The sequence below is a fragment of the Equus asinus genome, chromosome 29, assembly GCF_041296235.1.
Source record: "Equus asinus isolate D_3611 breed Donkey chromosome 29, EquAss-T2T_v2, whole genome shotgun sequence".
Classification (NCBI taxonomy): domain Eukaryota; kingdom Metazoa; phylum Chordata; class Mammalia; order Perissodactyla; family Equidae; genus Equus; species Equus asinus.
Window position 1 is genome coordinate 43,308,255 of NC_091818.1, and position 142,758 is coordinate 43,451,012.

Genomic DNA, 142,758 nt, shown 5'->3' on the forward strand with positions numbered 1-142,758 from the left:
AATCTCCCTCAAGCAAAAAGAGGAAGATTGGCAACAGGTGTCAGCTCAGGGCCAATCTTCCTCACCAAAAAAAACCCACAATCCTATGAGAGAAGTCCTTTCCTGACTCACCAACATTCCATTTTACAGAGAGTCATTTTATGTGATGTGATTTAAAGAGCTAATCGTATGTCCTGAAAAGTCTATAGTAATATGTTCCTTTGGGTTAATTGAAACTATCTCGAAAATATCTATTTCAAACTTAAATATTTCCAAGAGAAGAAAACTGCTTATCATTTCTCAAAATTGTGAAGAAACAACAGATTACAAACTCTTGTGTTCTGTTTATATGTATTTTAAAGTGACATTTCTTTGCGAAGGAGTAGACCCTTTAAGAATGTGTTTGGAGTCAGTTAGATGTTAGAGTGACTATTATCGTGTTTACGGCAGTCGCTGGTAACAGGGGCTCTAAAGCTTTGAAAGCAGCATTTATTCAGCTCCTCCTACAGGCTATAAACTTTCTGTTCTTTATGAGATAGGAAATATTATCTCTCTAGGACAGGAAACTGAAATTTAAAGAATTTGGGTAATGTGCTGAAGGTCACAGAGCTCGTAAGTGGTGGAACCGAGGCCTAAGTCTAGGAGCTTCTAACATGAAACGTCATTCAATACAGCTACTTCCCCTCAAGGTGAAGGACAATCCTAAGCAATCTGATGGAAATTATATTTTATGCCTTTTGATTCTAAAGTAGTAGCATCAGATAACAAAAATCTTATAGGGCTAAAGGCCACTTGATGGAATTTAGACCCAAAGGTGCGGGGCATCTCACAGCCTCTTCTCTGTCTTAAAGGGATGAGAGAAAGTGCAGAGGAGCAAGAAGAGAAAGGAAAGTAATATCTTATGGCAAAGGGCGCAGAGGTGGGGAGTTGCTCTCAGCTCAAGCAGATGTTTTCAGGGATCAGCAAAAACGTCCGCCAGGAACAGAAAACACGAATGGCTCTCTACATGCTAGAAATGGCCCTCGGAGCGCGAGGCATGAATATAAATTATACATGGCCCCTGCCTTCAAGAAGCCACAAGTAAATGGATGAATATGCTTCCTTTCCAGGAAAATGAATGCAGAAAACCAAAAGCTGAACAGCACACTTTAAACTCACACAAGAAAAGAGCTGCATAGAAGCCCATGGCTTTTCTGTTTAATGCTTTCTATTAATCTATTGGAAAGCACATCTAGAGAAATTATGCAGTCTTAGCCCTTGTTACTATTGAAGTAATATGTGCCTAGGAGAAAAAGAACCATTTCAGAAAGGCATGCAGTGAGAAGTAAACATCCTCTGTCCCCCAGATTCCATTTCCACACCTTAAACATAACTGTGATTAACAGATCTTTATGCTTCCAGATATTTTTAATCGCTATGATGTTGATATCTATATCCATATTTTTAATTTAAACATTTTTATTTTAAAAATGTTTATACTGGTGTTTCCTCAAAAAAATCAAAAATAGAATTAGCATGTGATGCAGCAATTCCACTTCTGGGTCTATACCCTAAAGAAGTGCCAGCAGAGGCTCAAACAGGTGTTGGTACACCCACGTTCCTAGCGGCACTATTCCCAACAGCTAAGAGGAGGAAGCCACCCAAGAAACCCTCAGCAGATGACGGGATAAGCCAGACGTGGTAAATAGAGACAACGTAAGATTATTCCACCTTATAAAGGAAGGAAATTGTGACCCACGCTACGACATGGGTGAACATTCGGGGGGCTGTGCTGGTGTCAATAAGCCAGATGCAAAAGGACAAACACTGTAAGATTGCGTTCACACGAGGCATTTAGAGCAGTCCTAGTCATGGAGACAGGGAGGATAAGGGTCACGGGGGCAGGGGGAGGGGGCGCGGAGCTGCTGTTTAATGGGGACAGTTTCACTTTGGGAAGATGATGAAAGTTCTAGAAATCATGGTGATGGTTATAAACAATGTGAGTGTACCTAATGCTGCAGAACTGTACACTAGAAACTCGTTAAAATGCTCAATTATATGTTACATATAAGTTCCCACAATTAAAAATGAAGACTTTTAAAAACAAAGGTCATCCTTCCCACAATTTGCTATTTTGGGATAACACTATGGATTGGCCATCTTGTCGTATGGGCACCTGTGGCCTGCCGCTTTGTTCTGGTAAGAGATATTGAACGAGTTTTCCCTATTTTTTTAAGAACCTGTTAAAAGCAGGGGCAGGAGGAGGAGGAGAAGAGTCACAGGATAGGAGAGTGCATGGTCCCCGTCAGGGAGATGAGAAGGCCCTGCCTCCGTGGAGATGGCTGGAGCTCACCGGCTCCTGACCTGGAGAAACGGGCATGCTGGGCCGCCAAGTCGGAGCATGGATGCGTTGTGCAGCCCAAGGCTGTGAATTTAGTCCTAACGCGGAGTAAGGTGGCTGGGAGTGGAAAGCAGTCCTCTGTAAGATGGGGTAAGCGATGCGGAAGGAAGGCAGAAGGAGGCTGAGGGGAGCGGGTGGAGAAATAAAACCTCTTCGTGGCTGGTCTTCACTGAGCTCCAGCTGTTTGATCCCCCAGGCACGTTGTTAAGCAGGGCACACTCTTCAGCACAGCATTGCATCAGACGGATGTACAACGATCTGTTAGACGGCATTAGGTGTGTCTGTATTTACAAATACTCCGGGCACAGATTTTTCGCAGTCTTTGTGAATATATGCCTATGGCGAGCTACGAGGGGGAACATGCATGATTTCACCTTCTGATTAACGCTGCCAAGTAGCACTCTAAAACCTTTACAGCAATTAATATTCCCACCAAATGTATGCGAGAGCTGTTACTCTAGATGCCAGTAATTTTCCAACTCCCAAATCTTTGCCGGTTGGGTTGGCTAAAAATGGTTTCACATTTTGTTTTCATTTTTATTTCCTTAGTTATGAGTTTGAGAGTCTTTTGTCTCTTGATTTGTCATTTGTAATTCTATTTTTGAACTAACGTTACCAATTTTTTATTTGCATCTTAGAGATTTGTAAGAATCATTTGTATTCTAAGGCCTTTTTCTGTCATGAGGTCTGCAAAAGACCTTTTTTTTATGGTGTGTTTTTTTCCTTCTTCTCCCCAAAGCCCCCCAGTACATGGCTGTATATTCTAGTTGTGGGTCCTTCTGGTTGTGCTTATGGTTTGTTGATCTTTTGACTGTTTAATTATACTTTTGTTGCACACATATGTTTAAATTTTATACTGACAAATGTATCAGTTTTTTTCCTTTGTGGGTTGTGGATTTTTGTGTCATACTTATAAATAATTCCTAAATTATGGTTTAAGTTTATGCATCTTTATAATTTTATAAGCCCATTTTGAATTAAAATAATGATCTATCTGAAATCTCTTTTGGTATAAAGAATGAGATGGATTGAACCAATTTATCTCAACATCGTTTCTTTTTCCCAAGAGAAAAATGTATTATCTTTTCCCTAGTGATTTAAAATGCTTCCTTTATCATACACGAACATTTTCTATATTCTGGGGTCTATTTTTGGCACAATATTTGGGTCCCTGAGATCGATCTGTCTGTTACTTTTTGAGCAGTAGCCATCTGTTCCTAATGTGCTTGGGCTGCCACGATCAATACCACACACGGGGGCTTAAAAAACAGACGTTTATTTCTCTCAGTCCTGGAGGTTGAAAGTCCGAGATCAAGGTGTCAGCAGGGCTGGTTTCTCCTGAGTCTCTCTCTTTGTTGTGTAGACGGCCATTCACTCCCTATGTCCTCACATGGTCATCCTTCTGTGTCCAAATTTCACCTTCTTATAAGGATGCCAGTAATATTGGACCAGGGCCCACCCCAGTGACCTCATTTTCACTTAATCACCTCTTTAAAGACCTTATCTCCAAATGCAGTCACCTTCTAAGGTTCTGGGGGCTAGGGCTCGAACAGGTGGATTTGGTGGGGACACGATTCGGCTCACTAACGCCACCTTACAACCAGGGATGAAAGATGGACCCAATGGAAAGATAGAGTCAGTAAGAAAATAAACCCATATCTGTTTAAACCCCGATGACTCAGGTCATCCACTGCCCAGCTTCAAGCATTGCTGATGATCACAAATGGCTATCCCCATATTCGACTTCTCTGGAAAATGTATTAGTCAAGAATACACATTTAGAAAGGAGGCTATGGATCAAAATGTACAGAACTGCAGGTGTCTGCTTCCAGCTCATAGGTTATGGCCAGGTCTCTGCTTTCACCCCACTTGCTGGGGAACATACAGAAGTGAAGAAGGGATGCTCACAGGTGGTGAGCAGAAGCCGCTCAGGAGTCCCGGCTTTGTCTCTGCCTTGTTTCTCTCTATCCAATTCCTCAGTCTTGGTTCTCTCTCCCTGTGGATTTGGATTTCATATTTGAATTTAGGCCTTCCCAGCTTTGTATTTTGAAAGTCAGGTCCCCTAAAGACCTTTACACCAGAAATAGGACCAGCCCTGCTCTTCCCACTTCAAACTATCTGTTAAGATAACAAGGCCAGGTGCTTACCCACTGGGATCCATTTCTGGCACACCCAAAAGATCCTTACTGTCTCCCCAAGAAGGGTATTTCCACCAAAAAATTACACCTTTATTATCAATATTATTGATAAAAGAGTAATTTTAATGATTAGTATTTTGAGAAATGTTTTGAAATGAATGTACCTTAATGATGATATGTTCCCTGATTTTAAAAAAGAATCCATTGGGAAGTAACAACAACAGCTTTTCGCCCACTGAGCTTTATGTTGTGTAAATATGCTATTGCCTCTGGCTTGTCTCCACTAAAAAGACATTTCGCTAACGAATATTTGTTTCACTGCCACGAACAAGAATGTGTAAAAATGCTGCATAAATGCTATCATGGGTATTCTTTTCCTTCCTTCATCCTCTAATATCAGCCATTTATTCTTTCTCTAACTGACAGGTATGTGTTTCAAAGCCCCAAAAAGTGATGTCTGAAAATTCAATTACAATATTCATTTCCTTCTATTTCTGGCATGTTAAAATTCCTCCTTTGTACAAATAAACTAGGATATGGCAGAACGTTCTGCTGAAAAGACCAACAATTTGCAGCAAAAACGTCACAGTTATTCTGTGACATTATGATTTTCACCAGCAAATGAAAACTCAAGAAAGAAGCTAAGAGGAAAAGCTAGGGAAAAAAAAAAAAAGATGAATGGATCACAGTAGACTATCTTATTTTAGGAATATAAACCTGAAATTTTATTCTAAAATATCAGCCTCAGATTAGTAAAACATTAATTTTAGCAACTAAGTAATTTATTTTTAAAGCCTCCTCTGGTATTTCATAACACAGGAAGGTGATTACTTTAAAAGGGAGGCAGCATAATGGTCCCCAAATATGTCCCCATGCTAAACCCTGGAAACTGTGAATTTGTTATGATAGGTGACAAGGAGGAGTTAAGGCAGCAGATGGACTTAAAGTTGCTAATGAGACAACCTTAAAACAAGGAGATGATCTTGGGTTATCTGGGCCGGGCCAAAGTAATTACAAGGGTCCTTAAAAAGGGAAGCAGGAGGCAGAAGCATCAGGTTCAGAGTAATGGCATCAGGAGAAATACTGGACAAGCCATTGCTGGCTTTGAAGATGGAGGCAGGGGCCACAAGCCGAGGAATGTGGGTGGCCTCTTGAAGCTGGAAAAGTCAAGAAAACTTATTCTCTCTAGAACATACGGAGGAAGTTCACCCCTTCTGACCCCTCAGTTCCAGCCTAGCTAGTGAGATCCGTGTGGGATGGCTGACCTCCAGAACCGTAGCATAACTAACCTGTGTTGGTTTAAGCCACAGGATTTGTGGTAATTTGTTACAGCATCAATGGGAAATGAATACAAATGTGTTACCCTGTTATTGACTCACCATTTGGGGAAGGTCTCATTTGTCTCCTTCTCCAGGAAGTCTTCTCTGAGCCATGACTTTGTGACAGAATCTTTGCCCTCCCGGAGCGCACTGCGTTAGACTCCATGGAAATCTTCTGTTTGCTTTCCTGTAACCTATGTTAGACCGAGGGTCCCTTAAAAGGTGGAACCTCGCCTTTCATCTCTGCCTGAAGAGCTGGTCTCTAAACTTTTACCCAAAATGTAGCAGAAGCAAAATATGCAGCCTATCCTAGCAACTCAAAAAATATTTATCCAACAAAAGAGTCATTATGAGCACATTGCACTGGTGCCTGGAAACCAATTACAAAAGTATCGTGAAGTGTTACAAGTCTGATAAAACGACTTGTCACATGTTGTAACCCGTGACCACAGAGCTTATAAAAGGTCAAACACGGAACTCAATGGTTCTGTGTCGTAACCAGCTGAGGGAGTGGTGGTTTGGTCACACAAGCTACCAGGCATTCACAGGGAAACAGTAGCATCTGAGTTGCTGTTAAAACATCTGAAACATACAAAACGTTTAGAATTTGAGTAATGGCTAGTCTTAGAAGACAAACACTTGAACGAAATAAAAGTTGTCTGTGGGAGTTTCCCGGTTTTATTGTTCCCTCTTCATTTTATCATTTCCACCTGAGGATGAAACCCTCCTCTCGTATCCTCCGATGCGTGCTCTTTTCCCTTTAAAAAATTTCCTTACAATGTTCCTCAGTGTCATCCACTGTCAATGTGAATTCAAGAAAACGGGTAATTGCATTTTAAGCATTTTGCTCAATTTGGACACAAACCAGTCTCCTGTTAAAGCATTTCAATGCTAAGTGAAATAAGCCAGACAGAGAAAGACAAATATACGATTTCACTCATATGTGAAACATAAACAAACACAGAGATAAAGAGAACAGATTCATGGTTACCAGAGGGGAAAGGAGTTGGGGGAGGGAGAAGGGGGTAGAGGGGCACATATGTATGATGACAGACTAAAACTAGACCGTTTGTGGTGAGCACAACGCAGTCTATACAGAAACTGATATATAATAATGTATACCTGAAATTACACAATGTTGTAAACCATTATGACCTCAATAAAAGAATTTTAAAAACACGACATTGAAAGAAAGACTTCACAAAGTATTTCAGGCATCAGGAAATACGTGCTTAGGATGATGCGTGGGCAGAGGTCCTCGCTCTGCCTCAACTCCAACCCTAAAATCACACCATGAGTTGGGGGGCCAATCTAATTACTTATTCTGAGGTCATTTTAATCCTGAGAACTTTCTATTATAGGAAGCGGAAACAAAATTCAAACCGTGTGTGTTAAAAGCATAAGCAAGAAAAGTAAAGCTTTCAAGCACTTCGAAGAAATATAATATCACTATGGCCTTGGGGTAGCCGCAGAGCAATTGGAAGCAGCAATTCTATTTTTCCCCATAAATTACAAGATTTATTGAGTCTATTCTCCAGTGACCTACTTCGAGGTGTCTAGTCCCGGCTTTCTCTATGTTCCTTTAGCCCCTTTGCCTCTCTCTCAGTGCTAATACACACTGCGTTATTTTCTACAGCGTTACAGACTTAATGACTCTAATAGTCCTTAATAACAAGACTTGTCTTAGTATCTGCTAAAATAAGTTTACCACACTGTCCTTCTTCAGAATGGCTTTGCCTGTGGTTGAATTTTTTCTTCTTCATCTCTCTTTTAGGATGACTTTGTTCTCCTAACCTGTTGGGATTTTTATTGGAATTGCATTGCATTTTTTGGAGAGAAATGACATCTTTATCATAGTGAGTTTCCTATCTATCAACATAGAGTTGCCATTTCTTTTAGGTCTTTGTAAATGCCTTTCATTAAAGTGGTATATTAGGGTCACGATTAAAATCTCCTTTTGACTCGTTCCATTCAAATGGGAGTATATTTTTCCCACTCAAGAGAGAGCTTCAGCTTGCATCTGGCTTGCTTTCTTTCTTTCTTTTTTTTTTTTTGGCTTACTAATTTGTGCTCTTTATATATGAAAAATAGTGTATATCACTACTTTTAGTATCTGCATAGTATTTAATTATATAAATGTGTTATATTTTATTTAAGAAAACTCCTCTTGGTAGATTTTTACATTGTTCAATATTTGTTGTCAAAAAGTGCTATACAGAACATCTTTATTAATACATGATTTTGCCCTCATGAGAATATAGCTGTAGGATAATTTTCATGAAGTGAAATTTCTGGTGAAAGAGTACATGCATTTAAAATTTGTGTAAATAATGCCAAAGTGCTTTCCAAAGGTAAAAAATACATATAGCACCACATAGTTCCCAGAGCATAAAAATCCCTGATCCCCATAACTTCACAGACCTTACTAGCCTTAAGTGTCATCTAATTGTTACATCTAAAAGATAAATAATATGCCACTTTTATTTTCAATGTATCTTTTCTTTAACTATGATTAATCCTGAACTTTTTTCACATATGCATGCATAAATTTGTAAAGTTTTAAAAAGTTATTATTATTATAGGCATTAGCCAAGAGGAATCTCAACAACATCTTAGGTATTCTAAAACAACCACTTACAACACCAGAAGGTAAGCAATTCAAGAGAAGAGCTGATCTCTATCAAAGGTGGATATTGGGGAACATACCTAGAAACAGAAATGAAATAAATATCTGCCAAATTATTTGGAATTTCTTAATGGGTCATTAGCATCTGTAGCCAATCTTCCTCTGTTTTTGTATGTGGGACGCCACCACAGCATGGCCTGATGAGCAGTGTGTAGGTTCATGCCCGGGATCCAAACCTGCAAACCCTTGGCCACAGAAGCAGAGCACGAGATCTTAACCACTATGCCACCCAGCCAGCCCCCTAATGGGGTCATTTTAAACAGAAACTAAAACTGCAGGCTGAAGTCAATGCTGTCATCAATGTCACAATTAAGACCCAAGATAATAAAACTATGGTATCTTAGGGTTGAAAGTAGACGGAGAAAATCTGGCATCTTTCTTCCTTTTTGCAGATGAGCCCGTTTTACAAGCTCAACAGAAAGATGAAATGCTTTATTCAAACTCATTGGTGGCAAAGTTCAGTGATGGGCAAATAGGTGACACCTAATAAATATTTACTGAGTGGAAAAAAATGAATGAGCACTTGGATTGGAGGCTGGGTTTTAGAGTGGGATCTTTCCCCTTATTCTGTGTTATTAGCACTGCGTTTGTTGACATTTCATACATTGCTTAATCCTAAACTTGGAGGCACTGAGCAAATCCCTTATTTTGCACTGCCAAGAATCATCACTGTGGTTTATGATGGATTAAGAAATAAAGGATTTCCAAAAGCATGCATTACATCAATGACACGCAATCCTGGAAAACAACGTATTCAGTTAAACCACTTTATATTCTTCTTTCAGAGGTCAAAGAACCTCGACTTCTCTATATTAGTTTGCTAGGGCTGCCATAACAGAGTATCCCACAGTGGGGGGCTTACATCAGCAGAAATTCATTGTCTCATAGGTCTGGAGGCCAGAAGTCCAAGATCAAGTAGTTGGCAGACCGGTTCATTTTCTGAGGCTGTGAAGGAGAATCTGTTCATGTGTCCCTCCTGGCTTCTCGTGTTGCCGGCAATCTTCGGCATTCTTTCCCTGGTAGAAGTACCACCCTGAGCATTGCCTTCATCTTCACCATGCCTTCTCCTGTGAGTGTATCAATGCATCCAAATTTCCCTTTTTTATAAGGCCACCATTCATATTGGATTAGGGGCCCATCCTAATGACCTGATTTCACTTGATTACGTCTGCATTGACCCTATTTCCAAATGAGGTCACATTCTGAAGTATTGGGGGTTAGGACTCCCAACATATATTTTTCGGGAGACACAATTCAACCCATAATACCCCAATGTTCTCTTAATTGCCTTTTGAAGTCCCAGCCACAGTCTATTCTGATCAATGCTCACTTGCTACTTTTACTAAAACTGTGAGTTTCACTGTGACACAGGATATGTTTTTATAACATAGGGTATTGTACAGACAATTTTTGATTTTTCACTTCTACCTTGGGATGATCTGTGTTAATATAAATTGCGATTACATATGAGTGTTAAGATTATGTTGGGTGCTGCTAAAAATAATTCTTTATAAATTCTTATTTTGTCTGTGTGTGTAGGTCAGCCATCAATTAGGTTGCATCCTGTGGGAACGTACTAGGAAGTAGCAATTACCGGATTTATATAGCATTTATTCTTCAGAGAAATCAACATACTACAACCTCCCAGTGCCTCAGTTTCCTGCACAATCACAGGAAGGTTAATAACACCCAACTGTCTCCCCCAAGATCACAGAGATGTTGTGGCCACACAGTAACATTTATCACCCAGATTCTCAGTGGTGGAAAGGTATGTTTGTATCACTAGCTTCTCATCATCACTTCAGCTCTGGTTCAGTTGGGTTGTCCTCTGAATAAAGAGGCACTTGGTTAACTGCAGAAGCTACTGCACTATGGAGAGCCTTTTGTAGCCTTTTGGTGACTTTCCTTTGCAGTGTTACCCTCTACATCGCTGCTGAAGCGTTTACATGTTGACAGCGATTGCACCTGCCTAGTCTTCTTTCTTTAGAGCCTGGAAGGAGCAGGGAGATAGATGCGAGCCTGTTCACCTTAGTGGGCCTGGGGAAGGGATGAGGGAGAGGAGAGAAGGAAAGGAGGCCAAAGCTCTGAGAAGCTGAGGTCAGACTTGGGTCCTGCCTTCCTCCAGATCCACCCACACAGCACCCAAGTGTGGTTAATCCCAAAGCCCCTTCCTGCCACAGCCGCAGTGCCGGCCCACCCCCTAATGCGCTGTCCTCCTTAAGCCTCTCCCTGCGGTTCAAGAAAGACAACTGGGTACTTTGGAAATCTTAGAAACCACGTGTGTAGTGTCCCCAGCCACGAAATGCAGGTGCGAGAGCAGTGGGCCAACATACCCGTGTGGGCGCTTCGACCTCTCCTGCGGTCTGCGTGACCATTCGTAAAGCGCATGACAGCACGGAATCGTGGCCCTGGAAACCATCTGGTGCCGTCGGAGACCTTATTCACAAAGCCACTGAGCCCAGGGCTAAGGCACCTGGCGGAGTCCCCCAGTAGGACGTCCTTTACTCTTACGTCATTGCCTACAGAGACCTACAGATGGACGCATGAGCACGCAGAACGCAGACACACAACCTCCATCCCGGAGACCAAAGCCCGCGCCGCGGCTAGAGGACCACGCAGCTCGCCTGGTCCAGCGTGGGTCCGCCCCTCACCTGCGCAGCCCCGCCCCTCTCCCTCGAAGCCCCGCCCCTCGCCTGCGTAGTCCCGCCCCCTTCCTCTAAGCCCCGCCCCTTAGTGTGTACATCCCGGAGCCCCACAACCCGGCCCCGCCCCTCCATCGCCCCGCCCACCCCGCGTCCTATTGACGCCCTCGGCCCTCGAGTCCCACCCACCGCGGAGGCAGCCCGCCCCCTTTCTCGCCAGCCTATCAGAGAGGGCGTCTCTCTGCGCGCTGACCAATCGGGTCGCGGCCGGCGTGCACCGCCCCCGCGGCGTGCGTCGGGATAAGGGGTCTCGGCTCTGGTTCTGCGCTGGTCACACGCCATGTGGCGCTGCGCGGGCCGGGCGCGGAGATTGCTGTGGGGGCTGAGTGGCCGGTGAGACGCGGGCGGAAGGAAGGAGGAGGGAGGGAAGGAAGGAGGGACGGCCGGGAGGGGCGAGAGACTGCGGGTTCTCGCTCGGGTCTGGGATTTCGCCCCGCAACCCCCTCCTGTCATGCATGGCCTCCGCTCCCCGAGACCCCTCGCCTGGGATCCCCGCTCCCCGAGACCCCTCGCCTGGGACCCCCGCTCCCCGAGACCCCTCGCCTGGGGCCCCCGCTCCCCGAGCCCCGTCGCCTGGGACCCCCGCTCCGCGAGACCCCTCACCTGGGGCCCCCGCTCCGCGAGACTCTTCGCCTGGGGCCCCCGCACCCCGAGATCCCTAGTCTGAGGCTTCCACACTGCTAGACTTCTCGCCTGAGGCTCCCGCTCCCTGAAACCCCTCACCTGTGCCCTCTGCACCTCAAAACCTCTGATCGGAGGCTCCCGTACTCCTAGACCCCTCGCCTGGGGCTCCTGCATTCTGAAACACCTGATTTGGGGGCCCCGCACCCCGAGACCTCTTGTCTGGGGTTCCTGCACCCTGAGACCCCTGGTCTGGGCCTCCTATACCCCAAGAGCCCAGAGCCCAGCCCGCGGACCCTTGCAGGGCCCCCGTGAGGGTCCTTTTAGCCCCTTGAGATGGCAGAGCCACCCTCCTATCACCTCGCAAAGGAAGGGAGTTTCGGTCCAGTTACCACGGTTGGGGTGATGCAGAAAGACAAGTCTGCTGGTACAGCCAGGCCAGGCCCAAGGAGCTGGCCTGACCCCCTTTCCCTCTGGGACCTCAGGTGATCTCAGAGTGGGTGGCCCTGTGTACAGGTCGTCAGGGCTCTTGAAGGGAAGATGGTCATTAATGTGGATTTTAATTGGTGCAGTAAAAGCAACTGGCAGTTTGTGGCCCTCATTAAAACGCTTCCTCCCATTTCCTTTTTGTTGTGGGTGAGGAATCCTTAAGGGACCTGAGGCTTCCACACCAAGTGATTATGCTTGAGTTACATTCTTAATGAAATTGTAGCCTCTGGGAATTGAACTTTTTTTTTAATGACTAGATTTATGGAAAAAGAATACATTTATTTTCAGACCTTGAATGAGCATCGTGCCCTGTGAGTTTGTAAATTGACGTAACATTTTACTTATTAAAAAAGGATGAATGGGGCCAGCCCTGTCGCCTAGTGGTTAAGTTCCACATACTCCACTTCAGCGGCCCCAGTTTGCGTATTTGGGTTCTGGGCACAGACCTACACCACTCGTCAGCCACACTGTGGCAGTGACCCACATACAAAAGAGAGGAAGATTGGCACAGATGTTAGCTCAGGGCTAGTCTTCCTCAAGAAAAAAGAGGAAGATTGGCAACAGATGTTAGCTCGGGGTGAATCTTCCTCACCTAGGGGGAAAAAAAAAAGGACGAGTTGTTTAGTTTCATGCTAATTTACAGAGGCTTGTTTATGGTGCAGTTTAAGTGCTGTTAGCTAAGGTGAGGAAACACCGGGTTGCCAGCTGTTGGGGTGCCCTGCTGCTGTGTTCAGAGTTTGAGTGCGGGAGAGTTATTCATATATGGTTACCAGAAAGTCTATGGGGGGAGGCCCGCGATTCCTCCAGCTTTTCATACACTCTCAGTGTAAGCATTTCCTTTTCATGACTGTGTTTTTCGTGATAAATAATTCCTTAAAATCCTCTGTCCTGTAATTCTAGAATGTGCTAAATCAATAAGAAAAATATTGGTTGGTTCTAGCATATCTCCGTAATATTGCCAGATACTGACTGAGTCAGTCTTTTCTTTCCTTTCCTGTACACATCTACTTCAAATTTTTCTGAGATAGGTTAATGTAGAAAATTCCATAAAACATGTAATACAGTTGAGAGAAAAATTATTTAAAAGTAAGTTGTGTCACCATTGCCCAGTTTAAGATGACCTCTAACCAATGGTAACGCCCCCTCCCTTTTAGATGTAATCTCTTTCCTGGTTTGCAGAAATTATTTCTTTGCTTTTCTTTGTATTTTTACCATCTTTGTGCATTTCTTCAATACAGCGCTACCTGCTAGAATAGTACTGTGTCTCTCCTTGGTATTTTTGGTTCAGCATCATGTGACCCACGTCTTTGTTAACGGGCAGTTGTGGTTCATTCATTCTATGGCTAAGTTTTTTTGTTGATTAAATAGTCCACAGTTTATCCACTTTCTGTGCCTGAACATCTGGGTTGGTGGAGTCTGGGGCTCTGAGGAATGGCGCCCACATTTTCGTACATGTGTGCTGGTGCACGAGTAAAAGTTCTCCTGGGCACGTACATCGAGGTGAATGATTTGCTGACCTAAATAACGCCAAATGCTATTCCACAGTCAGAATTTGCACACTCATTAATGGTGTATGAGTTCCTGGTAACACTACTGAATTTTCACCGATGTGGCAGGTATGGAATGGGACTTTATTGTAGTTTGAGTTTATTGCGATGCTGTGATGGAAGAAGCCATTTTGATGTGGAAGTTGTTTTTATATAGGTAAGGAAATTGGTATCTTAATTGTGTTGTGGTTAGTTGTGAACATGTACAAATGAAAGCTGCTCAGCATTTGATCATTAGTTGCTATTATGAAGCTTTAGCGCAGTTGGGATACAAGATCACTAAAACTGAGAGCTTTCCTGGAAGTTAGTTTTCTGGGATGTGTTTGGAAGATGGAAGGTTTAATTTTTCTTTGTGGATTTCTCTTTATCACATGGTGTGTTTTCATTACGTTACGGAGCTCTGTCAGCCGGTTTTCCTGGAAGTCGTCTGACTTTGCTGACTTTCCTTGCTTGTAGCGATGCCGGCCTCAGAGCCTGGAGGTGGAGGAGCGACACAGCCTGTGAGAGGGCGCTGCGGTATCACGTCGGAGAGAAGATCCACGGATTCACCGTGGGCCAGGTGGGGGCCCGTCCCGCGGTGCGCGTCCTGTGTGGACCCCCTGATGGGAGAGCAGGAGGGCCTTCAGATCAGAGACTGGACAATTGTCACCTTGTGTCCCCAGGCCCTGGCCTCGCTCCTCTGCCACTGGAGGTGCTCGCCTGAGCGGAGTTGGCAGATGAAAGGCTTTCCTGATTCTTAAATAAGTGCAGGTCCCCATACCCTCCCCTGAACCCCTTGCAGCCTCACACCTTTTCAGATTTTCGAAAGTAAATCAGCACATTAGCATGTCTGCGTCCAGACACGTGACTGTTCACGGAGTGTGAAAATAGACTCCGAAGGCCCCACCTCTATTCAGGGCAGCTGTTACCCTCAAAGGAATTTGCTCCAAACGTAGGCAAAAACTTTCTGCCTTTGAGCCATTTAGGTTTCAGAATTATAGAAAAAAGATTGTGATCCTGTATTTACTTAGTTTATGTTAAAATGTATTTCATTTGGTTTTTGTTTGCTTAAACTTTCACATCTTTCAGTGCAATACTTGAAAGTACGTACTTACGTAATTGACTGGCTGTTGGCTTCATGCTGTGCTTGGCACTCTCACAAATACAAGGCAAGCAGCTCAGCATCCAGAGAGATGCGTGCAGCTGTAACACGGGACAGTGGGACGAGCGTGGCAGAAGTGCGGAGGGAAGAGGAAGTCAGGAGGAGGGGCGCTCTGCTGATGAAGCGCGCTCTGCTGATGAGGCTGTGGGACGGGTTCCTGGAGCAGGGGCGTGTCAATTAAGAAGGAGAGCCGCCCTCTGTCTGGATAGCCTGAGCAGGGCCGGGAACAGTGGGTCGTTTACTTGCCTGAGCAAGGGTGCGTGGGTGGGCGAGAGCATCTCTAAGGTCCCTGAAGGCCGAGCAGAGAGGTTTGGATTTGCAATAGTTACTGCTCAAGAGGAGCATACTTGGAATTCTTTCCCTCTATTTTTCAACTTTTCTAGAAATTCATTTTATGATAAACCGTGACCCTTGTTTGAGAAGTAGCTCCCAGGAGAGCTGTTATGCAGCAGACGTCTCGCTGCACCTGCTGATTTTCTGTATGTGGATCATCTCTCACGAAGCACAGTGAGCTCTAAGATGTGAGTCACTTAATAGCCATAAATCATGCAGACATCAGCAGGCCCCTCTAAGCACGTGGTTCCTCGGGCAAGGCCCCCGAGCTGGCTCAGGGAACCGGAGTTGTCATCTCTGCCTGGCCGGTCACTTGCTGTGTAGGCGCAGACGGGTCTCGTTCATGGCCTCTGGACAGCGGGGGTGATAAACAGCGGGTTATCAAAGTGAGCGGGCATTGTGATTGGAGGGGACGCCCCGGCGCAGTCGCACGATGTGGCAGTTCTGCAGCACCGAGGACAGGGAAATTATGCAGAGGCTCACCCAGATGAAGGACACTGGGGGGACTTATGCCATCCGGACCCCCCATGAGGAATGAGTGACAGCCGACAGCCCCGGCTCACCACTGGGAACCGTCATAAACTCGGAAGCAAAGTTTAGTCCTCAGAGCATCCTTCAGCCCCCCAAGGCCGAGGTCTGTGCCAGCATTTCCCTCCCGGCAGGGCCGTCTGAGTGTCCCGTGAGACGGTGTTTGCAGGAGTAAGACACACAGCAGATGCTCCAGGGACAGCTTCATGCCTTGGGGCAGCTGCTGTGACAGAGGGGTCTGCCCCCCGCCGTGTGTGGTCTCGGCAGGTGTTCCCATCTCCCCGAGCTGCGGTTGTCTCATCTGTAAATGGGGCGAGGGTACTGCCCTTCTGGGCCACACTGCAATGTTCAGAAAACGTCTAGGAAATAGCATTCACAGAAGGCACGGTGTGTGCCATCATCAGCCTAGGTCTGGCCTTCGTCGTGCTGGCTTCTCAAGGTCGGTAGGTTCAAGGCAGACCAGCCTGTTCCCACAGCGTCCTTAACGTAACCCTCTGAATGCCCTTCCTTCCGAGGTTAGCTGCTCATGTGTCTTGTCAATTCAGGTAACGTCCATCCCTGAACTGTCGCTGACGGCTGTGAAGCTCAGCCATGATGGCACGGGAGCACGATACTTACACCTGGCCAGAGAGGACACCAATAACTTGTTCAGGTGTGTGGGCGTCCTGAGAAGGGCCGCGGCCGTGTCTGCTTAGAGCAGCTCCCGTGCTCGCGCGGTACAGGAGCTGCTGCCGGGGCCCTGGGAATGGAGGGAAAGCTGGCATGGGTTTACACCTTCAGCTGCACGCGGTGATGTTTACAGTGTGGGTGGGAGTTTCTACGCGCCATGGTTGGAGAGCGTCGTTATGAAAGACGATGCTGTTGAAGGGATCAATCCGTGCTCCGAGGCCCCGCAGCCTGTGACGCTGACCTGTCCCCTCCCCGCAGCGTGCAGTTCCGCACCACCCCGAGGGACAGCAGCGGCGTCCCGCACATCCTGGAGCACACCGTCCTGTGCGGCTCTCAGAGGTACCCATGCCGAGACCCCTTCTTCAAAATGCTGAACAGGTCGCTGTCCACCTTCATGAACGCCTTCACAGGTGAGACGGCGTCCCGAGCCCGAACCGCTCCTGGGTCTGCAGGGCGCACGGGCTCGAGGTCACATGGTTCCAAAGATGAAGCAGGGCCGTCGGCGCCCTGTCGACTAGAGTAGGTTTACCTTTCTCTCGTCTAGTTGAAAGATGGTGGAAGTCCAGTCCTGTAGGAAGGCCATACCATGGTTGGGTTATAAAAACTGGGATTTCAGAGAAAAGGCATCTGAGGTTTTTCCTGGAAGAGGTCAAAACAATTTTCTTTGGGGAGTATTGCTACAAAATTTGGTCTCTAGCCTTTTGTCAGTGTCACGGTGGTGTTTCGTTTTACTTTTAGGAAGTGGGGCGGCAAGTAGGCCGGTGGTGTGCGCAAAGAAGTGCCGTTAGAGAGCCAAGGCCGCCGCTCCGGGCGTGCGAGACAGCAGTGCCCGTGCTGGGTGCCCACCTGGGGCAGGGGCACCGCCTCCCTGCCGCTTGAAGTTGGCACGTGCTGTGAGGGAGGCGAGGCTGGAAACGAGCGGTTCCTGGGGCATCTGTGTCTTACGGTCTCTCTCCCCTCACCCGCAGCCAGCGATTACACTCTGTACCCGTTTTCCACACAAAACCCCAAGGACTTCCGGAACCTCCTGTCCGTGTATCTGGACGCGGCCTTCTTCCCATGCCTGCGGGAACTTGATTTCTGGTGCGTGACGGTGATGGCTGACGGGGGCGTTGGAGAGGGAGTCGCTGTCACCCCGTGACCCTTTGTCGTTGTTTAGGCAGGAGGGATGGCGGCTGGAACACGAGGATCCCAGGGACCCGCAGACCCCGCTGGTCTTTAAGGGGGTCGTCTTTAACGAGATGAAGGGGGCGTTCGTGAGTGTTTCCTTTGTGGATTGTGTTAAAATTATCTTGCTGTGTGAAATATTGGGATGTAAGTAGGTTTGGGAGATAGTTGACATCCTGTTACATCATTTAATTGTTCTCATCGTGTGGAGCTTGTTGGATTAGCTGGGGGACGGGGCTCTGAGCAGAACCCAGGGGATGCTAGAAAGGCCAGATCATTCTAGAGCCCAGTCTTGTAGACTAGCCATTCTCAGACTGGTGCATTGAAGACATTTGCAAAACATGCCGAGCAGTGCTGCTCTGGTCAGTATTTCTGTTTTGTTATGAAAAGTGTTTTTCGAAAGATATTTATGTTAACAAGTAATGATGGGTTAAGCTAATGAGGGAATAAGTAACTTTGTAAAATATTTCAGTTTTAATTTCTAATAAAGAAAAATTACATGTACACAGACACACAAAATCAAGAAACCCACGTCATCACAAGTTCCGGGGACCCTCCCTAATTCTAGGAGTTTGAAGGGTCTGAGGCCGGGCAGTCTGGGGACCACCATCCTCGCAGCCCCTTTGACTCTGGGCGCCCGCCTGACATACGGGCTCGCCGGCCACCCCGTGCAGCTGTCGGCTCTATCTTTTTCCTTTAATACTCAGCTAGGGCTGCTGCTTGAGACTCAAGTTAGGGTGATGGCTTTCCCTCTGGAAGCCATGGGACCCTGCCGCGCGCAGCTCGTGGTCAGAGGGACTCCTAGCTGGTCCTCCCTCGGCTCTGGGCATCCCTGCCCTTCCCTCAGCTCTGCATTGTGGGCGCCTGGTATGCACTGCAAAGTGGAGTTTCCTTCCCTTCTGAGAACCGGTCTCCGGGTCCCACGCGGAGACTGGATGTATTGGAGGCTTCGTTATTGAACAGTGTCTGCCTGGGCGTCCTTGTTTACCATTAGCACGGTTTTATTTGCAAGACATTATAGGTATCTGCTCTCAGAAGGTGACTGATTTGCTATGTGTTGTAATGTAATGGTGTGTTTATTGCATTACATACGTGTGTGTGTGTTTTTGAATTTGAAGACAGATAACGAGAGGATATTCTCGCAGCACCTTCAGAACCGACTCCTTCCCGACCACACGTACTCCGTGGTCTCCGGTGGGGACCCGCTCTGCATCCCAGACCTCACATGGGAGCAGCTTAAACAGTTCCATGCTACTCACTATCATCCCAGTAATGCTAGGTAAGGTTCATTTCTAAGGTTGAGTGGTGGGATGATGAAGAGCTGACTGGTTTGGGGGCTGGCCTGTTGGCGTAGTAGTTAAGTTCATGCACTCTGCTTCAGCAGCCTAGGGTTCGCAGGTTTGGATCCTGGTTGCAGACCTACACTCTGCTCATCAAGCCATGCTGTGGCGGTGTCCCACATAAAATAGAGGAAGATGGGCAGAGTTGTTAGCTCAGGGACAACCTTCCTCACCAAAAAAAAAGAGTTGCCTTGTTTGCATTTTCTTACACTAAATTACACAGCTTCTTGGATTTGGCAGAGATGTGTGCTTAAGAACAATGTAAATTTGGATAAGATTCTTCACTTATTAGATTGCCTCTCTGATTTGCTTGGACGCTCGCTCTAAAAGTCTACAGCATCTCAGCTTTAGGATGTGTAATGAGGGAGTGCTTGTGCGGTGTCTTGCTCGTCAGACTCTTCGCCCTTGGTCCTGGAAGTGCTCCAGAAATAGCGGTTGCAGTTTTTAAACCTCATATACTTGCTTTTTGATAAATTGCTTGTTTCAGGTATCATTAATAATAAAACACTAATACTTGTATTTATAAATATACCAAACAGTAATGTTAAATTCTATTGTGAGATTATTTTAAGTGTAAAAACATTTAAATTTTAATTGTGGAAACTTTCAAACATACTGAAAAGTATAGGGAATAGAATAATGAACCCCTTACACTTATCACATAGGTATATCCTTGGCCAACATATTTTAGAGGAAATTATGGACATCATGATGCTTTTCCCCTAATACTTGGATTTGGACCCTAAAACATAAGGGTAGTTTCTTACGTAAGATAGTGCCATTTTCACATTTAACAAAATAAAAAATACTAGCTTAAAACTACGACTTCTGAATTCCGATTTTCCAGTACTCTCCAAAGTGTTTGTTTGATCCAGATGAGGCCCACATACTTGGTAAGGCTCTGTTTTTCTCCTTGTAGACACAGGCCGTCTGACAGCTGGTGCCCTGACACCAGTGAATATTGAGTTCCTTGTGAGCCTGTTCCTGGTTCTCGTATTCATTGAGTGTTGCCTGGAGCGGTTCCTTTAGTAGAGTTTGCAGAGTTTTCTAAGGAATTTGTAATTTCTCGTACAATTATTAGCTGGGCTTCTGTAAAGAGCAGCCTTCCCCATCCACGGGGCAGCCGGCTTCCTGGAGTGCGGTTCTCAGGGGAGAACTGGGGGTGCTTCTCCTTGGCTGTCCCATTTTAGGGGGAGACGGTAGCAGGAGCTCCTCCAGTGACAGAAGAGGCTTTTTTAAAGCCTTGTTTCTTTTATTTTTTAATACTTTATGATCTCATGGAAATATTTTCAGGTATGTATGTATGTATGTATGTGTTTGGGGTTGTGTGACCAAATGGAGTCTTTTTATTTTATTGTTTTATGCTCCGATTGTCCCGAAGTGGCCCGAGGGAGTCCTTCAAGCTCATCCTGTGTGTCACAGTTTCTTTAGTCTTCAGTAAGTTGTTTGAAGGATCTGTAAGATATTAGTCCCCCAGATCTCTCTGTTTATTTATTTTATTGGGATATAATTGGCACATAATCCTGTTTTCAGGCGTACACCATAATGATTTGAGATACGTGTATTGTGAAATGATCAGCATGGTGTTAAGTTAACATCCATCACCTCACGTAGTTGATTTTTTTCTCTTGAAGGGAACTTTTAAGATCTGGGCTCTTAGCCTCTTTCACATACCCTGTACAGTATTGCTAACTGTAGCCACCTTGCTGCACACGGGATCCCCAGAACTTGTCTTCTAACTGGGAGTTTGTACTTCTGACCCCATTCACCCCACCCCCCACCCCTCGCCTCTGGCCACCGCTGGTCCGCTCTCCGTGCGTCTCGACCACAGCTTGGACATTAGATTAAAGAAAAAGATCAACTCTGGCATCATAACCTTTTTCCTTTGGATAAACAAATGTGTCATCTTAAAAGCAGGTGTAATCTGAAACTTGTAGCCTAAAATCGAACTTGGTGAAATTCTTTAGCTTGTCAGTCCCACAGTGTTATTGCATTGCTGTAGGGAAGGTCTCAAGGTGTTTAACGTATAACTTACTTGGTTTTTATAACACTTTTGTAGTACGTTTCAAGTAAAATAAAGAGTGATTTTTGACAGATTTACATTTAATTAATACCTTTGCACAATTTGTCTTGTGTGTGAACCACCTATCTAATAAAAGGAGCAAAAGACTCTATTTGGTATTTGTAGTTAAGCTAAGTAAAAAAATGTGTTCCTATATAAAGTTCGTTTCAATGTGGAAACCGTCCTGTTACGGCTGCTGTGTCCTGCATACCCTCGGTTTCATACAAAAACCCATCTGTGCTGAAATCTCTTTTTAACTGAGTCTAATAGATTCTCTCCCAATTTCAGGTTCCTCACTTACGGTAATTTCCCGTTAGAACAGCATCTGGAACAAATTCACGAAGAAGCGCTGAGTAAATTTCAGAAAATTGAGCCGAGTACCGCCGTGCCAGCGCAGAAGCCTTGGGATAAGCCAGTGAGTGTGCTGCCCAGACAACAGTCAGTGTGTTCACCATGCCTGTTAGACGCGTGAGATGGAAACTCAAACTGAGCGTCAGTAATAGGGTTTTAAATGTCTGGTGGGCTCTGCTGTGTATGTAAGAGCTTCTCAAGCCTAAAGAATGATGATTTGCTTGAAAAGAAAGTTAATTTGTTGGAAAGCGTCTCTTGGGCCATTATCTATCTAGACAACCAGTGCTGGTGTAAACTCGTTCACTCGTGCTCTGTGCCTACTTAACGCATCACGTCGTCTTACAGAGGGAGTTCCAGGTCACGTGTGCCCCGGACTCGCTGGCCGCGGGGTCCCCCAGACAGACGACTGTCAGCGTCAGCTTCCTCTTACCAGAGTAGGTATCTGCTGCAGAAGTGGGGGCAGTGTGGGTGAGCAGAGTCGGAGTGGGGTCCTCCCATCGAGGGTGAATGGAGGGTTAGGATCCAGAAGTCTAGCAGGCAATAGAGGCCGGGAAGTTTTTACAACCTCTGGGTTGGTTTTGGGGAAACGCTTTTGGTAGGCATCCAGGAGAAAGGTTGCTTACTTATTGCATCTAAAGCTCATTCCTACAGAGAAAAGGCTGGCTCCGAACAGGAGGTGTCACCATTAGGGGGGCTTATATCAATCGATGCCTTTGAGCATGGGAAGAGCGCTGTGAACAGGGCCTCAGAAAAACGTACGACACGCAGAGCTCTAACTCGAGTGTGCGCGGGCAGGAAGGGCTCCAGCGCACTCCATCGGGTTGTCTGACCCGAGCAGCTGCATGGCTCGTGCCCCATCTCGTCGTGTTTTTGTCTAGGTGTTGATGTGTGGCTGTAATGGAAATAACAGAGGTCAGAGTGCTTGGCACGCTGTCATAGCCTTCGAAATGCAGCTCAGTCACCCTTGTAGTTTGGGACCCAAAACTATCTCAGTATCTAAGAGCTCTGCAAACCAAAAAAAAGCAAAAAACAAAATTCCTTTGCCCATATAACTGTTAAAATAGAGGTTGAAATGCAAGAATTTCTAGTAGAACTTCTGCTGCATTGTAAATACAAGTGTTAATTTTGTAGTGATCTTAATGCCTTTGAAAACATTTACAAGGGCCCACAGTTTCTTTCCCCTTTTGTTCTCCTGCCCCCACCTTTTAACTGCAGGATCACTGACACCTCTGAAGCCTTCACATTAAGCCTTCTGTCTTCACTCCTGATCGGTGGACCCAACTCCCCCTTCTACAAGGCCCTGATTGAATCTGGACTCGGCACGGACTTTTCTCCTGATGCTGGGTGAGCTCTGTTGTCAGCAGATCCGTCCTTGCACCTGGGGCAGGTTTACGTTTGACAGGGTCTGGACACAGTCTGGGTTGTCACATCTGAGGAGGGTCACTGGCCTCTGGTGGGTGGGCATCAGGGGTGGCGCATGCCTGACATCCCACGGTCACAGGACAGCCCAGAACCTTGCGCTAGAGGATCATTCCAGTACTAGCTGTTTATATCCCCTGCAGGGGACTGGCCAAAAAAAGAAAAGCAAAAGGAAAAAAGACAGCTTTTCCAAGAGCTCAGGATGACATCCTGCTGCCTGTTTTAAAAGTCAGGTCATTAAATATCCTTTGAAATCTTAGGATTTTGTAAAACTCACTAGTTCTCTATTTCACTTTGCCATTCCTCTAAAGTTTACATTGTATTGATTTTTAGTACTGTTAAGCATGTGAATGTAGATGTGACCAGTTCTGTGTGAGGGCACTGCTTTAATTGACGCGTCCGTGTGGGCCTTGGGAGTGGAAAGTCCTCGGCCATGTTCTGTAGAGTATTTGATGTTTAAATAAAGCGTGTTTGGTGAATGACAGAAGTTGTTGGGATTCTGATGCTTTCCCTGCTGTGTCCGCTAGATACAATGGCTGCACCAGAGAGGCCTACTTCAGCGTTGGCCTGCAGGGCATTGCGGAGAAGGACGTGCAGACCGTCCGGGACATCATCGACAGGACCATCGGCGAAGTCATCGAGTGCGTATGGCCTCTCTGGTGATCGCGCATTCTCAGTTCCCGGGCTCTTGGCGGGGAGGGCAGCCAGGCGTCTCCGCTGTCTGGCTGTTTCTTACGTAATAAAACGCACTTGTTCACATTTAGTTGTTTACCTATCATCTCTGCTGCTTTGTTCAAAAACATTCATTTATTTTCAACATCTGTTTTCGTATTTCTTCAGGAAGGGATTTGAAGATGATCAAATTGAGGCTTTACTTCATAAAATCGAGATACAGATGAAGCATCAGTCCACCAGCTTTGGACTCGCCCTGGCCTCGGTGCGTGATTTTCCAGCCGCCTCTCTCTTTTTCCTTCTTTCTTTCTTTGTTTTTTTTGACTTTTGCGATTAGTGGTTCTTCACAGTACTAAAAATATAGATTGATATTCAGAGCACCTTTCATTTGAACCTGCAAAGTTAGGCTGTTTTGGATCTGATAGAAATTTACTTTTAATTTAGTTCTTTGTCTTTTTACTAGCTTACCTAATTGGCTATTTGGTACTTTATGTCTTTACATAAAATAGACTTACACAGAATACTTTAAACGGGTGTGGATTTCTGATAACTGTTGATCTCTTGGTAATTATATTTTCTAAAAATAATTTTAAACTTATGCGTTTTTATTAGGAAAAAACAGGTCTGAAATGAGTTTCGTTTCTCTTCTTCTGACCAAAGAATGTCTTAATTTTTGTTATGAACAGTCGTCTGTGCTGTTTTTAAATATAGAAACTGAGATCTTAATAAAATGCCATGCCTTCAGTATTTACTGGGCTGATGTAGCGTTCATGGTGTAATGTGCGTGTGGATTTAAAAATCTCTGTTCCAGTACATCGCTTCCTGCTGGAATCATGACGGGGACCCCGTGGAGCTCCTGCAGCTGGGAAGTCAAGTGGCTCATTTCAGGCAGTGCCTTAAGGAAAATCCGAAGTTTTTGCAAGAAAAAGTGAGACGGTATTTTAAAGTAAGGAAATCAGAGAACTTCTGTCTATAATTTTGAAGTTGCATTTTATAATAATGAAAGGAACATTAGGAATATAATCTACGTTATGTAAGTCAATTTTTGTTAATGAATAAATGACAATCTTTTAATTATTAATTAAAAATTTAAGTGCTCATGTTAACTTAATTCTACTTTCCAGCTTCTGATGCAGGTTGGTTTTTATATGAATGTCTATGTGTACTTTTTACATATGAGTGTGTGTGTGTCTGTATTGACAGGGCATTTGCATATCTGTCTGTTTTGTTAATAGAAAGTTTAGAATATGAGAACAGTCGTCAGTGTGTGCGTGTTCCGGTTGTTCCTGTGAAGGACTCTGTTGGTGCTTGCTCGTTTGTTCCCTTAGGTGTCTGGGCGTCTGTCCTTGGTGTGAGTCCCCTGTAGGCAGCTGTTACTATAGTGGAACTTCTTATGGGACCTTATGGGGCAGGGCGGGGGCTGTGGTCCGTGTGTCGTCGTTTGGACGCGGGACAGGATCTCATCACTTGACCTTGGTCGCTGCCTTGTTCTGGTTATTTTGCACAAAGTTCAATACATTGGGCCTTAATAAAGTCTTGTCTCAGTGTGGCTTTTTTTGTTCTGATTGTTGCAGAATAATCAGCATAAGTTGACTTTATCGATGAAACCCGACGACAAGTATTCCGAGAAGCAAACACAGATGGAAACAGAAAAACTGAAGCAAAAGGTCAAGTCTCTGTCGGTGAAAGACAAGCAGCAGATCTATGAAAAAGGTCAGGCGTTGGGTCATGTTCTTACGACCCCCGGGCCCCCAACCCGGGGGCTTCAGGAAGTCAGTCGTGGAGGCATTTATTCATCCTGTGTTTATGGGGCGCCTATAAAGTTCTGTTGTCGGTGCAAGCGGTTCCACCCCAGTAGGGTTGACCCTGTTCTCGGAAAGATCCCCCTGTCGTTCAGCAGGAAAGGCAGGCGTACAGGTGAAGAGGAAGCTTTACTTGTTTGGGGAATTATACCAGTGCTTTCTGTTCACCGGGGCTGTGGTTTGCCGTCATAGCGTGTGTTGTGTTGCAGTGCGTCCTTGCTTCCTGAGGAGCCGTGTGGACAGAGTGAGCTGGGAGTCAGGAGAGGCAGGTCTCGGGAGGGACAGAGGCCTGGAGCTGGGGCGAGGCCCCCCCCCGTGAAGACAGGAACGGATGTATGATTCGTATGGTGCTAACGTGCACTCACTGTGAAGCTCAGTGCTCCTACTCCTGAGCATTGACCCAGGAGAAGTGAAAGCGTGCGTCCACACGGAACTGAAGCAGCCCACATTTTCGTTGACATGGACATGCTCACCCGGACAGGTGGCTCGGCCGTAAAGCCAGGGAGCCCTGCTGCCCACAGTCCTGTCAGCGGGCAGTCGAGTCCCACAGAGGGCAGGTCCCGCAGGCATGGTGTTGAGTGGGGTTGGTGGGCACCGGAGGCAAAAGGAGGGGCACATGTCAGAGGTTTCTGTCCTGCCTCCGCCTGCGTTCAGAGAAGGCCGGGGGTGTTCTGAAGGGTGAAAGAGGCAGACCTGGCACTGTGGCTGGGACTGGACGGGCCAGAGAGCAGGAGGCGGCTTTTTCAGATGAAACGCACAGAACTAGAAAGAGGTGCGAGGGGTGGGGACACAGCACTGACTGGGGACTAACAAGCAGATGATGGGGGCCCTTGGAACCTGAGGAGGTACAAGCAGGTGGGAGCACGGCGCCCCAGTGCTGCTGCAGGCCATGCCCCGGGGAGGCAGCGCCCGTGAAGAGCTGCCCTGAAGTGCCCCCTGGGGCCAGTGGGTTGGTCACTGTGGCTCTCGGGGCCTGGTGATGGGAACTTCAGACGGATGTGGAGGTCAGGGAGCCCGTCAGACACCGGGCGTCCGGTATCTTGGTGGCGTGATGTGGCCACATGCATGACAGAACTGGACCATGCTGTCTCCCCGCGTGCCCCTTCAGCTGTCTTGAGGTGTGTTCTGAGCCTCTGGAGACCCCGCAATAGTCCGTGTGGTCTGGGCAGGGCTCCCCTCTCATCAGATCAGTGGAAGGGCAGGCCCAGAAAATGCCTTTAAGCCGTTTTAGAATTTGTGAAATTTATGTGATTACACAAGCGTTTTGCTGAGATTAGTGAAAGTGAAATAAGAATAAACAAGCACAAAGTTATTAAATTTCAGTCAGGCAAGAAATGGTTTGAAAGGTCTACAAACGAGTTCAGTCTGTCTAGTATAAAATTTAGGGGGCAGTGTTGGGGCTGCCCGATGGCGCAGCGGTTAAGTTCACATGTTCCACTTCTGTGACCTGGGGTTCGCTGGTTTGGATCCCAGGCACGGACCTACACATGACTTGGCAGGCCATGCTGTGGCAGGCGTCCCACATATAAAGTAGAGGAAGATGGGCACGGATGTTAGCTCAGGGCCAGTCTTCCTCAGCAAAAAGAGGAGGATTGGCAGTGGTTAGCTCAGGGCTAATCTTCCTCAAAAAAAAACAATTTTAGGGGGCTGTGGAGAAACAGCTTGAGCACAGTACCACCCCCAGCAAAACCGTTCTTTTAGTTATTAAGAATGAGAGTTAGGGGGGCCGGCCCAGTGGCATGCTGGTTAAATTCATGCACTCTGCGTCAGTGGTGTGGGGTTTGCAGGTTTGGATCCCAGGCGCAGACCTAGCACTGCTCGTCCAGCCCTGCTGTGGTGGCGTCTCACGTGAAACAGAAGAAGAGTGGCACAGATATTAGTTCAGTGACAATCTTCCTCACAAAAAATAAAAAAAGAATGAGAATCGGGAGGGAGCTGCCTACTGAGCAGGTGGTTGTGCTCCTGGGTCTGGTTTGCTTGGATGTGGCAGGTCCCTTGAAACCATAGTGCCAGTGGGTCCCACACCCCAGGGGGCGGCTGATTCCCATGTGAGTTAGGAACAGAGAGGGCGGGTAATGACTAAGACCTTTCCATTCGCCTGAATGTTGGTCCCCCTCTTTTTCAGGTTTGGAGTTACAGGCTCAGCAAAGTGAACCCCAGGACGCCTCGTGCCTCCCAGCATTGAAGGTGTCGGACATCGAGCCTGCCATCCCGTTCACGGAGCTGGAGGTGGCCCTGGCAGGTGAGTGTGAGCGTCGTGTTGCCGGGTGCACGGGCTCAGGGGTCAAGTCCCGTCCAGGCGCCACAGGAGGCGGGAGCCACCTGCCAATTCCTCGTCCTGCTCTCCGCGTTCCCGTAGGTTGTGTTCACCGTTCAGGGGCGATGGACAGCTGTGCTCGGGAGGGCCTGTGTGTCTTCCTGCGAGCGGGCCTGAGGGGCGCTGGGATTCGCTGTCCTAGACTCGGGGGAGGGCTAGGCTTGTGCTGTGGCTGTGTAAGCGCACTTCTTAGAGGATACCGGCGTCCTGGGAGCCCCTGGGCCTCAGTCTGGGCGGGGGATGACAGGACAGGAGGCTCAGCCCCTCACCACCCTCAGGCACTGAGTCGGGGGGCGGGAGGGAGCTGCGGGCTCTCGCCGCCTCTGGTTTTCTCCGCCCCTGTCACTGCCTCACTCTGCCTCCGGCTGGAAGTGCAGAGCCGGGCTCTCTGGGACGACATCCCGCTGTCAGGGTGGACGTTTGTTCATCTTCCATGTGGGGTCTTCTCTTCACCGTTCTGTCCCGAGGATGTTCTGACCGCAGTGTCACACTCCCTCCGGTGCCCAGCTGGGTAGGAGTCCCCACTGTGCTCAAGCATCTCAGGGATCTCTGAAGCCTCTCCTGCCTTTTTACTTTCAGCAGAACTTACCCTGTTTACACACGTCTCATCTACTTGTACGCTCGTGTGTGCATTTGTGAATGAAACTTGTTCTTCTGAATGAGGCTTCTAGGGAGCGGGGTTACGCCCACTGATGTTTTCATCCCCGCACGGTCGGGTTTATTGGGAAAGTTCTTGCGTGTTTATAAGAGGAATTGGGGAGGGTGGATCAGTCATCAGTCAGTGCGTCAGTTCCTCCACTGGGCTGGGGCCGTGCGCTGGTGAGATCACACCTTGCGTACCTGACGGGCAGGGACCATGGCAGCCTGGGGTGCCCAGGGCAGGACAGACACCATGTGCTGGGACTGCAGGGCAGCCGTCAGGGACCCGGGGCAGGGGTAGGCCTCATGAGAAGGAGGGGTGGCATTTGGGATGGGTGAGGTAGTGGGTTCAGATGTAGCAGGAGTGACCTGTCAGAGGCCACTCAGATAACGAGGAGGATCCGAGCAGAGGTGGTGAGGGTGGACAGCAGGAGGTGAGGACCAGCCGTGTGCTGGTGTAGTCGTGGACCCCGAAGAGCATCCTCATCTTCTCGTTCTTCACAAAGCGAGGGTTGCTTTAGTGTCGAAGGCCTTCAGCGTTTACCATAACAAAAGTATAATAGAGAAATTTGTCTAAATTATAGCAAACAAATAGTGTGTCCTTGCTAATATAAATTTTAAATGTCCATCTCTGAGAAGCGTTAGCATTATTATTAAAATATTAAACAATAATTCTATGGTTAAAATTTTACTGGTAGAGATCTGAACGGTTCTGTGCCGTCTGTTTCTGCAGCCGGAGACATCCCCGTGCAGTACTGCGCCCAGCCCACCAACGGCGTGGTCTACTTCAGAGCCTTCTCCAGCTTGAATACCCTCCCCGAGGAGCTGAGGCCCTACGTGCCCCTCTTCTGCAGCGTCCTCACCAAGTAAGGGGCAAAGACACACACATTTATTAATTCCGCACATCCTAGTATGTGTCATTAATGGGTGTTTTCTGTGATTATTTATTTTGTTTTAAAGCATCAGTAATCACTTTCCAGTGAGACTTTTTTTCCTTCAAAACCCATAGTGTTTGACAGTGTGTAAATAGAGTGTGCAGTGTATCTGTTGAGAATTTTTCTTAGGAAAATCATATTAATAAAACATAGTACATTAAAATATTTTTAAACTCAGAGTATAATGTGATACAGATACGTCTGTGTCAGTGACTAAGTTCTTTGTAAGACTGAAGAGAATGAGTGTTTTTCTTTAGAAAACATGAGTGATTAACTCTAGCACATCAGCTGGGGCCGCCGTGAGAGACCGTGCTGCGTGTGCCCTCCCTGAGCTGGCTTGTGGTCCCTGTGCCCCTGGGTGAGCCGCGGTCTGGGAGCAGACCTGCAGATACAGCAGGGCGCACGCCGCTATGTGTGCCTGCTCCTGCTCCGTCTCGGGACCGAGGGAGGCAGGCGCGGTGGGTAGTCGGAGCTGTAGGCTTTGCCTCCTGCGTTCCGGGAAGGAGGGGAGAGAGACCTCTGCAGCCAACAGGGCAGGACTGTGTCACCGCCCCGACCCCACCCCAGTCACGGTCACGTGTGTGCAGTCCTTGCCTGGGCGGGGTCCCCCGAGCCCTGGCTGAGCCTCGCCTCGCATGGAGAGCACCTCTGACCTTTCCGAGCTCTCCATCCTTTTTCCATCATCGCTCCCCCTCCTTGTTCTTTGATAGCACACCGCTTTTAGGAAAAGCCTCGCTTTTGTCGTCTCAGCTTAGATCATTTCTTGCATTAGCAGCAGCAATTAGAGTGTTTCTTCCAAAGGCATCATCAGTGTTGGGATCACCTCTGCTTTTCTTAAAAACTCAAAAAGGCTTGTTCTCCGGGTCTCCTCCCTGAGACTGTCGGCTACTTGAGCAGATGGCATCTGTGCAGAATGCTGTGGAGGAGAGAAGCTTAGGGACGGCTTGTAAACGTGTGAAAGCTTAGGGACGGCTTGTAAACGTGTGAAAGCTTAGCACTGGTCAGGACTTGATTCTTCTCGCTAGACAGCGGCTGCCGAGGCGTCTGGAGGACTGGACACTGACCCCCTGGACGGGAGAGGGTGGTGGGCGACGCAGAGCCGGCTGTGGAGAGGCGCCCGTGCCGTGCAGGGGGGAGGGGGAGGGGTTGAGAAGCTGTGGTCACTGGATTAATGCAGCGGCTTGTTTGGGATGAGGTGGCCAAGATGGCGTGGCTGACAGGGACATCTTTCTTTGCTGTTACTAGGCTGGGCTGTGGCACCCTTGACTACAGGGAGCAAGCTCAGCAGATAGAGCTGAAAACGGGGGGGATGACCGTTTCTGCCCACGTGCTCCCCGACGGCTCGCATCTGGACACCTACGAGCAGGTATGTTGTCTCCACGTCACACGGCGCTCCAAAGTTTATTTCTCCAGCATCTTTTCCTTTTAAATTACATCATAGTTAATTTCTTCTTTTCTTTCTTTCATGATTTAGGGTGTGCTTTTTTCATCCTTCTGCCTCGATCGAAACCTACCAGACATGATGCATCTGTGGAGTGAAATATTTAACAAGTAATTTGATTTGCAAAGATGTCAATCCTGGGATGTGTCAGAGATCTGGGTCTGATATGTACTCAAAGCAGAGGTTTACCCGTCTGTTGGTTGTTGATTTCTCAGCCTAATTGTACTTGTAATTCCTGTGTGAGATTTTTGAGGATGTTTAGCTCGTCTGGACACTGAATAGACTTTCCATGACACAAAGCGGGTGTGGATGGGTCTCTGGGAACTGACTGTGTTTCCTTTGTCCGCAGCCCGTGCTTGGAGGAAGAGGAGCGCTTCAGAGTCTTGGTTAAGATGACCGCTCAGGAGCTGTCCAACGGAATCCCAGACTCGGGCCACCTCTACGCGTCCGTCAGGGCGAGCAGGACGCTGACGCCTGCGGGGGACCTGCAGGAGACTTTCAGTGGGATGGACCAGGTGGCGAGCTTGGGGAGCGTCGTTCTTTGGGGTTGGCTGGCTCCCCGAGAGTTGGTAATAAGCCGTTCATGTCAGAAAAGCTAACTCTGACCAGTTTCAAGAGGGAAGAGGTTTTCTTAACTCACCTTCCTCCTCCCACCCCCAGCCCTTCCGCTCCCCATGCCGGGCACGTGCAGCCCTCCCCAGGCACAGACTTGGGGTCCCAGGCCAGGGTGTCTGGTTTGCAGACAAGGCGCGGTGTGTGGCCCCCGTTCTGCCAGGGGGTCTGGTCTGCCTCACACACTGGTCCCTTTGGCTTAGGTGAGGCTCATGAAGAGAATTGCAGACACGGCGGACGTCAGACCTGTCCTGAGGAAGCTCCCACACATCAAGAAGCACCTGTTAAATGGTGATGGCATGAGGTGGGTCCGGTCCGTTTCTCGGCGAAGGTCTCCTGCCTCATCCCGTTCAGTGTCCCTTGCACTTGACATTGCAGTCATGGCACCTTCCTCTTCAGTTCAGAGGGAACGCTTCGTATGGTCAAGGGCGTGATTCTAGACTTCACGTGTTCTGATGCTTAAGAAATCATTTAATATAGGGAAAAAACAATAGTATTTTAAGTTTGATAAATGAGGGAGGTGGGAAAGAAAGTGAGCTAATTTAATTATGAAACTGCAATGTATGTTTACTGCAAAGATTTAGTTACATTGCTCCCAAAAGTAAATAGCAAGTGTTCTGTAAACGAGCCACCCGTGAGACCCAGGGAAGGCCAGCTTGCTCAGGAGCAGAGTAAACACACACAGTTTGCTGCAAGAATAATTATACGGCGGTTTGAGGAAAACGTCTGGCACTTGGCCATCCACACACAGTTGGCCTTAAGCCCTCAGGCTTGTGAGCAGGACAACACATAATGGTGGCTGACCCCTGGGGTGTTTTCTGCATCTCACTGTCTGTGACAGGTTTAGATCAGCGTGGAGCTCCCCATAGCGTCCCGGGACCTCCCCCGGCCATTCCTGGACATCACCGCAGGTTCTCTGGGCAACAGGAGGGGAGCCCGGGGTCAGTGCTGGGCCTCATGCCGGGCGAGCTCACTTCCAGGTCCTGGATCACACTCAGACCTACACCCGTGGTGTCTCAGGCAACCTAACCTTGTGCGTGGGACACTGCTTTGCAGATTTATAGCAAGCAGTAAAGAACATATGCAGGGGGTTGTGTGGTGCCTGGAATACAGCCGGTGTTACTGTAATGGTGCTACTGTTAACTCAGCTGAAATAGATCTAAGGCCTAAAGAAAGAAAGTGCCCCTTGTCAGTGTGCTGTACAATTCAGGTGACTTTGATGAGACAGTATCTGTGGTTCTGTAGAATTTGGAAGAGTTATATCAAAGTATATTTTGAGAGCATGGTAATTCTTTGGCAACTTAGAATTTTCTGCTTTAATGACCAGTTCACATTTTCAAATTGTTGGTTTCTCTTCTAGACGGTAATTTAAGTTTTCAGTTTTCTGGTAATGAAAGTCTAAAGGCATCATTGGCAGATCTTAATATTCTCTGTGTTCTCCTGCGTCTTCAGAGGAGCAGAATTTAGAGTCAGAAACGCAGTCTTTGCATCTTGATGGCTGTTAATTAGCTGTGTCACATTGGAATATGGGAAAGGCTTTTTGATAACTTGAAAGCGTCTTCGCTTTCCTTGTGTAGTATTTCCGTATTTGGTTGGTATTCCTTTAACGTTTTTGAGCAGTATTTTATACAAAAACAATACATTATTCACTTTTATTTTTGTACTATTTACACAAAATGTAGTGAATTAGTAACACAGTGTTTTACTTTTGATAGTGATAGCATCTGCGTACGTATGATCTTACAACAGGTGTTCAGTGAACGCGACTCCTCAGCAGATGTCTCAGGCGGGGAAAGCGGTGGAACACTTCCTCGGGAGCCTTGGCCGGAATAGGAAGGAGCGGAAGCCCGTGCGCCCGCATGTGGTCGAGGTAAGACAGCAGCGACGCTGCGGCAGCGTCCCCGGGAGGCGCCGGGTCCTGCGAGGGCTGCTTCCTGGAGCTGCGTGCGGCCGCGGCCCCTCCCGGGGAGCAGCCGAGCTCAGCAGGGCAGCTTGTCCAGCAGTGACCTGGGGAGGAGCGAGTCGCGCCCCGTGGCCTGCGCTCCGTCGTCGTCAGTGGGCCACGCGGCGAGCAATCTCCGTGGGAAGCAGTCGGGCCTGGGGCACCTGTGAGAACGGCCCTGGGCGGTGGCACGTGAGCCTGTCTCAGGGCAGCCGCGTCCAGTGCAGTCTCAGGGGCTGGGGTCCCTTCTCGGTGGGCTTCAGCCAGGCTCACCAGAGCCGCGGAGGACCCCTCTCTGTCCCGGACGTGTGGACGTCCCTGCCCCTTGTGGATCCGTCAGCCCAGCTCTGCGGGGCCCCCACAGCCCCCTGTGAGCGGCTGCTTCTCCGTGACCATCAGAAGGTGTACAAGGAGATTGCCTCCATTTAAAACCTTTTCTCAACCACTTCCACTCTGGGCCCCACACTGCTCATCAGCTCTTGGGTTTTCCGGAATGTACTTTCTTCCCTATTTCCAGTGAGTTGAGGGACTTTCTCGTTTCTCCTGGAAACATTTTATTTTCAGAGACCTGTTCCTCACGGATCCGGAGGAAGCATGCACGTTGGTGGCTCCCAAATCATAAGGAAGCTGATCACGGTAGGTGAACCAGCCCCTGTCGCTCCAGAAGGAGCCGGCCCCACTCGTCCGGGCTGCGCTGGGTGTCGGCCCTCTGCCCGCTCCTCACAGCCGCCAGGCGCCTCACCCTGCCAGCACGTGGACCCGAGTGGTTTCTCTCGCGCACAGCAGACTGCGTGCCCGGCCCCGTGCTGTGAGACGTCTGTTACTGCCCACGCTCTTGTCCCTGTGCCGTCTCCCTCGGTTTTAGCCTAAGCCACTGCTGAGTTACTGTCAACCCAGCTCCAGCCGGGCGTGTGATCCCTTCTTACACAGTTTGGTGGCTGTGGCGTTTGGTTTGGTCCCTCGCAGAGCAGGGCAGGTTAGCATGTTCCTGGAGAAAAGCGAGCAGGTGAGACCGCCCAGCCACCCAGCGATGTGCATGACGCACAGCAAATTGTGCCTGTTGTGTGACACTTACACCGGGAGGCCTCGTGCTATGGCTGGGGTGTAAATGTTAGGGGTAAAGTGAGAAGTAGTATGGGGTGACGTCCTGTCCGTGCCCTGCCTCTGGACGTGAGAACAGGGCTGGCTGCCCAGGCAGGCAGGGCTCAGGGGCCCACAGCGCTCCCCTCCCTCCGCAGGACCCCACCTTCAGTCCCTGCCAGATGAAGACGCACTTCCTGCTTCCCTTCCCCGTGAACTACGTGGGCGAGTGTGTCAGGACCGCCCCTTATGCACACCCGGACCACGCCAGGTACGGGGCAGCTGGCCACAACACTGCTGCTGGGGGCGGGCAAGGCCACGACAGGGGAGCACGTCAGGGGCCCTGCCGGGAAGGTGTGTGGTGGGTGCGACAGACAGAGGGAGACCGAGACTGCCGCGGGTGCAGGAGGAGAAGTTCATGTGGAGGCAGAATCGTGCCCCTTTGCCCCCTCTGTCAGCTCCCTCCCACTTTATAGGACGTGACCCTGTGCTCTGCCCTCAGGAACAGCCATGGCTTCTCAGCCACTGAATAGGAAATGTAGGTTTAAGGCACCAGTGTTAGAAGAGGTGCCCCTGGGTAGCGGGATTACAGATTTTTTCCCCTCTTTTTGGTGTGTTTCAGTTTTCCAACAGTGAACGTGTGTTCCTTAAGTAATAGGGAAATAATAGAACCTTCTGAAGGAAAGTACATGCAGAGGGTGAGCCCCAGTCCTGCTGGGGAGTGCGGAGCCCATCTGCACAGGCCTGGCACTCCTGCCTCGGACGTCCCTGAGAGGCCCCCCTGCCCCATCTGCAGGAACCCCTCCTGCTCCTGTTCCACGCAGCTCCTCGTCTGTTTCAGAAAAGACGGTGGGAGCGAGAGCTGGGCCGAGTGCTCAGTGAGGTGTCCTGTGCCTCTCCCTGGCCGGCGGCTCCGTCAGGCGGGTCTACATGGCCCTGCTCCCTCTGGCCTGTGAAGATGCTGTCTAGAACCATCCTTCTGTCTCTCACGCGGCAGCTGTGGCATTCATGATGGAAGTCAGTGGGGGCAGAAAACAGAGACGGTCCACTGGAGTGAGAGCTTAGGGAGGGCGGCCCGCAGAAACCTGTCTGAGAGCTTCCATGCCCATGTATATACGTGCTGACCACCGACGTTGAAAGAAACGACTCGTACGTTGGCTTGCACAATGAAAATTTAGACCTTCTTTTTGCTTTATTGGATTTTAAAATGCTCTGTGTATTGTAACAAGTGAGAGAGAGCTGGAAGTGTTTCAGAAAAGCTCATGGCCCCCCCACCACCGTCCCCCTAACCCCTGGAAGCCAAGCCAGTGTTTGAAAATGCCTCTTCCTCACACTTTTCTCCTAGTTTTGTTCATTAAAATGGGGAGATCATAATGTGTATGTTACATTACAGCTTGATTTTCCTTATTTTTGCTTTTGGATTGCTTCGTATTGTACACGATACTTGCCTGTTGGCCTTTTTCTTTGAACTTGCATTTTTTATTCCTTCATTTCAGTCTTAAGATCCTGGCGCATCTGATGACTGCTAAATTCTTGCACACAGAAATTCGAGAAAAAGGCGGTGCTTACGGCGGCGGCGCAAAGCTGAGCCGTGGCGGCATATTCACGCTCTACTCGTATAGGTGAGCGTCCCTGACCGAGCCCCGCACGTGGGGCCGAGGCCCCTGTCCCACGTCCCTGACGTCGTTGGCTCTGTTCATCGTCAGTGTCGTTATACGTGCACCGAACTTGAGAAAACCACAGTCGCTTCCAGCTTTTATTCGCTTCATCGCTGCTGAGCCATACCCGCAATATCCTGTTGGGGTCAGCTTTTAGGGACAGTGGCAGAGAGAAGGAAACGTCTCCTTAAGTAAATCGTGGCGCTTGCTAACCGGCTGTTGAGCAGCAGAATCCCCCGCACTCTGGCCCCGTTTCCTCCCGAGGCCCCGCATGGCTCTGGGCTCCCGGGGCTTCCGAGCCACGTTCCTGCCCCTTCCTTGGAGTCGTCCCTCCGTGTCTGGGGCCAGCTGCCTGAAGGCCTGGCTCCCAGCGCCTTCAGGAGCGGGGGTTTGCATGCTGCCCTCTGGCCCCACGGCTTCCGGTTCTGTCCTGAGCTGGGGGCTCGGCTCCCAGAGGAGGGGCGGGCAGACCGTGAGCCCACCCTCAGCATCCACCGTGAGATGCGCTCGGCGCCACATGGATAGTGGGAGTCAAGGGCGTCGGAGCTCTCACCCTCCAGACTCTTGAGGGTCTCGCAGGTGGCCCAGCTGTGGGTGCACATGCAGGAGTGGGGTTTCTACCCCACCTGTCTCAGCTTCTCGGCACGAGTCTGCTCCCCCCCTTCACTCCCGACTTCCCCCGCCCGCCTGACCTCCCCTTCTGGCGAGTTCAGAGTGCTTAGTCACCTGGTGACAGCGCTGGGTGGACAGACGGCGTTTCCGAGGAGGGAGAACGTGTTGACGGCTCGTGCGGCCACGTTTAAATATCCATTGTTGATTTTCATCTGTGCCTGTTGGACGTGCTCAAGCAGAGGCATTAATGGCTCAACAACATCGAGGAACCGTGGAGTCAGCACATGACTGTCACATGTGTCCTGTTAGCAAGCGCGGAGGCCTCACTCTCTGCCTCTCCTAGGGATCCACGTGCGACGGAAACGCTCCAGTCTTTTGCGAAGGCCGTCGACTGGGCGAAGTCGGGGAGGTTCACGCAGCAGGACATTGACGAGGCCAAACTCTCCGTTTTCTCCGCCGTGGATGCTCCGGTGGCTCCTTCGGACAGAGGTATTGGGAGTAAATCACAAAGGGCTCCTCCGTACGTGGCATTGCCAGGCCGAGCACGAGAGCCCCTGAGCTGTGTGCTCCTCTCACCCCACCTCCCACCTTCTCTGCTGTGACCCTGAGATGTGCTTCTTGGCACCCGGGCAAGAGCAGCTCCAGGTCTCCCAAGGGAAGGGGTTGAAGCCCCTCACTTCAGAGATCGAATCATGGGAGGCCAAGAGGCCAACGGGGGTCCCCGGGGCTGTGGGACCCACGTCCAGCTGGAGGCCATTCCAGTGTGACCCTCACTCAGTCAGCGTCCTCATCCCAAACGGGAGTGGCTCCTGGGGGAGATGAAGGTCAAAGGTTTGACCTTTCGAAATGTGACATGGAACAGGGTCAGCACCTGAGGTGGCTGCTTCTGTGTGTTCTCTGTGTTTCCTTCCAGGGCTGGACCACATCCTGTGTGTCCCCTGTGCTCACTCTCAGGGGCGACCGCTTCCTGTGTGTCCCCTGTGCTCACTCTCAGGGCTGGACCGCTTCCTGTGTGTCCCCTGTGCTCACTCTCAGCGGCAACCACTTCCTGTGTGTCCCCTTCCAGGGCTGGACCACTTCCTGCACGGCCTCTCCGACGAGATGAAGCAGGCGCACAGGGAGCAGCTCTTCGCCGTCCACCGAGAAGGCCTTATCGCTGTGAGCAACAAGTGAGTACCGCTGGGTGGGTGGCTCCCAGTGTCCAGCTCGCGGTGGCCCAGAGGGCCGCTGTGGAGGGCCATCTGACCCACCCCGCCTGCCCACAGGTACCTTGGCACCGGGAGGAGCACGCACGGGTTGGCTCTGCTCGGGCCAGAGAACACGAAGATTGCTCGGGACCCCTCGTGGATCGTGAGATAGCAACTCTGCTGTCCGCGGCTGAGCCTACGGGCACATAGGCTCCGGAATGTTCAGCCTGGGCTAAATCAAATTTAAAAGGTCAAAAAAGACAGGTTCTTTCCAAAAATCGTGATCGTACATCATTCTTAAAATTCTGTCTAATGTATTGTCTACAAGTCAGACCAGAACTCTTCCATCTTAAAGAAGGAAGTGGAATGATCACGAAATTAATTGGAACAATCATGCACTAAATGCCAGAGATGCACAATATCTAATATAAATGCTTATTTTAACTTATTTTAGAATGTTTATTTAAGAAACTTAAAAATAAAAGGCAACTCTGACCTGTGCTTGGTCATTACTTCCAGTGGCACACGCTCGGCTGGTGGGTGCTCTCGGCCTTGTTGACATGAGTGAGTGGAGTGTACACAGTTACAGGCGGCCGGCGCAGCCGTGACACAGTGCAGTCGTCCCAGGGACCAAGAGGACTCTTGGTCCCTGGAGGGAGCGGCCGAGAACTCGGCGGGTGTGGGGTCAGTAGCACTGACACCAGCTTCTCCCACTCGGTCCGTCCTGAAGGGCCGTCCCACTGAGCCTCGCTCTCCGCGCTTCAGCCAGAAAGGACTGCCCGGCGCCAGCCCTGCCCCAGTTCTGAGACAGCGCTGGATTCACTGGCCCACCTTCTCTCCCCTCACCGCTGCCTACACGCTGGTACCTTCCCCGGCTCAGACTCTGAGGGTTACACCGTGGGTCCCCCCAGGGGCCTCGACATGCCTGGTGTGGGGGCCCACGGTAGCTGCGCTGTGCAGCAAGGATTGAAGCCAAGTGCGCAAGCTCACCTGTACTCAGGGCCCACGTGCGCGTCCACACCACTGTCCCTCTGGAAGGAACCTGTGAGCTGGTGTCCCCGACCAGGGCCTTCTCCCACACTTGACGTGTCACACGTCTGCTGGGTCACAGCTTTGCCTGTTCCCTCCTTGACGGCTTTGTACTTGCGTGAGGCCTAGTTCACTGATTTCTGGAAAGATAGCTTGCCAGCACCTGCCCGCAGAGCTGCCCAGGGACCCTCTGCAGCTGCCCACAGATCCTGAGGTTTTAAACTCCTCCTTAAAGGCATAAAAGAAGGGGCTGGCCCAGTGGCACTGTGGTTAAGTGCACACGTTCCGCTTTGGCAGCCCAGAGTTCGCCAGTTCAGATCCTGGGTGTGGACATGGCACCACTTGACAAACCATGCTGTGGTAGGCATCCCACGTATAAAGTAGAGGAAGATGGGCACGGATGTTAGCTCAGGGCCAGCCTTCCTCAGCAAAAAGAGGAGGACTGGCAGATGTTAGCTCAGGGCTAATCTTCCTCAATAAAAAAAAAAAAAAATAAAGAATAAAAGAAACTTAGGACCATGGTTGAGGTTTTAGCCAAACGTTTTATTCCACCAGACAGGCACATGTTAAAGCGGGAGACAGCACGAGGTCCAGCCAACAGCTCACGCTGGACCCTCAGGGTCCGACGGGGAGGAAGGTACAAGAGGAGGGTGCCCTGTGACAGGTACTGATATCAACAACACTCGGTCAACAATACTCGCATAAAGTGCTGATAAATAACTTAAACGTTACAAAAACGGGCGGCACACGGAGTCGCAGCGTCACTACCGAGGGCGCAGGCCCGCTGGCGTCTAGATGGCGGCCGGCTCCTCGTGGCCGCGGTGGTGCACGTGCTCCAGCTCTTCCGAGTCGGACACCTCGAAGCTGGCCTTGTACTTGGCCAGGATCTTCATGAGAGGCCGCAGCTTCAGCCACCACTGCTCTTTAGGAATCCTGTGCCTGCGGACAGGAGGAAGCAACGTGAGCGCCACGCCAGGCGCCAGCAGGGCAGCCCCGACCGGAGGGGTCGTGGAGTCACTGAGGAAAGTCTGGTGACAAAGCAGTTCTCGTAGGTCAAATGAAACAGCTCTATTTCTAAAAACTCCACCCTTTTCTAAAGGTCTTGTATTTTCTAACTTGGCTTCCTTAAAATACTTAAAGGAGTGACTTATGACAACGAGTGATTGACAGTAGCTGCTCTGTCATCTGGGACCTGTCATCATTCCTTCTACTGGCACTAGGGTTCCGACTCGCGATGTTTCCTTTACTTACTCGAAGTCCGTTTCCTTCTTGAGCTCTGCCACAGGTCGGAAAACAAGGTTTCTTTTGCTTATTCCCAGCACACAGATGGAATCATCACTTACAAATCTCCTTCCTGTAAAAGACAGAAAAGTGATCTAAGAATGAATAATCCGTCACGTTGACGGGGCAGATAAAACGGCCAATGGAGGAGGGAAAAGGGAGGGAGGAGAGCAGGTTCCCCGGCGGCAGGGGAAGCAGCATCCTGTGGAGAATGAAGAACTGGGACGCCGCAGCCTGGCTGGCCGGAAGCTGGGGATGCTCACGACTCCTGGGAATCGTGACAGCGAGGGCAGAGAACATCTGGGGATCGGTGCCCTTCAGCCCCGGGACCTCACGATGGGCGTCTTCCCGGGGGGCAGGCTGCTTTCTCTCGGGGCATCGCTTAGGCACCCACGAGTCCCCTTCAGGATGAGGGAGGAGAGGCAGCGAAGGGCGCCGGCCTGGGTCGTGACGGGGCCTCCCTCACTGCACTCACAGGGCTGCTGACCACTTCACGGGAGACGCTCAGGAAGCGAGGCCCTGGGGAAGGAGCTTTCCTGCGGTTGCTGGTGAGTAAATCTCTCACTGATACGGGAATAGGAAAATTGGCTTAAATTGCAGACAGACTGCAGTTAAATATTAATAAGAAACGTATGCTCGTGAATGCACATAAGGAGAGGCTGGAAGGTAGTGAGATGAGCATCGTTAGATGAATTGAGAAAAGAAGAAATCCAAAAGACAGAAGAAATATAAAAGCAGAAATTAATGTAGAAAACAAACTTAGAAACAATCAAGCCAAGATCAGTTCTTCAAAGACTAACATTAGGCTGAAACTATTTACAGCGCCGTTTCTGTAAGTCAGACATTGGAAATAAAGCTAATAAACACACACACAGATCTGATGTGATTGATCGAGAAAACTGAGGGGCAGAAATAAAGACATTAGCACAGATAACCAAGCTCTGGAATGAGTGGGACGAGAAATGCCACACACAGCAAAAAGAAAAGAGGATGTTTTAAAAAATTTTCATGCTGAAGTTTCTGAAAATTTAGATGAATTGAAAATTTCCTAGAAAATATCGCTGACAAAACTGATTGAAGCAGTTCTCTAACATAAAGACAGCCCGCAATCAGCTCTCCCTACAAGGAAGAGGGAGGCTGTGACGAGATGTCACCGGCAGTTTCATCAAACATCCCAAAATCAAAACTAAACTCCCATCATGCACGTTCTTTCCGAGGGGAGCCCCCCGACTTACTCGACAGCTGGAACAAGCCTGGCCCCACGCCCAGGAGGGGCAGGATGAGCCAGCAATGGTGGAGGCAAAAAGCCCACACAGTGAGGCCAAGAACAACGCACAGGGCCTGGGGGTGAGGATGGGGGGGGGCGTGCTCCAGCAGGGCAGGTGGGCTTCACACGAGGAGTCAGTTAAAGGAACTTCAATGACTGTCTGACTTGATGTAAGAAACGTGTAGCATCCTTTCACGTTTGAAAAAGGACCTAATGAACAAAGTACCAGGTACCTACCAGAGTATCAGTGTGTCTATCAAAGACCCACCGCAAATACGAAGTTGCAGGCAGGCAGACTTGCATTACATATGAATAAGAACTCTTCGTCCTGAAGCATTGAAAACATCCTCTCCTCCCATTAAGGTTGAGCCCAAGCCAGGAGTCCTGCTGTCACTGCCCTTGTCAGGACTGCTCTGGAGTCATACACACCCACAAAGTTACCAAGGGAAAAATGGAAGGTCGTATACAGACAGCGATAAGAACGTGGATGTAAAGAGCCAAACAAAACGAATCTACAAATACTAGAATGAGACTGCCTGTACAAAGTTGCTGACTGCAAAACCAGTTATAGAAATTGTTTCTATACATAGACCAGCAATAAGAAAAAAGCTTAATACCATTTACAGCAATATATTTTCTTAAAAATCAAGTCAGGAATAACGTTCCATAAAAGATATGCGTGATCTTTAGGCAAAACAATGCTTTAATAAGAGAGAAAGAAAGGTCTAAATAGATGGAGATACGATGTCCATGACTTAGAAATTCAGTATTTTAAAAACATCAGTTCTTCCTGCAAATGATTTAGTGGTTAAATGTAACTCCCCCAGAAAGTCCAACAGAATTTTTGGTGGACCTTGACAATGATTCTGTCGTCTCCCTGACAGCACATGCGGCCAAGAACAGGCCAAACTGGAAGGCAGCCCAGGTGGAGTGACTTGCCCGCCAGACGCCAGGAATTGTTTATGGAGCTGGAATACTGGCAAGGATCGATCACTGAATGCCAAAAATGAACCAAATAGCCCAGAAATGGTCCCATAAGTTTATAGATGGTCTATGAAGGAGACCAGACTGCAGAGGGGAGGGAAGAATGGATTTTTCAATAAATGACACCCAAATAATTGATTATCCACATGGGAGAAAATGGAATAGGCCTTAAATTTCATATCAAGTCAAGTGGATTAAAGAACTAAATGGGTAAAAGGAGAATGTTTTCATAAGACAGAAAGCTCAAACCATAACGGAAAAAGTTAGTAAACTGGCTACATTAAAATTAAGAGCACTTCAGGGGCCAGCCCGGTGGCGTAGTGGTTAAGTTTGCATGCTCTGCTTCAGTGGCCCAGGGATCGTGGGTTCAGGTCTTGGGCATAAACCTACAGACCACTCATCAAGCCATGTTGAGATGGCATCCCACATACAAAATAGAGGAAGACTGGCAACAGATGTTAGCTCAGAGCCAATCTTCCTAACCAAAAAAAAAAAAGCACTTCATTAAAAGATAACTTGCAGAAAACATCATGTATGTCACAAATGGGAGATGGGATACATGCAACATTGTGACTGGCAGAATATAAAATAGAAAATATTCCTATAAAGTAATAACCAAAATATGTTTAAATCTATAAAATGATATAAACCAAAAAACTACATAATTAGAAAGATACATAACCAGCCAACAGAAAGATGGGTAAGATACTTGCAGAGTTCAGAGAAGAAACAAGAGCGTTGAGGAAGCGTGAAGGAGCTGGCGTGGCCCTCTCCACTGAGCAAGTTTAGCCTCTTAAAGCCGCATGAGATGCCTCACGCCCAGCCAACAGCAACAGTTCAAAGTGTCACCCAGACGGGAGTCAGGAGCCCGCACACTCTGCGCTGAGCGTGTGGTTGGGGGGCCAGTTGGATGGGGCGGCGCATTCGCCATGACCCAGCATCCTGCTCCCCGGTCAAGGCACTGGAGCATCGCGCATGTCAGCAAGACCCGGGACACCAGGTGTCGGGTCAGCAGAGCGGTAGGGTTGGCCGGCTCCAGCGACGGGACGTCGAATCATGGACGCACATCAGATGGTAGCTCTCAAAAACCCAACGCCCCGTCAAAGAAGCAGGTCACAGGGAAACGCACACTGCGGGCTTCCGTTCACACAGACTACAGAAGAAGCTACCGAGCCCTTGAAGCTTCAACCCGGTGGTAAGACTGAAGGAAGTGAGGGAATGAGTAGCACAAAATTGTGAGGTTCCTTCTGGTGGGGAGGGAGCAAAGTGTGATGCAGGAAGGACAGACCAGGTGTTACAGGAGGACATAATCTGGATCCCTCCCCATCCCAAGGGTCAAGGGATCCTTGATCTGTGCTCTGAAAAGAGAAGTGGTGAGTGAATCAATGAGTGAGCCTTAAGTATCTTAAGTAAAAGCAAGTCCAGAGGATTCCCTGGGGCAAAGAAAGAAAACCAGAAGAAGAATCACAGCTCCAGGTCTTGCTGATGGAGCCCCGTCTGTGTGCAGCCATTGCCTGGCTATTAGAAGAACCAAGTCACTAGTCCCTGGAATGCCCTCCCTCGCTAATAGGCAGGAATAAAGCACCTCGTTACAGTAATTACACTTACACCTAATTATAACCCTGAGGGTCATAAACAGTGACCGCAGAGTCTAGCAGAACCATCTTGTCACATGCAGCTCAAGGCTCCATTTCGGCAAAGGAGAAACAAGCGCCCACTTGCCAGAGCACAGACTTCCTCCCGGAGCCCAGCCCCGTCTCAGCACCGCCCCCGCCCCCACCACCACAATCACTGGGTACCTTTGCCCTGAGACTCCTTCAGCTTCGTGGTGATCCATTGCATGGCTCTAGCAGACATTTTGGTTCCAAAGTTTCTGTCGAAGGGAGAAGGCGCTCCCCCCTGTCGGTGGTCAGAGTGACAGGAGATGTTAGTTACATAACCGTCCCTTCCTGGCTGTTTACTTTTGAAAATGAAATAGAAAATAAAATTACTGTTCTTTAACAAAATTCACATCATATTTTTAAGAGACTCAAATTCGTTATGGATTTTGGTTTTTGGTTTTTTTTTTTTTGCATATTTCTATCTCCTTGTGTATAGTTGGGACCAAAACCAACCCCGTAATCCTGTGCTGGATCAGCCTGTCGGCGAGCACAGGGCCTGCCCCATAACACTAGGATGCTGGTCAACAGGACAGGTCGACTAGCAGCTTCACTACTTTAGAATCTTCTATCAGGATTTCTTAACCTTATTTTGGGGTGGGGAGGGGGCACGGTTTCCTCGAAGCATCTGATCAACGCTGTGGGCTCGCTGTCACAAAAGACATACCTGCCTAGCCTTCCATCATCTAATGTCAGGGGTTCATGGACCCTTTGAAATGGATTAACAAGCCCTAGGTGGTTCGCGAAGATGCACAGAGTGGGAGGTAGTGACGGGAAGAGGAGGCGCGCAACCCGGAGACTGGGGCTGGGCTCCATGCCCACCTCCAGCTCCGCCATCTGGGGCACGCTTATTGGTCACAGAGCGAACCCCGAGATTCCTGCCAAAACATTCCGATTTCGTGAAAATCTCACATAGTATCGTCTATTTCAATTTAAATGGTTAAGCCACAATATTGAGTGAAGTATTTCATGTGAATAAGTTTTTCCAATTAACTTCTGTCACTATTTATACGAAAGTTGAGAGTTTTCCTAAAAATGCCTATCCACCCAAATATCACAGAAAACAGAAAGGATCCCTGAGCTGGTGATATTCAGGGTGACTTTTAAACGGAACCATAACCTAATTGAGATGTTTTTAATCACTTTGGAATTTACTTATGAATACACATTTTTTTCCCCCAAAATAATAGCTAATTAAGATATCCATCTAAAAACAGGCCACTAGCAAGGGCTCCTGTGCCATGTGGCGGCGCCGCCCACCTGCTGCATGTGGCCCAGCACGTTCTTCCTGCAGTCGAACACGCCTTTGCCCTCTTCCGAGTAGAGCTGGTAGATGAAGTCGGTGGTGTAGTTCTCGCTGCAGCTCTCGTTCCTGCAACGAGCGAGCGCGCGGCTGAGTCGAGGGGGGCGGCAGCCGCAGACGGGATGCCCCAAGCGCCCGCCACGCTGGCCCATCAGCCCTTCCCCCCCCTCACCCCACACATCTCCTTCTTTCTTTATAAAGGTCAGGGGCGTCATGAAAGAAATGACGTGGAGATAGCTTAAAAAAATAAAAAGCAAAAACAGATGTTACAAAATGACTCCTTAAGTGCTAACACAAGGCACAACTCCTCTAGGTCCTTCCCTCCGCGTTTGGAGGGAGACTCCGCGGTAGAGACGACGGCCCAGTGGGCTTGGGTCAGGGGTGGGCTCTTTCTCACATGAAGGAAGACAGGCGTGCCGTTACCTGAGCACCAGTCCCCTCTGGATGGTGGTCTTCATCTTCTCCGTCAGGTGCTCCACGTTGGCCTGGAAGAGAGTGTCAGTCAGTCAGTCCGACAGTAAACTTCTATTAAGCGCCTACTGTGTGTGGGTACCTCGTGATCTGGGTGCCTAATGGAGCAGCAGCGAGGGCGTCAGACAGGGCAGCTGCCCCCAGGGTTTATGGCTCAGCAGGAGAGGGTGACAAAGACTACACCAAGTCGACACAAATGTGACAGTAAGGAGAGCAGAACACGGTCACACAGGACGCATGTGGAGGGGCGCAGCTCCCCGACTGGACGTCTCAGTCGGTCCGTGGGACTCGCAGCTTCCAGGAGAGACATTTTCCAAAACAAGATTACGTTTACCTGCATTCTTTCTATCTTAGTTGTGTCTGACTTGCTAACGTCTGTCCTGGACGGGCTTTGAGGATACATGTCTGGAGGCCTAGCTGCCCGCCCCGACCCCAAGCCCCCAGCTGCCGGGTCTCGGGGACGCCCCAGCCTCCCTTCCGCCACAGAGGGGGCTGAGCCACCGACCAGCGCCGCGGGCACCCCGCTAGCCCTCCGTCCAACAGCTGTGGCGAGAGACCCCAGTTGCTGCAGAAGAGGCACCTGCGACCTTCAGACATAAAAGCAGCCCGCAGGGACAGCGAGCCTAACGCAGCCGTGGACGCGCAGCTGCTGACATGGCCTGTGGTTCCTTGAGTCTTGTTCTCCAGTCAGCAACGCCCACAACACTGCCTGAGTGAAACCCACTCTGCTGTGTCCCCCCGGGGCCTAGCCACCTCCCGGGGCGCCGCGCATCCCCTCGTTAATCCAGCGTTTCCAACAAAGGCTGCTCCCGGGAGGCTCGGAGCCCAGGAGGATGTGCACCAGCGTGCAAACTTCCTGCGCTCAGCCCCACAGGACAGCGCCAGGCCCAAGAGAGGCCGTGTGTTCGTCCCCATCAGCTGCCCACAAGGCACGAGACGTCCTCGTTAGACGGTTTACAACCCACCTATGGAAAACGGTGACCTAACAGGAGGCGAAATCGTGTAACAGACAAAACTCTAACGCATTTGGGCGACACGAGCAGAAGGTGCCCTGAGACCTGGGTGCTGGCACTGTCATGCGGGTCAGAGACCTGACACTGGGGCCAGCGCACCCACCACGGCCCGGGTTCAGTGAGCCGATGGTTAGTGCCCTCGCCATCCCCCCACACGAACGCCCCTCCGTGTGACGGGGCGGCAGCAGTGCGCGCATTCCGAGTGCCCAGAGGCCTGGTGGTGCCCACGTACCTGCAGGTCTCGGATGTCAAAGGGCTCCTCAAAAATGTAGGCGGCGTCGGCTCCTGCAGCAAGCCCCCCCATGTTGGCCAGGTAGCCGCAATAGCCTCCCATGGTCTCGATGATGAACACACGGCGCTTGGTCCCGCTGGCCGACTGTTTGATGCGGTCACATGTCTGGGCACAGAGAAGGACACAAGTCACTCCAGCGCAGGCCCAGCCGGCATGGAGACGGGCAGCACTGAGGGCCCGATGGGTCCTGAGCAGGCAGACACGGGCTTCCAGCCCAGATGCCGGCCCTGTGGGCCTGGGCAGTGCAGTCACAGGCCCCAATGCGAGGGCAGGCCTGTCACACCCTTGGCCAGCACCCTGGGTGGGTGGGAGGCGCCTGCAGACCCGCTCACTCCACCAGCACCTCTCCTGGGGGACAGACAGTGGCTCCTGGACACAGGCCCCAGAAGCTGTCCAGACACAGACAGCAGGTCTCCCAGGGAAACGTCTGCCCTCGGCCCTCCTGGAGGACACTAGCTCAGGGGCCAAAACAACAGAGAAAACTGCCCGCCCCTCCCCCCGCGGCTCTTCCACGCCACCATCCTCCCTCTCAGACAACACCAGCCTCTGACCAGGCTCTGTCTCTAAGACACTCTGATCCAGCTGTCATCTCGCTCAGACCTTCAGTAACACCAAAGCCTCACATGGACTCCCTGGTTCCCGGCACCAGCGCCCGCTCCCCCTCCAGCCATGTCCAGTTCCCGGATGGGCTATCCCCCAGGCCTCCCCAGGGCCTCACATGTCCGTTGCAGGCTAGAGAGTGGCCCCCAAAGATACCCAGGTCCGAATCCCAGGAAGCCAGGAATGTTCCCCTATAAGGTAATTAAGTCCAGGATGCTGAGGTGGGGAGATGATCCTGGGTTATCCAGTGGTGCTTAAACGTAATCAGCGGAGTGGAAGGGACAGGGCTGGGCACACGGGCGGCATGCCAGGCCCCCCAGGGCTGCAGTGACGGGCATCTTTTTCCACTAAGTGGAGAACTAGTGTCACCAGTTCAGAGGATGGCATCCTCATCACTTCATGGCAGAAGAACGTTGCTGGCAAAGATGCTCTCCTGCACAGCTGAGCGGGACAAGTGCATCTCTGCGCACTGGCCCGAGTGACAAAGATGAAGAAACCCGAGTGAATGTGACGGTGGAGCCGAGGCCCCCATCATCCGTAAGCCACCAAAGGTCACAACAATGGGAGCTGTCAGCACGGCCGCCTCTGCTCGGGGCTCAAATATACCACTCCTAAATTCTCTCTCTGCATCCCCCAGGCTGTGTGTGAAGGCTTGACCCCGTCTCCTAAACCCAGCAAATCATCGCAGCCTCATCTCGTTCGTTACTAAAGGCAGAACTGACAAGTGAGAGCCACAGCACCGGGTGCGACCCTGTCCCCAGTTCTCTGACTGTAGGGTGAGAGGAAGGAGCAGAGGAGAGCTGAGACGCTGCCTGGCTGGACCGGCCCCGCCCAGCCACGTCCACTGGGCCAGTGTCCCCAGCGGCAGACAGACGATTCTCTGAGAAAAATCTCTGGGAATCGTCCCCCGGAGGAAAGCCGTCAAGTTACAGTTCCAATACTCCTAACATTTTGCCGCACTGCTGCTTTAAAAATATAAGTCGAACGTGAAAAGAGGAGGTGGAGCTTGGAATACTGTTAAGATAGGAAAAAACCCATGGACTTGGATGTGAGGCCACGGTCTTGCCTGTCAGTCAGTCTCCCATGACCGAGATATTCCCCAGAGGCTGGGTGTCTGCTAAACTTGAGTGGCCAGACCAGGCAGGGGCTGGCGAGGGCTGGAGGGATCCCACCCGCAAAGTGCAGACTGCTGGAAGCCGGGGTAATGTGCCAGATGCAGGGTCGAGGGGCAAAGCGAGCGTGAGCATCTGAGAGATGCTGGCTGCACACGGCCGAGGTGTGAAGAGAGATGCAGGACCCGCACAGCACTGAGTAGCCAGTGGCTACTTTATGGCTCTGTCTACGGCCATCTTAGGTGCAGAGAAACAGACTCCAAGAGGCCAAGGGCTGGGCCCATGGGAGCTTCCAACCTGGGAATGAGCCCCTCGGAGGCCATCACCCTCTAAACAGGTAGGACAAGCCCATCCCTCGAGAGCAAATTGAGTGAGAAAACGGGCAAGACGCTCCAGAGGGACCCATGGTCTCAGAGTCAGGCTATGATGCGACAGAATCGGGACGGCAGCCTGGCAGAAGCCTTCCCCTCCTCTGCCTGCATCGCAGTCAGCTGGGAAAGGAGTCGGACGGACACTCCGTCCCCCAGGGTGCTCCCAGGGTCGGGGCCAAGCTGGGCGGAGGAACCTCTCCGACAGGGAGAGCTCACACTGCACACAGCCTGGGGGACAGCGCACCGCAGCTCCCGACGCACCTCCGCTTCACAGGAAGCACATGCCCCAGGCCTGGACGGGCTGCGCTCCCCTGGAACTGTCACACACACCCGCCACCTGACCCCATCTGCACGCCCTCCTGACTGCTGTCTCCTCTGATGGACCACACACGTGGCCACCCACACACCTGGCTATGCACACACCTGGCCATGTACACACGTGGCCATGCACACACCTGGCTATGCACACACGTGGCCCTGCACACACGTGGCCATGTACACGCCTAGCTATTCACACACCTGGCTGTGCACACATGTGGCTATGCACACACCTGGCCATGCACACACCTGGCCATGCACACACCTGGCTATTCATATACCTGGCCATTAGTACACATGGCCATGCACACATCTGGCTATGCACATATACGTGCAGATGCACACATGTGGCCATGCAGACATCTGGCTGTGCACCTTGGGCACCGGCGGCCAGCCTCAGCAGACACAACCCCTCAGAGTGCCTGGGAGGTATCAGGGCTTCTTGCACAGGGGGTATAGAAACAGACGCGGCACCCAGGGCGCTGAGGGAACCTCTCTCCCTGTCAGTGGATACAGACAGCCTCACCCTCAGATGAAGCAGCTAGGAAAACTCTCCCGGGGTGGGACGTGTGATATAAACTCCCGCTAACTGGAAAAAAGAGTGGTACCAGACTGGCCTGCTCATTCTGGAGGACCAGATGGTTTCCCTTCAGTCTCTGTTTAGGGGAAAGAGAAAGACCACGCGTGTTCAGCATGACCGGCGGTCCTCTCAGGGCAGAAGAGACAGAAACGAGGAGATGGGGCTCTCACCTCCACGATTGCGTTCATGCCCGTGTCAGAACCCAGGCTGCACTCCGTGCCCGGGACATTGTTGCTAATGGTGGCAGGCAGGACGCAAACGGGGATGCAAAACTCCTCGTGGTTGCTGCGTGCATCTGCCATGGCGAGCGCGCTCTCGAAAGCCTGCAGCAGCGGCGTTGGGGGTGGTTAGCCGGCCCCGCCGCGGGGGCCTGATCAGCTCCATCCGTGCGGGTCAGGCGGAGGGGGCTCCCGGTTGGCACAGAGTCAGGGCAGGACACCTGACAGTGCGCGGGCATGGGGTGCGGGCCTCCCAGGGGCCCCCAGCTGGGCATGGGTGGGACGTAAGCAGGTGCACAGCAAAGCAGGGCCGGAGGCCGCATCAGGGTTAGTATGGACGCACAGCGGTCCTTTCCTGCCATCTCAGACGTGAGGGAGGCAAATTAGGTGGGAAGACCCCTCCTCGGTAACTTTCAGCAGTACGCCGAGCTGGGGCCCCACCCACTAGGCTTCATCAATGACCTGCGTCAGTGATGGAAGACGTGCAGCCCGGGGACTGGATCGCCTCTCTACTCTCAGTCAGGAGGACCAGCCTGGCCAGGCCCTTAGCGATGCTTACACAAGGCAGCACGGAGGAGCTGTGCCCCAAACGTGCTCTGGACCCACAAAGAGAAATTGGCTCCGATGTGAAGAAAGGAGCATTATTAAGCATAGGGGCAGAGTTTGGATTCTCTACCCCTAAGTGTTAATCAGAACAGGTCATTAGCAGACACAGGTACACCCATCCACCATCCCCGGATCCACCAAGCTCCAAAAAGCCAGGCTTCTGGTGGCACATTTGTGCAAACAGACCCACGTCTGCTCTTTATTCATCCCACCTACGTGCCCAGGGTGCGTCCTGCCACAAGAATGTGCACGACTGAAGGTAGGTGGGCCCCACGCCTCCCTGAGCATGTGTGCTCTGTTGCCCCTGACCTAGGGGCCTGCGGCCCGAGATACGTGGATGGGGGACCTGCCGTGGTTAGTCTAGGGAGCCACCAGGAGGAAGGTGAGGTGGTCACTCAGCTGCCTCCTGGTCCTTCGGCTATCACCCTCTGCACCCCAGCCAGCCCCTCTCCATCTCTGCATGGACCCTGCCTTTGGGGCCTCCAATCACTTTGGGATCTTAAATCACTGCCATCTGTTTCAAGGGATGTGGGCAGCACCCTGTGGGGGCTGTCCTGACACCATGGGGGACCTGCAGCATCCGGGCCTCCACTCACCAGATGCCAAGGCACCCCCTGCCCAGTTCCAATGACCAAGTGTCCTTAGACATTGCAGATGTCCCCTGGGGGACCAAATCGCCGCCAGGTGAGAGCCACCCAACTCCGAACAGAAGGAACGGTTGGTACCGAGACGCCCGCAGATGGTACCCCGAATGCTCTTCCTATACTGACAGCCTCTGGACGTGAGACTGTGGCCTGCAGGTGGCCTGAGCTGCTGAATGAGGCGCATGAACCGATGCTACACCTGCTCTGGTCTGCAGCCCTGAGGGCTCCCTGGACCCCGGAGCAGACAGGAGGGACACAGAGCACCAGGTCCCATCGGCTCAGCTCCCACCCAGCATGGTTTCTGCCTGCACCCCTTGTCCCTTACGTGGCCAGCTCAGACGAGTTCCACCCCAGATGCAAACCTTCTAACAAAGATTCAACTTCATCTCGGCTTTAACCAACAGAACTCTGGAAGGAACCGACTTCAACATGCCCTGCCCAAGCTCGGGTCCCCACAGCTGCAGGACAGCCGGAGAAGACCCAGGAGCAGCCGTGGCAGCTCACACTCAGTCATCCTGACCGCCCAGTGCACCGCTGGTCACTAACCAGACCCACCACAGCCCCGGGACCGCCTGCCCGCTGACAGCCTCAGGGCACTCCTGTCCGCGTACCCTGGGCGGGCGGGCCTGGCGCTGTCGCAGGCGGGGACCTTCTTGCTTTGTAACCTGGCTTTGAGAAACCCCAAGGAATAGAAAACCCAAGTTCAAAGATCATATAGTAAATCTCAAAGTCCCTCTAAGGGGAGCAGGATGAGTAATGTGGAGTGTGCCCTAGATATTTTGGTTTCCAAGTTTTCAACATCACGCGTTTTCAATCTTTATAATCTGGAAAAAAAAAATTCTTGGTAGCAGAGGAGCCTGGAATTATAAAGTGGGAGAATCTTGTCTTCATGCCTAAAAGTGCATAACGCATATCACAAGGAGGGAAACAGCAGCCTGGGCCAGGACCCACAAATGACAACCTTCAAGGTACCCCGCCCCCCCCAGCCCCGAGAGGGAATCTAATTAGGTAACAATTAGGCAAAACGAACTTCCAGTCGCTTCTACTGCAAGCTGAGCAGAAGCAGATTCAAAACCCAGCTACAGCAGGGAAAAGAGCAGTAAAAAAGAAAGATGATAAAATTTATTCTGCGACAGACAGCGACCTTTCAATTCACAGCTCGATCAGGATCGGTTAGGCCAACAGCAGCGAGAGCCGGAAGCACAGGTGCCCGGGCAGCGGCCCAGCAAGGCTAGTGACCACACAAGGACAAGGACGTTCCAGCGGGGACACACGCGGCCCTGGGCAGGGCTTTTTAGCAAAGAAACCTCGGAAAGTTTAAGCAGCTCACAAAAGCAAGAAACAAGTGCAAAGCATCACTTACCATTTGAACTTTATTTTAAAAGCGTTTCTTTTATTTACCAGCGCTAGAAACAGACGTGATGCCATGGGCTATGGAAAAAAATCTGAAGGAAACATTCACGAGACCTAGGTCTCTCGAGGAAAAAAAAAACTTGAGAATTTACCGAAAAATTTTAGACACCAAATTTTAAAAAAACAAAAGAATTGTGTTCTGCTGCTGATCTTCAAACTCATATGCGATTTCCCAGGCATGATTTACAAATACGATAATAAGGATGTATTTCTGTTTTGTTATTGGCTCTTGGCAAAAAAACCTAAAATAGCATCCTCACCATTTTAGGTGTAGTTAGCATCCCCAGTCTACAAAGGGGAGGAGGATGCTCCTGGCCGTGGCCATGTGTGATGAATGCTAATGGCGGATTCAGGTCCACGAATAAAACCACAAAATATTTAGTTCAGGTTCTACCATCAAACACCAAAGCAGGGCCGTCAGACCCAGGATTTATCACAGTAAGGTGTTCTAGGCTTCAAGTCAATTTGGCTCAGCCAAAAAAATAATAATTTTAACAGTTATCCAAATCACAAAACACTGTGATCGATCCACATGGACCTGAGCCACAGATGCTGTTCCCCAACGGGCCTGGGCAGCGAGATGGCGTCCTGGCCGCAGCACAAGACGAGCAGCAAAAATCCCTGGGAGCCAGATCAGGGGTTGTTGGCAGGCTTTCTCATATACTTTTTTGAAGACAGACCGACCCCGGGCCTCGCTCAGGTCTCTAGCACGCTGGTAGATAAAAGCGGGCCAGCGCCCTCTGGGTTAGCATCCGCGGCACCTGCTTTGCTGGCCACACAGACTTACGTCGGTGATAGTGTTCAGGGCGGTGTCTGCACCGATGCTGAAATCGGAGCCAGGCACGTTGTTGGAGACGGTGGCGGGGACCATGACCATAGGGACACAGAACTCTTCGTGCTTCTCCCGGGCAGCTGACAGTTCCAGCAGTCCCAAGTAGGCCTGCCAGACAAGTGTGTGCAGTTGTGGGGGAGGAAGCGGGGAGCAGAGGGGCATCGAGGGGCTGCTAAAAACCAACATGGAAACGCGTTAGCATCACAGACAGGCACCAGTAAGTCTCTGAGCACAACGGACACCACGGGACATCGTCCTAGAGAAACAAGGCTAACTCTTATTGGCAAGAGTGATTCTTTGGGCTTCTTACATTTTCTTTAAAGTAAACTGAAAGATCATCATGGGACTGATCTTGGTTGAATTGAAAAAATTAAGGTCTACAGTCTAATATGTAATCAAAAAAATAGGGGCCGGCCTGGTGGCCAAGTGGGTAAGTTCACACGCTCTACTTCGGCAGCCTGGGGTTCGCTGGTTTGGATCCTGGGCGTGGACCTACGCATCGCCCATCAAGCCATGTTGTGGTGGTGTCCCACAAGAAGAGCTAGAATGACCTACAACTAGTTATAGGATATACAACTACATGTGTGGGCTTCGGGGAGAAAAAAATTTTTAAAAAAGAGGAAGGTTAGTAACAGATGTTAGCTCAGGGTCAATCTTCCTCACCAAAAAAGAAAGAGTACCTTAAAAAAAAGAAGAAAAAATGTATAAAAAACAAAAATTAAAAAGACATTAATCTGGCCATCTAACTACCTTCCTCTCTGAAGAGCCACTGGCTTCAAATTCAAAAGAGAGCATTTCCATAGGCTTGAAATACATGAGAACTCACTGAGCCGATGAACCCCAGGCAAGCAGGCAAGTTTTTGCTTCCCGAGGAGGTCACTCTATTGGCGCCAGGTGAGGGTCGCACCACAGCTCACCACCTGCTCTGCTCGGCATTGTAACTGTCCAGTGGCAGGTGGGCCTGGGGTCCGAGGACCCCAGTTCATGAGTGGCAGACGGCACTACGGGCGGTGGGAGCCAGCAGGGGGCCATCTCTCAAACCCGCAGCACAAAGGAGCCAGCAGGGGAAGGGACACGACCACCCACGTACCTCAAACCCACCAATGATCAATAACGCATTGATGCTGTGGGTGCGCATCTGCCCAGCAATCTCCGTCAAGTACTTCCCAGGGAGGGTGCTGCAAGAAGTTCAACCGAGACACACAGTCAGACAGACTCCACACGGTGGACAGCAGCCCCGCCCCCAGCCCACCTCCCTGCCTTCCGTGGCTGAGCCCCGTGGCCCCGAGAAGATCTGCGCCCTCCTCCTCGGGGTTGGCAGACGGCAGGCAGGGCTGGGGAACCACACAGGGCGGGAGCAACCAAGAATCAAATCTCAAGAAAGCATCTTTTCAAAGGAAAATGGGATGAGACTTTTCAGCTGTCCAACAGCTCGACCTCAAAGCATCCCGCTTTCTCCTTAGAACAGGGATGAAGCACAGTGGCTTCCAATACTCACAAGGGCTGTCTGAATGGAAACTCCAGTCTCACATCACACACACAGACCTTATCCAGTCTAAGCCCCTTTAAAGTCACCTCCACTCATCCTTGCTCTCCTCCCCTTCTATCACCGGTTTCAAACAACATGGCCAACAGGTGGAACCAGACACGTGGTAACTGGCCGTGCCCCCACCCAAGGGCCCGCCCGACACCCACCCTGACCTTTCTGTCATGCTGACTGGAGAAAATAAGGGGCTTATATTTTTGGTAGATTTCAAAAGTTGTAGGGCAAAAACATCAGGCCTGGGTAATCAGGGCACACAAGCTGACATGACGTCAACTATAGGGTCCCTCCCAGCATCCAGCATCGTCATAAGGTGCTGACAACTCGCCCTCCAGGCCCCCCCAGAGCAACGCCCAGGTCAGGTCCTAAAGCCGACTCTGCCTGGGTGTCCGGGACACTCGGGAGGGGCCCAGGAGGCTCACAGGGAGCCCCCTGCTTCTGCAAGGAGCTCTGAGCCCAGAAGACCAACAGCCAAGTACTTGGAGGGACCGGATGGCAAGCAGCTTCGGAGGACAAGCCGCGCTCTGTGGAGTGTGGCCAGCAGCCGGGCCATAGGGGCCTGGCTGCAAAGCAGAACGGAGGGTGGGGCAGGTTCCGTGGGACAATGAGCTAACCGTTGCATGGAATCCAATGTTTATCAGACTCCCATACGGAGCGATCTCCTTCGGTGCTAAAACGTGATGTGTCGTAATGACTGATACTAATACTTGCACCCCTGCGACCAGAGATGGAAAGACCTCAGGCTGTAGGAAATCACAGCACCTCTGAAATTATCCTGTCCCGGCCAGGCTGGAAAATGGACACTCACTGTGGTTCAGAAGCCCACGTTTTCACACTGGAATCACTCAGGTTGTTTCTCCACTGTGGGAATCTGTGCCCCCGGCACTGGGGAGGTCTGTCATCCCCACAGACACAGAGCCACTATCAGTGACACGCTAATTCTGGTTTACGTAGGACTCCTGGTCATACAGCTCAGTGACATCTGTGGTCTTTACCACCTCACGAGATCCAGGACTGTCGCCCACTGTTGGGCTTTTCAAATCAATGGAAGTGAGGAGTCTTGGAGGAACAGCTCCCACGTTCCCCGCCTCATCTCTTTTCGAGGGCACATCTCATCCGTCCCAAAACCTAACCCAGGCCCCTCCTGGAGCGGGGCCAGGATGTGAACCAGCACCAGCATCCTTGGGGACCCTTTATAGGAAATCAAAAGCAGGAGCCTCTGCGCCAGCTACTCTGTTCTAGAACGTGGCCTTCTCTTCTTCCTCAGAGCAGGTCAGAATCAAGAGGGGAGATTACCGTTTTGTTCCAAGAATGGAGCCTCCTTGGCCGGTCCAACCTCCGACATCTCCCCAGCCGATTTCTTTGATCTGATGAGTAAACAGAATGAAACGGCCCAGTGAAAAAGACGAGAGAATCAGAAAGCTTTACGAGCTGCTCGGATGGCTGCCCCTCGACAGGCTGCGCGGCTGCGAGGACTTGTGAAACCTTAGGAAACGCTGTCTCACGAGGCTGAGTGAGTCAAGCCCTGAACAGGATTCTAAGAACAATTCATCGGGAACAGCAGCGGGCTCCAGGCCCTGCCCGGGGCGAGACCTTCACATCCTATGCCCCGGTCGTGTGGACCAGACGGATAATTCAGTTGGCCAAATTCTACCATTGGGAAATAGAAGGATAATTAACATTATTAGTAATTAATATCAGCATTTTTAGTTGATATAAGATTAAAAGAACACTTCTTTTCTTAAAAACTGAAAATGATCTAAAAACATGGCTAAATGCCCGCTGGGAGCCTGCCCCGACCCGCAGCTCTCCTCAGGCCCCTGAGCTGTTGTCTCTACTCTCCAGCAAAGCCCCTTTCTTCCACCTCCTCCTCCCTCGCCCTTGGGGACCTCTCTGTCCGTCTCAAACACCATCTGTGTGCTGGAGGCCCCCCAAGGAGCATCTTCACCCAACCTCTTGAAGATCTGTAACACAGTATCCACCTGCTTACAGGGCACCTCCCCTAGCTCAGCAGGCGTCTCCCGCTTAACACCCCAAATCTCAGCCCCTCCCCGTCTCCGTCGACTGCACCTCAGACCAGAAACAGACTCGCCTCGCCTCCTTTTTTCACAGCTGTGTCTACTCAGTGAGCGAATTCTACTGGCCCTGCCTTCGAAACACGCCCAGACCGGAGAAGATGCCTCGCCCACTGCACAGCCCCCAGATGGACCAGGCCCCCACTTCTCCTGCCTGGGTCACAACAGACTCCCCCGATAGCCACCTGAGATTCCTGATTCTGCTTCTTGTGAAAATGCGTCTGCACAGGCCACGCCCTTGCCCAATGCCTCCCTTCTCAGAAGTGAAGGCAGACCCCACACCATCGCCCACACGTGGCCCGGCCCTCGACTCCTTCCCCTCATCCCTCCTTCCTCTCGGCTGCAGCCGCGCCAGCCCCTCCCACCTCCCAACACCCCAGGGCCTTTGCACCATCCTCTGCTCTGCCTGGAACGAATGTCCTAAGTCCCTGTGGGCCTCACTCAGCTGCTTCGACCTAGTCTAGTTTGAGATGACCTTCCAACAGCGCTTTCTTTAGTGTCTGAGCGCAGACCCCCAACCCCACCTTGGTGCGTCTTTTCACAACAGTCAGCACCTGTTTTTACTTTCCATCCTCCCCCTCCCCTAAGATGCAGACTCCTGGGAGGCCGGGAGCTCTGCCTGCTTTCTTCTCTAATTTAATTCCACGGCGGATGAACTCGGGAAACTGCGGCGGAGTAATCAGGTGAAGAAAAACCACGGACTGGGACACACGTGGCCGAAAGGGACAGATTTGCAGCCTCCCCGTCGTGTTTAAGATCCTGCATCGAGTGACCGCGGTCAAGTTAACGAATGTCTCTGTGCCCCAGTTTTCTCATAAGGAAAATGGGGATCATATTTACGTGATCCGATTTACGGCGAGATTTCAATGTTAACACATATAAATTCTGCAGGAGCAGTAAGTGTACACAGTAAGCCCTCAAGAAGGGTTCATCTTCTCACTAAGGCTTTATCCCCAGCACGTGCCTGCCATGTGCCGCCCTACGCACCCGGCCCACAGCATCCCATCCATGCTCCACAGCAGCCTTTGGAGAAAACACATCCCACCTGAGCTTAACTGCAGGGCCTGGACCACACCTGGGACAGGATCCTAACACAGAAGTCGTCCTCAAAAAGCAGTCACCATGCTCACCACTGAAAGAGCCCCAGGTGTTAAGCCCTGGAAGGTTCGGCCCCCCGTTCACCCACGACCTCCCCTTCCCCAGCCGCCCCCAGGGACTCACCTGGCCTTTGGCAAAGCCTTCAAAGCCATCATAGACGGCGAACATCTTGTGGCCGTCGGCGATGCCCACCCGCACGGCCGCGCGCACGGCGGCATTCATGCCGGCGGCTGGCGCGCCCACGTTTATGACACCCACGTTACAGTTGCTCTGCAAGACAGGAAGGCATGTGCCGCCCGTCACACAGGGTCCCCACTCTCACATGCTGCACACCCGGGAAGCAGCCTGCCCTGTCAGGCCAGGTGCTGGGAGCTCACGGCCCAGAGTGGGGGGGCCCCATGCTGGGGGAGGGGAAGCAGCGTCGGTCCACGGCAGGAGGGGGGCCAGGAGAGCAGGAGCCAACATCTGAGCTGACCCCAAGCCGGCCAGGGCAGAGAGGCATCCACCCCAGAGAAGGGTGGAGATGGGCAGAAGGAGAGGGGGCATGGCCGGCCACATCACCCACCTTTGGGATCTGGGTGTCCGGCATCTTGATGGCGAGCCGCTTGTAGGTGTTCAGGTTGTTCTCGAAGCTCCTGGAAGAAAAGGATGCTGTTGGACCAGAGGTTAGAAGAGTTGACAGAGCACGGCATTGGGGGCGCTCATCTGGGGAGAAGGGGCCACAGGGAGCACCGGTGCCAGACACAGGTATTCTGCAGGTGCTTGCTGTCTCTGGGCTCTCGAGGGAAGGAGGCCCAGGATTACCTCATGTCCCGTAAGGTCCTTGGTGGGAACCCACAGCACTGTGTGTTTCCAGTTACGGAGAAGGTATGGGCACAAACGGGCTGAGGATCAAAGGCATTTAGCACTCAAGCTAAACGCCTGCCACCTGCCACGTTCCCCCCTAACCCCGTTAAGTTCTGAGCAGCCCCACCCGCCCAAACACAGACAGATGTTTCCCCCTGACCAGTCGTCCAGGCCTTCGACCTGCAGGAAAGCGCCTCCTCGTTACTGTCTCGACTGTTGCCTTCTTGTACCGACACAGAACGAGCACAACCTCGCAGCACGTCCCAAGTGGCCGGCCTGAGGAGCGAAGGCTCCCCCCAAAACAGAGCTGCCTTCAGAAGAGTTACCTTCCTCGGAGCTGCACAGCATCCTTAAACCTCCTCTCATCCATCGCCTTCTGCACGTCCTGGGTCTTTAAAGAAATGAGGAGAGGAAGAAAGACCACGTCAAGGCTGTGTGCAATCATGGATCAGGCGCGGAGAGGCGGAAGCAGCCCGGTCCCTCCATCCTGTTCCCTTCACATTCGACCTCAGAGGCTGGTGGCCTGGGGCAGCGAGGCTGCAGCCAGCCTGACACCGTCCAGGTTGAGGGAGGAGCCCGTATGCGCCCAGCTCAGGCTGGCACGGAAAAGGACGAGGGGGCACTGTGGCCGTGCCATGGTAAACAGCCCCTGAAAACTCAGGGGTTTTGCTCCACGAAAGCAGAGCCAGAGGAACTGCCCCTCTCAGGAAAGCTTCTGGAAAACTCCCAGTTTGACTCTGGTGAGGACAAAGCAAACACAACGGCCCGCCCTGGGAGCTGGAGGGCCAAGTGGAGTGGGGGCAGGCCACGGGGTGGAGGGCAGGGTCCTAGGGTAGGTGCATGGGGACCAACATGCCCGGCCGGCACCAGCCTCTGCCCCTCAAGCTGAGGCTCTTGGGCAAGTTATCCATCCATCTGGACAGTTCCCTCGTCGGTACAGTAAGAAAATACCCCTACTTCTAATGCTGTCTGCAGTGATGGAAACACGGCAGATCCTCAGGACAATGCCTGACACAGCAGGGGCGCACACACAGGCATGTACACACACCCACAAATTACATATACACATGCACACATATGCACAGGCACACATGTGTACACGCACAATCACACGTAAACACATAAACACAATCTCATATACACATGCACACACATACGCATGCAGAAAATCATGTATACATATGCACACATATCCACGCAGGCACACATGCAGGCACACACATGCACACACAAACACATGTGGGAAATCACATATACACATGCACACGGGCACACATGTACACGCATGCATGCACATCCACAAAGGCACACGTGCGTGCACAATCATATGCACACGATAACATATACACATGCACAGGTACACACAGACAATCACACAGACACATGCACAGCACACAATCACCTCTTCACATGCACACACATACCCAGGCAAACACGTGTGCACACACACACAGGCTTTTGGATAATATGTGTCTGACGTTCCCTTCAACAAGTCCCTGGACTTGATTGATCACCTCTCTGTATATGTTCTAAAATGCAGACAGAGCCACAGGAAAGCCCAAATAAAATGACAGTCGTGAGAAAACTTTGAAAAACAGAAGATAACACTTTGTAATGCGACCGCCCTGCCGCCTCATCTAGCGGACGGTTAACGGCAAAATTACAACCCGTTTTCCTGTGCCCGTCAGCACGCACTCCGGGGCCTGAAGGAGGCAGGTGCAGGCCGCAATGTCACCTCAACTGCCATCCCAGTGCCAGGTCGCAGATCTGAATGTCCTCGGGGACAGGAGGGCAGGAGCGGCTGAAATTCGAGGGGTTCAAGCATGTCCCTCCTCACCCCATGGAGCCCCCCACGGATTCTCGCAGAAGCATTTCCTGCGCGTCCACACGGACTTGTCTGCGCAAACCCACGTGGATCCTCCAAGCACAGTCCTTTCCCACAGAGGGGACACATTTCTAGGGGTGGCTGCTCCTACGTGTCCCAGAACCAAGAACGGACCTGGTCCGGGTGTTACAAGGCCTGCCGCCTCCCCCACGGGGCAGCTGCTTCTGTCCCAGGAAGGGTTGACAACTCGCCGTCCATCTAATCAGCAACAGACAGAGGGACAGCGGCGTGGACGCGGGCACTCACCATCTGCACGCACTTCACCAGGGGCAGGCGCACGGCCTGGTTCCCGCTCAGCGACACCACGCAGGCCGGGGTCTCTGGGGTGGCCTGGAGAAGGGCGACCACGGCCTCCACGCCCATGCGGCTGGCCTGGAAACGACATTCACCGTGTCCAACACAGCCCACCGCCAGGCAAAGAGGCGCCCCCATCCCGGTGCCTACAGGAACTGCTTCCACAGCAGAGGCCCCATCCTGCCTTGTTCAGACGGCCCCACTGTGGTCTAAACTCGTCCATCTTCAACAGCCCTTCACCCTCGGGAACCGAGTCCCATTAGGTGCTTATGGTCCTGCCTGCTACTGTCAGCCCACCCAACAAAGAGATTTCGACTCCACCAAGAACTGGCCGGGTATGGAAGGGGAGCGGGGCCAGGGGCTTGGGGAGCAGCCAAGGTCCACAGCTGAGGATCTGGGCTCTGGTCTCTGCTGTGGTCTGTTTCTAGAAACCTGCACGTAGACGCCAGCTTTCACCTTCCGGGATTGATTCTCCCAGAGTCCCCACATTTGGGGGTCTCCCCTCGTCTAGGTGACTGGGGGCCCAGAAACCACCCTAAGCCAGCAAGTCTGCAAGGGACAACATGGCAGTGGCATCCCGGGGATGAGCTGCCTGCGCTGTGGGCACTTTTCCTGGATGCTCTGTGTATGTCGGTCTGGGCTGGATGCTGGCTGCCTGCTCTCCCAGAATGCTCCTCTCTCGGGAAGATGCCTGGCAGCTCCCATCCGGCTTACCAAAATCCTGTCGAAGGCGGACGGCGTCCCTCCTCTCTGCACGTGACCCAGTATGGTCACCCGCGTGTCATATCCCAGCTGCGTGACCACGAGCTGTGGGGAAACACGCCCATCAGGGAGCACAGATCACAACTCGGGCCCGTCGGCTCTGACAGGCACAGAAGCTGGGCGCCGGGGAGAGTCACCTCCACTCTCTCCTCAGATCCACGTGCAAATGAGTTCGAGTGTCTAACCTTCGCCTCCTGAGGGAATGCTTATCAGCTGGTGGAACTTTATTTTTTAAAATAACGCTTTCTTCATCAAATAAAGTCTGTCTCTCCTACATCACACGTGAACATAAGGGACACGACGTTTTTAAAAACACTGTTTCTAGAGCTTGCATTTAAAGCATTATCCATCCTTTATAAAGATGCAGACATTCTGCTGAATCTCCTTGCGTTTGTGAAGCTGTGATGTGAAATGCACAGCACAGGAAGTGAGGCGTCCCTGCCACCCAGGACCCCCCACAGCCGGGTGGCTGGGACAGGCCACCTCCCTTGGCTGGACCTCACATATCCTCTATAGACATAACGGGGTTGAGTTATAGGAACGCCATGCTCCCTTCTTATGCTGATACTCCCTGATTCGATCTCAACTTCAATTAAGTGGAAAACAAAATCTTTGCTCTGATCTTATTGATTATGTCTCGTAAATACTGGCAGACACACCTCACAGACACCTCTTGATGTTTTAGTGTTCAGGTGCACAGCTGGTAGGGAAGCAGTAAAGGTCGTAACAGGGTTATAGCCAAGTGGACAAGGTCTTCTCCCTGAATGGCTTCAACCAAGCCCTCTGTCTGCTCCCTGGCCCTTCATCCAGAACTTTCCCAGTTACCTCTGGAACTCGGAAGCCTGGCCCATCTGTCACCGGCCTGTGTGACAAGCCAGCACCCGTCTGGGCGAGCTCTGTGGCAATAAGACTGCGGTGTTGGCCCCTCTGCAGGGCCGGGAGCACCAGTGACTCAAGGCCAAGTAGGCGGCTTTCTTGGGGGGCAAGAACATGCTCAGCTGATGCTCCCGGCAGAAGGGACAGGGGCACCTTTCCTGCCGGAGAACCTGGCCTCCGCCACCCAGGAGTGGACCCCCTGGCTCTCAAGGCAGCTGGCGCCCAGAGCCAGAACTTTCTGACCCCACCTGGCCGCATGTCCCCAGGCCTTTGAGAATACTCCAGAGGGTCAACTCAGGAGGCACCGGCTCTGCCGACCGACATCAGGAGCTGTGCAAGCCTCGTGTCATTAAAGTCATGAGTCATTATGAAAATAGTTCTAAATATTTAAAGGAAGAACAAAAAATGTTTTCAAAATAAGAACGCAGTGTTCCAACCCTCAGCCCTGCCCGCGTGTTCTGATCTCCGTGTCCAGACAGGCGACGGAGGAGGCGGAGGGAGGGCCCACACTCACCTCCTTGATTTGTTCCGAGGTGATGGGTTTATTTTGGGTATCAATGGCTCCTTCGGCCACAATGATGATATTCAGTCTCTTCTTCCGGGCACGGTTCTAAGGAAACGAAAATCCTCAAATGCCTGAAATGTCCTTAACAACAAGAACACGGGGCAGTTTGCCCCAATCCAACTGGCCTCTTTCCAGGCAGAAATCGTCATCCGACTGGAAGGTCAAGGTGCTCTGAGAGAGGAGGTGGCGGAGGCTGCAGGGCAGGCAGGGGCCTGTGGGCTGGAGGACGTCACCACAGACAGCAGTCAGCACCCAGGCTGCGGCTGACCATGAGCCCCAGGTGCCCCTGAGCCCGGAGGCTGCCTCCCCCAGCCAGTTCCTACCACAAACCAGGCTTCCAATCTCCTTCAGAAGCCAGAGCTTCCTGCCCTCCCCATGAGCCCCACCCCAACCCGGGAACTCTCCCCGACTCCACCGGGGTCAGATGATACTGCCCCAGGCCTGGGCGGGAGGCAGGTGGGGCAGAGAGGAGAAATGTGGAAAGAGCAGAGCCCAGGCTGGCTCCGCTGACACCTGGAGCTGCTGCCGTCCTCATGGGCTCATAGCAGCCATCCAACGAGGCCCTAAATCATTCTCAGGCAGCTTGTTCTCTTGAAAAGCCCAAGTTAAGAGCCCTCCTGTAGCGAGCTGTTGGGGGCAGCAAATGTGGATGAGGCCCAGGGATGTCACCTGAGGGGTCTCGCCAGGCTCCCCACCAGGCATCACACATACATACATTGTTGTTGTTTTTGATGGACAGTAAACGTGCTACACTTTGAAGAACGTACTAATGAGAAATATTTTCTGCAAGGTGTAAAGATATGACTACAAAGCTGATTATTTTAGCGTCGTTTGAAATAGCAACGTGGCAGTGATGACAGGTCCATAAATATGGGCTTGGCCAAATAGTCGTGCTTCATCCATAAAATGTTCCGAAGTGGTTAAAAAATGATGGCGGCGTCTATGCACTCACGCGGGAAGGTGAGCTGCCTTGTCTGTACAGCTCACTGAATGCCCCCTGGCTCCCCACCTGGACGGAGTCACTCAGTCATCAAATCCTCACAGAATCCCCCAGGAGCAGCGGCGTGACCCACGTCACAGCTGAGGGACTCGGGACGCGGGAAGGTGGGGCCGTTGGCCCAGAGTCACCCTGTGGGGGCAGAGCCAACGTCCTACCCTGGGACTTCCGATGCCTCAGAACCTTTGCCCGTCTTACATGAAAGTGCCCAGGACGTGGGGGATGCTCTGTAGCTCGTCTCTCAGGCCAATCTATGGGCAAATATTTGGCAAACTTCTTGCAGTGCTATGTTAATAACCAATAAAAATTACAGATACAATGATATCACGTGTTTCCACACAAGTACGTTGAAACCATCGCTTCAGACTCTGCCGACACGGCAGGCAGGGGGAGCCCAACACGCGCTTATTCTCGTCCCAGCTGACAGCGTGGTTTACAAAGTCGGAAACCCAAGGAGGTTTGCAGATAAGACCATCCAGTTTCAGGAATAATCGACTGACCTGAAATCAGTGTCTAAACCCCAATGCCTGCCTTGACCCCACAGCCTCGCTGCTGACCCTCTGACCAGACGTGCGCTTCCTCATACTGGGGAGTACGTCTCCTCATCCCTCAGGGCTGCCCTCAGAGCCTGCTACGTCGGCGTCATCCTGGACCACGTCAGGGACTGCCAGGGAGGAGGAAGGACAGCTGGCAGGGACGGGCACGGGCCCTCCGGGTCTGTGACCTCTTAGGTTATGTCCCATGCAAGGCTAATTAAACAGATGTCCTCAGCGCCACCAGGAAGGACCAATCTAAAAGGAGTGCCACCCCATCTCATGCTGCCAGCCACGAGTCACCCCACATCGACTGGCTGGTGGAGAATGCCGCCCACGTGCCAGGTGGGAACCAAGAGGCTGGAACTTATTTATTATGTGGACAGTAATGGTCATACGTGGACATCCCCCTGGATCATGGCTCCATGGCGGCAATGAACGCCAGATTGAAAGGGGGCGGGATGCCTGCCCAGGAAGGGACAGCTTTAATCAACAAGGTGTGAGGTCAGCAAAACTTGTTTGGTACGTTGCTTGAATGCCTTTCTTCAAATCCATTACCTCGAAGGGGACGGCAAAGTCTCATTGCATGTGTGTCCTTGCTGCGTGCAATGCTTATGCATTTGCTGCATACAACTGTAAAATTAGCCTATGCCACATGCTTACATCATGCACCTGCAAAATGGTGATAAAACAGGTATAGAAATAAGGGAAGAGGATTCACCTACACACTGGGGTCTCTGTCCTGAAAGAGCGTGTTTTCAACGAGACCTCGCGTGCCCTAGAGGGAAATCCGCCTTACACCAATGACCCGCAGCATGAGACACAAACACGCCAGGAACTACAGACAGAAGGAAAAGCCGGGTTCGCAGCAATCAGCCAGCAGGGATCTCTGACAGCAAGCCCAGCAGGGGGCACATGGCTGGACGCTCTGTCACCACACGTGCCACGTGTGTCACAGAGGATGGAGAAGGGGTCAACCGTGGGGCTGCTTGTGCTGTGCCACGTGGAGACAGAACAGGAAACAGATTTCGTCCCCAACTCTGCTTTCCTTTAACAGCCCTGGTTGCACGGTGCCTCCCTATGTGAACTGTAGCTGCCGCTTTCCATGGAAAAGGAAACAGGGCCAGGTGTTTCTCTACGGCGTGACCCTTTGCCCCAGTGGGGAGATGACGCACAAGTGAATGGCTGACAGACACACATCCCATGCAACAAGCTGGAACTCACTTTCGGATGAGAACGTTTTCACCCCTTTCACACTCTGTCCACATGGAAAATCCCAGAGGCCATCACAAGCCATGGTCAGCGCAGCGCGACCAGGACCACCGGCCGTCGAGGGAGCACACCGCCACTCACCTCCGAGAGTTTGACACACATGTTTTCCTGCCAGCCCTCTTCCGGCGGAGACTCGGGCAGGAACACCCAGTCGGCCCCGCAGGCCAAGGCGCTCACCAGGGCTAGGTACCTAATCGGAAACAGCAACCGTCTCATGAGGCCACCGCCGCCGGGCACCCGGAGCTCATGCTGCTCTGGTGGACAGAGGCTGGGGCTGCACGGGGACCGCCGGCTCCTCTCCTCCCCTGAGCACGGGCACGCGGAGCACAGGACATCAGGGAGACCGTGCCCAGGGTCCTTCCAGCCCCATCCCGTCCGCACGTACATACCCGCAGTGTCTCCCCATCACCTCAAGAACGAACGTCCTCTGGTGGCTGGAAAAGAGAAAAAGAAACATCCGCTTACACACTGGGGACAACAAGGATCGCAAAGAAGAGAGCACGTCCCCAGCCGCGTCAGGCAGCCGTCTGCTCACAATCCGGCTGATACCCGAGCTCCCAAGCATGATCTGCAAAAGCAGGTACCACTGTGGGAGCGCTTCAAACTCCTGTGAGCAAAGGGGCTTCGGCTGCGAGGGCACCTTCCAGTGACGCAATTTCCACGTTCGTTCGCTTGTGCTTGACATACATGTACTTCTGGGACACTGTTCTACGCTCTTTCCAGGATCACAGCCCTTCAGGGCAGGGTCAGTCACTTGTCATGTCAAGAACTGCAGACTGGACGTATGCCACAGCAAACACAGGGTGTGATGCTAGAAAGTCAGCTCGGTCAGGCGCCCGGCACGGCCTCTCCCTGGAACCGGGATACCCAACTACTACGAGCAGCCCTGGAGCGTCTGCAGAGACGACGAGGTTTCCGTGCCCACGGTTTCCCAGGCACTGGCTGGAGACGGTCTCAAGCTCCTCATTCATGAGACAGACACGTGTTCATTTACTCTTTCACACGGTTCTCAGGACAAGTGCTTCAGAAACTCTAGGGCCATGAAAAGAACTGTTAGCGGCGATCCTGTCGCGAGTCGGCATCGCCGTGGATAACGCGTCATTGCTCCATCTACACGTTGGTCCATCTGCAGGTCAGAAATGTCACAGCGAGGCGATGCTCCCCACACCTCCAACGAGAGCGTGCGAGCTCACGCGGCCTCACCTTCCGCCACTCCTGCAGCAGACCTTGGGGCAGCATTTGAGAAAACGACTATTTTGTCTTCTTACGTCATCTAAATTCTCTCCAGTGAACACATTTTTCCTTTGTAACAGGGGAAGAACTTTTTAAGATCGAAAATAAAAGTAAACCAGGAAACTGTTTTCTTGATCTGGTTTCAATACCCAGGTGACAAGACTCACCCAGGAAAACCCACCTGTGGAACCTTCCGGAGCCAACACTAATGTCTACACTGCCCGCCCACCAATTCCTCCAAGTTCCCCTACCTCTGGGCGGTGGTCATGATGGCGTCGATGACCTCAATGATCCTGTGCAAAGCTGAGTCGGTGCCGATGGTCATGTCCGTCCCGCAGAAGTCGTTGTCGATGGAGCCCACCATCCCCACGACGTTGAGGTACGAGTACTTCTCCACCTCCTCTTTGTTGATCTGGCCTGCGTGGGAAACACACCACACACTCGCCACGGCCGGGGGCAGCCGCCCCTTCCACGGGCGCACCGCCAGGTGTGGACCAGGATGGCCACGGGCAGAGAGAGCCACGACTCTGGATGCATTTCCTACATATCATTTTGCTTCCTCACACAACCTAATTCTGAATTACAAGAATAAGAGAAAAGGAAGGAGCCGCACGTTGTAATCAGTGGATAGAACCTGACTTCTGTCTGGTAACAGCCTGGGAGAACGGCACGCCTCTAAACAAGGAAACGTCACCATCACAGAATTAAGTTCTCAAGAATATGGTAGAACCATCATGCTGACTTCTCACAGGCCCATGGGGGCCAGCTGGCAGACAGCTATCTACCTACACGGCGCTGGCCCATCGGTTTGACTGGAACAGTCAAGGGTGGGCAGCTCGGGCCACGACTCCAGCAGCTCTTCTGCTCTGTTGCCCACCAGGCCCACGTCAGACCAGAGTACGGAGGACAGACAGTGGCGCCAGGCCTCGCTGCTGCACCTGACAGCCGCTCTGCATCCCCAAATATACAGCCTACAGACCGTGGGGCAACTCTTAGCTCAAGTTTATGCCTTTCACGAAGTTGCTGTCGGTTCAAACAACTCGCCATCACCGGTCATATTTTATGTTAACTCAGGATCTCGTGACAGCACCTTGACAAGATAAAAACCACGGAATATACAGGGTTCTTGGAAATCCTTTCCTACGACAGCTTCAAAGGTGCTCAAGGAAGACCAGACGGCTGCCATCTAAACCTCACAACTCGCAGTTTAGAGACCCGAGCGGAGCTGCAGAAGTCAGCGTGCAGGTTAACGGGCAGACGCTGGCGAATGCGGGCCAGGGCAAGCCAGGGCCCCTCCCAGCTCCGTGGCCTCACCTCAGGCCCCCGGCCCCCATCTGTGAAATGGGGATAAATATAAAACCCATCTCAGACGGTTGTCATGAGTGTTGCACCAGCTATGTACAAAGCCAAGCGGTGCCTGGCACGTAGTATGCCGAAATAAATATTATTCTTACTACCATGATTGTTATTATTTGAGGCACAAATTTAAGTCCTAAGGTGGCGAACTGTAAGGTCGGCAACAGCACATATGCCTCTGCGACAGTCAAACAGGCAGAACGTGCAAGTTCCAAGCTCTCTGGAGGGAGGGCACAATGAACGGGGAACAGAAAACCCCCCGAGAGGCTGTGCAGAGGCAGGAACGTACCATTCTGGGCCAGCTCTTCCAGCAGCCCGCTCCACTCCTTCCGGAAGATGTTGGCCCCAGTGAGACTGCCATCCCCTCCGATCACACACAGGTTGGTGATACCCAGCTGGACCAAGTTCCGAGCAGCCTGCAGGCGGCCCTCCCGTGAGCGGAAGGCCTTGCAACGGGCGCTGCCGATAATGGTCCCACCCTGGAGGAGAAAAAAATCATGGTCACCTGTCTCCCTGACTGGACAGCAAGCTGAGTAGGTGGGCACAGGTGAATGCTGCTGGATACACAGGGCTTCCAAGACTCAGGTTTCTCTCGTTTTAATCTTTTGAATCGGTCAACTGTGAAAGTTTGTCATTTTCCCATTTTTAGCTCCATCCTGGAATTTGATGGATAAAGAGACCGCATCATGCCTGGGGGGAGCCAAGCAGGCTGTGGAAACAGAGAGCGAAGGCAGCCATCCTGAGGCGGCGGCATACGTCCCGGAGGGCTGGTCCCACACCTGCCGGCAGCCGCAGCCGAGAAGCCTTGTGGCTGCGGCCCCAGATAGCAAGGCTTCCCTTCCAGTCAGCTCAGCACGAGTGCAGGCAAAAAAGAAACCAGTGATTCAAGGGGATTTATTATTTTAATTTTGCACTCCATCTCCCCCGCCCCACCCCATTTAAAGGCTAAATCTTAAGAAAACTTAAGTTGGATCACCCAAACATGTGGGAGAGAGAAGTCAAGATTTTTCACACTTGGTTTTTCAAAAACAAAGGAATCTCCTTTTTATCTTTTTTGAGGAAGATTAGCCCTGAGCTAACTATGGCCTGTCCTCCTCTTTTTGCGGAGGAAGACTGGCCCTGAGCTAACATCGTGCCCATCTTCCTATACTTTATACGTGGGATGCCTACCACAGCATGGCCTGCCAAGTGGTGCCATGTCCACACCCGGGATGCGAACCAGGCCGCCAAGTAGCGGGATGTGCACACTTAACCACTGCGCCAGTGGGCCGGCTGAAACTTGTGTTTCTCTAAATACAACTAAGAATCCTTTGTTTTTGAGGGGCCAGCCCAGTGGTGCAGCAGTTAAGTGCCCACGTCCCACTTCTCGGCGGCCCAGGGTTCGCCAGTTCGGATCCCAGGTGTGGACATGGCACCGCTTGGCAGGCCATGCTGTGGTAGGTGTCCCACGTATAAAGTAGAGGAAGATGGGCACGGATGTTAGCTCAGGGCCAGTCTTCCTCAGCAAAAAGATGAGGACTGGCAGTAGTTAGCTCAGGGCTAATCTTCCTCAAAAAATAAAAGAAAAGAAAAAGAAAAACGCAAGATTCCTTTACGTACATCCCGAGGGCACTCATCAAACTTTTATTTGTACACGACCCTACAAGCGCACGCTCACTTCATAAAGCAGGATGCTCACGACCAGCAGGGACCCCGTGTGAGCCTGGCGGGCACAGCGTCGTGAGCTGGCCCAGCTCAGGGGAGCCCGGGCAGGGAGGGCAGGTGCAGAGCAGAGATAAGCGCAGCCTCTGCACTTTGATTTGACCAGGAGCCACTGGAGGGTCAGGTGACTTCTCACAACTGGAAGCTGAGACCCAGCCCAGGAAGGCTGAGGAGGTAACACGGACGGACGGGGCCTCAGGAATGACCGCAGGACCGACTAGGCTGCACAGAGGTAGGCACCGCACACGCCCACGCACACACATGCACGCTTCCACCACACCTGTTTCCATCTTCCTGTACAATCACAGTAGCAGAATGGACACTTTTCACACGCAGGTCTCTGTCTGGAATTCAGATGACGCTGTCCCCATTTCTGGAAAGCTCTCCCTCGCTAAGTACTGACGTTTGTCACACTTCCCTTCAGCCTCTTTCTAGGAGCAAAGGAGGGCCGAGCGCAGACTGCCGAGCCCATGACAGCGCAGACCCCTCTGTAACCCCCCACCCCCGCCTTTGCTGAGATACAGCTGACACGTAACACTGTGTAGGGCTAAGGCGCACAGTGAGGATTTGACACGTGTGTGTTGTGAAATGATGACCACAACAAGGTCAGTTAATCCGGCTGTCAAGTCACATAATTACCGTTCTTTTTTGTGGTGAGGATTTGTAAGATTTACTCTCTTAGCAACTTTCAAGTATATGATACAGCACTGTTAACATTTTTTTAAGGTAGATAACATGATGACTTACTGTGCGTGTACACTGTTCAACGATCCCCACAATCAAATTAACTAACCGTTCCCTCACCTCAGTTACTGTGTGTGTGTGGGTGTGGCGAGAACACAAGATCTATCCTCTCAACGCGTTTCAAGGATACAATACAGTGTTGTTAGCTGCACTCGCCACTCTGTACATGAGCTCCCCAGAACTTATTCATCTTGTAACTGGAAGTGTGCACCCTGTGACCAGCATCTCCCCGTCTCCCCCACCCCCAGGCCCAGGCAACCACTTTTCCTCTTTCTGCTTCTAGGAGCACAATATTTGAGATTCCAGATGTAAGTGGGGCCATGCAGTCTTTGTCTTCCTCTGTCTGACTTCCTTCTCTTAGCATAAAACCCTCAAGGTCCATCCATGTTGTCCCATATTGCAGGATTCCCTTCTTTTTGATGGCTGAATAATATTCCATTTATACATATACACCATATTGTTTCTGTCCATTCATCCATTGAACTAGCACCTTCACAGGGAATCCACCAATTTGTTTCTTTCTATTAGAAAGTACTCGACACGACTCACAGACTAATATGTACATTTCAAAAGCTCAACCCACAAATAAACAGCTTTTCATGAAGTCCGTTCTTTCCACGTAATCCATTTCTCAACTCATTTGGAGCCTTCACTAAGCTACAGGTTTCCAGGAAGTTATTACACAAAAAATATTCAGGCAGGTTCCTTTTAAATTCAAAGTAAGCGATTGTTCCGCCTGGAGTGATAATGACCTCATCCTTGCGCACACCGGGGGAACCAGCCCTGCCCGGTTCAGGCCAGGACAGGGGAGCTGTGTTCCCACGAAATCCACAGCCTCGGAGGCGGCTGGTCGGGACCTCCCCCAGACTTTGTTACACGGATGCCAAGGGACTCACAAAAACCCGACAGGCACGGAGATTTGCCATTTTTAAACACACAGCACCAACAAACCAAAGCAGCCTGCACATTAACCTGGTCTAAAAAAAACCCCAAATCTGCTACAAGCACCAGGATTTCCACTAGCTGGCAGGCGCAACTTTTACTGCAAGGACAATGCCTCGGTCTGCATGATGTAAAGCTTTTTCAAAAATTTAATTAAATGACAAGTTAAGGGTGTTTTCTTTCCATGGCAGTAGCTAAGAATAATGCAGGCAGCACATGGAGGTCTTGTAAGCATCAGTGGAGCCTACGTGTAAACGGTGTCAAACGAAAGGAGTTACTTAGAGAAACAACCAGCACTGAAACGCGGCACGTACCACTTGCAGGATGCTCGAGACGCTCTCCCAGTCGGCTTCCACGATGTTGCTGCCGCCATCCACCATGCCCTGGTAACCCTGCGGAAGAGAAGGAAACCTCCTTAAAACTGGGCTACGCTTTGCTGAGACAATAACTGATCCTACATTAGGTAAAATGGAAATACGAATGACCACAAATCTAGGTTCCTCAGGGTTAGAGCCAACACGGTACCAGTGCTGGTAAAGCCATAGATGGCGGAAAGGCCTCTTCAGTGTAACCTCGAATAACGGCGATTCCACCCAGACTCGTCCAGAGAACGATGGAGGACAGTGTGCCTGTTGCCTGATGGTTCCTGAGATGCTGAAAAGGGACACATCTACCCGAAAACTGTTTGTGGTTTAACACCAATGCACATGGCGAGAGTGGTGTCAATCACAGGTGACAGCATCCTTGTCGGGGCCTCGGCGTGCCCAGGCATCCACTCTCCCCTCGAAACACACACAACATCGCTGCCCCCTCATCCCGCCTGCCTCACGTTCCTACTGGCGACATTACGACACTGAGAGGACAAGGTTCGTGCGCCAGGGTGTCAGCGCACACTTCTAGAAGCCCAGAGGCAGTCGCCTGTCCACTCAAAAGGCATCTCACTTTTCCCCCGCAGACTACACGAGATCAATGTTTACAGAAACCTTCCTTTATCTGCATGACTCGCTTCCAGGGCATTTAACCTTAAAAGGGAACAGGCTATAACCCCATAGAAAGGTTTATCACAATAGATCATTCCTGTGGATTCATACCCCCCGCCTAGTGAAGGTCAAGAGGAAACAAAGAAGGAATAAACGTTTGAAAAGATGAAATGGCCCATGGAGGACGGAGCCTCCTGCAAAGTTAATCAATGGTGCAGGCACCTTGGGGGGCATCAGTTCACATACTTATGTTTATAAATGTAAAATTCCCATCAAAAATACATTATATATAATATATACAAAATAACATGTATTATATTTACCTTACATATTTATACAATAAAACACCATATATCATATGTAATATATAACACTAGATTATACACATATATTATTTATACATTTATATATTATATACAGTCCTGCACTGCTTGATGACATTTTGGTCAGTGACAGGCTGCATATACTACTGTGGTCCCGTGAGATTAGCACCATAAGGCCCAGGTGTGTAGGAGGCTGGACCACCCAGGTGTGTGGAGGCACGCTCTATGATGTTCTCATGCTGATGAAATCACCACATTTCTCAGAACACAGCCCCATCGTTAAGCAACGCACAGCTCTGTGCCTGCACATATTGTATAAAACAAACCTGCTCTCAACCTCACTTTGTCCTAGTTCATTCCACACTATCTTCCTGTTTCCTAGTTGTCATATATACAACATTCGACTATACACACATGCAGATATATATGTACTTACATACTGATACAGTATATGTAATAGATTTATATACTAGATATCACATATATAATAAAACATATTTACATAATATACTGTAATAAATAATTTTATAATATACCATAATATCTAATTTTATAATCAGATAATACAGATTACATTATACATAAGTGATAATATACATGTAATGTTACATAAATACATACACAAACGTGCACATGTGTGCAGTCTAGTGTCCTCTATGTGACACCAAGAGAGGGGCCAACAGTGTGGAATGGAACAGAGCAGAAGGGGAGAGCAGGTGGGGTCAGTGTCACAGGCGTCTGCACAGCGTGTGCACCGAGGACGGCAACTCTGGGCGCTGGCCCCCCAGCCTCGCCCAGCCCCCGGACCAGGCTGCTGTAAGGACTGCCCACAGCCCCCCAGTGTCTTCACGGGGAAGCAGCGGAACTTCCTCCAAACACACCTCTGTCCAGCTTTAAGGATCACTCTTATCTTTTTGTTCCCATGTCCCTTCCTTCTTAAAACCTTATAGGGTGTGCGTTTTTAGAAGATTCTATTTAAAGCATCAAGCCCAGCACAGCTGTCACTGTGGAGGACCAGGGTGATAAGCAGGAGCGTGACTGGATCCAGGCCCCCCTCTCGAAAGGGAGCTTTATCTGAGGCGCTATTTGCATTGTGTCCTGGGACATAAGCTCCTAGACACAGAGACTGCATGAGGAACAGTTTCCCTGCTGCCCGAGGACCAAACGCAAACCAAGCCCTCCCCTCCTTCTAAGTGACCCCAGGGGTCTCTCTCAACAGAAGATGAAAAACACACAGGTAGGCAGATAGTTGATAGACAGCTAGATGACAGATGACAGGTCGATGATGGATGGATGGATACATACATGATAGACAGATGATAGATGATAGACAGCTAGATGATAGATGACAGGTTGATGACGGATGGATGGATACATACATGATAGATGATAGGTGATAGACAGCTAGATGATAGATGACAGGTCAGTGATGGATGGATGGATACATACATGATAAACAGATGATAGATGATAGCTAGATGTTTGGATGGATAAGAGAGAGAGAACCAATCTAGCCTTGGGGTTGCCTTTTCAATGACTTCTGTCACCCTAAAACTCCCAGGTTTCTGTTAAGACTCTGCATGCATAGCACAGCCAGCCACTCTTAAGACAGGAGAACAGGACTGAGCGACTACAATCAGGGGCAAAGCTGACCTTGTGGGTTCATTCCTAGGTAGCTGGGGAGGCAGGGAGACCTCAGGTGAGCAGGCCGGTGGCCGGGGTCCAAGTTCCAGAAACTCCACCACCGTGTGAAATGGACCCTCCGTAGAGGGATGCTGTTTTATCATCCAAACCCGAGTACTTCTGAGAACTGGGGAAAATATTACTGTTCAGTAGGCAGAACACCTGGCCTAAGCCGGGACTGCCCTGGGCAGAGCAGGAGGGGGAACCGCACTAACCAGAGGCTTTGACGAAACAGGGAGTGAAGCCGGTCCAAGGCCCCACCGGGAAAACCCTGGGGTAGTGTCTGTACTTTCACTGGTGAGGGAAATAGAGAGACTGAGGGGCAGGGAGCCGCCCCAGCCACTGATGGATGAAGCTATGAGGATGAGGCGAGGGGCTGATACCCCGAGTTGGCCGTGGGGGGTCTCAGCTGCGCCTGGCTGACAGCAACGGCTCAAGTTATTCCTGCCACATGCGCTCCTCAGTCAACCCCACACACGATCTGCCGCTTCACAGATGCCACCTTGGGAAGAGAGACATCTCCTTTGCCTTTATTATTTCTCAGAATTTAAATACTGATTTAACAAAAACATTTACAAATGCCTTCGCCTCTAGAGGAAAGACATGCAAAACTGTTCTACAAACCGTAACACATTTGCAACGTAAAAGGTTCTCCAAAAGTACTTTGATTATTTTGGGGGAGCATGGATGCATATGGCTAAGAAAGCGAGCAAGAAATCAAAAGGGGGACTCTGTGATTCTTGCATTCAAAGCACCTGTCTCGGCTGCACAGCGGCTGCCTCCCTAGGAAGGGACTCATTCTTTCATTTGCAAAGTCCTTAGGCTCCTGCAACACGTGAAAAAAGTGAAAAATCGCTACCAGCTGCAGTGCTGGGCTCTCTCACTGACTAAGTTAGGAAGGCTGACTTCACACACACGTACCATCATTTATAAACTCCAATGAAATCTCCTTGAAAGGCTGAATCCAGTATTCCAGCACAGCCAGGGCCAAACTGTTTTCTAAAATTCTCCTTCGGAATTTGCCCTCAGAGCCAGTTTTATGACTCACTTAAGGAAAACAAACCATAAAACCTTTAAAGCTACGCTTAGTTTCTGACCAAAAGTTTAACACTCTCCCTCTTGTGCTGCTTCATTCATACGATGGATCCAAGAGACCCTCAGCCGGCCGTGGCACGTCCACGGCCCCACAGGACCTTCACACGGGGTCATGTGGTCACATCCAAGAACACGCATGGCCTCTGAAAGCGTTTTCACTTTACACTTGGGATGGTTGTAAGCAATGTCAAAATAAGAATGAACGGTCTCCCAATTGAGAACATAGAAGAGGGCTACACTGGAGGTCATTTTGACCCGTATTTTCAGGCACTTGTTAAATCCATTCTAAATAAAGAGCTGGTCCACCTGTGGCTGGCTTGCTCGCTCTTACAAGAGAGTTCATATGTGTTTTCTAAAATTAAAGACCAGGGGCCGCCCCGTGGCTGAGTGGTTCAAGTTCATGCACTCCGCTTTCGTGGCCCAGGGTTCGCAGGTTTGGATCCTGGGTGCAGGCCATGCTGAGGCGGCGTCCCCCATAGCACAAGCAGAAGGACCTACAACTGGAATATACAGCTATGTACCGGGGGCTTTGGGAAGAAGAAGAAAAGAAGATTGGCAACAGATCTTAGCTCAAGTGCCAAACTTTAAAAATAAATTAAATTAAATTGAAGACCAGAGGGGAAATCGCAGTGCTGTGCAACAGCAAAGCAGGCTTCTCAGAGAACACCTCTGTCTGACGGGTCCACGCGCCTTCTCGACTTGCCGATGCTTTTTCCAGATCCAATTTCCTGGATTCTTCTGTCAACAACTCACCGTGTGAATGGCAAACATTCCAGCTACAAGAGGAAGTAATCTAGAGATAACACACTTCAGAAGCATTTTCCAGACACGGCTACCACCGACCTTCTAGGATGCAGTGACTGCTTCAGACGCTTCTCCGGGGGGCTTTGCTGCTTCTGAGCAAATATGCATTTTTGTTTCCTATAGAATTAAGGTTTTCCTCATTTTATTTCAGTTATAGAACTCAGGAGCAAGCACACAGAGGGGTTGTCTCTGAACTGCTCTCCAGTCTCAGATTCCTTAGTACCACTGTCCAAAACGAGGTGTGCGTGAAAAAGGGGCGAGCGAGGTCCTCTATGTCAGCGGTTTTCAAAGTCTGGGAACTAGGAGTTTATTTTGCCCACAGGAAACTCCTATGCAGCCCCTCAGCTCATGCATTTCCTCTCCCCAACTGAGCCTCGCCCCTCCCACCAGGCTTCTCAATGCAGGAATGCTCCAGTCCAGGGAACCTCGCGGCCGCCCTGCTCACTGACGCCACCACTTCAGGGACACACCTGTACAGCGGCCTCTGGACTGGTCCTTGGTGAGACCGGGTCAACCCCAAAATTCTCCAGCAGGCGAGAACCGGACACATCCCAGTACAGCCCTGCACTTCCTGCCGTGGAAACGGATTTACAGCCACCTGATTGATTGAACACCCTCTGGCACTGGGGCATGTCTTTAAACCAAAGTCGACAGGACACAATTTCAGGTAAGTCATAAAAACCAAAAGCCACAGCAGGACGAAGCAGGTCACCGTCCTCCCCACAGCCTGTTCCCGCACCGGAAATTAGCTACTTGTTCAGCTCCTGGGCGACGACAGGGGGAGGGGCGGAGGCCAGGAGGGGGATGACCATTTTCGTGATTTGAACCCTAAAATGTTAATGTGACTGGAGTGTCCGAAGCCAAGAGCACCGCGTTGATGGCGTGAGGATGGAGCCGCAGGTCACACAGGAGCAGCTCAGTGCAGGATGCGGACGGGGCAGGCCCTCAGTAAGAGAATGCTCGGCGCTGTGACTGTGATTTCTCACGACTCCAGGTGTGTGCCAGCCACCGCTCTCAGGAAAAGGAAGGGAATGCAGGGGCGCCGGGCTCAGTGCCTTTTGTGAATCGACTTAAGGAACTCAAGCAACGTCGCGAATGTGCCGGTTAGCAGGGGGCCAGGCCTGGGCGAGCACCTGCACCCTCAGCTGTGCACTCCAGCGTCGCCAAGTTCTTCTGCCTCTAATGACGTTAAAGTGCAGAAATAGTTACGCCTCAAACCTCAAGTTGATGAGACAACGCGAGGCTGGGCCCCTCCCTTGGCCTTCACGGAACTGTTGCCGAAGAGGCGCAGGTGGTGACAAGAGGGCTGAGAAAAGGATGACAGAATCAGACACGTCCCCAAAGTCCACACCACATCCTACCCTGCCTCTGCCCGTCCAGGAGCTGCCCCATCCATCACCACCCACGCAGCCCAACATCCATCGGTGCCCACGCACCCGAGAACACAGGCAGGGTCTAGACCACAAACTACCCACAGAGAGGGCCCCAATGTCGCCCTCCTGCAGAGTGCACGCCAGAGAGAGGGTCAGGCTGCAGAGGGAGCCCACCGCTTCTGGGGAAAAAGGCCTGCACGGCCCCCATTGGAAAAGGCAGGGGTTGGTTTTATATATATATATATATTTTAAAGATGGGCACCTGAGCTAACATCTGCTGCCAATCTCTTTTTTGTTTTCTTCTTTTTCTTCTCCCCAAAGCCCCCCAGTACATAGTTGTATATTCCAGTTGTGGGTAGTTCTGGTTGTGGCATGTGGGACGCCACCTCAGCATGGCTTGATGAGCAGTGCCGTGTCCGCACCCAGGATCCAAACCAGCAAAACCCTGGGCCTCCAAAGCAGAGCGCATGAACTTAACCACTCGGCCTGGGGCCGGCCCTTGTTTTTTATATTTTGTTTGCTTTTTACCACAAACACGACATTTCTCACTTTAAAAATTGTGAAAGCAGGTGGTTCATATCCAAGAAGAAAAATAATGTGCCCTGTGGGAAATAGAGGGTTTCTGTTAGGAAGGGGAAAATGAAAACAATCTATTAACTGACAATTAAAGCTTGTTTATCCGTGTGCTAAGTCAGGCCATGATGCCCAGGGCCCAGCCAAGCGCAGCTCAGATTATGTGCTGGTCACTCAAGCTCAGCCAGAAGCTGGTCCAGCAAGGAGGCCACACCCTGGACCTCCTGTGACAGCCGAGATCCTCGGCCCTGGAGCAGCAAGCCTGTGATGACCAGCGGAGTAGCTCCCATGCTGTTCTGATGACACTTTATTCCCTGACAACAGGAAGCCCTGACTCGGCCTAACGCATTTAGACGGCGCTGTTCTTAACAGCAGAACAATGAGCTGCTGAAGGCAATGGGCACACTTCCTCCCCTGTCTTCAGTGGGCAGCCAATGCCAGAAACGGGCTCTGCTGATGATGTTCACAATGCTGTGCACCAGCAGCGCCAAACAGTTAAGAGTTTATTTTAAAGAGGAAAGACTTAAGTTAGTCATATTTAGAGAGTTAGAATAAGAATGATTTTTTAAGTCTGCAGAAAAACCTTCAGCTAACAGGATTCTGAACCCATATACTACACTAAATACAACCAGATATTTCTGCAGCCAAGATTGAGCAGCAGGTGACCGAAGGATGCTCCTTGCCCCATTTCTGATCCACCTAAACCCAGGGGCAGTCCACCCTCAGCACAGCCTTTTACAACAGGCAGGTAATGAATGTACTTACCCCCACCATCTCCAAGAAGCTAAAGGCACTGTGAGCTTCTAAGGAAAACCCTAGCCTAAAATGAAAAACAAACAAGCAAATGATCGGCTCCCTAGGTGGGAAGAAAGGGTTAACTCACCCCGCCCCCTCGCTCCCCGGAATGGCGCCCAAGGGCTCGGCATGCGCCACACGTAGCCTGTCCCAGATTCCAGCAGTCTCAGAACAGCCAGACAGAACAGACCTGGTGCCAGACCTTTAGCAGAAATGCCAGTGTTTTCCGATCAATACACGTTCCACACATTCTCTGCTAAAGAGAAAAACCAAACACCCTTCATTTAAATAATTAACACTGACCTGCTTAACTCTTTTGGTGTGTTGGCAACCTCGAAAGCTCTAGGTGGACTTAGGAACTAGACTACAAATGGACAAACGTGTTGGAGAAATTACTGAATGATACTTTAAGAAATAAAACCAAACGTCTTCTAAATTAGAGCCCAAATAGGTCTAAGACGGTGGTCCCCAATGAGGGTGAGTTTGTCCGCCAGGGGACATCGCCAATGTCTGGGGACATTCTGGACCATCACTGTGTGGGGTAGGGGGTGGTCCTGGCTTCTGGGGGGCAAAGGCAAGGATGCTGTAAACAGCTTACACTGCACAGGAGAGCCCCCCAAACCCAAATCGTCCAGCAGCAGCAAATGTCAGTAGTGTTGCGGTCAAAAAGGAAACCCCGTTGGTCAGGGTGTCAGGTAGCCAGCAGACCGAGGAGCAGGTGGACGTCTGTCTACAGTTCTCAGGTCTACAGAGAGGTGCCTTGAACTGAGCACTCGAATTCTGCGCCCGGCCAAGGCCAACGGAGTCAAAGGCACAGATATGGTCCCCACCCAGCAGTCCCACGGCCCCCTTACTGGTTCAGGCGCAAAGCTTTTCGAAGCTTTTGCAGGAAGAGCAACTATGATCTCACTGGCCAGATGAGGAGACAGGACCAGAACCTGAATTTATTTCTCCCCACTCACGGCCACGTATGTAGGTCCACAAGCGCTTCCCCAACCCCTTGGCCTGAGAGATGAGCCAGACTCGAGAAGGTCTTGGGTTTTAAGAAGCAATATGGATGTTACAGCACGTGTAAGCCGGCATGGTCACCCTATCTTGGGGACAGTCACACTAGGGGGGCGAGTAAGGATTACACGCAGCCCCATCCAGGCTTTGTTGCCCAAGTGAGTTAGGAAAAAACTGGCAGATTTTAGAGATTTTGGGGTTTCAGAAGTACAGATACTGGGTTGCTACATTGGTAATGGAGAGATGATGATGCTCCAAACCTACTCGATTCAGTTAGATAACACTGATTGCCAGAGCAAAGTCCCATGGGGCTCAGGCGGGACTGAGAACGGATGTTTCGAGGGAGCCCTGAGAGGAGGATGACACCGAGGACCCCCTTCTGCAGAATATAAAGAGCGGGCACTGGGGGCCGGCCCCATGAGCGAGCGGTTAAGTTTGCAAGCTCCACTTTGGGAGCCCAGGGTTTTGCTGGTTCGAATCCTGGGCATGGACATGGCACCGCTCATCAGGCCATGCTGAGGCAGCATCCCACATGCCACAACGAGAGGGACCCACAACCAAAAATACACAACTATGTACCGAGGGGCTTTGGGGAGAAAAAGGAAAAATAAAAATCTTTAAAAAAAAAAAAAAAGAGCAGGCAATGTTCACCAGAATTTCTCTTTTTTTGGGTTGGGGGGAGGGCTGTCATGAGAAGCTTGGTATCATCTCCAGACAGGCGATTTCAGTTCAAATTCATCCATCTCTAGGCTGTTCCCGTTTCCCTCCAGAGCCTAAGAACTTCAAAGTTCCCATCACCCCTAGTGACGAGCCGCAACACTGCGTTCAGCCACACACCCTGAGACAGCCTCGCTCGAAGGTGCCAATCACCCACAGAGCAGTTTCTGGGAAAATCAGAATCGTCCTAACACCATCCCACACAAGCATTCTCCCTGGCGTCCTCCTGATGGAGGGACCGCAGAAACTCCCTGCCTTTCCCTAATGGACAGGGGATCTGCTCAGATCAGGACACCTCTCGGCCCACCAGCAGGAAGCATCAGGAAGCAGGGCTCACCCCAGCCCAGCTCCCCTCATGCCTCTTCACAGAGGACCTGAAGAATCAGGAGAGAGACCCTCCTCACCCCTGCAGGACGGGGGCCGCGGAGCCCTTCTGTCCTAGTTGACAACATCAAGAAAAACCTGGTTGCCCGAGGTCAAGACTCCTCCAAAGGAAGCCCAAACTTTCTTCGGCCCTGACGCATTCCATCTCAATTCCTTGTTTTCAAAGGTGCTAAATCTGGTAAAATATAGGTCTGAATACATCTAAATGTCCCCAGAATGCAGACAGACAACTACAGAATACAGTGCCAATAAAAACACTCCGAAATAAAAAACCCACAACAAAACCCTTAAATCAGAGAAGGACTACCTAATGCCGAACAGTTACTATGTCGGTTTCAATACCCAAAGATTCGACGCACACAGCCACCAGCGTCACCCCCACGCTCTCCCCGACGGGTGTCATTCACAGCAGATTAAGATTTGGCCCTCAGGTTAAGGCAGGGTTTCTTGGCCTCAGCAGCATGGACATTTGGGGCGCATCCTTCCTTCTTGTGGGGCTGTCCTGTGCACTGCAGCATGTTGAGCAGCATCCCTGACTCCTCCACCATGAATAATGGGACAGTCAAAAACTGTCTCCAGACTACCATAGGACCCAACTATCCCACTACCAGGTGTCTACCCAAAGGACTTGAAATGAGCAATCCAAAGCAACATATGCACCCCTGTGTTCACTGCAGCATCATTCACAATAGCCAAGACATGGAAACTATCCAAGTGCCCATCGACTGATGACTGGATAAAGAGGATGTGGTATACATATACGATGGAATACTACTCAGCCATAAGAAAGAAAGATTCATCCCATTTGCAACAACATGGGAAGACCAGGAGGGAATTATGCTACGCGAAATAAGCCAGACTGAGAAAGACAAACATGAGATGATTTCACTCATATGTGGAAGATAAACAAGTACCGGGACAAAGAAAATAGTTCAGTGGTTACCAGGGGAAGGGAGGCGGGATGGGCACAGGGGGTGAAAGGGAGCATTGATGTGGTGACAGTCAAGAAATAATGTACAAGTGAAATCTCACATCGATGTAAACTATTATGAACTCAAATTTTTACAAAAAATCAGCTAGAATAAAAAAATAAAAAGAATTAAAAAAAAAATTGCCTCCAGACATTGGCCCACGTCCTTGAGGATGAGGCCCACCCCATCAAAGCTTGATGGCGGATGTGCGCTCTTCCCAGCCCTGCCAGTGATGAGTAGGACCCGGAGAGGGTGAACTGACCACGAGGGGTCGGTTTCCTTGACTACGAAATAACCGAAATGACTTCCTTCCCTTCCCTTCCCTCCCCGCACCGCAGAGTCCCGTGAAGATAAGTGAGTCGCTGCAGACGGAAGTCCAGCTGCTCCATCTACAACGTCACCATGGAGGCGACAAGGACCGCAGGGGGCTATCAAAACCAAAAGGTCTCCTGGGGGGGGCTGGCCCCGTGGCCGAGTGGTTAAGTTTGCGCGCTCCGCTGCAGGTGGCCCAGTGTTTCGTTGGTTCGAATTCCAGGCGCGGACATGGCACCGCTCATCAAACCACGCTGAGGCAGCATCCCACGTGCCACAACTAGAAGGACCCACAACGAAGAATATACAACTATGTACTGGGGGGCTTTGGGGAGAAAAAGGAAAAAATAAAATCTTAAAAAAAAAAAAAAAAAAAGACAAGGTCTCCTGGGGGAAATCACTGGAAACCGAAATCTAACAAATTCGTCTTCAGCGAACCTGAAAACATCTTGTTAATTGTTACAGAAAAACCTGACCTGAGGGTGCTCCGACCCCCCAAAGATCTCTGAAACCACACCCACGTATTAGTGAACTGCTGTCAGGCCAGGCTGTGGCATCTTCCCTCCTGTTCTAAGGCAGAATGCAGCCCTCTCCCAAAGACAGAATCGGAAGGCAGAGGAAACTGTGCACACATGCACGCTCCTCAGCAGCAGGAAAGAGCACGCTTTAGTTATCTGTGTGCAAACTCCGACATGGAAGGAGGGAAGGAGCCAGAGCCGCATGTGGCCCTGCATCCAACATGCTCATTCGACTCAGTGGACGGGCCGCAGGCCGTGGGGCGAGGCCCAGGACGGACATCCACAAGGGCTATCTGACCCTAACAAGGTCCACAGAGAAAATGGCAAAACAATATTCTGGAAATGCTCTGATTAGACCCATCGTGTAACACGGCCCAAATCAGATAAATACAAACCCCAAACCCACAGAACCACAGTTTAACAAAGCAAACCTAAGGCACAGGAGAAAACATCTTTGCAGCAACCGATAAGCAAATGGTTATTCGGACCAATGAGCAAAGTCTACGAGCAGCCACTTCACAAAAGGAGAAAAGGACTTGGGAAGAAACAGACCCTGGAACCTGCGCCAGCTCTGGGGAGTCAGAGGAGGACCACACACAGGACTGGGGGGATTTGGTGCCACTTACGTGCTCGGTGTGGGGGTGGAGGTGGCCCAGAACAGGTTCCAGAAATCACTTTGGCAAGACGCATCAAGACCCACGATAATGACCTTCCCTTTGGACTCAGCCAATGCTGTATCTCTGGTCATACTAAAGACACACAGCACTGAACATCTTCTAGGAGTAACACAGGTCTGGCTGTGTTAGGATACTTGGAAAATGGGCAGCGACCTCAATAGTCTCTGGTTCAGGAATGCGATGATTAAGGAAAGAGTCAAGGACATGAGGAGACATGAATTTGATGGAATATTACACAGACATTGAAAACGATAGCTGTGGAATGAACGTAATGAATAGAAAATAGCCATAATGTAATGGTAGAAAACATACAAAATATATTCGCTACTATGTTAAGAATGTACATATTTCCTTCCACTCCTTCACATATATAATACTGGGAGGAATCAGAATAAAATACAAATAGTGATTTTGGAGAAATTAAGCCATTTAAAAAAATTCACTTCTTTCCATTTTTTAAGCTTTATTATGTTTTCTAAATTTTAAAACTAAGCAGAAATTATGTTTTCTAATAGTTTTTGAAATAGTGATGTCGTCCAAACTATACTGGTGACTTCCCTCCAAACACTCCTCATTCCAAGTTGCCAGGACCTCCAGGGCAGGAGACGACGGCCACCTCTGCTGTCTGATTTCACACTCTTCATTTTGAAGTTAACGCAGAAACAGATACAGGGAGCCGGTCTGGATTTCACATTAATGATGAAAAGCTCAAAGTGGTCACTTTTTCCCATTTATCTTAATGTTTATTCAAATTCAGCCCCCATTTTAAATGAATATACAACTTCTAAAACGAATGAGAATTACAAACAAATACAACCAGTTAGAGACCATTAATCAGTAAGACCAGTATGTTGATGTCAAAACAGCATTTTTTGCCCTCTTCTCATCTCCTTTCTCCCCTCACTCCCCAATACAACTCTCACAGATGTGCATCTGGACCAGGGAGCTCTACCTGGACATAAACCACCCCCCATGAGGCTCTCGTGGTACCTTGGAGCCTCTCAGCTTGGGTCAGCAGCACCTAAGCAGGGTTGGGGGCCCCAGGCAGGTGTGGGGCCCCGGGCAGGCGTGGGGGCCCCAGGCAGGTGTGGCGGCCCTAAGCAGGTATGAGGGCCCCGGGCAGGTGTGAGCACCCCCGGGGGGTGTGGGAGCCCCGGGCAGGTTTGGGGGCCACAGGCAGGTCTGAGGGTCCTGGGAAGGTGTGGGGGCCCCGGGCAGGTGTGAGGCATGAATTCCCAAGTCAGAGATAGCAAGTGCGACGCAGCACTGACCTCATAGATAAAGTACACCTTGGCCCCCACGTATATCCCCATGCGCACGACAGCACGGACAGCGGCGTTCATGCCTGTGAAAAGAACAGGAACAGTGGTCACTGATCAGATGGGCGATTCTGGAGCTGCCATCTAACTAACCGTGACGGTGAGTAAACCTCACGACCTCTCAGGAGGCTCCTCCAGGAGGAATGTGGAGGACCTGTGCCTGCAGGACTGGCATCAGCGTTGAGAGAAATGACAAGTACAAAGCAAGGAGTCCAGCATTTTGTGGGTTCATCCACAGATGAACATCATTGTAAAGAGACAGGCACACTTATGTTCTCTTAGTTTAGAATACTGGAACACAAGTGCCCTCGAGTCCATAGGAATCTGTAGGCAACACCATCTATGTTGCAAACAACACAGAGGATAGCTAGCCAAAATCAAAGAAGACAATACTGAAGAAGACCATTGATCTCTGATGGAGGAGGAGATGCAAAATAGATTATTTCATCACCAGCTATCAGCATAAAAAAATTTAGTCTGTGGCCTTAAATACAAAACAAGTCCTGCACTTTTTTCTTTCTTTCTTTCTTTCTTTCTTTTTTTTTTTTTTGCTGAGGAAGATTTGCCCTGAGCTAACATCTGTTGCCAATCTTCCTCCTTTTTTGCTTGAGGAAGATTTGCCCTGAGCTAACATCTGTGCCAATCTTCCTCTATTTTGCATGTGGGTCACCTCCGCAGCATGGCTGACAAGTGGTGTAGGTTCATGCCCGGGAACCAAACCCGGGCCACCAAAGTGGAGCACACCAAACTTAACCAGTAGGCCAGCCCTAAGTCATGCACTTTTATTAAAAGAAAAATTAAATTAAACCAGTATACTATAAATAACACCAAATCAAGATAAATCTAGGACATTTACCACACTTTCCCAGAGGACTTGACTTGAATTCCAAAGCAGCTGTGTGCAATGTATGTGACATAAATCTGTCACGCTCCACTTGGCTTTCCGCAGAGGCCCCGTTTTGGAGCAGCCATCTGCGCATGGAAACACTGTCTAGACCTAAGGGGACAGGTCGAGATTTCACGTCTGCAAATTCCTGCACCTCATCTTAGCTGGTGCGCTGAGGCCATCAGGAGAGAAGTGACAAGGAATGAGGACCATTCCTTTCAGAAACGACTGGTCCTGGGCCTCAGAACGACAGCACCTGGGCATCCAGGCTGGCTGCTCCGGGACACCCAACAGTAAAAATCCAACTCCTTCATAAATTTAAATTTCGGAAACAAATGTCAGCACTAAAGATGTAGGAGAAGGTGGAGCACAAAGTGATGCTCCTGGGGAGTGAGGAGACCAGCGGGGGCCCTGTGGCTCCCAGGCACACTCGACAGACCAGGAGACCGGATGGGTGTGTATCTCTATGGCAAACCTCCTCAGAAGACTGGTAAAAATGTTTCAAATTTTGTTGAGCCCATTCTGAAATGCTAGAAATAAGACTGTTGCCTCTGGATGGCAACAATTTTGAAAAGTTACAATATTCATGGAGCTGAAAAAGCTTGGGGGAATGTATCTTAGAAATAAATCCATGTTTAATCCATATCTAAAACCTAGGTAACGTGGACATAGATATCCTTGGCAGTCTCATTACTTTATGTTCAGACCTAGTTTATCACACAAAGAATGTTAATGACCAAACTGCGGTCGTCTCTCACGAACCTCAAACTCACTGTTTCAAGATGCATAGGTTATTTTCCCCTCATCATTTCTCCTCCTGTCCCTGTGTTCTCCCTCTTGCTGAGCAGCACAACTTCCCTCAGTCACTCCAGCAGGATGCTGCTGACACCCTCGATAGCTCCTGCCCGTAGGACGGACATTTCTCCCAACGTTTGCCAAATCCCGCTGCCTCCCTCTGGCAGCGCCCACCCCGCAGGCAGAGCGATTCAAACAGCCGTTTCTCTTTTGTTTGTTATTATACAAGTAATTTATAAAAATATTCTTCTTGTTAAAAAAGATTTACAGATTCCGGAAAAGGCGAAACGATAGAGACAATAGAAAGATCAGGGTTGGGGGAGGGGAGGATGAACAGACGGAGCACAGGGGAATCTGAGGGCAGTGAAATACTCTGTATGACCCTATCGTGGTGGACCCAGGTCATTGTTCATTCGTCCAAACCCAGAGACTGTGCAACACACATTAGCTCATGAGTGCATCCTAATGTCAACTACGGACTCTGGGAGATGACGACGTGCCACTGGAGGTTCATCAGCTGTAACAGACATCCCCAGCAGAGGGGATGACAGTAGGGGAGCCTGTGCATGTGTGGGGACAGGGGGTATATATGTGTCTCTGTACCTTCCTCTCAATTTTGCTGTGAACCTAAAACTGCTCTAAAAAGTAAGGTCCTCAAAAAGCAACTATATACAAGGTCAAAGATGCCCCGTACCCTCCTCTCCCCTGCCCCGCGTCTCTGGAGACAGCCACATGAGCCCCCAAGGAACACCTCGTGCGATGCTGCCATGTTGTCATCCTGCCTGTGTTGTGTCTGCAGGTTTGCACCTTTTTTTCTGGAGACGTCTTCTGTGTTAGCATCAACTTCTCTCTCTAAAACATGTACAAGCCCGTGTTCCTCCCCTGGAGTCCCCAGGGCCTGTGCACGGAAAACCAAACTCCCCAGGGAAAGATCCCCCACGTCAGGACTCTTTCTGCCTGCTCCTCTCCAGGATGCTCGCCCTTGAACCTCATGCTCCGTCTACACCGCAGGACCGCAGCTCCCCCAGGAGAGTCAGAGCTGCCCCAACGCCCCCAGTCAACTTCCACGGCCGGGCTCCTGCACCTCTCGGGAGACCCCCGGCGTTTCTCTCACCCACGCCTCTGATCCTGGGAGGGAGGAGCCGCCCACCCCCTTGTGCTCCCCACCGTGATGCCTTAGCGCACTGTGTGCATCCCTCTGTGCTGGGGTCAGCTAGGCACAGCAGCCTTGACCCTGATCTTAACTGAGTGGATAAACACAGCCCCTCACAGGCCCTTCCAACAGACCCCATAATTCTAGGACTCTATCCTATGGCCACTCTCATCGAGGACTTAGCCACCAAACACTTAAACTGTCCCAAGACTTCGTCACCGCACTGTAACACTCCTTGTCCCTGCTGTGAAGACCTCATTTCCAGAGGGTCTTTCATAAAGGTTCAATCCAAGAGGATGAACTGGGGGGGTCAGAAAGTGTAGGTGGGTGAGAAATGGCAGCAGGAAGGAAATGATGACCCCAGGAGACCCGGCTCTGACCTCTATCCCCTGGGTCTGAACACCTTCCCACTTGCCCCACAGCCTAAACTGGGGGTGCCCTGCACTCACCCACAGCACTGGTCCCCCCTCAGCCGGCAGCAGCCCCGGGCAGGGGGTGTCATGGACACAGGGCTCCCCAGGTGGAGCAGGGGCCTGAGCACGGGCCTCCCACCAGGCGGCCCCAAGCCTCCAGGGCTGCTGGTCACTTGCCAGCTGGTGTAATTTCCCGACACCAGCGGGCCTTGTCCCCACAGCCTGGAGAGCTCTGACTGAGCCTGAGTCGAGGTACTTGGCTCCTAGCACAAATGAACGATGGGGGCCTTGGTGGCCTGAGCCCCTAGGCTGATGCTTCCAGGACATGTGGGGGTCCTGGGTCCTCCTAGGGAGGCGAGGAAGTCAGCTCTGAGCAGATAAACTGATAGTCAGGGGAACAGAATGAACACACGGCGAAGCTGCAGCATAAACCCTGGTCTGCGTTTTATTTTAACTTAAAAGATGTCCTAATGCCTTCTAGCACAATGGCTGCGCGTGAGAATCCCCAAAGGGACCTTCAAGAAAAATGCCTGCCGGGCCCCAATTCCTCCAGGATTGTTTGGGGTGGGGCCTGCTCCTTTGTCAGCTCTCCAGCTGGGACACAACGGTGGGCCGGCAGGTGGCCGCTGTCCGAGGAAGGGGCCCTGGAGGGTGAAAAGCAAAGAAAGCAGAAGCAGCCAGCATTTACCATGGACACAGGACCAGGATGGAGACGTGGGACCTCTCCCTAGGCTCTGCCTTTCTCCTGGGCACACAGTGCCCACCTCCTATGCCGTCTGCTTGCAATGCAGGGCAGCTGCGGGCCGTCCAGTGGACGCTCAAACTGCTTATTTCCCTGGGAAAATGTAATCCTGGCACCAAGCAAGAATCTTACTATTTGGAAAGAAACCTCTTCATCCTTTGCAAAAATCTAAGTCCTGGTTCCCAGGGAACCTGCAGTCTTGTTACGGGATCCAAAAATAAACACACTTTGAAAAAACCAGGGAGCCACAAAGTGGGAAACCTGATAATTACTCCCGGTGCAGAAGAAAGAAGCGATTGTTACATTGTTTTCTCCATGTTCCACTTTCTAAAACAGCTTCTTACTAACCTGTCATGCAGGTGAGAGAGTCAGCAAGATCATTTCTTCGTTGAAGTCAGGGAGGGTTGTGGACTTCCCCATTTCAAATATTCCCTGAGATTCAGTTCGGACAGAACTGAAGCTTCAAGTAATTTCTGAGAATCAAGGAATGTCCTGATTCTGATAAAATAGCCGGGCTTCATTGTTTCATTTCCTGGTGGTCTGAAGAGGATGCTAATCTCCTGATTTAACCATTCTGGTAGCGTCGAGCCTTTTTGCTGCACATTCTCTCAGCTCAGAAACACTCCCTTCCTAGTTTCAATGTTTAAACTCATTGAAACTTTTGAAAAATAGTTCAATGAAAAATAGTTCAAAACTTTTGAAAAATAAAGTCAGGATGCACAGTCCTCTTACTGGTTTCTCCCTGAATCCATGTAGCTTTCATCTTTGAACTAAAGCACAGATGTTAAAATATGTCAGAAAATGAACCAAAAACACACTTGCTCTTGCTACTAAAGTTCTGCATAAAGTGGCCACGTTTAATAACTCAGGTACGGGAGGGAAAACTCTAAGGGGAATTGTGTCACCGTGAACCACAGTTATCAAGCCAGCAGATTCTCTGCATCCCGCCTTGTTGCGATCACCGAGTCTTGTGTTAAAAGTCAGCGGAAAACGAGATAAATCTGTGAGGGGGTTTTCCATTCATTCATTCATACATCCATCCATCCAGTATGGATGGCCGGGGTGTCTCCTCTTTGCCAGGCACTGGTGGGCACACCACTGAGAAATGAGGGGAAGATCTGGCCCCAGTGGGGCTTGTTCCAGCCGGGAAAGGATAACACGATAAACGACTGCATGACACCATCAGTGGAAGGTGATAAGTGCTAAGGAGAAGAATAAGAAGCTGAGCTGGCCGGGGACTGGAGTGTGGGGTGCAGAGAGGCACTCGATTGTCCACCAGGAGCCACAGCAGGCCTCCTGGAGAAGCGCCGTTTAAAGGAAAGAGATGACGGGAGCCAAGCATGTGGACATCTGGAAAAGCGCTCTCCAGCCGCACCAAGGGCCCCGAGGGAGCGTGCCTGCCACGCGCTGCGTCCCAGCGTCTACTGCAGATGCCGAGCCCACCGCCAGCAGTGCCCTGCGTGTCATCCAAACTCCAGCATAAGCACTCGGTAGGGACCCTCTGAACAGGGGCGGCGTCCCACCACCCCTCGCTCCAGACCCCCACTGTCGGCCGCGACAGCCACTGGCCACACTGAGATGTGCTTCATCAGGTACCCGGGGTTTCAAAGGCTCGGTAAGGAAGAGAAGAATGTGAAATGTCTCATTAATACTCTTTATATTGATGATGGACTGAAATACTGGGCTGAACAATATATGCACTTAAAACTAATTTCACCTGTTTCTTTTACTCTTTAACATGGCGACTAGATAGTTAAACGTACATATGGAACAGGGACTGCCCCAGCCAAGCCTCATTTCTACCCCACAGCACACTCTTGAATCTCCTCTTTAACACTTGGCTGGCGTGGATATCTGGATGCGTGGATCAGTGCAAAGTTCCTCAGGAAACGCGAGACTGTTCCATTCTAGGCTAAGGCAGCTAATCTCAAGCTGATGGGTTTTTGCTGGTTTTCCCGTCACTTGCAGGATGAGCACTGCTATAAACATAGCCTTTTCCCCCCTCCCTGCCCCCACCTTGCTCCCACCCGCTGCCTTTCTTCCTGCTGCACAGATGAGCTCCCACCTGAGGCCAAACCTCCGCTTACAAAACCCACCCCACACCCTGACACACTCAAGCCCCTAGGTCACCACCATGGGGACGTCCTGCCACGTGCCCAGCCCCACCCCTGCAACCCTGCGCCTCACAGACTAAACCTGGGCGCTCCTCTTCCCCCCCTCCCCTCTCCACGAAACAGCCCTGGCCCTTATCAGAGGGGCCAGTACCTCCAGGTGGCCTTTCGACTCTGCAGGTGCATCCAAAGGCCTGGCTGCCTGCCCCTCCCAGGCTCGCCCAGCTGCCCTGACCTCTGTCTGCAGCCCACAGGCAGGCTCCCACTTCCTTCTGCCTCCCAGGCTGCTTCCTGCCTCTCACACTCATCCCCCATCAACCGGGTCAGCAGGGGGCCTGACCACAGGCTGCTCTGGGCCCTCCATGAACAGGGGCTCTTTCCCCGGGTCTGGCTTCCTTCTTGGCACCCAGCAGCCTGCAGTGACGCACGTTTCTCGGCCCCCAGACACCAGCAGTGCGACGGTGGCAGCTCCCTGTGAGAAGGGCTCCCTCGGTCACCCAAGGCATGCCATGGCTAATGTGTGAAATGACTATGTGAAAAGGGCAACAAAACCTAGTAATGTTCAACCGGGGCTGAACGAACGAGGAGGCGTGGCTGTTCCAGGCCACCGGCACCATCCTTCTAGCCTCTTTCTAGTCCAAAGAAACCTCTGCCCAGACCACTCACACACGTTTCTATAAGGGGTCCTACGTGAATTAACCCTCCCAAGCAAGGGCTCGTCCAGGTCAGAAAATCATCAGATGACACTGCTGGGATGGTCTGAACTGCTCAGTTTCAAACTGCCCCGGGGACCCAGGACCCATGCACGGCCTCAGCCAACCAGAGGATCCAGCAGCTCTGGTGCGGTGCTCTGGCTTCCCCCCGGACCTGCAAAACCACCATCTGCACCTCGGGAGGCCCTCAGGCAGCTCACTAGGGATGGAACATCAGGGATGGAGAAGATCACTGAGCCCTCAGGGGCAGCGGGGGGCGGGAGGGGGTGGTCCTGGAGCTGCGCCGCCCCTCGTCCTTCTCGGTCATTGAAGAGAAGGGCTGGAGAGGGGAGATGACAAGGGTTGAGGGGTTCCACCTCCATCATCCTGCAAATGAAATCCGAGGCCAGGTCCCAGCACTAGTAGCAGCGAAACCAGGACGTGGGACCTATAAATAAGTCTCTGGATTCTCTGGACGATGCTCTGCCATCCCTCCGTCCGCTTCGCTGCTTCTGGTCCTGACACGCGCGGTGAGTGTAACTCCCAGCACGGTGGTGGAGACGTGGAAATGAAGGCGGGGGGAGGGGGAGGACTCGGGCCTCCTGGCAGACGGATTGTAACAAATACAGACAAAGCGCCACCCAAAGCTTGCCGAAAAGAGTAACTCGGAAAGTGCCTGGGCTGTTTTCTTAACATATGTCCAAGTGTTCTTTATCCAAAGACACCTTTTTAACATAATTACAAGCACAGCGGAGGTGCAATTTTGTTGTGTCCTGATGGTTGCCTGTAACAAGCTGCTGCCCTATCTTCGGACGTCTAACTGTAATTGCTTCTGACAGCCCGTCAGATCCATAGAGCATATTTAAATGGCCCTAATTCACCCTGATAAGAGGCCTCAGTCCTGTATCGAAGCTTCTGGTTTTCTGTAGCCAAGGGGGAAAACACGGTTTTTTTGAAAGATGACGAAATGTCTAGTTTCTAAGGGTCATCTGAAAGTGTCACACAGCGGTATCCACATTTGTGGAAAAGGATGCAATTGCAGACACAGCCCACGGTCCGCATGGAGTTAACACTGTAATCCAAACAGACTGCCTCCCAAACCCAGTAATTTTTGCTAAATTAATGACCACGTCGTAAACGGGAGAGATGCCGTTCCAGGACGTATGTGCACAGAGCTCCGGGAGGTAAAGGCCCCAAGCTGCGTGGGGCGAGATGCCCACCGCGCCAGTCTCCCTGATGCCAGCAGGCCCTCAGGCGGGCTCGGAAGGAACCCACCCAAGCGGGGCCTGAACCCCATGCTCCAGAAATAGGTGTTTAATGAAGAACAACCTAGTGCCTGGATGCAGTCGACCAGCACCTCCCACTTCTGACCACGGCTTTGAAGTTTTCATCTCGAGACATAATTGTCCCCAGACACGGCTCTGCAGATAAAAGGAGTGCCTTTGATTAGCGAAGGTTTCACTCGTCCAAATGTCTTAGTGCGTGAGGAACACAGCTAGACCTTCCCGTCCCCAGCCACTTTGTGGAAGGAAATGGTCCACAGACCTCTGAGTGTCTGTAAGTGCCATGCTCCGTGCTGGGCACTGGAAATGCACTGGTGGGGCTGGCCCTGTGGCCTGCCCGGCGGTTAAGTCCACCTGCTCCACTTCAGTGGCCCAGGGTTCACCAGTTCAGATCCTGGGTGCAGACCTACACACTGCTCATCAAGCCATGCTGTGGCAGCATCCCACAGAGAAGAACTAAAATGACTTGCCACTAGGATATATAACTATGTGCTGGGGCTTTGGGGAGGAAAAAAAAGGAGGAAGATTGGCAACAGATGTCAGCTCAGAGCCAATCTTCCTCACCAAAAAAAAAAAAGAGAGAGAGAGAGAACTAAAAAAACTAGAAATGCACTGGGGAATGGGCACGTGTCCCGGCACCCCCACTCTCACTGCAGTCACGGGGCCTGGCCGAGTCACTCAGCAGAACTCAGGAGTCAGTTCATCTTGGAGCTCACTTGCTTGTGGGTAGAATGGTGGGAGGTTAATACATGGGAGCATGGGTGCCCGCCACAGGGCAGATGGTCACTAAATGTTAGCTATTCGTACCACTGATGGAAAAATGTCCACAGACTCCATGAACGTGAGCTTTCTCTAAATGCTAGACTGACGGTCACCCTGCCCTAAGCAAAACAGGGCTCAGCTTTCAAGTGCACGGTGCCCTGAGGGCACCCGCATTTCTTGGCACCCTCGGTGCACCGGGCCCTCCCTCTGAAGCCCACAATCAGTGTCTAAGACAGTGAGTCATTTTTGGCGTGTGTCACAGTCTTGCTTGGGAGTGGGCACTGAGTCATGGGAAGTCAGTCCATCCAGCAACACTGAACTTATTTTAGGTTAAAGCAAAAATCAATTTAAATTTGCAGACATTCCTTTTGACAAGAGAAGAAACCCAAAGAATGAGAAAAATAATTGGCCTCAGAGTCTTCCTTAATGGGCGGGGCTGGGGGAGGCAGGAATATCCACGGGCGATTTTCATTCTGTTTTTCCTTTTTTTCCCAATAATTGTATACCATAAATTCCATTGGAAAACAAAGCGCTCCATCACTTCAGTATCAGGTGCTCATCGCTTAGCCACCACCCCGGAGGGAAGTGAAGTTATCACTGTAAAAGGCATTTTCTGTTCCACTAGCAAAGCTGCTTAAAAACCATCTGTGTAATTCTGAGCAAGCTGTGCTTTGCTGGCTTTGAGCACTGACTAGACCCGACAGCCTGGCCTGGGGAAGGCCCCTTGAGAGCTTGGCCCACTGGGAAGTATCTGGATTTGAGAGCTCACAGAACGTGGTTTAAATGCTACCATTGCCTTAATGGCACCTTAACTCAGTTACTCATCTCTTTGTGGGTCTTTCTCCCCTCCTCCAGGAAGAAGACATGGATCTCAGAGCAATGTAATTAGGCCTGGAGATAAGAACTGCAGAAAATGCGCCCCCTGGATAGCAGCCCGAGTACTGTCATTTCACATCTGATTAGAAAACTACCCTAAAATTAAGGCTTGGGCATGTCCTCCTTGCTCTTTAGCTACGAGCAAAATTCTCCTATCTCAGGAAAAATCAAAGACTGAAATAATTTAGAATCAAGAAAAAACAGTAAAGGGATGGCGTGCCACAGACGACCTCTGTAGGAACAACCTGTTCTGAGGCTCTGTAAATCTGAGCTGCCAAGACCAGACCCTCTGAGCACACCCCGGGGCGAGCTTGCTCCTCTGAAAGAAAGGCTTCCAGATGTCAGACAGGCCCGACGTGGTATGAAGACAGGAGAGCACGCTTCGCATGAAATTCACGAATATAGTCACTGTCCTGAGCTCTGTGGGGGAAAATGCCCACCGAACTGGCCATAGCGGCCTCTCCCAGGGACAGCCCGGAGGTGCCCCTAGAGGACATCGGCTGTCACAGGCGATGCCACTGCTGGGGTGAGGACAGCCATCTCCCATGGACCTGCTGCTACACCAACCAGGCAACCTTCTCATGGAATTTTGCTGAATTAATGATTAATCTCATTAATCCTCTTCCACTGATGAGGGGTGGATTCCGACCTCATTGTTTATAACTGCTCACAAGCGGCAGAGCCAGGATAAGGAGCAGAAAAAACGCTGATTCTGTCTATGGCACCCTTATCTCTAGAACCTGGACACCAGCTACCAGGTAGCTGAGCAAACTCCGGCACAGGGATTCAAAAGAGGGACCCGTACACAGTGTTTTCAACAGCCATAGCCCCTTCACTGTCAAACAGCCTTGAAACTCTGACTCTGAAGCCTGGCGGTTTAGAGGCCAGTTCCTCTTCCTGTGCCAACGTCTTCGCCTCTCTCCCTCCACGCCCAGAATAAGATTCACTCCAACCGCCTCCTCAGTGGTGCTCGCCCAGGTCTCCGGACCCGGGTTCTTTAGAAGCCTTCACAGGGATGCCGCTCTCAGGCCCCCGCGACCCCACGGGGGCATCTTTCAGGGTTCATTTAAGGGTCGTGGGCAACGTCGTCTCTTTCGCTCTGCCATTTCCCCAAGCCCACCCTTGCTGTATCACAACACTGTCTTTCTCTGCAATGTTTACACGGGGGTCACCTTACTAGATGCCAAATAAGAACAGCCCTGCTTCCCGGGAGGGCGGGAGCGGGGACCAAAGCCACGATCGCCGGCTTCAATAGGATGGGGACGGTCTCCCGCACCTCCTGCCCGCAGCGCGCGGATGCCCACGGCACAGGGCGCAGGGGAGGGTCTTGCTGGGGACCCACGCTCCAGGGACGCCGCGGCCCCCGCCTCCTGCCCTCCAGGGTGCCGGGTGCCAAGGACCGAGGGCGCAGGGCGCACGGGAGGCGACGGGCCCGGCATCACGTAGGCTCCGCGGCGGGCGGGGCCCCCAACCTGCCGCCCCCGCGCCGCCCCGCCCCGCCCCGCCCGCTCAAGGGCGAAGGGAAGGTCACCCGCAGCGTGGGAGACCTGAGAGGGCGTCGGGCGCCGCACTGGAGCATCCCTCCTCTGTGCGAGGCCTGAAAGCGCGAAAAGAAGGCCTTTCAACTCCTCTAGGGGGCAGAGGGGAAAAGAGAAGCCAAACCCCAGCTCGGGGACGCGTCTCCAGCCCGCGCGATCCTTAAGGCTCCAGGGACCCTTCCGCCAGGGAAACGTCCATCTCCTTTGCAGCGGTTGGCTCGCCCCACCCGGGTTGACCTGGGTCAGGAGACCCCACCGTCTGGGAACACCCGGCCCCCACGTGCGCCCAGCGCAACGGGCCCGGGACGCGGCCGTGTCACCCTCCCCTTTCAATGTAAATATAGTCTTCGTGCGTCCGCGGGCCCCGAGCTTGGGTCCCCTTCTCCCCGAAATCGGCGTCCGCATGGCGGTGGGGGGAGCCTGGAGTCCGCGCCCCGGGTGCCGGTGACGTCCCGGAGTCCCCGCTTCCTGGTCCTTCCCCTTCAGGGGAGGCCGGCCGGCGGGGAGGGCCTAGGGACCCATTTTAGTTTTCAGTTTTGCCACGAGCCGGAAGGGGACAGGAGACGAGAGCGGCGGAAAACCTTTTTTAAAATCTCCCGGCGGAAACGCGAGGCGGTCCTAGGCCGCCAGGCATCCCGGGCGGGGACCCCCGCGCGCCCCACGCCGCGCCCAGCAATGAGCCGCGGGGCCCCCCACCCATCGTCCCCGCCCCGCGCGGGGTCGCGAGGCCGCAGGACGCGCCGCGGGGACCCAGCCGTTTTTTCCACGACATGGGGGGTGGGGGGTGAAGGAGCTGGGGTGGGAGCCGCAGCGTGGGGAGTGGCCGCGCTGTGGCTAAGCCCCATCCTACGAATCGGAACAGGAATGCCCTCCGAGGGCGGTCCAGGCGACCCCCTCGCCAGTCTCAATTTTAAAAGTAAACGTAGAGGTGGAAATTAACTGATCTTCCGGATAAAGGATCCTCCTGCGTAAGCCTCACTCCCCTGCCCCCGCAGTGCCTCCCGCGGCTGCACCGCCCGCGCCCGCCCCCGGAAGACAGCCCTGCGGTTCCTGGGCGCGGGGGCTTCTCCCCGACCTTCTCTTATCCCCGGGCACCCCTCCAATATCCCCCTCCTCCTTGCTTCTCCCTGGTCCCCCCCACGGTTTGTCCCCGCTTGCCCCCAGGCCCCCATCTTTTCTCCCCAGTCCCCCATCTCTTCTCCCCAGGACCCCGTCTCTTCTCCCTGGTTATCCCATTTATTTTCGCTGGCTCCCCTCATCCCTTCTCTCTGGTCCCCTCTCCTCATCCTGTCTCTCCGGTGCCCCACCCCTCTCCCTTCTCCCTGGTTTCTCCCCCTCCTCCGCCCCGGGCCCGAGCAGGCGGTCGCGCACCTTGGGCATCCCCGCCACTGGTCAGCACGCCGATGGCTTTGCCAGCCCCGGAGAGGTGCTCCAGGAACTGTCGGAAGGAGCCCCTGGGGTTGGCGGAGACATCCTGGTCGTCCATGGCGAGCCGGCAGGAGACGGCTCCCGGGCGGGTGCTCAGCAGGCAGTGCGCCCGGCCCTCGCCGCCGCCACTCGGAACCTCCAGCCCCGCCCGCTCGGCGCGCGCCAATGGGCTGCCGAGGGCTGGCTCCCGGGCGCCGGGGCTGGCGGGCGGGCGGGGCCGGGAGCGCTGCAGGGAGGGTGGGGGGATCCTGGTAGAGGCGGAGCTCCGCAGGTGGGGGGAGGCCGGCAGGTGGAGGGAGCCCGCAGGTGGGAGGAGCCCGGCAGGTGGGAGGAGCGTTACTAGTCTGGGAGCGCCACAGGGGTAGGGAAATCACCGCATGTGGGCGGAGCATCATGGGGGGGATGGGACGCCGTGATTGTGGGAGCGCCGCAGGTGGGGGAGTGTATCGTGGTGGGAAGAGCATCGCAGAGGGGCCGCCTCACGGAGTGTGGGGGAGCACAGCGGGGTGGGGGTGGCGGAGGAGAGCATCGCAGGTGGGCGGAGCATCGCGGGTACCTGCATCTCCGCATTTGAGGACAGTGCAGCAGGTGGCCCCACCCCCCGGCCTGCGGCGGCTGGGGGACCGAACCCCAGGGGAGGCGCGCCCCGCTTCCCGCAGGATTTTCGGGGGCGGCGCTCGGAGCCGCGGGCGCCCCAGCTTCTCCTCCGGCTTCGCTTCAGGCCTGAGGTCCGGAGGAAGGACACGCGAGGGCATCCTCGAGTTGGTGGGCAGACGTGCGCGTCGCTGGCCTGCGACGACATAGCGCTGGTTCCACTCCCCAGAGGCGTGCCCTGGGCCCCGTCCCGCATGGGGAAGGGAAGGAACGTGACCCTAGAGGGGACCCAGGAGAGCCCCTCGCGCCGGGTGACCGATGAACAGCGGCAGGGTTTTACGGAGCTTCACTTGGTGCCGGTCACCTGCCGCTGATACGGAGACAGATTCCCCCTCCAGCACACAGGTCCTGTAGTTGGGGTACGGCTACCCCAAGAAAAGAGTGTCATAAATGGCTCACGGGCAGTTCACCGAGGGATGGCCCAGCCCTGGGGCCTACCAGAGGCGCGATAAATGTTTGTCGAGTGGCTACAAGAGGGAAAAGAGACCAAGAAAAGTCATGTTCTGTCAACATGCCTAATAGCGACACAAAGGAGCTATTTACTGCAGGGCAACCCCGGACAAACTTGGGTTGCATGCTTGCCTCATACCAGCCCTGCCTCATGCTCCTGCTCATCCGTGTGAGCAGCAAAAATTTACTATAAAAGAGAAAAAAATGCCTGCTGCAGACAAGGCTGGAGGCCTGGTCTCTGCCCATGTCCGGAATTAATGGAGCGACTTTCAAAGCCCCATGGTCACCGGCCTGGTTTTTCTCGCTCCACCAGACCACTGAAGCCCATTTTCCAGGAGTGCTGCCAGGGAATATGTATTTTTAACACGCTCCCAGGTCATTCTAATGGCTGCAGAGCCTGAGAGCAAGTGCTCTAATGGATGGAGCCTGGGAGGGTGAGTGATGCTGACAAGGAGAAGACGGAGCCATCTGAGGATGGCCTGTAGATGCCCTTCCTTGTCCCTGGGCGGGAGAGCGAGCCCCGCTCTGCATCTCTGCCCAGAGGTCTCCGTGGCCCACAGCCCAGGATTTGTGCTCCAGAATCATCCATCCCCTTCTAGAGCATCCTACACTTTAAAAAGTTGGGCACCCTGAATTTTATCTTAGCCAAAAGCCCTTTATCTTCTTATAAAATTGCTATTTTTGTAACTTAAAGTTAGAGGTTTGGTCATTTGTCATGGAATTGTCAGTAATATAGAAAACAATAGATACAACCTGGGAGTCCAAACAGGACATCCAGTAAGTAAATTATGATGAAACTAGACACCGGAATAGTTTTCAATGGCTGTTGTGGTTGTGAAGATAAATATCTGTTGACATGGAGATATGGTCGCGATAGAAATAGGGTGCGTGCGTATATATGTAAATAGATCTACATATTCTTATTTCCTTTCTTTTGCTTATTCTGGATATTGTCTTTTCCTCCAATGAACAAGTACTGTTTTTGGAATAAAAATATTGTAGTTAATTAAAAACAGTCAAGTTTCGAGTTGTCAGACCTCCAAGGTTATGTCTGTTTTGCGGAAGCTGAGATCTGTCTGTGCAGAGTCAAGGTTCAGGCAGGTCCTTCATCCCTCTCCCCGGGGATTCTCGTGAGCCTGACCCATGGCTCAGGGTATCTGGGGATAACACATAGATAGGTACAGCTGATGTGGAAAGACACAGCCTGCTCTCCTTTCTTTTTCTTTTGCAATACATGTATTTTAATAGTTCTTCAACTGGAAGTTTTTTCTTTTTTTTTAAACCTCAGCCTTAAGAGAATTCTCTGATCCAAGAGGGGAACATTCCATGCCTTATTGACTCTACAGCTGACCTCCAGCAGGACATGACGCGTGCATAAGTTCTCTTTTGCTGCCTGACAAGTTACCCCAAACATTTGTGGCTTGTACCAAAACACGCTCATATCACGGGAATAATTAACCCAGGGGTCAGGAATTCAGGCCGGCCTCGCTGGGTCCTCTGCTCAGGGTGTCTTCACGGCTGCAACACCGTGTCGGCCCAGGGCCTAAAGTCTCATCTGAAGACTGGACAGGGGGAGATAGGCTTCTGCACACCCTCCCACGTCGTCGGCAGCATTGATTCCCTCAAGGGCTGGTGGAGGGAGGACCTCAGTCCTTCCCAGGCTGTAGCCTTTGACTCTCCCCTCATCGTGGCAATTTCCTTCTGTTCTAACCATTGAGCTCACTTCGAGCGAACCCACAACCGCAGCTACACAGCCGTCCACCCTTTTCCTGTCTCCCTCCCCTCTCCTCCTTCCCTAGATTTTAGAAATTCCAGGAATAAATGAAACCATTTGCTGAACGAGGAAACGCTGCCTTCAACCCCTGCCTCCGCCCACCAGTTTTCTTTCCATTTCCTTGTGTCTAAATTTAAAAATAATTCTGCTCTGTGTCTAGCGGCTAAACTTTAAGTTATATAGGAAACCATTGGATGCTTTCCAAGATCTGGACGCAGAATCATGGTGTCCTGAACCAATTAGAGTGAATATCTGGAAACTGAGGGAGGGGGGAATGAAAGAAAGACCATAATCCTGCAAAGCCTGAGGCCACTGAGAGTTTTGATCCCTCTAGGAAATTCCATCAGGGAGGAGAATTGGCGCCGCTCACAGAATAACTTTATTTCCTCCTGAGTCTGTTGGTGTCAGTCGATTAATGGAGACTCCACTACCTCCAACCCTTCCAGTGAAAGAGGAGAGTGGCCATCACCCGTGTGAAGGGTGGCAATAAGGTGAAGAAATCCATCTGCTCTTTCGGAGGAGCTTCATCTGAGCGCTGCCATAGTCGCTGGGGTTACTGCAGAAAAAAGAGAAAGAGAGCTTGCTCTCCATCAAAAAATAAATTATATAAGAATTTCCCAGTTAGAAAAAGAAATTGTGATTTCAGCCGGGTGACAGTGTGATGGTTAATTTCATGCGTCCGCTTGACTGGCTCACGGGCTGCCCAGATATTTGGCTACACGTGATTCTGGACGTGTCTCTGAGGATGCTTCAGGATGTGGTTAGTGTTGGAATCAGTGGGGTCGGGAACGCAGGCCCCCTCCCGGGTGCAGGCAGGCCTCCTCCGATCCGCCGAGGCCTGAATAGAGCAGAAGCATGGAGGACGGCAGGGTCTGCGAGCTCTTCTTGAGCTGGGACATCATCCACTCCTGTGCTCCTGGTGCCTGGCCTTCGGGTTCAGACTGGAATCACCCCGCTGGCTGCCTGGGGCTCCAGCTTGCAGACAGCCCATCACCGGCCTCTCAGCCGCCATACCTATATAACCCAGTTCCTCATAGCAAATCTCCTCATATATATGGATATCCCATTGGCTCTGCTTCTTTGGAGAGCCCTGCCTAGTACGTGCAGTCAGTTAAATACATTCTGTGTTTCAGTTGTGAAATGCTAAATCCGAATGCTGACTTGCAGAGTGCACCCACCTAGACCTGCATTCCCCGTTGACAGTTACCAATCTGAATTTACGATGACCGGTTCTTAAAGATCGCTCACTTCCGTATCAGGGTTGATGTGGTTCGTGGCCGAGACATTCAAGGGAAAATACCCTGAAATATCAGAAACCAAAGCTGCAAACAGCGACATTTCTTCAGTCTGCAAACAGGCACACGTGGACTGTGTGCGGCTTAGGGGCACATGCCCACATCCAGCAGGAGTGTTTAATTCTGAGAGTCTGACATTAGCCACAGAGCTCTTCCTCCACCTAAGAGTGCACGCGTGCGCACACAACCGTCACACGGTGCGTGCGGTTTAGGGAACACCCGAGCATGCGGGCTGGCCAGGACCAGGCCAAGGCCAGGGGTCGCAGGGCAGGGCCGGGGTCACAGGCCCAAGGGGCGGACCTCTCTGTGGTCTGCGGAGCGTCCTCCTGGAGACGTCCCACCGCTGGCATCCCTTCTTGTCTTGGAACCCAAGCAGAGCTGGTGGTCTTTGAGCCCAGGCCAAATGGGGACCGCGGGCCCCATTCCCCGGGGAAGAAACTGAGCTCTTGGTCCTGAGTCCGTGTGGACATTGGCCGTGGGCTCTCAGATCCTTTGCCCCCCTTTCCTGCGATGCGCGATTTGAAAAGCATCACTCGACACTCTAGCTGTTTCTATCACTGAGGACGTGGTGGTGTGAATATTCTTTAGGGGCAGGCTATTCTTTTGTTTATAAAGACTTTTTACCCCAGTGGGCCATTCACTGGAGGCTGCATTTCCGCAACTCTGAGGTACCCCTACCACAGGCCGAGGCCCATCGTGTTCGTCCTGTGACGCGCTCTGAGGGCCTTCTGTCCAAGGGCCAGCTTCCCTTCTGTGGCTGCTCCTCCATCATTGCGAGGGTCCTGATGGGCAGCTGGTCCCAGGAGCCACTGTCCACGTTTCCCAGGGCCTTGGCCTGCCTGGTCACTAAGGAGTTCACTCCTTTCCTTCATCCAGAGCACAGAGGGGCCTAGGATGTGGCTGGTCCACCTGGCTCCCACGCCCCCTGGCTTTGCTGCCAGAGCCAAAGAGCAGGGCCATTTCTGGGGTCAGTCACTCATCAAGTGGAGAGTCAGCTTGCATAGTGAAAGCAAAGAGAGCTGAGAGATGGGAGAGAGAGAGACAGAGACAGAAAGAGACAGAGAGATAGAGAGAGACAGAGAGAGGGCGGGAGAGAGAGATGGAGAGAGAGAGAAAATAAAAACAGCACTCCTGAAGTTTGCTCCCCCCTCAAGCACCCGTCCTGTTTCTGGGCTTCCAATAACCAGCAAAAGATGTCACCGTTGTCAGTTCTTCTTTCTCTGTCTTTCCCATCCACCCCCACTTACAGCCCCTACAGGCCGCTTCTCTGCTACAACTATTCTGAAAATCCCCCGACATGTTACCAATTATCTGCCGAGACAACCGACAAATGAAAAGCTTCACAAAGTACTCAACTTGTTTCTTGGTTTTTCTAAACTCTATGGTGCTATGTCCTCATACCTCCCCCTACAACCTTCTCTTGGGTTGCATTTTTTTGTTCCCACTTTACATGAATTAACATTAAAATGGAACACACAATATTATGGTGAATGCAGATGAAGAGAAGATCAAAGACGTTTCGTGCGTGTCCTGTTGTCAGCGTTTCTTTCTACCGCCTCCTGCTCAGAAGAAAGCTGGGGTCCTCTTCCCTCATGGTTGCAATGAGCAGTTTCTAATTTATCTTGACTTGAGGGAGATAACATGATAAATAACAGGCATGCATGTCAAGGATTCCTCTTCCCTCCAAATATTTGGTCCATTTTATATTTTTATTACCCTGGGTTGGTGCTTTCTGCTTCCTGTATGCCAGAGATTTCTGGGGGAAAAAAAAAACAAAAAACAAAAACCAGACATTTAGGAAGGCCTGATTAATCCCATGTTGACCATCGGGTCCAAGCCCCCACTGGCATCAGAACCAGGAGGCTGGAGCTTCAGCCCAGCTCAGGACCATTTCCTGCGAAAGCTCTCAGAATGGGGCCACCCGCTCGAGGCGTCACAGCTTTTAGACTTCAGTCCCACGGCAAAGGCTTCTAGACCTGGAATATTTTGCCTTAATTCCTTCCGGTCCTGTCTAAGAACCTCAGATCTCCCTCTGCCCTCCCCTAGGTCCTATGCTTCTCCTCCCAACCCCCAACTAACTCGCTTTTGAAGGATCCCCAGGAAAAAGATGTCTTAAGATGACATGTAGTTGACATACAAACCTTCCAAACCCAGAACAAAAAGAATATGAAAGCTTTCCCTGGCCCGGGAGTTTTCAGTGAGCTGACCTTGCAGTGGTGGAGTGGGTCACTCAGTGGCCCCCCCAAACTCACCCCCCATTTTGCTCTCTCTGGTCTTGGCTTGGATGTCCTCCCAGGCCGTCCGTGAACATCCCACTCAGCCTTCAAGGAGCAACTAAACACCTTCTGCGGCAGAGACAGGCAGTTCAGGCCATTTCCCCCGCCCCTCTAGCACATGGGCCCAGCCAAAGACTGCAATTCCCAGGCTCCTTTGCAGATGGGCGTAGCCATGTGACTCTATTCCGGCCCAGGAGACAAAAGTGGAATTATTGAGTAGGACTGTCAGAAAGACTCCTTAAAAAGAGTCAAACCACCAGGTATAGTCTTTTCTCTCTTCTTGCTGCTTGGAATACAGATGTGATGGCAGGATCCAAGTCATCATGGTGGACCATGAAGTGAGCTAGAAGATACAGTCATCCACAAAGGGGGCAGCAGGAGCTATAGCAGAAGTTTGACCCTGAAAACTTTGTGGATCTGTTGCACAGCTAAGGATTGCCTATCTTCAGATGCCTTTGGTGGGAAAGGATAAACCTTTATATGTTTAAGCCCCTCTTAGCTTGAGTTTTCTGCTAGATGAGCTGGATTTAGCTCTAACTGACACACACCTCCCACTTGTAGTTTACGACACTTTCTAATCCCTTAGGTAGCTGTTCTCCCAGAAACTCCCAGGCAGTGGAAGGGGCTTTTAGGATCGTGGAAGCCATTTTTCTCATCTGATGAAAAAGGACGTTAAGGCCAGGGCTGGAGGGGGGAGTGGGCCAGCCGAGGTCAAGCCACCCCACCTCCTATGTGGTTCTTGCACCAGAGGGAAGGACTTTTGACACGTGTAAATGAGAAAATTGTTGTTCAGTCCTAGAATGGAATTACTCTCCCCTCCAGTCCCTTATAGCCATCCGGAATTGCTGATGGAGATTGAAATTGAAGCTCACCACTGCCCAGTTCAAGACGTTCTCCACAAAGTGTGGGAATAGAAGGGTTCCCAGCACCCCAAGGTGCAGACGGCCATCAACCCTTGTCCTGCAGAGCAGCCCCCTCGGCCTGGGGGCCGTGGTCCCGAGACGGAATTCTCCTGGAGGAAAGCCTGTGTGATTGTTTCCGTGAGATGCCATCTCTCCCTCCTCTGAGCTCCTCACCATTTTGTGTTTGCTTGTTTCCCAGTTTATCACAGTCTGACTCAGACAGAATTCTTGATTCACGGGACGTGAAGCTGGTCCTGGGTGCACCACGCCCTGCTGACCTCTGAGTCCCCAGCACCCCCCGGGCATGAAGGACCCCACAGATGGAAGGTCACTGAGTCATTGAACAAGACAGACGTGACCACCTCCCCCATATTATGGAAGAACCACGCAGAAAGCTCCTTATTTCACAGCTATTACTAGGTAGACTCATTCTCACTCTTTTCTCAGTTTTTGCCATTAAATTGAGCTTTATAGGCCCATTGTCATCTGCTTTTAATTCCAATAAAAGAAATTCCAGGGCCTCTTCTTTTAAAAAGTCCAGTTTTTATGATTTTATGATGTAGCCCTGAAATTCTTTATTCTTTTATTATCTTTTGTTTAAGGAGCCTCAGAAGAGAAGGAAATGACCCTGCTGCCTGCAGCTTTAGAGACGGAGAGTGAGGCTCTTCCAACCGTGCAGGGCCCTCGTGAGGCAGAAGAAGGTGGGGACCACGTCGCTCCCCCCGCCTGGCTTCTGTGGGCAGCTGGCAGAAGCGGGACAGCGGACACCAGCGTGCAGGGCGCGCCCGTGACCTCGCCTCTCCCAAGGCTGGGGACGCCCCTCTGTGCTTCCTTCCTTCTCCCGGCGGACACTTCTTGTTTATTTCTGACTTGGCAAATAATCGGTGGGTAGTAAAAAATAGAATCTTCTTTTATTAATATCCCCAACATTAATGGTATGACTGGTGGGTAAAGGAAAAGGCCTAGGATTTTGGTATCAAGAAAGACCTGAGGAGGCTGACCTGGTGGTGCAGCAGTTAAGTTCACACATTCTGCTTCAGTGGCCCAGGGTTCATTGGTTTGAATCCGGGTGTGGACTTACCTATGCACCGCTTGTCAGGTCATGCTAAGGCAGGCATCCCACATATAAAGTAGAGGAAGATGGGCACAGATGTTAGCTCAGAGCCAGTCTTCCTCAGCAAAAAAAAAAAAAAAAAAAGGATTGGTGGCAGATGTTAGTGCAGGGCTAATCTTCCTCAAAAAAAAAAAAAAAGAAAGAACTGAGTCTGAACTAATTCTTCCAGTCAAAGATGGCAGCTCCAGCCAGGGCGTTAACCAGAATCTCTCTTGCTGTGTCTCCTCCTTTCTTAGGTCTTAGGACTATAGTGCAGACTTTCTTCCCTCTGTGGTTATGGTACAGCAATCACGTCCCACCTGTGTGTTCTGCTTCCTGCATCCATCCTCACATCTGACAGTAGACTGGTTGACTTTAGAGCCAGTCAGAAGCGCAGGGAGGAGAAAGAAGAAGAGTTATTATTAGCAAGAAAGATGGAATTATCCTGGAGCCGAGTAATTGGTTCCTAGAAACACGAAGATAGCTCGTCTAGCCCTGGGAATTATTGAGGATCTGGTGAAGGGCCAGCGTTCAATACAGTCAACAACTCCAGTGTGCCAGCGCTCGTGCCGGCCCGGGCGTCCTGCCGTGGGACGAGGGTCTGCCCGCCCCATGGGTGCGGAGTCTGGGTTCTCCCAGGAAGAAACTCTGATGGATCCGGCCCTCACTCTGCTGCACGGGCCTCAGACCCAGTCCCAGAGGTCGGGTGAGGAGGACGCCCATCCCACGTCATCGCCTCCCGCGACCTCTGCCTCCCGCCAGCGCAGCCGCACACAGGAACCTTTGTCCCCACCGGCCGCCTGGTTCTGGCTCAGGAGGGGCTGCTCTCCGGCTGCCTGCCTACTGGTCTTCCCCTTCGACTCCAAGATTTTGACCTCAGTGGAGGCTCAGAAACTTTCCGTTTGAACTAACTCTCAGATTTTTTTCTTTAAAGTCTGACGACCCCCCAAAATTCAGCACACATCCAAAATAAGGTGAATCAGGGCAAGTAGAAGGTTTAGAAGATGAAACGGAATAGACACGTGTAGCCACAGTCAGCACGGCTTCCATCCTCAGGGGTCATGCTCCACGTTGGGCCTCCTGGCACCCAGAACCAAAAAAAGAAAAAAGGGAAACGCTGAGATTCCCTGTTTCTCTGTAACTAAGGTCCTACTTTTGATTAGTGGGTTTTGCAGATATTTTTTTCTTGCCTTGTAGTGATTTGGAGCCATAGAAATATTATAGCAGGATCTCCTGTGAGCAACGTGGGTGTCTCCAGGCGGGCAGAATAAGGGAACTATGGACACAAGAGACGGCTGTTTGAGATACATGGAAGGGGTACCAGGAGGCTGGGTTATCTTAAGGGAGTTTTCTATCAAAGTGTTAAATGGGGCGGGGAGGGGAGAGAAAGACAGAGAGAGAAAGAGTGAGAGACAGAGAGAGAGACAGCCAGAGAGGAGAAGGGAAGTTTATCACCTTTGCCCGAAGGCCCGGGCCGGCTGGCCGCAGCCTCCCTGGACCATTTGGAGCGATGCTGGCCGCCTGGCATTGACACTCGTCTCCTCTAGGAAGACCATCTTGGGCTGTTCTTCTGCTCTTCCCTCTGCATTTAAAAAATGAGGCTCTCACGATCAGAGCTTGTTTTCACATCTTGTTAGCTCTGTGCTGGTAACATTCCAGACATGACTTCCATCCTGTTAGCAAACGGGTCCTCAGATTTCTTTTTCTGAAACACGCTTCTGGAAGTCTCCCTTGGAGAAGGCGAACCCCAGACATTGTCTATGAATTCCTGAGATCTCAATCAAGTGAATGATTTCCCCCGATGTCTTCATTACTCTACACATGTGCGTGTGGACACATGCATGTCCACACACCTGCACACACATGCACACATGACAGGAGCCCCAACAGGCTGCATTGCAGGGACTCCCGGCTTCTAGGAGGCAGGGACGTGGGAGCGCTCAGCGTGTGTTGATTCAGCGGACGCGAGGCCCCCGGCCACGGAGCAGCCTGTTTTCTGGGACCAGGAAACATTTCAAGGACTTGGCATCAGGCCTCCCACCCTGCGCCCAGGCCTCGGCTTCCTCGTCTCATATTCACCAGCTGTCTCCATGATTTACTGTCTTTTTCCTGGTGGCCGCCAGGCCAGCATGAGTCTGCAGCAGTCTACATGTCCCTGGGCTCTGAGAGGATGACCACGACATGTGGGAGGATGTTCAGGGGTCAAATGAGTCTCTAGGGGCTTAAAACTAGCTCCCGAAATGGTGACGTGACCTGTGACCAGAGGGACAGATATGGGCTGGGAACGTCATGGGCTGAGGCTTCCAGAAAGAGGATATGTGTGGAGAGAGAGCAAGGTCTGTGTGGACTCAGTGCTGGGTGGGCCGGGAGGGTGTCTGGGGACAGGGAGAAAGAGCACAGCGGGAGAGGGAGAGAGAGAGTAGATACAGAGAGAGAGCAGAGGAAGAGAGAGAGAGCAGGGAGAGAGAGAGCAGGGAGAGAGAGAGTAGATACAGAGAGAGAGCAGGGAGAGGGGAGAGAGAGCAGGGGGAGAGAGAGCAGAGGAGAGAGAGAGCAGGGGGAGAGAGAGAGCAGGGGGAGAGAGAGCAGGGGAGAGAGAGAGCAGAGAGAGAGAGCAGGGGGAGAGAGAGCAGGGGAGAGAGAGAGCAGGGGGAGAGAGAGCAGAGGAGAGCTGGCTGACTCTGAGCAGGGTGGAGGAACAGGGACCCTGAGCTTGGAAGTTCAGGTTCAGGATGAGCCCACAGGAGCCCTGAGAGACAGCTTGGAGACAGGGATGGTCCTGGAACTGTACACTGTGGAGTCGGCTCTGGCTGAGGCTGGAGGTGTCCCTGTGTGCAGGTGGTGGCCCCAGGGGCCAGTGCAGACCTAAGCATGGACTCTGTGGTACCAAGGGTTAGGGGCTGACAGGAGCGCACCGCCGGCTCCTCCCTCCCAGACCTTGGGCCTCACTTGGCTCTCTTTCGGGGAGGGCAGTCAGGACATGGTCACTGAGTGAGGACCTGTGCTCTCCACTAAAGCACCTGTCTTACAGTAAAGGAGGTGTGAGCTGCCTGCGGCCGGCTCTGCCCAGTTCCCTGGCACCATCCCTCCCTGTGGGTGAGGGCCGGTCATCCCGGAGGCAGGACTTCTCGGTTTGGCAGAGCCCTGGAGTGGAAGGGTGGCGCCAGGGCGGAGGGTGCTGTGCTGACCCAGGACTCCCCTGGCGTCTGGCTGGGGCTGGGCTGGGCTGGGCGATTCCAAAGGCCAGGCTGGGCAGGGAGGGAGAGGGGCTTTGAAACAGGCTCGGGCTGTGACCCCCGGTGGCCACAAGGCGAGGACACTCTGGTCCTCTGAGGAGGCAGCAGGGAGTGGGGACAGGTCACCTGCAGGTTGTAGGGACCCCCGGTCTGGGCAGTGGGATCAGCTGGGCAGGCGGTGACCGGTGTGTTTCATTCGATGCAGTGAAAGAGAACAGAAAGTCTCCAAGTGCATCTCGCTCGGGCAGAGTCACGGCTGCCCTGTGAAACGTTCCAGCGGCGTGGAGCTCAGTCAGGTTTCTCTGCGGGACTCATGGTTTTTGAAAAACATTTTGAGTGAATTATATTTTAATAAAGATGTTAAGAAATCCTTTGGAAGTCCTGCACTGATTTGGGAAAGGGCACCTTTGTTCTCTTTCTCTCTTTCCCTCCCTCCTTTCTTTTCCTGCTGGACACATTGCTACTTCTTGAAGGCTAGGACCCAGCAGCCCCAAAGACACCACTGTGTGGGAAAAAGAGTGGATTGTGGACAACATGGCACGGTGTTCCAGGGGAAAGTGCCAATTTCTCCACGAGGCATGCGTTTCAAATGGGCTTTCCCTGCCACGGTGACAGGCAGTGCGAGGCTGAAAGCTGGAATTCTTTGCACAGCATCCAACGTGCTCTTCAAGACGCATCATCCTTCGGAAAAGTTAACTGAGCTGGGTGTGCATTTCCACTTTTATTATGTGGGAAAAATGAGAAGCTGGACACTTTGTGCTCACTCTGTTCTCTAGCCAGCCAAGGTTGGAATTTAGAAAATATATACAAATCTGAAACATAGTTTCAAATTAATAGGTCATGTATTAGTGTTGCCATGACTGGAATATTCAGAAAGCAAAATCTGACCGAGCCCACTTGGGGTTTCATTAATTTCTGGGTCGCTGGCCAGCTTCTGTCTCTGGCCCAGCTGGTTGTATCCAGGGACTAAGTCTCTACTCTTAGCATGGGAGGATGCCTCAAGCTGGACAAAGCCAGTGTTTCATTGCAATCAGAAAAAATCTTAGGGGGGGGGGGTGTGTGTGTGTGATATAATGTAACATTAGATTATTCTTTTGATTTACCCAAAGATACTAAAAACAGTCCTTTGGAATTTGTTTCCATCCCTCTTCACTGCCTCTGAGCCCTGGAACTCAGAGCGTGGTCTGGGCCCCATGGAGTGGACCGCCCTGCAGGGCGTGTTAGGGAAGCTGAATCTAAGCCTACATTTAAACGCAATTCTCGGGGTCGGGGGGTGGGGGGGAAGGTTATGCATATTAAAATGAGAAACGCTCAAATCACTGTGTATTATTGACTAAGAAGTGACGAAGCTTTAAGGAGACCCCTAATTTTTGGATGACTGTGACCACAGCCAGCCCTTTCTATCATTCTCCTGTTTTCCTCTGCAGGTGAGCTCTCCTTCCGCCCCACACGATGGCCCCAGAGCGTGGCTCCTCAGGTCCTGGAAGGGAGGGCAGTGCAGCCCTCGCAACAGGTGTGTGATTCCCTGATTACAAATTAGGACAACACCTGATGTCTACCCTCAGTAACTGTCAAGGGCACGACGCAGAATCGTCAACCACAGTCACCAGGCTATGCTTCAGACCCCCAGAACTTACTCGTCTTCTAACTGAAGGTGTGGGCGCTGTGGTCAACGTCTCCGTCAGTTACACTGCAGTAAAAAATTTAGAAGAGAAAGAATCCTTTCCCTAAAGAATGGATCTGGGTATCTTCCCGGGCAGTTTCTTTTCTACACCTGCAGGGGTTTACAGGGCACTATTAGGGCCCCATTAGAGGCTTCTCTTCCTTTCAGTACAATGTGCCTTCTCATGGGTATGGATTTAATATAAATACTAACAAACTCTGAGAGTTTATTCTTTTTTTAGGGCACCGAGATGACACAATCACCCCTGAACTCTGTATTTTCTAATGAATCAGTCCATCTTCAAATCCGAAAATAAAGGCTCATCATATATTTAAAGGCCTAAAGAGGACAAAATATGTTTGATCTTTTTTTCTGTTTTATTAGCGATCATCCTTTTTTTCTTACAGCTTTGTTGAAGCAGGATGGATACATGTTAAACTGTACATATTTAAATTTACAGACTGATGAGTTCTCCTTGCGTACACACGAAGAAACTCAGACCTCCATCAAGAATATGAAAGTATGGGGGCTGGCCCAGTGGTGCAGCGGTTAAGTGTGCACATTCCACTTTGGTGGACTGGGGTTCTCCCGTTTGGATCCTGGGTACAGACCCATGCACTGCTTGGCAAGCCATGCTGTGGTAGGCGTCCCACATAAAATAGAGGAAGATGGGCATGGATGTTAGCTCAGGGCCAGTCTTCCTCAGCAAAAAGAGGAGGATTGGCAGCAGATGTTAGCTCAGGGCTAATCTTCCACAAAAAAAAAAGAAAAGAAAAGAAAAAAAGACTATGACTGAATGGATCACCCTCAGAAGCTTCCCAATACCCTCTCTCCTTCACTGGATCAAGCCCCCCCAGAAAGATCTGCTTTCTGTCGCTCTAGACAAGTTTGCATTTTCTACAGTTTTATATAAATGGAGTAATATGCTATGCTTTGTTTTTTTGTTGACTTTTCTTACTGAGCGTTATGATTTTTGACATTCAACCATGTCGTAGCATGTATCACCAGTGCGTTCCTTGTTATTACTGAGCGGTCTTCCATCATATGGATATGCACGATTTGTTTATCCATTCACTTGTTCACGGATATTTGGGTTGTTTCCAGGTTTTAGTTATTACAAAGAAAGCTGCGATGAACTCTGGTGTACAAGTCTTTGTGGAGGAATATGCTCTCATTGCTTTTGGGTAATTACCTGGGAGGGGAATAACTGGGTTATGTGGAAGAGTATGTTTAATTTTTAAATAAACCATCAAATTGTTTTCCAGAATGGTTGTGCCATCCCACATTCCCACCAGCAGTGCATGGGAGTTCAGTTGCTCCACATCCTCGCCAGCGCCTGGCAGGGTCAGTCTTAAATTTTAGCCATCCCAGGGGTGTACAGAGGTGTCTCATGCTGGTCTTAAATCGCGTCTCCTTAATGACCAATAGTGTCCGGCATCTTTCCATACGCTCACTCGCCATCTGCATAGCATCTTTAGCAAAGAGTTTGTTCAAATCATTTGCCTACTTTTTAATTGGATTGTTTTCTTATTATCGAGTGGTGAGAATTCTTTACAAATTGTAGACACAAGTCCTTTGTCAGGCATACATTTTGCAAATAATTTCTCCCAGCTTTTACCCTGAAGGTCAAAACTGTTGACTCTTGATGAAGTCCAATTTATAAACTATTGAAAAGAATTTATGGCTGTATTTTTGGAGCCATATCTGAGAAAATTTTGCCTAACCCAATTTCACAGTTAATTTTTGTATGTGGTGTGAGGTGAGGGTTGAGTTTCGTCTTTTTTTTCACGTGTGATGAATATGCTGCCCTGTTTCACAGTCATGTCCTGGGGAGACTAATCTTTCTCCATTGAACTGCCTTTCACCTTCTTGAAAATGGATCGGCCGTTTGCGTGTAAGTCTATTTCCATGCTCTCTGCACTGACCTGGGTCTGTCCTTTCCCCAATCCCACATTCTCTGGGTTATTTTAGGATTTATAGAAAGTCTTGAAATAAGGTCGTATGAGTCTGACTTAGTTTTTCTTTTTACTGGGGTCATCCTGTGTTTTGAACTTATCACAATCCAAGCTTTCCCAGGAAATTGGGCTGACATTTTGGTTTACATCTTCTTCTGAATTGACTGTGTCCGTTTATGGGTCACACCAGTAAAACTGTATTCCATTGAAGCTGAAATTCCATCCACTCTAAGATTCATCACTGTGTACCAACCAGAAAGAGACCAGAAAGAGAAACAAGCTGTGGTTGTAAGATGGGTCCTGAGTTGGAGATATTAAAATGTGGAAACAAGTGCTTGATAGTGTTAATGGAAAGGGCCAAGTCATTGGGGCTGCACAGTCCCCAGAAAGATGGAAAAGTCTCTCAAGCTCATGAATGAGCAGAATTTCCTTCAGTTAAGAGTGATCCTTCTGCTTCTCTATAAAAACCGGAAAATGCATCTTTACACACAGACAACCAGATACAAGGATGACCCTGGTGCCATCTTTCACTGTTCATTTCTTTTTTAGTTCCTAGAGATATTTAGATTTTCTTCAGCGGTAACCAACTCACTGAACGAGAACTGAATGGGTGTGACACGCCTGGCACACAGGCATGCGGATCCTTGTTGTTCTATCATATCTCGTAGCCCCATTCATGTTGACTTTGGGACCGTCCATTAACCTTTACCATGGCCCCGTCCTCATGAATTAATCCTCTTACCCCACGGCAGATTTAGCAGATTTGTAGTTAAAAACACACAGGCAATCTCCTATGGATTTTAGGATTGTGTTATGGTAATACAAACAGAGCTGAGGTTTATTGAGCTCATGCTGTGTGCAAAGCACCGGTCTAACAATCTACGTGCGTGATCTCATTTAAGCCTCATGACCGTCTTATAAAGCAGGACCTCAGGACCCAGGCTTTATCCCTCAGGAAACTGAGTCTCAGAGAGGCTGCAAGCTTTTAGGCGGTCACACAGCAGTAACGGAGGAGCCAGGATCGGAACCTCACAGCCCGGCTGCAGACCCCAGTGCTTACCCATCAGGAGCCCTGAGTGCCTTCCCACCTTCCATCCCATCCAGGCCGCTTCATCTCTGACCCTGAACACTGGGCCACGTGAATCTAGCTGGCAATTCTAGAAAAGTCGTTTCCCAGAATTTAAATTCTGATAAACAAGGCTTTTAAAATAAACCATAATTTCAGAGTTGTCTATATTGGACCAGAGGGCATTTGGTGCTATCTTTTACTCATGATCTCCCTTCACTTATTTATTTTTATGGCAGTTATGGACAGTGTAATTTTTTATTCTTCAGGATTTTCTATTTGTGACTTCTGATGTATGGACCTTAGTTCTGAATTTAGACGAATATTCTAGAGTCCGAAAGATTCTAAACTGCCGCGTTAGAGGAACACTTTCACTATCCTGAATTGGTATTTGTCTAGGTTTTCTTCCTCCCAGGTCTCCCTAGCCATGGGCTCCTGTGTCATTTCCATTCTTCTTTCACTAAAATGCCATTTTCTCCTTGAAGACATTCCTCGAGGCTCTGAAACGATGCAAGCTTTATGGGGGTCAGCTCCTATGCTCTTCCTTATTGCATTAAACGTGTCTTTCTCTTCTGATGTTTTGACATCTGGGGCCTTGTTGGCCTGGAGGGACTGCCCCTCCCAGGTTAGCCAGTTCCTAGAGACACAGTGAAGGACTTGCCTGAGGTGCGTCTTTCGTGTGCAAACCAACCCATCCACCCCTCCTTTGTTGAGCAGCCCCTCCCAGCCTTACCTCCCCAGGGCAGGTGTGGGATAGCTGACATCAGCCCCTCCCCCCTTACCTCCCCAGGGCAGGTGTGGGATAGCTGACATCAGCCCCTCACCCCTTACCTCCCCAGGGCAGGTGTGGGATAGCTGACATCAGCCCCTCCCCCCCTACCTCCCCAGGGCAGGTGTGGGATAGCTGACATCAGCCCCTCCCCCCCTTACCTCCCCAGGGCAGGTGTGGGATAGCTGACATCAGCCCCTCCCCCCTTACCTCCCCAGGGCAGGTGTGGGATAGCTGACATCAGCCCCCCCCCTCAGAACCTAAGGCTGTGCTCCTGCCTCACCATCCTTCCTGAGGAAGGACAGCAAAGGCTCTCGTCCACATTCTCCTCTTGCTCCCTCTGCCTCCTGCCGGCCCCTGGTCCTTCCCCAAGTGGCCCTGAGTGGTATGGCGTGCCCTCCTCCTCTGGGAACTGTGACGAACAAGCCATCTTTGCAATGACAGTCATCTCCTGATCTGCTGGCCTCACATCCCTGGATAATAATCAAACCTATGGTTTAAAACACGTCTCCAGACAGTCTCCCTTTCTTCACAAGGGAAATACGTGCAAATTAGACTAAAACGCTGTGTGCGGTACCTTCTGCCAGACGTGAAAATACCAATACCCCCTGAACTGTTCAATTCAGACAGAAACGACTGAGGCAGAAATTGTGTAACTGCATCTTATGCTCCCACACACTTGCTCTGAGAGTGAAATGGCTCATAATTGCCTTATAAGACAGTATATCCATACAAAATATTTTCCTTTAGCAGCAAGTAGCTTACATAGCCGTGAATTTATTATAATGAATGCACAGCATTGGCCCCTTGTGAATGTACAACAATAATATTTTTCTTCAGAATCTTAAATTTCAACGTTGCTGACAAATCTGCCCGGGTCTGAAGTGGACTACTTCCCAGCACAGATGGTGCTGTCCTTGTAGAAAAGTAGCTATCCATCACGGCGTAGGTTGAGGCTGTCTGCTTTAATGCAATGATGTCACGTGGAGTCCTCTATCGAAAGGTTCTCGTTATACATCTGGTCAGCCAATATATAAGTAATCGAGTCTTAGATGGTGTATAATCGTGTTTAACCCACACGACATTGAGCTTGAAATGACTAAATGGTGATGTTCCTGAGGAGTACTGATGTGTGTGTGTGTGTGAGAGAGAGAGAGAGACAGAAACAGAGACAGAGAGAGAGACAGAGACAGAGAGAGAGAGACAGAAAGTCTCATATTATGACACAGGACATGTCATAGTGCTACTCAAACAAAAGGATTTATTTCAATTCCTCTTCTAGGTAGGAAGTAGAGTTTTCTGGTAAAAATGAGCCCAAAACCCCACCCTTGTTGCCATAACAGAGCAAAGAAAACAAATCCTCCAAGGGGAACAGAGGGACTATGATCAGGTTAGAGATGCATAATTCCTATAAACCATGTCCAAAATCTTCTAGAACATTTAGGGGAGAAGCACGGTTTAGCATAAATCAACTGAATATACAGACTAAACTTGGAACAAGATAATAAGCAAAGACTCAATTTGGATTAAAAACCCTGAAAGGAGAAGTAGACACCTCAGTATGGACGAGGTCTGAGAATTCAGTGGGACTGGGAGAAAATGAACTGCAGGCCAGCAGAGATGCTCCTGGAGGAGATAAAGGTGGTGCCTGATTCTCTGCTGAGAAGGAGCGAGGGGAGTCAAAGTCTAGTTAATGCCTCTGTGGCTCACATTCTACTGAGTACTAGGAAAAATCTGTTGTTTTCAGTTTTCCTGAAGTTCCACTTAAATGAATTGCTTTAGATGTACTGGGCTGACATTGCCTGACAGTGCAGAATCTGATGCCAGAGAACAGGAAACATCAGGGTAACATCCCCATTAAAGAATTTGGACTTTGGGAAGATGATTTCTGATTGAGGGCATCGTGTGAGAAAAGGACACCGCATTATTTTTCAAACCATTGTTACTCAGTCCTAAGTGTTTCTCTGGCTCTAATGAAGGCAATATTTGCGTGAGAGAGATATGAATTAATTATCGCTCTGAGCCCTTTGAATAAACTCTTTAAGATGATGCTGAATCGTGGTGAATGTCTTTTGGAGCTGAACGTTCCCTCTGGACATGAAGTTCCCACGTTTATAGGAAAATTTGGCTTGTTAAATATTAAAATAGGGGAGAGAAGAGATTCCTAAAGATTCAGAAGAGAATGACTTGATTTAAAACTGCACACACAAAATGTCCCAAGTCTTAGGAGCACGCAGTATAATGGCTAAATCAATTGGAGTGGTTGGGCTCTGCCGTCATCATTAAGAACACTGGGAATTTTGCTCTTTAGTAATTTTAGGTTATTTTATTTCTTTAGAAGGGAAGTTGAGAATGATAAAGTTCGTGTCCTCAGCTTTAGCTATTTTAGTCATAGTGAGAAAATGGAATTCACGGCTAAACGGAAACAACTGGAAAGTAATCATCTTCACTCTTTTTCTGAATCCTCATTCGACTCCTTCAAGTTCCTTAAATTCTTATTAAACAAAGCTATTTTAAAATTATATAGTAATCAAGAGGAACTTCCAACCACATCTCTTAACTCTTAGTTTCCACTTTGTTGAACAAGGATGGCTCATTTGTTTGACCTTGAGACAACTGACATCCTTTCCTAAATATCTGTCATACTTACTTGATCCAGGAAAGAATTTATTTCCTTGAATTATCATTCCACAAGGGTCCACAGGAGGTCTCAGAAACATGGGTCTTCACTTATTATAGAAGGTAAAAAACAAGTTCATGAGCTTACCCTCTCTTTCAACCTTTTCTCTCCCACGTTGGGTAGGTTTATAAATCACATTCAACAAATGTTACTGAACCAGGCTCGCTTTTGCCCCCCACCCAGGAAGCCGAACACTGATAGGACAAGATTGCAGCAGAGAGAGGGTTGAATCACAAGGCAGCCAAGCGAGGAAACAAGAGAATGAGTTTCAAATCCACTTTCCCAGAAACGGGGACATGGAGATATTTATGGGGTGGGGGGGCAAGTTGGTCTGAAATGTGGAGACAGGTGATTGGAGGCAAGGAGAGGTGAGGTGATGGATGATCTGCGTAAGAGTAGTCAGACTTCATGCCTCTTTGTAGGACCCATGTTTACAAAATGGCGGCATTAGCATGATCTGAGGGTGGGGTTTCTAGCCTCTTGATGTCAAAAGGTCACTTATTGGACATCTGTGCTGGCCCAGTTGATGAGTTGGTGGTCTCAATCAGCCTGAAGTGGACAAGGGGTTCTAATTCCTGAAAACCAGCTCACATGCCCATTACCATGGCGACCCAGGCTCCAGGGAGATGTTATCTATAGGAGCCTAGTGGGAGTCAGACAGCATATTGCCCAAGCAACACAGTTAACAATGGGTGGGTTTAACAGCTAAAGCTATAATCAGTAACTGCAAAAAGGAAAAAAACTTCAGTGACTAGCTGCCTAATCATCAATGGCGAACTGTTTGCTGGTTTCACAAATACCATGCAGATCCTAACATGACATAATTCAGAATAACACGGGTCAGTTTGGGGAGCTTATACGACAGCAGCTGAGCACCAGGCCTCGGGAGCACAATTCACTTCGAGTCTGGTCTTTCGCTCTGATGTCCATCGTGGTGAACAGTTTCTCAGAGCATCCTGCGCTCTGCGCCAGGCATTTTTAACTCACGCAATCATCCTCATAACCTTACGAGGCGAGCCCTGTTAGTGTCCCCAGTACCCAGACAATGATGTGGACGGACAGACCATTTGGGAACTTGCCCCATCACACACCAGGAGGGTCAGGCCCAGACAGTCTGGCCCGTGTGCTGTGCTCCCGGCCACACGCTCTGCTGCTGTTCTCGATCACATCTTCTCAAATGATATGATGATGGCCCCATATGAGTTGCTGGCAGGCAACCAACTGTGTGTTCTCAACTATGATAAAATTCAATTTCTAGACACTGAGCGTGGGCTTTGCCGTCAGACTTGGTTTGCATCCAGCGCAGCCCGTTACTTCAGAAGCGTATTTAACTGCCTTCGTCCCTGAGTGTTCTTCTCTGGGAAGTAAAAACAAGCTAACCTGTTGGGCCACCGAGATAGTTAGAAAAAACACACTAGCCATCGCGCACGGCACCCGGGATGTCATAGCCCCTTGGAAGCAGCTACTAACCACCATTGATTAAATATTACTAACAAGGCAAAAAGGAGCAGAAAAGGTATAGCTAAAAACAGGGAATTTTTGAAACTACCTTCCTGCAGACAGAAGTTTTGCCATTAGGAGTCGGTTTTTCTAGCCCCACCAGCCTCGGTAAAACACAGATGCAACGTTTCAGCATCACAGGCTCTCAGGGATGGAGCAAGAGGGACAATGACTGAGTCCCACCTATCGTTTCTTTTTCTTCCCAAACACATCGTGAGTCTCTTCTTCTCTATCATTGATCAGGTTCAAAAAAACTTCCAAGGTATTTGTGAGACAGCAAATTATTTACTGATGGCAGAAATTTTATATTCTCAGTCTCCAATAGGGTCAAAGGAAAGAACTCTCCTTCTTAGGTCCTATAAGTTTATAGACGTCTAACTCTCCTTCATCCTCCAAGATCAACGTGCATTTTCCTTTTCCTGAACTGCATTAGCCTTTATGCTGCTTTTTTGACGTTGTAGTTCACATTTTCAGTGAAAACCACACTTGGTTTCGGTATGCACCCAGCAATTTGGATTGTTGCTGTAAATTAAGCAGTCAGGTAAATTCTTCCAGAACTTAACGTTGACAGTGAAATCGCAAAGGAAGGGGAGCAGCAGGTTACCTTTTAAACCAAGAAGCACTTCTTTCATCTCTGTAAAGAATTAATACCATTATCACCGCTGTAAAAATCCCCTAGGTTTTAACTTATTTAAAAAGTTGGCATTGTGGGTCATCAATGTCCGCTAGCATAATCCGGCCGTCTAACATCAGGGCAAAGCTGGTGCACCTTATGAGTCTGGCTTAATGGGAAACGCGCGGAGGGCAATTTTTAGGATCGACTATAACAGTCTACCATCTTTACATTTTAGATGCAATAAAATGGCAAAGTAGAGCCAACAAAAAGCTGGCAGCAACAACAAAATCTCTCTCTGTGTTCCTTGGTTACAATTATCTTTGGTATTTAAAAAATAGTTTTAAAGATAGATTCCCAGCAATTTACGTTATAGAAGCAAAAGCAGAATAAACAGCACATTCCCAAGAGAAGTGGTTTCTCTCGAATGAGCATCGCAGACCCTATTCAGGAGAGCTCCCCTCGATGCAATGATGCCCGTGACTTTCATCCCCCTCCAACGAGGAAGGCACGGGGAGGGAGGGCCATGCGGCTCTGATGACCAGACGTCTCTGAAACTCAGGACAGAACCAGCTTCCTCTCGCCACCCCATGAAAGGAGTTTGAGAAGATGTGAACCTGTTGGTTCTCTTGCTATCCTTTAAACTGGTCATTTATCATGAACAGATATTTGAGGAGTTTCGTTTTTTGATTTTTTTTTTTAATTTTCTTTTAGCTTTACACCTTAATCGGATCGTGGCCTATTGAACTAAAAGCAGCCAATATTTATTTTCTTAAGTGAATTAGACAAATCTCTACTTACCATTTCTCGAATTTTCTGTGGTAGATGGTTACTCTATTGATTTCTTGCTTTACAGTTACAAGGAAATATTTTATTCTAGAAGAGGGGAGAAAATACAGATATAGCTGCATATTTTAAATCCAAGATTAAAATTCCTGAAAGATTTTTATGGACAGCAGTCAACTATTTGTGGCATTTTGCCAACATTTTTTATGTTAGATTTTTTTTTTTTTTGAGGAAGACTAGCCCTGAGCTAACTGCTGCCAATCCTCCTTTCTTTGCTGAGGAAGACTGGCCCTGAGCTAACATCCGTGACCATCTTCCTCTACTTTATACGTGGGATGCCTACCACAGCATGGCTTGCCCAGCAGTGCCATGTCCGCACTCGGGATCCTAACCGGCCAACCCTGGGCCGCCGAAGTGGAACATGCACACTTAACCGGGCTGGCCCCATATGAGCATTTTTTTTTTTTTAAGATTTTATTTTTTCCTTTTTCTCCCCAAAGCCCCCCAGTACATAGTTGTATATTCTTCGTTGTGGGTCCTTCTAGTTGTGGCATGTGGGACGCCGCCTCAGCGTGGTTTGATGAGCAGTGCCATGTCTGCGCCCAGGATTCGAACCAACAAAACACTGGGCCGCCTGCAGCGGAGGGCATGAACTTAACCACTCGGCCAAAGGGCCGGCCCCGAGCATGTTTTATAGGCACATAAATATTTAGTTCAATTGGTGCACTCCCAATTTGATTTTAAAACTTTTCTAATAATGATTTATTTGTATTAAATGCAATAGTGTTCCTGGGAAGTGAAATTTAATAAGGAAAATAAACTAATGATCAGAGTATGAGCCAGTACTCAGTTGAGCATGACTACACAAGTTTTCAAAGACATTAACCCTCGACTTCCTGCAATCCCATGGGGTACCACGTAAGTGATAACTTTACCAAGACTGGGATGAAGTGTCCATAGCAACATGGGCCTGTGCAAGAATATGAGGAGATGGTACCTATCCATATTTCTACTTTTCCCCAAATCTTCCTCCCTGGTGTGCTTAAAACACACTGTGTGTCTGATTTTGCGCTGAAGGAAGGCTTAGCTCTCAGGCAGCGGGTGACCAGGAATGGGACGGCGTGTGCTCATCTCCCCGGGAGGAGAAGTGGACGTTGTCATTTCCCTTAAACAGGAAGCTTGGGGAACACTGGTGCAGTGGGCAGAGGTGTAGCGGTTGCTAAATCCTGTTGGTTCTCTTGGGCAGGCAAGTCAGTTTATTGGTTAAGTTGGGTTTATTGGCACATACTCGTCCAAACTACCACAATCGGCAGTGCTTCATTCTACCCTGAGCTATGCTGGCCCTCCTGCGAATCGGACCCTTTGTATCAGATTGAATTTCCTTTCTGTTCCCCAGTTTTAGGCCTAACTGTAGGTGTCCGTGTGTATCCTGACTTCCAGGAGCTCCTCCTCCAGGGCCGTCTTCTCAGACAGGCTCTCTGGATCCCTTTCTGAGATGCTCCACACTGTTCTTGATAGCCCACATCAGCAATCAACATGTTATGTATTCGTTTGTTTTCTCCCTCCCCCAACATCCCTGCACTTAATCCTCCCCCAGGGCTGGGATATTTGTGTTGTGTTTCCACTGGTATTTTGTTTGATTTTAAAGTACTTTATTGAAGTGGGATTGACACGTAAAAAGCTGGTCCTAGTTAATGACTACAACTTGATGGGTTTGGAGAAAGTTAGCACTCATTTCTACTGCTTTTTATATTTATTTTTTTGTGAGGAAGATTGGTGCTGAGCTAACATCCGTGCCAATCCTCCTCTATTTTGTATCTGGGACACTACCACAGCGTGGCTTGATGAGCGGTGTGTAGGCCCACGTCCGGGATCCAAACCCGTGAACCCTGGGCAGCTGAAGCACCAGGCCACTGGGCCGGCCTTCTACGTGAGCACCTTGAACAGTGCCTAGAATGAGGCTCATGAAAACAGGCATAAAAAGCAGGAGTCTGGATGTCGTTCCCATGACAGACCCTCCAGAATATTGATTTATTGACTTCTGAGTGTCGTTGACCAGCAAAATTTTCAAAATTTGGGGTAATCATGGAGGTTGATAACTTTTTTTTTTTTTGAGGAAGATCAGCCTTGAGCTAACTACTGCCAATCCTCCTCTTTCTGCTGAGGAAGACTGGCCCTGAGCTCACATCCATGCCCATCTTCCTCCACTTTATGCGTGGGATGCCTACCACAGCATGGCGTGCCAAGTGGTGCCATGTCCACACCCGGGATCTGAATCGGCAAACCCCAGGCCGCCAAAGCGGAACATGCAAACTTAACCGCTGGGCCCCCAGGCCAGCCCCAGTAGATAACTTTTAATTTGGCTCATGAAGATATTAAAGCAAACAAAACAATATATCATCTGACATGGCTGTAATTTCATAACAGCGTTTTAACATCGGTGCCGAGAAATTGTCACGTTCCTGGAACTGGGTCGTGTGTGTGTGTGCACGCGTGCGTGCAGCGAGAGTAACACCAGGCTTTGGAACACAATTTGATAGTCTTTGCCCCTTGCGCATGAACTGCTCATTCCCAAACAAGCCTGTGTTATTACTGACTGCCGTGCCCCAGGAGCCGCCGGGTGTAGAGAGAGGAAGACGCCTCTTTGGTTCTTGCTCTCATGAGGCTCACGCTGGAGCCCGAGGCAGATGCCAAACGAGCATCGTAACTGAAATGTGGGCTCGGAGGAGAGCTGAGGGACGAACGCAGGTCTGGGAGGCACAGGAGTTGGCTTCACACAACCTTCCCCCTCCAGGAGGCCTCCCAGGGTTGCGAGCACTCGTCCATCTTTGCATACGGGCCTTCTCACCTCCTCCTGCTCCTCCTGTTTGTGTGGTTGCTCGACGCCCATTTATGCGGCGTCTACTGTGTGTGGCTGGTGTCCAGGCCGACCAGGCGGCCGACGGCGTGCGCTCAGGCTTCCTCCGTTCACTAAGCGCTTTTGCTGTTGTCTTCTTCCTCCCACGTTAGAAGTGAGCGCCTTGGGTATGTCGCCTATTTAGGGAAGACACCTAAGTTACTTAATTTATGTTCCAGTCACGGAACCAGGACTCGGAGAAAGGAGTCTTTATGGGAGTCCTATATACTCCTCGATTCGTCATCAATAGTTGGTATCCATGGCCCCACCTGCCGAGCATGGGGTCATTTAGGGTCTTAGGAGAGGCTGGAATAGGACTATCCAGAACAGTCTTGCTTTTCTGGGAAGAACTGAATTATTTGGTTAAGTGCCACTTACACTAATGTGTATGTTCTGTGTCTTCATCCAACAAGACAAGGACACGGCACAATCTGCTGGTTACCACAGGTAAGGCCTCCTGTGATGAAGAAGCTTTTCAAACCAAAAAAGGCTTTTACCTGAAAACTTCTTAGACACAAATTTATATAAAAATTGAGGAGTTTAACAATCACCACAGCACGAAAATGTCCAGGACGCTCTAATGCGAATGACAAAATTATAATATAAAAAAAAAAGATAGCCAAGCGTTAAGAGCCTGCACACTTTTAAAGCCAAACGAAGAAAATATTTAAAATCCTGAGAACTTTGTCCTGCATGGAAGTGAGCACAGGAGAGATCTCCAGTCAGCACAGACAGCACCCAGTCTGTGGAAACTTCCAGAACGCCTGTAGCCTCTTGTCCTGGAGCTGGGAGGATGCTCAGTGGTGGAAAACGAAGCTTCTTCTTAGTGTATCAGTAAATCTATTCCCAGGACTATGACCCGGAGACGTGTGGGTGACAGAGAACTTTCCTTTTGAGAATGTATGACTTCGCTGGAATTGACTCATGACAAATATGTTCTCCTATAAATTATGCTATTTCTCAGATATGAAACTAGAATATTAGGGTGAAATTGCAAGGAAGGATGTACTTCAGTTTTGAAAATAGTCATATTGTCCACTTATTTTATTAAGCATTCAGAGCAGGTCATAATTAGTAAAGCATTGCTTTTCCTTGAAACACTTGCATTCGTCACTGTCATAACATCAGTAATCATGATAGTGAACACCCACTGGGTTCCTTTCATGTGCAGGGACTACCCTCATAGCTTTACATACGTCAGTTTTCATGACAATCTGATGCAACAGGTCCCATTAATTTCCTCACTTTGCAGAAGAAGAAATCAGGGCACAGAGATGGTGAGTAACTAGCCCCAAAGGCGCACAGCTGGTAAGAGGTGTGTCTGGTCAAATCCAGCCCCAGAGTTGGTGATGTCAACCACAGTATGATACGACCTCTAGGATAGGAATGAAGCTCCAGGAGGTATGTAGGCTGGCACAGAATTATCACAGGGACCCCAGTGTCACGGTTGAGGCTATCTACAGTTGGCTCCCAGCTGACAGTCACTTCCACAACTTCCTGTGGCTGAAGGTTACAACCAGTCCTGCTCAGAGGTGTTTGTGGTCCTTCCTCTGGTCTAACTCGTGGCCCAGTGGTGAAGGGAAGCTGTTTACCTCCTCTGGGGCCTCCCATGAGTGTACTAGCTTCCTGAAACAAATTTCCACAAAGGCAGTGGCTTAAAACAATGCAAATTTAATGTCCTGCAGTTCTGGGAGTCGGAAGTCCAAAAGGGGTCTCAGGGGCAAAAATCAAGCTGTCGCAGGGCTGGCCCCTTCCCGAGGCTCTGGGGAGAATCTGTTTCCTTCCCTCTTCCAGCTTCTAGAAGCACCTGCATCCCCTGGCTCGTAGGCCCTGCTGTGTTCAAAGCCGGGAGTGTGGCCTCCTCCCTCCTTCTGACCTCCCGCAAGGACCCTTGTGCTCACACTGGGCCCGTCCCGACCATCCCGGATAATCGCACCACCTCCAGATCGTTCGTATAGGCTCAGGTTCCCGGTATTAGGATGGCGACATCTTTAGGGGCATTATTCTGTTCCCCATAGGGTTTGTAGGTAGTTGAGGTCCACACAGACCCTGCAAGGCTGTGGAAGTGCTGTCCAGGCCAGATGTCCGTGTGTACTTTTGCTTTAAATTGTGCAAGTCCGTCTCATTTTCCTCTCTTGTTAGACCAGTTGATGGGAAAATGGAAGAAATAGGTTCACTTGGTTAAAAAATAAGCATTCAAGTGAGACATGAGCGCTGAGCTTGGTATCTTCCCCCTGCCAGGTTCGAGGGTCTAACTGAAGTGGTGGCTGCACAGGGGATGTCCGGCCGCTTACTGGGTCACCTTGCCGGCACTGGGCAGGTCCACTCTGCTTAGGGGGCTGCAAACCATCTTCTCTCATTTCTAAAAGTTACAAAAGGCAAAGTCGGGGCTTACTTTGTGCATTTCCCGGCTGTGCCAGCTGTGCCTGTGCACGTAGCAAGCTGGCCGCCCCTGCCTCTGCTCTCCTTGCTCATCCCCTCTCCCGCCTGCATGCTCCACTCCGCGGTGAGACGGTTCCACGTGCTTTCACAGACAGCACCAGTTGAATAAGTATCCCCACCAGGCAGAACCAGGAATGTCCCTCCCAGCCCTGGCTCTGGGCCCCCCCAGCTCCTGCGTCCTTTCACAGCCTCTCTGAGCAGCGAGGACAAATCCCGTCTCTCCCGTCCTGTCCCACGTGGCTGGAATGAGAGACCAGCACTGAATTCTTCCCTTCTCTAACTCCACCTTCCTGATTCCAAGGAAGACTGCACTCAAGGAGGGCGGGGAGGGGAGACTCACGGGCCGGGACACCGACCTTGGTTCACACGCCAACTTTTCAGTGGCCTCCTACTCTGCGTCCTTCTCTCCTTTCAAAGGTACGTCTGCTGGTTTTCCTGTGATGATTCATTCAGTCCAGCTGAGAAAGTCAGAGCACAGAAACAAGAGAATAAACGAAAGACAACCCAGTGTCTTCGTGTCTGTGTGTGTATTCCTTTCATCTTCCATTTTTTCCCCTCCCTGTGTGTGATTTCTCTGATGGGACTATTTTCCTCGCTGGCTGTGATGGTTAATATCGTGGGTCAGCTTGGCCAGGCCATGGCGTCCAGGTATCTGGTCAAACATTATTCTGGGTGTTTCTGTGAAGGTGTTTTTGGATGAGACAAATATTCAAATAGGTGGCCTCTGAGTAAAGCAGACTGCCCTCCCTAATGTGGGCGGGCCTCACTCAATCAGTTGAAGGCCTGACCAGATCAAAGACTGACCTCCCCTGAGTGAGAGAGAATTCTCCAGCAGACGGCCTCTGGGCTACAGCTGCAACTCTTCCCTGGGTCTCCAGCCAGCTGGCCTCCCCCATCTCATGGGGGATTTATCAAACCTCTGCAATCGCATAAGCCAATTCCTCAAAGTAAGCCTCTTTCTATATGTATAGAAACACACTCACTCATCATGTTGGTTCTGTCTCTCTGGAGAGGCCTGACCGATACACTGGCCTTTTCTCCAACACTGAACATATTTAGGAAACAAGGTAGGGCTGGTATTTGGTGGGTCGTGAGGGGGGACAGGAACCACATGGAGAGAATCAGCATCGTGCACTGCCCCACCGTGCAATGGACAGGGCAGAGGACTCCATTCAGGCTGCCCAGGGTGTGCACGTGCACCCTGCTGTTCCCTGGCTGGGGGAGCTTGGGTGGCTCCTGTAACCAGTCTCGAAGCCGACGATGTGAGATGGCATGAACCTGGCTTCCAGGTGGAACACCACGACTGAACAGAAGCACCGTAATTAGGACAACTGGGAAAAACTCTGCTAAGTTTTGTTTTAAAAAATGTACTTTTTGAGGAATCAGGAGAGATGACCATAGAAAATGGCATCATTGCTATGTCATGACTATTATCAGAAAAGGAGCATTTCTGGTCACAGAAAAATTGTTTAATAAGTTTGACCTTGTACACAGAGAATTAAACCTTTAATGGACCAAGTGCTAAATTACTTCATTTGAACTTGCCTGAGGTTCCCTAACTCTCCCTGGATAAAGGTGAGCTTTCATAGCTCCCTTCTAAGAATTTTTCTGAGATTTTTTTAAATAAAAATCTTTCATGAGTGAATATTTGAAATGTTATAATAGATTCTTGATATATGTTAAGAGATTAACATTATTAACACAACAACAAAGCACAAATCCAATTAAAAAATGGAGGGAGGACTTGAATTGACATTTCTCCAAAGAAGACATACGAATGGACAGTAAACATATGAAAAGATGCTAAAGATCACTAACCATTGGGGAAATGCAAGTCAAAAGCACAATGAGATAGCACGCACACACGTTAAAATGTCTACTACAGATAAAAGGACCCAGAAAATAGTAAGTATTGGTGAGGATGTGGAGAAACTGGAAGCCTTGTGCATTGCTGTTGGGAATGGAAAATGTTGCAGTTGCTATAGAAATCAGTATGCACAGTCCTCAAAAAATTAAAAATAGAATTACCATATGATCCAGCAATTCCATTTCTGGGTATATATCCAAAACAAATGAAAGCAGTGTCCAACAGATATTTGTACACCTGTGTTCATAGCAGCATTACTCACAACAGCTAAAAGATGGAAGCAACCCAGTGTCCATTGATGGATAAATGAAGGAGCACAATGTGGTCTAGCCATACAATGGAGTATTATTCAGCCTTGAAAAAGAGGGAAATTCTGACATGTGCTACAACGTGAGTGAACCTTGAAGACGTCACGCTAAGTGAAATAAATCAGCCACGAAATGACAAATCTTGCATGATTCTGCCATATGAGGGCCTAGGGCAGTCAAATAACAGGTGCAACGTAGGACGGTGGTCACCAGGGGCTGGGGGAGGTTTAATGGGGACAAAGTTTCAGTTTGGGAAGATGAGAAAGCTCTGGAGATGGATGGAGGCCAAGATTGCACAACGTGAATGTACTTAATATTGTTGAATTGTACACTTAAAAACGGCTAAAAGGGTAAATTTTATGTTGTGTGTATTTTACCACAATGATAAAAAGACATTAGCATTATCTCTCCCATTCTTAGCCTTCTTGTCCTGATTTTGTAAGTATTTTTTTAGACTATGCTGAAGTCATACTTTCAGTTCCTGAAAGCGAGTAGCATTTCTTCCTAAACTGATTGCACAAGACGATTCCCCACTCTTGTAGATAACCATCTCCGCTAATCTCACACACAGTTATCCGGGACACTTTCCGGGAAGTCTAATGATCCTGGATTGAAATTGAGTTGGTGATCACTGAAAAATGGCTGGCTGGTTTAGTCAGAGTTCAGGAAGAAGTGAGCTGTTAGCACTACATGGCTATAGGGATTTCAACCATGGGTTCCAGGCTCTCCACTGCCCACAAACGCTCCCAGACGGAGAGATGCACCAAGTCACTCTGATTTCCCTTATACGCCTGCTACTTGGCCCTCAGTAGCAGAGAATCAATATTTGGCGAATGAATGAAAGTCCTTTCGAAGTCACTCCTGGGTGCGTTAATTTTGAAGACACATTAAATTCATCCCTTCAAAGATTTGCTGATTTCGTCCGAAGCTCAGTTCTGGGCTGCACGTTGAGCGTGCAAGAGGGACAAAAGCCAGCCTGGGCTCTGTTTGCCCGACAGACCTTGGAGACTCAGGAAGGGAGCTCCCCCTACTGTCCACTCCCAGGGAGCCACTCTGAGTCAGGATCTGGGAGGGAAGGGCCCCGCGGGGGACCTGGGGGTTGGTCCTGTAACTGGTCCCCTCTGGTCCGCCCTTCGGGGCTGTGGCCAGGGCCAGCTTTGGGTTCTTGGGCTGTCACTCGGAGCTCGGGGAGCAGAATTCTTGGCTCCATGCTTCATCTGAAAGGACCGTTGAGAAATTTTATTCCCTGACAGCTGTGTGTGCTTTAAAGCCACCCCTCAGATATTTCACTGTTGGAATCAAGAAATAAGGATTTCAGGAGACAGTGACATTCAAGTCACGGCCCACGGATGGTGGAAGTCCAGCCAGTTGATACCCAGCTGTGGCTACTCCTGCGCAGTCCAGTCTGAGGCAGACAGCGGAATCTTAAGGCGTCTCAAAAACTACGCAGGAACCCCTGGAACCCTCCAGAGTTCACGGATCCCTTTGAAATCCAAGCCTGCTCTGCAGAATTGAATAAGTCCTGCTCCGTTCTGGAGTCAGAAGGGCCCTTCTCTCACTGGCACTCCTCGCCCGGGAGAGGAGAGAGTGCAGCTCTCTGTTTTGAGGCGTATTGATCAGAAGTAAACGATGCCCAGGCCATCGGGTTTCCGGAGCTTGTTCCGGCCTCGTGGCGACGACCGTGGTGGTAGAACCCTTCCTGTCTCTTGCCTTTCAGCTGTGGATGCTGAGATGATCAGCAGCCGGCGTGTCCCAGGTGTAGATGGCTCTGAACAAAGGTCACAGATACTTCTGCTGGGTCCCCGGGACCTGCAGCAGATTTTGTTGGCTATGTACCCAGAAGCCATCTCCCCACAGCTCCTTTCTTCCTGTTAGAAGCTTAGTTTTGCTCCAATATGAGGAGGGTGACAACGTATCTGGAGATAATAGGCCCCTTCTCCAATCCCAGGGACTGTGCTACGATTAGTCTAAGCTAGTCATACTATTTATGCTTCCCTTTGCTAAGCCTTATCCTAAGAATGGGCCAATAGGGGCCGGACCCATGGCCAAGTGGGTAAGTTCGCATGTTCCGCTTCAGCGGCCCAGGGGTTTGCAGGTTCAGATCCTGGGCACGGACCTAGCACTGCTCATCAAGCCATGCTGAGGCAGCGTCCCACATGCCACAACCAGAAGGATCTACAACTAGAATACACAAGTATGTACTGGGGGCTTTGGGAGAGAAGAAGATCGGCAACAGATGTTAGGTCAGGTGCCAATCTTAAAAAAATAAAAAGAATGGGCCAATAACCCCGTTCTGGTCAATGATCCCTGTGGGAAGTCAGCAGGGAAAGATTTTCTTCCATGAAAAAAGTGAAGAACATTCCGGAACTCTCAGTCTACTTTCTGCCAGAGAAAGGGGCTATTGTTTGAGGATGTGACGTCTGGAGCTATGTTTGCCACTTTGTGACCACGACCCAAAAGCCAAGAGCATCTCAGAGAAACTGACCCAAAACCTTGACCTTACACAGCTGGGCAGTAATGGGTCTGGAGCAACCTTGCCTCTGAACGTTTTGTTACATGAAATGGTTACAGTCCTTGTTTAAGCCACATTTGCTCAGGCATTTCTGTACTTGCAACAAAATGAAAACAAATGTTAGCTAACTGGCACTGTTCCTAGAAAGTTACCATGGAAGAAATAAACCAATCTTAGATTTGATTTGGCCAGAAGGACCCAAAGTACGAGTTTTGGAAGAAAATACAGCCACAATACCATGAGTGTGTCTAGAAGGCCTGTACAGCTATTTCAAAAGTGAAACATCCAAGCAGTTATCCAGGTATTTCTACCTGTATGTGCCTGCGAGGCGCAGAGCAGAGACAATGATGCCATGTGGTCATTCTGACTACCTTGACTTCCTGCTCCCACTTTCCATACTTAGAATTAATGTCCACCCCTCAGCTTCTTTTCTTTGAAAACACTTACTGGCAATGGAGGAGGTGAAGAGTATTAAGATTCATGAATGACGCATGAGAGAGTCACGGTACAATACTTCTATCCTCAAGTCTTCCTTTGGTTTAAGAATCTGCTGTGTGATTAAAACTGTGCTCTGTTCTCCAGACCCGGTCTCTACCTCCAGGAATCTAGAGACATCAGGAAAACATGCATGAAGCCACAGGAAAAATCCAAGGGCAGGTGCTGACCCTGTGAACTGCAGGAGGTGACACCTGTGGGAACTCAGCACTGAGGGGGGCGGTCAGTGAGCATGTAGTCAGCGAAGATCTGATGGAGAGAGTGGATCTCCCGGGGTTAGGACTTGGGAGGAGAGGACAGGACCAGATCCGAATCTGAGCTCCAGGTGAGGTGGGTAAAGGGAACAAAGACCTGGATTTGGATTCTAGGAAACATACTGGATTATAGGAAACCAAGAACAAACTCAGGCTTATAAGAACGTGTGTTACTGGCGACGTAGGTAGTAAGATGAGCTAAATTCTTAGGAAGCGTGGAGACACTACATGTTTCTCTCTTGAGAGGGGCTTTGGGTAAATCTTTCGCTTCTCCTTTCCTAGAGCTGACAGAGGAAGCAGCCCTCTCATTAGGAGGACTCACTCTTTCTATCAAGTGGGTTAGACAAATATTATGTCATCAGTGCTTCAGATTCTTGGGCTGCTCTACACTCATCTGGATTCGCGGAATGACCCTATGTTTTACTCTGCATGGCAGCTCCTCATAAATGCCTCTGAATATGTTCCCGTCAACCACGAAGAGATTTTCTATTAGCTTGATGGTAGTGATGACCAGTTTTGCACAATATTCAACTAATAAGATGTCAACACTTGACTTAAAAGAGTCAACGATAAATTGGCTTACCCATTTTGCCCTTTCTAAAGAAAAGACTCTCTTCTTTTCCTTTAAATAACCATGAAGGAAAGTTTTTATCCAAATTTATAAGCTTTGTCTGTACTCTATTATCAATTACCAGTTAATTTGATTGAAAAAAACTGTTGTTGATTAGTTGCATTTCACACCTTCCAAGCAGATTTTTCTGTCATAGTGGATGGATCTGTATGTGCCTTTTTCATTTAAAAAGCACTTTAGATATTCAGCTCTCCCATGAACTGGCCACCTGTTTTCTGGTGCCTCATTTTCTCCGTGTAAAGCAAGGATAATAATAACTCTGCTGTGACTTTGACGGGTTTGATGGTGTGAATCAGCTTCCCCTGGGAGCCCTGATCCAGATAAAGAATTGGGCATTCGGTGTGGCCACTGGGGAGGTGGAGGTGATGCCACAGGAGTTAGGCAGAAAGACTGAAGGATGGAGAAAGGAGGGAGGGGAGGGACAAGGCAGCCGGAAGAGGGTCCAAGCCACAGAAAACCTGGGGGGATGGGGTTATTCCTCCTGTCAAGGCAGAAGTGGAGCTGGGAGTAGGATCAGTTCTGCAGAGCCCACTTCAAGGTTCTCCCCAAGACATGGAAGCAACCCAAGTGCCCATCAAGTGATGAATGGATAAAGAAGACATGGTATATATATCTATCACACAGCCAGGAGACAGGGTCTTTCTCACGGCGGTGGCCATCCAGGCTGGGACACGGACGGGTCGCTAAGGGGGAGAACCCAGAGAATAAGGAGATAAAGGTGAACTTTGCTTAATGCTCCACCAACAACTGAAAGGAGGTGATAATGACCCATGAGGGAGGCAGGAGGAGAGAGGTCAGTGCATGGGGACAGTGGCCTGTGACAGGGTTGCTGCAGGGAGGGCTTGCTGCCATTCCCGCCTCTGCTATGAAAATCCCCCGACGGGCCTCTCCTCTGCCTGAGCTCCGTGTCTGCTCCCCGGACCCAGTGCAGCTCCCTCAGGTCTCCCCGCTCATCCCTGGCCGCTTCTGGTGTGAGGGACGAGAGGCCTCGCTGGGCCCCGCTTCCTCAGGTTCCCTGTCCAGCGCAGGGGCCTCAGGCTTTCCCTGCACCCAGCACCTGGAGGCTTGTTCCAACAGGCTGCTGGGCCCACCCTAGCCTCTCCCATTTCCCGGGGCTGGGGCGGGCCTAGAACTGGCATCTCTGACCACTAGCCTGGTCCCCTGATCCACCACCCTGGTCCTCACGTCCACTGCTCTAGTTCTCACGTCCACCATCCTGGTCCTCATGTCCACAGCCCTGGTCCTCAGGTCCATGGCCCTGGTTCTGGGGGTCCACAGCCCTGGTACAATATTTTTGTTGTATTTGTCTTGCATTTTCTTATTTTTAAGAAAATAACATTACTTTGTCTACAATCCTTCACCCAATCTTGGGTCCCCAGCCAAGGTAGAGAAGCCCCCAACCCACCAGGATATGGAGAAATGAGCAGGTTCCAGAGACCTCCAAGACTCGTCCCCGTCAGGTCTCTGTCCCCCTCAACCTGGTGTGGAATCAGCTCTGATGAGCGAGGGGCTCCAGTCCTCACCAGGCGCAGGAAAGCGAGAGATACAACTGAATAAACGTGGACACAATTCGTGCTTTGAAAATAATCAAAGTAGCACAGAGAGCACCTGGCTGTCTGAATTGTGCAAACGCTTCTAATTAATCAGAAGTTTGTAAAGTGCATTCTGTACACAATAACCTGCTGTCTTAGCCCCTTAGGGCTGCTGTAACAGAAGGCCCAGCCTGGCTGGTTCCTGAATAACAGACAGTGACTTCTCACAGTGCTGGAGGCTGGAAGCCCAAGATCCTGGCACTGGGAGATTCGGTGTCTGGGGAGAGCCTGCTTCCTGGTTCATAGATGGTGTCTTCTCACTGTGTCCTCACATGGAAGAAGGGGCAGGGAGCTCTCTGTGTCTCTTTTATTAGGACACGAATCCCATCACAAGGGCTCCACCTTCATGACCTGTCTCCTCCCAAAGGCCCCGCCTCCTAACACCATCACAGTGTGGGTTAGGATTCAACACAAAGCTTTGGGGGCCACAGACATTTCAGACCATTGCACCCCGGTTCTCAGCATCCCCTGTGCATGCTTCAGTGCAAAGCCACTTTTAATCTAGAAACTTTGTGATGTGTTCACTATGCCTCTCATTAGATCCAATAAACTAAAATAAACACAAACGCTCCTCTGCTGACCGTGGCCTCCGGGCTGCCCTGTTGCGTTCACCTTCCTATCATTGCATCTGAGGGCCAGGTGTGTTCCAGTGGCTGGGACAGAGGCCCTGCAGACGGCTGCCCCGGACTGAATTCAGGCGCTGTCACCTGCCTGTCCCAAGGTTTGGGCGTCCCTCAACCTGTGGGTAAACGGGGGAGTAACAGCGTCGCGTCGTAGAGGCTCTTGTGAGCATCAGATGAAGGAACGACGGCAGGGCTTCACACAAGGCCTGGTGTGTGGCCTGTGCCGCCTCTGGATTCCCCAGCCCCGTGCTCGGTGGGCATACGCATCACCACGAATGAGCTCATGCAGAGCATTGGTGGTTGTGGCTGACTAGGACCCACGACACTTCTGAGAGTTTTGCACTAACGCAGACATGGCCCTTTAACAGAAGCAAACAATGAACCCTCCAATATTTTTATTGCAAGTCACCTCGGGAGCACACAGAACCACGTGCTGTAGTGGGTCCCTTCTGGCGTGGACTGTTTGATAAATAATGCAGCTCGGAGGGGTTGGGCTGCAGCATTTCGCCCTGTCTCTTGCTGGTGCAGACGTGCGCAGCGCCGAGGGGCCGCAAGAGGGAGCCGCGCGCTCCCACCGCAGCCCCAGCCCCCGTCCTCTGCCGCCACGGCCTCCACCTTCTCCTCCTCCGCCGCCTCCGCCTCCAGCTCCTCCGCCTCCTCCACCTCCTCCTCCTCCGCCGCCTCCGCCTCCAGCTCCTCCTCCGCCTCCTCCACCTCCTCCTCCTCCGCCGCCTCCGCCTCCAGCTCCTCCTCCGCCTCCTCCAACTCCTCCTCCTCCTCCGCCGCCGCCGCCTCCTCCGGGGAGTCCTCGCGGCCTTAGCAGGATGCTGACCCCAGTCTCGGCCTCCGACCCCGCAAGCTGTGCTGTGCCGGCCGGAGGGGCTAATTACAAAATGCAGATGGTTTGGGAGAACGGCAGCGTCCCTCGGGGCGGCGCAAAACGGAAGCACAAATATCGCTGGGCCAACAACAGACTGCTTTGTCTTAAGACACAGCCTTTCATTTTTCCAAAGAAACCAACGTGAGCAGCAGCGCGAATTACAGTTGACACACAACCTTTCACGCCACCGGCTGTCGGTTCCCTGCTGCATGGTGGAACAGCAGAGGCCGGTGCTCTGCCGGGGACGCACAGGGTTCTCGGGGCAGAGACCTATCTCCAACCTGTCGCCGCCGCCCTCGGTCTGGTCCGAGGAGGATGGTGGCTCTTCTGTGAATGACACGGTGCCCCCTCCACCCTGACCCTAGCTGGTCTGTGCTGACCTGGGTTCTCTGAGTTTGTTGGGCTGTGTCAGCTCCGAGCATCCCCCCTAGGGACAGGGTGGAGATAGCGCGCACTCCGGAGCTTGCTGTTGGACAGGCTCATCCAACCCTTCTCGCAGGCCCGGAAGCCTTCCACGCGCTGTGCACTCGTGGACTCCCCCGACCTCATGCAGCTGAGTTCCTCAGAGGAAAGTGAGGCACGGGAGGCTGAGGAGTGTCCGGGCCACGAAGCGGGCAGGGCGCAGAACTTGGCAAGGAGACGGCTACGTGGATTGAAGCTCTGACCACTGTCCTACTCTCTGTTTCCATGAGTTTGACTATTTTATTTGGCTTTTAAAATTTATTTATTTATTTATGTTTGACACATAAAGATTGGCTCTATATAGGGCGTACAACATGATGTGTTGATATGTGTGTACCCTATGAAATGATTCCCACAATCAAACCAATGAGCCCCTCCATGGCCTCACATCCTCCCCTTCTTTGGGCCGAGAACATTTGAGATCTGCTCTCCTAGCAACTTTCAATTATACAATACATCATTATTAACGAGTCACCACACTGTTCATCAGATCCCCAGAACTTAGTCATCTTATACCTGAGAGTCTGTGCCCTGTTGCCAGCATCTCTCCATTTCCCCACCCCCAGCCCCTGGCAACACCATTCTTCCCTCTGCTTCTGCGAGGTTGACTATTTCAGATCCCACAGATACGTGAGCTCGTGCCGTATTTGTCTTTCTGTGTCTGACTTATTTCACTGAGTGTAATGCCCTCCAGGTCCATCCATCTTGTCACAAATGGCAGCATGTCCTTCTTTTCTGGTCAAATAATATCCCATTGTGTGTGTAAGTGTGTATGTACCATGTGTTCTTTACCCATTCATCCGTCAATGGACACTTAGGTTGTGTCTGTGTCTTGGCTACTGTGAATAATGCTGCAATGATGCTGTATTCCCCACCTAAACATTTGTTAAGAGGGTAGATCTCATGTTAAGTGTTCCTTTTATAAAAAAAATAAAACAGCAAAGGGACACAGGACACTTCTGGAGCTGAGGGGCATGTTTATTAGCCGCATTGTGGTGATGGCCTCATCAGTGTGTTCTCATGTCCAAACTCACCAAATGGTACACATTAAATATGTGCGTTTTTTGTATATCAATTATACTTCAATAAAGTTATTTTTTAAAAGTATAATAATTAGATACAACTCTCCTTTTAAAAAGAAATCCCCTTTTCGTACTGTCCCGGGGACACAGTGAGGTGAGGGGCAAGAACCGGGCACATCCCAGGCACACAGCGGGTGTCTCTGCATGTTCCCTCCTCACGCACTCTTGAAAACCCCTGTGCCCAGAAAATGCCTCCCCGTCTCCCCCCACTAAGGTGCTGGGGATTCTGTCAGGCCAGCTCTGGTTCACATCTTTGTGATCCTTGCTGCACCTGCTCTGGGCTCCTGGAGCCTCTGAACACACGGGCTGCCCATGGGTATCTGTGCCCCTTCTGAGCTCCGAGTTCCCGTGACAGATATGGAAGGGCGTGAGGCACGCACAGCGCCCCAACCGGTGCACTGAGCAAATCCTTGCACCCAGGGAGCTCCTCCAAACAGCCCTCTCGGTCTCCACTCTGTCTCCTGCCCCTTCAGGTGCTGGTCTTCAGGCGCCGGCTGCGTGTGGTTGGCTTTCTGCTTTTCCCAGCAGAAAAGGCTGGCAGAGGTGCTCCCTGGATGTGAAGCCGTCCCCTCAGGGACAACCTCTTCTTCAAGGACCGTTTCAAAGGCCACCTGGTACTCAATTCTTTAGTGAATTGCAAATCTTGACGGGCAGGGCTGCTCTGTCACCCATCTTTGTGATGGTTAATAAGTATTTTCCTTTGGCTAGAAAAACAGGAGAGACTTTTTTCTCTGTACGGGGAACTGTGTTGGTGGTGTTTGCATATGTGTCACAGTGGAGTGGCAACAGCTCCGGGCTGACCGTCGGGGGTATGAGTTCCGGGTCAGGCTCATTTATTTGCTGTGTCACTTGGGGCTGTGACTTCTCGGAGGCCTCTCTGCCTTCATCTGTAAAACCGCGACAGGATGACTGCTCTGCTGTCTTGGAATTGTGACGTGAACTGAAATAGTCACAACAAAGCGGTTGGAGGGTGCGCTGGCTGCGTTCCCGGCAGTGTGCAGACTGCGGTAGGATCCTTGTACGGGCCCATCGGGAGCACCGTTCTCCCCGTCTCAAAGAGGAGTAAACATGGCTGGAGATGTTAATTCACCTCTCTGAGGCGGCCCAGCCAGTGCCTGGGAGAGCCAGGTGAGGCACTCACACAGGCCCGTGTGTCCTCACAGCTCGTGGAGGCTTTTAGCTGCCACGTGACGCTTTCTCCAATGCTGGTGCCAAATATTTGCAATTTCCATAGAAGTGGGTGAGAAATGAGTGGTTTATTTTTTCCCCTGGATTGGGATATGACCAAGTGGTACATACACACTTTATGCAAATTTTTGTTCTGTCATTACTTCACGTGTGAATAAACCGTGCTTATGCTGCTATATATTTGGCAACACGGATGCTGTCAGAAAGATGTTGGAGCACACGTGAGGGCCTGCAGTTGACCATCCACTGGGAGAGTTTCTTAATACAAGGCAGAAAGGGAGAGCTGTCTGCCTTGCGGCTGTCGTATGGGAGCAATTTGAGCGTGTTAACTGGAGGCACACAGATCTTCAGAATCCGATAGTTTTCCCATGTTGTTCCCTCCAAAGGATTCAGGAAGCGAGCTGGCCCCTGAACAAACCTACTCGAAGGTGATTACGCTGTTACATTGATTATTACAGAGCATCAACAAGAGCGTCCAGCTCACACATCCGACACTTTAACTTGTCCTATGGAAGGAGCACACCCTGCACGGTGCATTCGTCTCCCAGGTTTTTTTTTTACGTTGGTGAAATGGACTGAATATGAACGAAGAATCTGCAGTGTGAGAAAATCAGGATTTGGGAGAGAGGGTCAAAGACCACAGGACGGTGGAAGCTGACAGCTGGGAAGGGAGATGGGTGGGTCCAGGAATGTGGGTGGAGCAGCAGCACTGCACAGCAACACTTGGTGATTGTGGAGTCACACCTCTCCGCTTCACCTGAACCAGCCCCAGGGAGGAGAAACTGCATCTCCCCTAGACGGGGGCTGCTGGAGAAAGGCGTGCTGTGGAGCAGTGGAGAGAGCTGTTAGCTCGATTTTGATGACAAGGGATAACCGTGAAGGGGGACGTCCAGCAACGAGGACGCAGCTGCAGACGGAGGGCGGGAGACACGTTACCCGGAGCAATGAGCGGTCAGCCTCCTTCAAAGGGTGAAACTCACCCTCTGAAAGGTGATTATCTGTGAAATATGAGCTGAATACAAAATACAGATACCAAGTTGCAGGAAAATCTATAAAAACATGAAGTCTGGGAAGGGAGAGAATCCTGGACTCTGGAGCCGGTGCAGGAGAGACCCGCCCCCTTGCCACGGGCCCAGCTCTGTGCGCTGGCTCAGGCCTGTGACTGCACAGTGGGAGGGACACTATTTTCCTTACTTATTTGGGGATCTCTATTCCCCTCCACCAGCAAGGGAGTGAGCCTTACTGAGGTCACACAGCGACTTCATGCACGTTGAGGACTCCAACCTAGGCAGAGCTGAAAAGACTGAGGTTTGAGTGTATCTCTCTGCCTCTGTTATAGACCACAGGTTAGATGTTGAGCACCGACACTCAAGAGAAGTGTTGTAGCTGGAGGTAACTCCCAGAAAACTGCTCCCACAGTGTAGGGGCTGGATTTCCCAGAGGAGGATCAATCTGCAGACATGTCCACCGGGAAAGCGAAGGAGGGAGCGCAGAGGGAGAAACCCCAGCAGAGTGATGGTCGGTGGGCAGAGAGCTGCGTTCTGCCCCGTGAGCGTGGGGACAAAGGAGAGGATGAATCGGGAATTAACTCCACGGTCCCGGGCCCCTATCTCAGATGGGCGGAAGATGGCTTCCGCGTCTGGGAAGTGAGGATAAAAATAACCCTGCCTCGGAGGTTGTCACGAGGATTAAATGAGTTCATATTTGCAGAGAGCTTAAGACAGTACCTGGCGAACAGTACACACAATAGAAAGGTTTGTTCCATGCAGAAAATAATAAAAATCAATGACTCGTATAGAGAAAGTCCCAAGGAATCCACTAAAAAATGATTAGGAGTGATAAATGAGTTTAGCAAGGTTGCAGGATATAAGAGCATTATTTAAAAATCAATTGTGTTTCTGTGTGCTTGCAATGAACAAACTGAAAATGAAATTAAGGAAACACAACAGCATCAAAAAGAATGAAATACTTAGGAGTAAATTTAACAAAATAAGCCCAAAAGTTAGCCTTTGAAAACCACGAAAAATTGTTGAAATAAATTCATGAAAATCTAAATAAATGGGAAAAAATCCCAGGTTTGTAGATTGGGAGATTTAACACTGTTAAGATGGCAATCCTCCCCAAAATGATCCAGAATCAGTGCAATCGTGCCAGAATCCCAGCTCTCCTCTCTGGAGATTGACAAGGAGATTCTACACTTCAAACAGAATTCCAGGGGACCCAGAACAGCCAAAACAATCCTGAAAAAGAAGAACAAAATCAGAGGATTCCCATTTCCTGATTTCAAAACTGACTAAAAAGCAACGGCAATGAAGACGCTGCAGTATTGACAAAAGGTAGACAGACTGATCAATGGAGCAGAATTGAGAGTCTATAAATAAATCCTCACATCTTTGGTCAACGAATGTTCAACAAAGGTGACAGGACCACTCAGTGGGGACAGAATATTCTTTTCGGCAAATGTTCTGGGACAACTGGACAGTCACGTGTAAAGAGTGAAGTTGGACCCTTACCTCACACTATATACAAAAATAAACTCAAAATAGATCAAAAACAGAAATGTAAGAGCAAAAACTATGAAACTCTTAATAATGGAAAATATAGGGGTTAATCTGTATGACCTTAGATTTGGCCAAGAATTCTTAGATACGACACCAACAGCATAAGCAAAAAGAGAAAAAGTCACACTTCATCAAAATTAAAAACTTTTGTGGGGGCTGGCCTGGTGGTGTAGCAGTTAAGGTAGCATGTTCTGTTTCTGCAGACTGGGGTTTGCTGGTTCAGATCCCGGGCACAGACAGACGCATTGCTCATCAAGCCATGCTGTGGCAGCCATCCCACATATAAAACAGAGGAAGATGGGCACAGATGTTAGCTCAGGGCCAATCTTCCTCAGCAAAAAGAGGAGGATTAGTGGTGGATGTTAGCTCAGGACTAATCTTCTTCTTCAAAAAAAAAAGAAAAACTTTTGTGTTTCAAAGAACACCATCAAGAAAGTGAAAAGACAACCCACAGAATGGGAGAAAATATTTGCCAAGCATATATCTAATAAGGGATTTGTATCTAGAATATATAAAGAACACTTACAACTCAATAATAAAAAGATGAATGACCCAATTAAAAAATGAGCAAAGGAGTGGAACAGACATTTCTCCATAGAAAATACACAAAAAGATTCTCAACATTATTAGTCACCTGGGAAATACAAATAAAAACCACAGCCACATAGTCCTTTGCACCCTCTCAAGTGACTAGAATAAAAAGTCAGCTCACAACAAGAGTTGGGGAGGGTGTGGTGACACTGGAGCCCTCACACGTCATTGGTGGAAATGTAAAATGGTGCAGCCCTTTTGAAGCCACCTGCAGTTCTTCAGGGGGTTGACCATAGCTCCCTTAAGACTCAGCAATTCCCTCCTAGGTATAATCCCAAGAGGAGTGAAAACCTGTCCCCACGCAGAAACTTGTCCAGAACGCTCATCGCAGCATCATTCACAATAGCCAAAGAGGGGAAACAACCCAAATGTCCACCAACTGAAGAACGGATAAACAAAACGTGGTCCATCCATACAATGGAACGCTATTTGGCCACAAAAAGAAACGAAGCACTGACAGGTGCCACAGTATGGATGGACCTCGAAAACATCGCGCTGAGTGAAAGAAGCCAGTCACAAAGGCCACGTGTGTGAGTCCACCGACGTCAAGTGTGCACAGGAGGCAGATGAACACAGAAAGAAGTAGCTTAGCGGATGCTTAGGACTTGGGAGGAGGGCAGGGGCCACGGCTAAAGGGGCGTGGGGTCTCTTTTTAGGTGATGGAGATGTTCTCACGTTGACCGTGGTCCTTCACGCACACAACTGAACAGACTAAAAACCATTGGCGCGCACACTTCACATGGGTGAATCGCATGGCTGTGTGAGTGATGTCTCAATACAGCCGTTCCGTGGACAGGACTGATGGTGGCGGCCCTTCCACCGGGCCTGGGCAGTGGTTTTCCCGGCAGTAACCTCTCTCCGTCCATCCTCCCAGCAGCCTCGTAGCTTTGGCCACTGGCCTGGTTTTACTGATTTTCCCACACACGGGTCCGACTGTAAATTTGGCCTGACTTGGCTTAAAGGCGATTTTTC

The 142,758-nt window shown here is 50.5% G+C and overlaps 2 protein-coding genes across 4 annotated transcripts; one reads left to right on the forward strand and one right to left on the reverse strand.

Annotated features, from left to right (window-relative positions):
* Nucleotides 1-11,399: 11,399 nt before the first annotated feature.
* Nucleotides 11,400-38,263, forward strand: PITRM1 (pitrilysin metallopeptidase 1). Of its 2 annotated transcripts, none has more exons than XM_070501179.1 (27): nt 11,400-11,537; nt 14,318-14,420; nt 16,409-16,515; nt 16,791-16,942; nt 17,501-17,615; nt 17,692-17,788; nt 18,818-18,978; nt 21,390-21,516; nt 21,798-21,886; nt 22,668-22,796; nt 23,399-23,512; nt 23,712-23,808; nt 24,355-24,489; nt 25,118-25,256; nt 27,471-27,587; nt 29,035-29,167; nt 30,482-30,602; nt 30,711-30,787; nt 31,027-31,192; nt 31,493-31,593; nt 33,039-33,159; nt 33,796-33,867; nt 34,470-34,582; nt 35,808-35,933; nt 36,925-37,070; nt 37,495-37,750; nt 37,847-38,263. In XM_070501179.1, the coding sequence occupies exons 1-27, from the start codon at nt 11,485-11,487 to the stop codon at nt 37,938-37,940; spliced, it is 3,261 nt and encodes a 1,086-aa protein (XP_070357280.1). In that variant the 5' UTR covers nt 11,400-11,484; the 3' UTR covers nt 37,941-38,263. The 2 variants fall into 2 exon arrangements, with proteins under 2 accessions (XP_070357280.1, XP_014711751.1); XM_014856265.3 differs by having other exon boundaries at nt 37,648-37,750.
* Nucleotides 38,264-39,319: 1,056 nt separating this feature from the next.
* PFKP (phosphofructokinase, platelet) lies at nt 39,320-98,857 on the reverse strand. Of its 2 annotated transcripts, XM_070501180.1 has the most exons (23): nt 98,634-98,851; nt 85,964-86,037; nt 72,797-72,874; nt 69,385-69,574; nt 67,991-68,156; nt 66,896-66,940; nt 66,588-66,696; nt 63,654-63,749; nt 62,216-62,308; nt 61,454-61,579; nt 59,649-59,713; nt 59,042-59,111; nt 58,600-58,746; nt 56,600-56,670; nt 54,851-54,938; nt 53,716-53,868; nt 50,218-50,370; nt 47,007-47,171; nt 45,714-45,775; nt 45,248-45,359; nt 44,129-44,228; nt 40,049-40,151; nt 39,321-39,736 (listed from the first exon to the last, which is right to left on the reverse strand). In XM_070501180.1, exons 1-23 carry the CDS (start codon nt 98,746-98,748, stop codon nt 39,589-39,591), a joined length of 2,529 nt encoding a protein of 842 aa, XP_070357281.1. In that variant the 5' UTR covers nt 98,749-98,851; the 3' UTR covers nt 39,321-39,588. The 2 variants fall into 2 exon arrangements, with proteins under 2 accessions (XP_044618516.1, XP_070357281.1); XM_044762581.2 differs by lacking the exon at nt 50,218-50,370 and having other exon boundaries at nt 39,320-39,736; nt 98,634-98,857.
* Nucleotides 98,858-142,758: the final 43,901 nt, after the last annotated feature.

Bases quoted from the DNA above. Each gene is read 5' to 3' on its own strand.
- PITRM1 (XM_070501179.1), top strand. From the start codon at position 11,485: ATGTGGCGCTGCGCGGGCCGGGCGCGGAGATTGCTGTGGGGGCTGAGT. The intron at 16,516-16,790 runs GTGTGTGGGCGT...CCCTCCCCGCAG, and splicing joins GACACCAATAACTTGTTCAG to CGTGCAGTTCCGCACCACCC. The intron at 31,594-33,038 runs GTGGGTCCGGTC...ATCTTACAACAG, and splicing joins TTAAATGGTGATGGCATGAG to GTGTTCAGTGAACGCGACTC.
- PFKP (XM_070501180.1), bottom strand. From the start codon at position 98,748: ATGGACGACCAGGATGTCTCCGCCAACCCCAGGGGCTCCTTCCGACAG. The intron at 66,941-67,990 runs GTAGGGGAACTT...TCTCTTTTCCAG, and splicing joins ATCATGACCACCGCCCAGAG to CCACCAGAGGACGTTCGTTC. The intron at 50,371-53,715 runs GTAAGTCTGTGT...CCGCTGCTGCAG, and splicing joins CCCTGAACACTATCACCGAC to GCTTTCGAGAGCGCGCTCGC.